Raw genomic sequence first — 111851 nt, 5'->3', positions numbered from 1 at the left:
CTCTCACCTCCTCCTTGCTCTTTCATCTCTTACCACCTGACTCTTTCCACCTCCTTGCTCTCCCCCACCTCTCTCTTGCTGTCATTCTTCTTATCCCTCTTTGTCTCACCTCCCTCTCATTCCCACCCCACGTTCTGACGCCTGTCCTTTCAGATGTCTCTTCACCTATTTCTCCTTCTCCTGCCCTGCTCTCGGCCCTTGTTCTTCCCTCTGTCTCTGCCTGTTTCTTCCGTCACAGCCTTGGGAGCTGGAAGGAACATTTCTGAACTGTTACTGCCTCTCCTGCCTTCTGCGGCCGATTGTCTCATTCTGCTCACCGAAACCAGTCAGCTAGGGGGAGGGGTAGAGGAGGCAGGAAAGCCTCAACTCAGAAACGTTTCCTCTGGATTTCAGCAGCTGCTGCCCTTAGTTGCCTGCCCGGAGAAAGAGATAGGCAGCCATGCCGGAGGGTAAGTCAGAAGGGGCTACACACCTGGATTTTCCTGCCCGCAGGCCCAAGTGGGAGCCAGTACCACCGCTGCTCCCCACCCTATCCCTCCTGCACCACTACGCAGCCCCTGCAGGCACAAGGCCCAGAGAGGTTGCAAGGTTTGCATCAGCCTTAATGGCGGTCTTGCAGTGTTCGTTCAATGAAATTATTTGATTAGTTGGCAACCCCCTGCATCTTTTTTTTTTTTTTGTAATTACTGCGCTCCTATGTAAAGAAAAGGCAATAAACTGTTTCACTGTGAGAAAGCACAGGAGTTTGTTTTCCCCAAGTAGTTTACAATCAGTAAAAAGATTGTAAAGCATCAAAGAAATGTAACTTACAGTTTCATGTTCTGTTCAAAAGCAAAATAAAATATTTGATCTAAGCTTGCTTGTTTTACCTCATTATTTCTTCTCTTTGTTGTGTGAACGTCTACTTGGTCAGCTGCACCTGGATCTGATCTGAAAGCTGCACATTTTTATGTGCACAAACAAAGGTTAGCAAATAAAACAAAAAATATAAGGCGGTACCTTTTATTTGAATTAATAATATAGAGTTAGCCGGATAAACTTATCCGGCTAACTTTGGAGATATATTCAGTAATGCAGCCACACTACTGAATATAGTTGACTATTTTAATTAGTTAGCTGGCTAACTGTCGCCACCTAACTTTAAAACAGCTCTTTGACTCAACCAGACTTAGCCAGCTAAGTTATCCAGCTAACTCTGTAAATTGGATTTAGCCAGTTAACTTAGCCGGCTAACTCAACTCCTCTCAGCTACGCCCCTGTTGTGACCGTCACTGCCCGACGTCTCCACTCCACCCTCCTTACCTCTTTGGCGACTCCCTCCTGGGTTGATGGACGTTTGGCTGCCATGGCGTCATTTTGCTGACCTCCTCCGGCGTTCCCGGACCGGCTAGACGCTGCCTTCCGCCATGTTCTCCTGAGGCCTAAGGGCCTGGCCCCGACTCAAGTACCAGCAGTGGCGCAAACCTCAGGGGCGTCCCCCCCTGAGATAACGTCATCATCTTCGGATATTTAAAGGTCTTTCATTTCGCTAACTAATCGAGTTAGCAAAGGGTTTCCTACCTAGCTGCCTCCAGGTATCACTGCGGATGGGATTCGCTCTCCGTTTACCTTGCTATTCTGCCTCCTCAGTCTTTACCAGGGGTACCCGCTCCTCGGGGGCCTCGCTTTCTCTTTTTCTTTTCAGGTCGCAGTCTGGAACCGGTACTCGCTCCTCGAGGGTCCACGTTCCCGGACCTGCTACTGAATATAACTTCTGCCAGGAAGTCACCGCTGCCTACAACACCAGTGAGTTACCATCTCTCTCTCAGAGCTTTCCCTGGAACCAGGTACTCGCTCCTCGAGGGCCTACTTCATTCCAGCTCCTGGGCTGTTCCAAGAGTCTACAGTGTGAGTGTTACCATCAAGGTTCTGTTCCTGAACTCTGCATACTCTGCCTACTCACTATCTCAGTTTCTTTACAGCTCAGCCTTCCTGGGATCGCTGTTACAGTGCCTGAGGGACTACAGCCCAGCCGGGCTCTTCCAGCTCACTACTGCCACCTCTGGTGGTTCTCTAAAACAGTTTAATAAAAAAACTTGTGTGTGTCTGTCTCCCAACTCTGAGCCTGACCGGTGGTCCCTCTCGGGATCTTCCCCCGGGGGCATGGTCATCTGCCACCGGCCCAAGGATCCACCCACAACTATCACAAATAATAACAGCCCCTGGACCGCCCCTGCTTATCCGGCTAAATTCTAGCCATTTAACTTATTAGCCAGCTAGAATTTAGCTGGATAAAGGCTGAATACAGCCAGGTAAGTTATTTAGATGAATAATTATTACGTTATCTAAATGTCTTTTGAATATGGACCTCATATTGTATATGCTGATGATTAATCAGATAATTTCGATACCTGAATGGTAAAACAATATCAGCAGACAGTGTTCCTTTAAAGTTAGTCCTCTGAATTTGTTATGTATGGCAGCTGCATGACCCTACTGTATGTACTTATAGAAAGAGCGTGGTCCTCCTGGTACTTATCTCCCTACCCATGTTGCAGTATAAAGGTTTGCCTTGTGTTGTGATAAGCACAACAAGAAACAGGGTAAATGAAGTTGATACAAAGACTAAAAGGCTGATCATTGCACATATTCAATAGCTATGAAAAGCATTTAAAAAGAGCAGACCCTACCTACAAAGGTCTTTACCCCACTAAACTCAGTTTATCACATGGTACATCTCATCACTTTTAAAGATTGGACACTGCTCTCCTATATATTCATCTGCTCAGGTATTAAAAAGGTGCATATTTTTCTGAGCAGTATTGTGAGAATTATTTTCTTTTCTCTGCATTATGAAAGCTTTTGCTATCAGACGTCTTTTATGCTAACATACAGAGAAACATCTCTTTTCTCCATGTGTGCTGGATTGGAATTAGGCACTCATTTTGACTTCTTTGAATTTAAAAATTGTGCACCTTACAAACATATACATGTGTAGCCTGGTAGCTCCCAGGAGCACTGACATGGATTCTAAAGGTATTTACTGGGAAAAATGAAGGTCCAAAATCCTAATGGTAAACACATTGATATGTTAAACCTCTAAATCACATGCAACTTACTTTAATTTAATTTAATTACACATTTCTATTCTACTTTCCAAAGTTCTAAGACTCTATTGAAGCAGATTACATCAATAAAACCCCAAACATATATGTACAATAAGCACAATAATATTTAATATTCTATCAAAACAATCTAAACATCTATCTAAACCAAACAATAATCACAATAAATCAAAATCCCTTAATATAAGATCTGTGGACTCTTGCTACTGTGGTGAGATTGGCTTAGCCTATGGGATAGGCCCCATAGGCCCTCACTGACAGCTGGCAGATCCACGCAGGAGAGAGACCGAACCTGAGCGTCACCTATACCTATCCCTTTCTACTTGGGTTGAGCCCTCAAGGGCTGGCAGGCCTTAGGTGAGAGTCTTTGTGTCAATGATGTAGGCATAGGTCCAGGGCCCAGATAGGGTCAGAGACAGGCAGAAAACTAGAATGGTCAATGTTCAGGCAAGGGTCAGAGGTAGGCGGTAAACAAGAATGGTCAATGTTCAGGCAAGGGTCAGAGGCAGGCAGAAAACAAGAATGGTCAATGTTCAGGCAAGGTTCAGAGGTAGGCGGTAAACAAGAATGGTCAATGTTCAGGCAAGGGTCAGAGGCAGGCAGGAAACAAGAATGGTCAATGTCCAGGAATGGATCAGGGGCAGGAGTTAAACAAGAATGATCAAGGTCCAGGCAAGGGTTAGATCCAAAGACCGGCTGGGCAGGAGAGATGAAGCAAGGCTCGGCTGGAGAGATGAGGCAAGGAAGCAGGAACACAGGAACGAGGGGCAGCAATGCACACTACATACATCTGATGCAGGATACCCATTGCTGAGGTGATGCTATGGTGCACAGTTGAGCCTCAAGTACCCAGTCGCGTGACGACATCAGGAAGCGCCAGCAACTCGAGTTCCCCCTGCAGGCCCTTTAAGAGGTGACGTGGAATGCACGCATCTAGAGGCAGCAAGCAGGGGAGAGAGGGCGGTGAAATGCTGGTGGCATCTTGCTGTAAAGAAATTCTCCATTGACCCTCCATGTTGCATCAGTAGTGTGAGTGCTCCTGGTCATGGGTAGCTCCTATGACCAGCAAACATAACACGTAAACATGATACCAAGGGGAAAATGTTCAGTTCTTTGTCTGCAATTTATCCAGCTAAATTCTAGCTGAATTACTCTTTATCTGGCTAGAATTTAGCCATATATGTTAGGGGCTTTCCTGGGGTGAGCAGTAGCATTCTGGGGAGGAGCTGAGTTATCCTGTTAAGTTGATATTCGGAGTTAGCCAGTAAACCTAACTGGCTAATTCTGGTCCTGCTGCAGAGCGGTCTAAAATTTGCCAGGTATACCTATCCAGCTAACTTTTAAGATAGCTGGGTGTTTTCAGCAGTGCTACCACACCGCTGAATATCCCAGTTAAGTTACTTGGATAGGTATATCCAGCTTAGTTATCTAGCTGCTCAGCAGCTAAATATGGGCCTCCAAGTCTACAAATTCCCAAGGAATTGCTTTACTCTTTATCTAACTCAATAACAATGATGTTGCAGTAAATGCAGAGGTAGAATCTTCCGTGTTCTGGTTTTTAAAATGAGAAGATTCCTCTAAGCAAATATCTTGTACAGTTGCATTCTTTGGCAACAAAGTCATAAGACCATAAGAAGTTGTGATACTGGTCAAACCAAGGGTCCATCAAGCCTAGAATCCTGTTTTCAACAGTTTCAAATCCAAGATACAAATACCTGGCAAGTAATCAAACATTAAACAGATCCCTTGCTACAAATGCTGGCAGACCAGAATTGCACACAATACTCAAGATGCGGTCTCACCATGGAGCAATACAGAGCCATTATGATACACTCTTTTAGTCACCATTCCTTTACTAATAATTCTTAACATTCTATTTGCTTTCTTGGCTGCCACTACACATTAGGCAGAGGATTTCAACATTTTATCCACGATGATGCCTAGATCCTTTTCCTGACTGGTGAATTCGAATGTGAACTTTGCATTGTGTAACTACAATCTAGACTGTTCTTCCCAAAGTGCATCACTTTGCCTTTGTCCATATTAAATGTCATCTGCCATTTGCATAGCCAGTCTTCCAGTCTTGCAATGTCCTCTTACAATTTCTCAGAATCATCTTGTGATTTAACAACTATAGATAATTTTGTATAATCTGCAAATTTGATCATCTCATTCATTGTTATCATTTTCAGGACATTTATAAATATGTTAGAAAGCAATAGTCTCAGAACAGATCTCTAGGGTAAACCACTATTCACCTTTCTTCATTGAGAAAATTGACTATTTAACCCTATTCTTTGTTTTCTATCTTTTAACCAGTTCTCAATCCACAACAGGAAATTGCCTCCTATCCCATGGCTTTTTAATTTCCTCTGAAGTCTCTCATGAGAGCCTTTGTCAAATGGTTTCTGGAAATCCAAATAGTTTTACTACATCAATTAGCTCACCTTTATTAATATTTATTTATTTATTTATTTATTTATAATTTTTTTATATACCGAATTTTTCATGCAAACATATCAAACCGGTTTACAGTAGGTAACAAATATTCATTTAATAATATTTGCATTTCCAAAAAGAAAAAGGAAGTAAATACACTAAACTAAGTTGCATAGTAAACTAATTGTTAAAAAAGTTTAAATTATTAGAGAGGCAGGATAGTGAGTGCAGAGATAATAAATTTAAAAGTATACATTACTTTGATATATATCCAGTATTCTTAAAACATTAATGGGTACATTTTAAAAAAGAGCGAGCGCGTGTACTTTTGTTCGCGCACCAGGCGCAAACAAAAGTACGCAGGATTTTATAAGATACGCGTGTAGCTGCGCGTATCTTATAAAATCCAGGGTTGGCGTGTGCAAGGGGGTGCACATTTGTGCAACTTGTGCGTGCTGAGCCCGGCGCACGCTGCCTGTTCCCTCCAAGGCCGCTCCAAAATCGGAGCGGCCTCAGAAGGAACTTTCTTTCCACCCCCCGCACCTTCCCCTCCCTTCCCCTACCTAACCCACCCCCCCGGCCCTATCTAACCCCCCCTACCTTTGTTGGCAGATTTACGCCTGCCGAAAGCAGGTATAAATCTGCGCGCGCCAGCGGGCTGCTGGCGCGCCATCACCCGACCTGGGGGCTGGTCAGGAGCTGGTCCATGCCCCCAGGCTGGCGCCACACCCCCGGTCCCGCCCAGAACTGCCCCCTGACCTCGGGCACGCCCCAGACACGCCCCCTCCCCGCCCCTTTTACAAAGCCCCGGGACTTACGCGCGTCCTGGGGCTGTGCGCCGGCGGCCTATGCAAAATAGGCGCACCGGCACGCAGGGCTTTTAAAATCCGGCCCTTAATTTAGTCTCTTCACTATGGCCTTGTCTTTCCTAACTGTCCCTTTTACCTCTTCATCATCTAATGGTTCAACTGACTCCCTCACAGAATTTTTGCTTCAAATGTACCTGAAAAAGTTTTTATTAGGAGTTACTTAAGAACATAAGATTTGCCAAACTGGATTAGACCAAAAATCCATCAAGCCAAGTATCCTGTTTCTAACAGTGGCCAATCTAGTTTACAAGTACCTGGCAGGATCCCAAAATGTAAATAGATTCCATGCTGCTTATCTAGGGATAAGCAATGGATTTCCCCAGGTCCACCTTAATAATGGTTTATGGATTTTTCTTCCCAGAAGTTGTCTAAACCTTTTTTAAACCCAACTACACTAACAGCTTTCACCACATCCTCTGACAATGAATTCCAGAGTTTAATTATGCGCTGAATACAAAAATATGTTCTGCTATGTGTCTTTAATGTATCACATAGTAACTTTATTGAATGTACCCTAGTCTTTGCACTTTTTGAAAGAGTAAACAATCAATTAATTTTTACAGGTTCCACTCCACTCATTATTTTATAGATCTCTATTATATCTCCCCTCAGCCATCTCTTCTCCAAACTGAAAAGCCCTAACCTCGTCAGTCTTTCCTCATAGGGGAATCATTCAGTCACCATTTTCATATTAGTCATCCTTCTCTGTTGCTTTTCTAATTCTGCTATATCTTTTTTGAGGTGTGGTGACCTGAACTGCACACAGGGCCAGATTTTAAAAGGCCCAGCAATGCGCATAAAGCCCCAGGATGCATCTAAGTCCCGGGGCTTTACAAAAGGGGCAGTCCAGGGACAGGGCAGGGCGGAGCAGTCTGGGGACGGAGTGGGGGACGGGGCCAGAAGCCTCCGGCACAGCGACCATTTGCCGCTGTTTCAGAGGATCGTGTGCCGGCAGGCTGCTGGTGCGTGAAACTTGTGCTTGCCCGGAGCAGGGTGATAGTGTCTAATGACCTGAAGTCGGCGAAACAATGTGACAAGGTGATAGCTAAAGCCAGAAGAATGCTGGGCTGCATACAGAGAGGAATATTGAGTAAGAAAAGGCATGTGATTATCCCCTTGTACAGGTCCTTGGTAAAGCCTCACCTGGAGTACTGTGTTCAGTTCTGGAGACCGTATCTCCGAAGGGACAGAGACAGGATGGAGGCGGTACAGAGAAGGGCAACCAAAAAGCCGGAGGGTCTTCATCAAATGACTTATGAGGAGAGATTGAAGAATCTAATAGGGATGTGCAGACCAAAAGTTTAAGTTCATAAGTCCATAAGTCGAAAGGGGGTCCCATTTGCGGTCAATATGGACATATGGAGAATTCCATAAGTTGAGTCTATGTCCATATGTGCAAATAAAAATTTAAACCCCTCACCCGCCTTAATCCCCCCCCCCCCCCCCAAGACTTACCAAAACTCCCTGGTGGTCCAGCGGGGTCAGGACGCCATTCCTGAACTCCTTTGCAAGGAGCACGTGACGTCGGCGTCACGTCGGAGTGACGCGGCGTCACGTGATTCCCCTCGGGTTCGCTCCGGGACCCCTCGTTGGGCCCAAAAGGAACTTTTGGCCAGCTTGGGGGGGCCTCCTGACCCCCCCAAGCTGGCCAAAAGTGCCTTTTGGGTCCAACGAGGGGTCCGGGAGCGGAACCGCGATGGACCACGTGACGTCGGCGTCACGTCGGAGTGACGCCGACGTCACGTGATTCCCCACGTGTCCGCTCCCGGACCCTCACGGAACTTTTGGCCAGCTTGGGGAGTTTTGGTAAGTCTTGGGGGGGGGGATTAAGGAGGGTGAGGGGTTTAAATTTTTATTTAGATCAACAATCGCGATTTCCAACGTATTCAACATAGCTATGTTGAATAAGTTGGAAATCCGATCGTTTACGCCTCATCATTTTTTTAAGTTAAAAAAAAAAAAAAAAAGTTGCGTTTTCCATTTAAGTTCAAAACAAATGCACACCCCTAGAATCTAAATATGTACACCCTGGAAGAAAGGAGGAGCAGAGGTGATATGATACAGACTTTCAGATACTTGAAAGGTTTTAATGATCTAAAGACAATGACAAACCTTTTCTGTTGCAAAAAAATCAGTAGAATCAGGGGTCACGATTTAAAACTCCAGGGAGGAAGACTCAGAACCAATGTCAGGAAGTATTTCTTCTCGGATGCCTGGAACGCCCTTCTGGAGGAAGTGTGAAGGAGTTCAAAGAGGAGTGGGATAAACACTGTGGATCCATAAAATCTAGAGGATGTGAATGAAGCGAAGAGGCATGGGGGTGGCTTGCGGGAATGTCGGCTACTACCTGGAGATTAATATCCTAATTCAATAAACATACACATGGTTAATGCGACTCCAACATTGCTCTATGCTTCAACGGCAAAAGGAAATGTGAAAAAAAGGATTTGCATCCACAAAAAAGCAGAGGAGTTATTACCCCAAACCAAATAAGCCTGATACTTCACTTTCAATGATATCCAGCATAGCTCTCTGCTTCAATGGCAGGAGGAATGATGAAAAGATCTCTGCTTCAACGGCAGGGGGAATGATGAAAAGATGACTTATATTCAGACAACAACCAACAAGGACTGAGTTGCACAGGCTGGATAAACATGTGTGGGAGTAGCTTGCTATGACAGCAGTTACTACCCCTAAACAATTAGCTAGATACTTCACTTAGATGCACCTCCAGCACTGATACCCCTAACCAATTAGCTAGATACTTCACTTAGATGCAGTTCCAGCACTGCTAACTACATCGATGGCAGGGATGGAAGGGAAAGAGATTGATGGCGGGGGTGGAAGGGAAATAGAACAAAAAAGTCTCTTACAAGGGACAAGAGTAACAGATAAGTATGAGGGAAATAAAAAGTGAAAGCTTGCTGGGCAGACTGGATGAACCGTTTGGTCTTCTTCTGCCGTCATTTCTATGTTTCTATATGTAAAAGGTAAGTTAAAAATTGGGGGGGGTTAGGATAGGGCTAGGGGGCGGGAGGGTTATGGGAAGGGGTGGGAAGGTTAGTTTAGGGGGAATGGGGGAAGGCCACAGGCGTCAGCATGCGCAAGGTACGCATGTTATAAAATCATGCATACATGTGCGTGCGCCGGGTAGCGCACGCACTTGTACGCCCACGCATATGTATGAAAATCTACCCCACAATACTCAAAGGTGCGGACACACAATGAAGCAATACAGAGACATTATGATATTCTCTGCTTTATTCTCCATTCCTTTCCTAATAATCGCTAACATTCTGTTTGTTTTATAGGCCACCATCATACACTGAGCAGAGGATTTCAAGATATTATCCATGACAATGCTTAGATCCTTTTCCTGGATGGTGACTCTCAAAGTGGAGCATTGCATTGTGTAACTCTTTCGGATAGTAGAAAGACTAGGGGGCACTCCATGAAGTTAGCATGGGGCACATTTAAAACTAATCGGAGAAAGTTCTTTTTTACTCAACGCACAATTAAACTCTGGAATTTGTTGCCAGAGGATGTGGTTAGTGCAGTTAGTATAGCTGTGTTTAAAAAAGGATTGGATAAGTTCTTGGAGGAGAAGTCCATTACCTGCTATTAAGTTCACTTAGAGAATAGCCACTGCCATTAGCAATGGTAGCATGGAATAGACTTAGTTTTTGGGTACTTGCCAGGTTCTTATGGCCTGGATTGGCCACTGTTGGAAACAGGATGCTGGGCTTGATGGACCCTTGGTCTGACCCAGTATGGCATTTTCTTATGTTCTTATGTTCTTAACTATAATTTGGGTTGCTCTTCCTTACTTGCATCACTTTGCACTTGTCTACATTAAATGTCATCTGTCATTTGGATGCTTAGTCGCCAAGTCTTGCAAGATCCCCTGCAATTTCTCACAATCCTCTTGTGATTTAACAACTTTGCATAATTTTGTATCATCTGCAAATCTGATCACCTCATTCATTGTTCCCATATCTAGGTCATTTAGGAATAAGTTAAAAAGCAATGGTCCTAGTAGAGATCCTTGGGGCACTCCATTATTCACCTTTCTAAATTGAGAAAATTAACCATTTAGCCCTACTTTCTGCTTTCTATCCTTTAACTAGTTCTCAGTCCACAAGAGAACATTGCCTCCTATCCCATGACTTTAAAATTTCCGGAAGAGTCTCTCATGCAGCTTTTTGTCAAATGCTTTTTGAAAATTCAGACTCTCTATATTAACTGGTTCACCTTTATCCACATGTTTACTCAAGCCTTCAAAAAATGTAGAAACTGATGAGGCAAGACTTCCCTTGGCTACATCCATGTTGACTGTCCTATTAAACTATGTTTATCTACAGTATATGTTCAGTAATTTGTTCTTTAGAATACTTTCAACCATGTTTCCTGGCATTGACATCAGGCCCCCTGGTCTGTAGTTTCCCAGATTACTAATTGATCCATTTTGGAAAACAGGCAGTTTACTGGCTACTCTACAATCTTCAGGTACCTTAACTGATTTTAATAATAGTTTACAGATTACCAACAGTAAGTCTGCAATTTTATTTTTCAGTTCTTTCAGCATTCTGCGATATATACAATCTGGACCAGGTGATTTGCTACTCTTTAGTTTGTCAATTTGCACTAATTCATCTTCCAGGTTGAATGAGATTTGTTTCAGTTCCTCAGAATCATCACCTTGAAATATCACTTCAGGCATAGGTATCTTTTTATCAATCAAAACACCTCTCCGCAAAAGGAGGAATTATATTTTACCCTTACTACCTCCAAACAAAATTTTTTTGGGAAATTGTATCAGAATAAATGTGCCTTCACAGTCGCCTGGCTCTTGCCCACACAGGGCTGCAACCAGTATCGTGTATATAGCACACACAATCACCTCATTTACTCTTTCCCAACTGGCTTTTTTTGTATTTTAAAACCCCATCACGTGACCCACTACTTTCTAAAAACCTATCTCTCACTCACTATTCCACTGAGAACTTTACCCACACCTAAGTGCTCCACACAAATTCTCACAACATATTTTTCAAATTTTTGATCACTTTTGATCTTAGACACATTTAAATGCTTATCTCTTTCTTTTATTCTTTCACTCCCACTGTTCATTCAGCTCGTAGTTTCATAGTGCCGCTGTTATATACACACTCCCGTGCCTCCCGACATTGACGATGTTTCGGCGGGAACACCCGCCTTCTTCAGGGGATCTCTCCTGAATATGAAAACACATTCATTCCCACTAATCAAAATAGTTCTCAAACATTTTTGAACTGCTGCAGAAGGAGCAAAAATGGATATTTAAGTTAGGTACGGTTCATCCGGAGGGACTTAACAAAGAAGTGGATTGGTCAGTTTTTTTTGGAAAACTGATTGGAGGGGAGTGTAGGAACCTGTTTGGTTTAAAAGCAGAGGCTTCTGGGAGTTTGAGTGACAAGCGCCATTTTTTGAAACAGATCTGGGGAAAGGAGCCGGTCACGGCCAGTACTGAAAGTAAGTCGCATAGCTAGAGCCATAAAATGTTCAAAAATGTTTGAGAACTATTTTGATTAGTGAGAATGAATGTGTTTTCATATTCAGGAGAGATCCTCTGAAGAAGGTGGGTGTTCCCGCCGAAACATCGTCGATGTCGGGAGGCACGGGAGTGTGTAGATAATCGTACATGTGGCACTCAGTGTAAAAAAGTGGATAGCCCTCCTCTCACTGTTTTGTGCTCTAAATGTATACTTAAAACAGAAAGATCTTTATTGGAATATTGCAGGACAGTGCAATTACCAGCAAGACAATTCTGAAACAGAGAATGTCATTGATAAGTGGGCTAAATATGTTACCAGCTTTGATTTACACACCAATGAGTTCATTTGTTTGTTTGCATAACATTTCCTAATTGGTTGGCATTATAATTTTATCTCATATATATTAATGAGATTGAATTCTTGTAAGCCATATGATTTCTTTTAAATTGAGCCAGAGGACAAAAATGAAACTTAACATGCTTTTTGACCTATTACATACATTCTAGCATTTCAGCAGTATTGGATAGTTTTAAATATCTGATCAGTGCAATTTCATAGTGCTATAATGCTAACTTCAAAGGAAACCTAACACCTCCACATTGCTGCTGGATTATTATCTGCATCTTAATTTTGTTGAGTTGTTAGTGATTTAAAATTTCTAAGAGAATAGGGAAATTAGAACTACTCTAAAGTAGCTTTAGTCTTTTGGTTTATTTTATATTTGTCTGTAAGTGACTCTCAAAACACTATATTTAATCTACTTACAAATATCTGGTTACATACCTTAGTGGCTCTTGTTTTAAAATAATTCCCTTTTAGTGTATCATACCTGTTGTAAATTTATAGTAAGGAATTCTGGTCTTCTCTTGCTGGAAGAGTGCAAGTTCTATGGAAGCTGGGACTGTGGGAGCTGATGCCTAAATGGATCACGGTGTCCTTTGGAGTCCTCTGCTGGGGCTGCTGGGAGATTATGATTTGATCAATCTTAACAGTGTTCTTTTATTGAGAAAGCCTAAACAGATTAGGGCTCTTTAGCTTGGAAAAGAGATGACTGAGAAGGGATATGACTGAGATTTATAAAATCATGAATTTGGTGGTATGGGTAAATAAAAAAGGGTTATTTTCCCTTTAAAACAATACTTGGCCTAGAGGACATGCCATGAAAATAGCAACAGGTAAATTTAAAATAAATTATAGGAAGTATTTTTTCATTCAGCGCACAATCAAGCTATGGAATCTTTTACCAGATTACATGCTCAAGGAAACTAACATAATGAAGTTCAAAAGAGAGTTGGACAAGTTCCTGAAGGAAACATTCATAACAGTTATTAGCCAGGTAGACTTGGGAAAGACAACGCTTATCTTTGGGAGTGAGGTATAAGAAATGGATCAACTATTGGGAATCTGATGGATAGTTGTAACCCAGACTAACTACTGTCAGAGAAAAGATGCTGGCTCAATGCAACTTGGAGTGACCCATCATGACACTTCTTACATTTTTAAAATTGGTTATTAAAACAAATGCATTTTAGGTTCATGACAAACGAAAGTTTGATAATTTTAAGTTTAAGTTAGTAGGAATATTTTTGTATCCCAATAATATTTAGTGTGTAAAGCTTTGGTATGTGTTTCAGTTGAGACCGTGTCTAACATAACCTATTGCAGCAACAGGAAGATGAAGGTCAAATCTGATAACCTAGAGATGAATCATTGTTAGTTGTTTTTAAGGATTAGATTCTCAGGAGAGATCCAAGTCCTCTCTTTAATCTTCTTTTGGCACCTGTTCTACCTATTACAACATACAGTGTTCCTCAGCTGGTTTCCTAAAATTGTTTGCAACATATCATGCAAAGTATTATGGTCACCATGTCAGTCCACTTGAATATGTAGAAATAAGAGCCAATAAGTGATACCACAATGCAAACAGTACCAGCGCAGGATCTACAGCTACCCACCATAAAAGGTTTATGTTTATGCTCCAATATGAATGTAGTATATAGAAGTATTAGCCCAGAAGTATTGAGGATGCTATTATGTATTTTGATTCTATGTGTTTTTGTAATTCTATATACTATGTTTTGAATTATGTTGTACATCGCTTAGGAAGATACTCTCTGTTAGGCGATAAATAAAAGATTCTAAATAAATAAATAAATAAATAAATAAATAGTATACATGGTTCAATGTAAAAAAAATGAGAAGGATGCTAAACTGGTGAAAGGAGCCAAACACTAAGGACAAGAATAAATCATCACAGACATAAAATAACCCATTATAAAAAAAAATAAAATAAAGTGACACCTCAGTAGATGAACATTTGTCAAAGGAGGTTCGCTCCCTTAACAATCTCACAGTCAGCATTTTTTAAAGGGAATTTCAGGAGTACGCAGGAATGCAAAACATTTGAAATGAAGACGATCAAGCACTTTGAAACAAACACAGAAGGAAATAACATTGGCTTTCTTACCTGCTATCGGTTATAGGTCTGTTGAACAGTAACATTTTACACAGTCACCTCTGTTGAACTTTCCTTTGTTTCTCTCTACTGAGCTATAATAACATATATAGACAGTCTATGACCCAGCTGACTCTGTCTGTACTATTTAAACCCAGTGTAACTATGCCATTTATTCAGTTACATAATGTAGGGATCTTGGCTCCCATAAGCTAGTCACAAACGGATTAAATTAATCCAATAAAAAGGTATCACTTAGAGCTTGTTTGCTGTCCCTTGTTGCAACATACAGTTGAAGAGATAACTAAGACACACTGAGATTTGCAAAACATAGCTTCTGTTAAGGAATATTCTCAATTTACATTGTTAATAATAATGATGATAATAAAATACCCTAATACTTTCCAAATGGATACACTGATCTACCTTTTACCACACTGTAATCCACAAAATACCCGTGCTTTCATTAGTGGATTTCAACGCATCTGAAAAATATATGACTCATTTTCAGGCACAGATAGTCACCTCTATAAAATCAGTGAGCTGGGAAGAGCTATTGAATTCAGTTCCGCTCACAAGCATGCAGCTCTCCTGGCTAGCCTTCTTTGTTTTGTCACATTCTGGATTTTATGCGTGTTTTCCAGTGCAAAAAGAATTCCAAAGCATAACTCAGCAAGATGTCTCCTTTGCAGAGGTAGGTTTTATAATTTCCTCATTGTCTCATGTACCTTTTTATTTTAATGAATACTAGGAAGACTACTTATAGGGGGCTGTTTTCAAAGCCATTTCCTTGGGTAAATTGGTCTGTCTGAAATTTGTCCTCCACGGCCTTGGCTAAAGTATGCATGGGTTTCCACAGTGCGCATACTTTTAACTTGGTTAAAAGGAAGTGTTTCCGGGGATGGAGCCAGGGCCAAGACAGGAAACAATATGTGAATATTGGAATTTCAAACTGAAGTGCATTGCATTCTTACAAAATTTTCACAAAGAAAAATAAGTCCATGGTCATTTTGTACCAATAGGTAAATTTTCAAAAATTGGCTGCAAGGTCTGCACAAAGTACTCCTGGACCTTGCAGATATGCAGGCTCTCTGAAAATTGCCCCATTGATGGTTAATTATAAATCTTAATTGCTGCATTCCTTTCAGTGGAGCACATTTTAGAGCATATGAAGCAGGATATTATCCCCGTTGGGAGAAAGAGTTTTGGACAAGTAAATTGCATTAAGAAGTGGACTGGTGTCATAGTGTTCTCGTACATGCCAGACTTGAATATGTATGAGATTCAGTGAGCATAAGTCCCTTAACCATCTAAAATATAGACTTGTAGAGGAAAGGAGATTTCTACAGTATGGAAATAATTTTCAAAGGAATTACCTGCGTAAATGTAACAAAATATTGTTGCTATTTTTAAAAGTCATTTACTCAAGTAAAGTGCACACTATGCAGTTAAATCCTACAGACAATTCAATAGCATATATTGTAGCAATTTCCAAAAGCCCACTTACAAGGGTAAAGTGCATTTACATTTGTAAAACCTAATTTTAAGCATGTAAATGCTTTTTAAAATTAGGTCCTAAATATTTTCTTTATGACACACCAGAGAAACCATACGCTTCCTTCTAAGCTTCTGCAAGAATTACAGATAATATTGTGGTTTTGTAAAACTTCATTCAAACCATTGCTTAATCTATTTTTATAGGCAAGTTTAATCCTCTTAGTTTTAGGGGTGGGTAGGCCCAAAATGTCATTTTGTGTCATTTGGAGATGGAAAGAAAGGAGTTCAGGTCTGTTTTTCAATTTGCAAATAACACACAATAAAATGAAAACAAAAGGAAACAAAATTAAAACAACATATTATTAGCATTTCTTTTTGTTTTGTTTTCAGATGACATGAAATGAAACAATTTGTTTTGGTGGTGGCTTCATGCTCTTTGAAAACAAAACATCCCCAGTTGGTCTGGCCAGAGTCCAAAGAGTTTTGTGCTCGAGGTTAATAGCCTCTCTTTGAAAATTCACTCAAGATACTTGTGTACTTGTATTCTTTGTCACTGGACAGTTTAGTGAATTTTGTCTCCAAATAAGAAGTGATTTTCAAGCCCTGTGGGAAGTGTACAAGCAAGCTCATTTTCAAAGGGAAACCCTCCATGGCATTTGGGGCCAGCAGGGCCCATGGATACTTTAACTTTTGTACTGTAAATAGGTTTAGGGGTCCAGGGATCTGTCTGCTACAAGACACTACCAGCTACTAGGGATGTGAATCGTTTTAGGACGATTAAAATTATCGTCCGATAATTTTAATATCGTCTTAAACCGTTATGGAACACAATACAATACAGATTCTAACGATTTATCGTTATAAATCATTAGAATCGTGAGCCGGCACACTAAAACCCCCTAAAACCCACCCCCGACCCTTTAAATTAAATCCCCCACCCCAATAACTTAAATAACCTGCGGGTCCAGCGGCGGTCCGGAACGGCAGCGGTCCGGAATGGGCTCCTGCTCCTGAATCTTGTCGTCTTCAGCCGGCGCCATTTTCCAAAATGGCGCCGAAAAATGGCGGCGGCCATAGACGAAAAAGATTGGACGGCAGGAGGTCCTTCCGGACCCCCGCTGGACTTTTGGCAAGTCTCGTGGGGGTCAGGAGGCCCCCCACAAGCTGGCCAAAAGTTCCTGGAGGTCCAGCGGGGGTCAGGGAGCGATTTCCCGCCGCGAATCGTTTTTGTATGGAAAATGGCGCCGGCAGGAGATCGACTGCAGGAGGTCGTTCAGCGAGGGCGCCTCGCTGAACGACCTCCTGCAGTCGATCTCCTGCCAGCGCCATTTTCCGTACGAAAACGATTCGCGGCGGGAAATCGCTCCCTGACCCCCGCTGGACCTCCAGGAACTTTTGGCCAGCTTGTGGGGGGCCTCCTGACCCCCACGAGACTTGCCAAAAGTCCAGCGGGGGTCCGGAAGGACCTCCTGCCGTCCAATCTTTTTCGTCTATGGCCGCCGCCATTTTTCGGCGCCATTTTGGAAAATGGCGCCGGCTGAAGACGACAAGATTCAGGAGCAGGAGCAGGTTCCGGACCGCTGCCGATCCGGACCGCCGCTGGACCCGCAGGTTATTTAAGTTATTTGGGGGGGGGTTTGGGAGGGTGGGGGATTTAATTTAAAGGGTCGGGGGTGGGTTTTAGTGGGTTTTAATGTGCCGGTTTTTCAATTTTTCGATTTTTCGATTTCTAACGATTTTTAACGATTTTTCACGATATTTTACCCCCCCAAACGGCAACAATACGATTCCCTCCCCCTCCCAGCCGAAATCGATCGTTAAGACGATCGAGGACACGATTCACATCCCTACCAGCTACTCTCCCAACTTACTGGCTAACCTAAGTCAGGGAAAAGACAATGTGCATTCTCCTCAGAAATAGACTTTTATTTATCAGATTTGGCAGGACACAGCATTTGGAAAATAACAACAATTCCTATCTCTAACATCCTGGCCACTAAAGAAAGTTCTGTATCATGGGTGGTAACAAAACAGGCCATAAACCTTAGCCTGCTTAATATGTTAATACTTAGGGCTAACTTACCCTGGGTGTTATCACTGCCGGCCGCGGTGGTCTGCGACCGGGGCCGGGTGTCATGTCTGCCAGCCGCGGCGATTCTGAACCTAGGAGCTTACCCTAGGCGTTGGGCGATTTCGGAGGCTCCTGCTGAGGCAGGCAGCTTTCCTTTTGGTTTTCTTCACGGCCGCAGCCGCATGGTTCCTCTCGGCCGGGCTGACTCCTCCCCCTCCGGCTCCATCTAGAGCCGCGCACGCGGCTGATGAGATTATTTAAAGGAGCCATGACAGGAAATAGTCATGGCTCCTTCTGGGACTCCTCCCTTGAGTTCCTGTATTTAAGGCAAGGTCTGAGGATTAAGGCACCTTGCTGTGTGTATTCCTGAGCTCTGTGATTGTGGTTCTGTTTTGCTCTTTGTCCTGCTCTGCTCCTCCTCCCTGTTGGATTGATTCTTGGCTTTTTGACCTTCAGACCGGCTTTCATGCTTCCTGTGCTTTGACCCTGGTATGGCTTCGGATCCTTCTCCTGATTTGCTCCTGGACTGGCTTATGACCCTCTTCTGGTATTGTACCCTTGGACCAGCTCTCGACTACTCTTTGACTCCCACTTCAGGACTGACTATGACCTGCTGGAGGCACCAGCCTTCTGGAACCCCCGACCTGCAAGAAGCACCTGCATCCAGACCTATCTACAGTCTTCAGGGAGTCTCCTAAGTCCCAGCGGCTGTGTTCCTATGGATTCCTGCTGGGGGAATCGCGAGCTTCCAGGGTGAAGTCTTCAATCAACGTCTACATCATCAGGCCTTGCCCTCCGACGGTAGGGACCTAAGAGGGTTGTCTCCTTTTTGGGTAGCGCTGACTCTACCTCGGAACAGGGGTCAGCTTTTGGATTCACAACAGAATACCAAGGCCATGGACCCGGCAGAGGCTTCAGCTCTGCAGGCCATTCCTGGACTGGCTCAGAAAATTATAAAGCAACAAAGAATGCTAGAATCCATGGCGTCCTCCATGGAATGACTCAATGCCCATCTGGATTCGGTCATCGCAGCTCATGTAGTTCCTCCACCCTTACCTTCACCATCCATGATGTAGGGGAATACTCGTCCAGTAATTCCATTACCACTCCTCCACGCTATTCAGGCGAACCCGCCTGTGCCAGGGATTCTTTGATCAATGCAACATGCATTTACGTCTCCAAGCCTCCCTCTTTCCAGATGATCTTACAAAGACTACAAGTACATACATCCTATCCCTATTAGAAGGTAAGGCCCTGGCTTGGGCTTCGCCATATTGGAGACAGTCAGATCCAGTTCTGCAAAACCTTTCTAACTTCTTGGAACTGTTTCGTACAGTATATGAGGATTCATGAAAACAAGTTGTTGTGGGGGTCCAGTCTTCTGCAACTTCGCCAGGGAGGACGTGCGCTGGCAGAATACACTATTGAATTCAGAACTCTAGCCGCAGAACTCCATTGGGAGGAGAGCTGTCTCTGAACTATATATTTGGAGGGATTGTCAGCTAGAATTAAGGATGAAATAGCAGCCCAGGAACTACCATGCTCATTAGATTCCCTTATTGAGCTTGTAAGCAGAATAGACAGGCATATACAGGAAAGGGCTCATGAAGGCTCATGCATGAGGAGACGCATGGCGAGCTCTACTTCCTCACGTCCTCTTTCTCCTAATTCTCGAAATCCTTGCACCACAGAGGGGACTACCGAAGAACCTATGCAGTTAGGACGAGGCCCGCTCTCTCCAGAAGAACGGCAAAGGTGCCGTAAGGCAGGCCTCTGCCTATATTGTGGAGGATCGGGTCATCTCATTGCACGTTGTCCGAAGCGTCCAGGAAACTCCCAAGCCTAGGTTCAACTGGGGGAGTAACCCTAGGCATCACTTCTCCGGCTCCCCCACTCACTCTACAGGTCTCCCTGCTTCTTGGAGGTCACCAGTTTTCTACACTAGCTTTAGTAGATTCTGGGGCCGGAGGAAGCTTCATCCTCCAAGATATAGTGGAACAACTATGCATCCCTCTTCGTCCTTGCCTGAAGCCATTGATTCTATCCTCCATCCATGGAGAACCCCTGCCAGGGAGAATAACTCATCAAACTGTTCCTCTGGTTTGTCACATTGCACCAAATCATTCTGAACGGATTACATTCTATGAAATCCAGAGAGCCATTAATCCCATGGTTTTGGGCATCCCCTGGTTACAACGTCACAATCTTCAGTTCGACTGGACATCTTTAAAGCTTATTCACTGGGGTCCAGCATGCCAAGAAACCTGCCTTAAAGGAACTACTCCCGCTGGCAGTTATATCTGTACCACTCTTCTTGAGGGTTTGCCATCTCAGTATGGTCAGTTTGCTGATGTCTTCTCCAAAACAGCCGCTGATACCTTGCCTCCACATTGGGAATTTGATTGTGCCATTAATCTGGTTCTGGGAGCTACTCCACCTCGGGGTAGGGTCTACCCATTATCTGCCTTGGAGACCCAAGCCATGACCAAATACATTCAAGACAATCTGCAGAAGGGGTTCATTCGACGATCCACATTTCCGGCCGGTGCCAGCTTCTTCTTTATGGGAAAAAAAGATGGGACTCTGTGTCCATGTATCGATTTCCATGGGCTTAATGCCATCACCATAAAAGACCACTACCCATTACCTCTAATTGCTGAATTTGATCGTTTACAAGGAGCCCGGGTATTTTCCAAATGAGATCTCCGAGAAGCATATAACCTAATCAGGATTCGTGAAGGTGATGAATGGAAAATGGCTTTTAATACTAGAGATAGCCATTATGAATACCTGGTTGTTATGCCATTCGGATTGACCAATGCTCCTGCAGTATTTCAACACCTCATTAATGAAATATTTTGAGATCTACTTTATGTCTGCGTAGTGGTCTATTTAGACGATATTTTAATATTTTCTCCCAATCTACAGTCACACCGGCAACATGTTATTCAGGTTTTGCAACACCTAAGAGAGAACCGGCTGTATGCCAAAATTGAAAAATGCATTTTTGAATGAGAATCACTGCCCTTCCTGGGGTATATTATCTCTAAACAGGGCTTTCAGATGGACCCCTCCAAGTTGAAATGCATCTAAGAATGGCCCCAGCCTAATGGATTACGTGCATTTCAACGCTTTCTTGGATTCGCTAACTACTATCGTAGTTTTATTCAGATATTTTCTAAACTGGCTGCACCTCTCACTGCTCTGACTCGTAAGAGGGCAAACATCAAGGCCTGGCCCATAGAGGATGAAGAAGCTTTCCAGGTGCTCAAGAACTCCTTCCTACAACAACCGTGTCGTCGACATCCTGATTCCAGACTTCCATTTATTGTAGAAGTGGATGCATCAGCGGAAGGAGTTGCAGCGGTCTTAAGTCAGACCAACACATCAGGAACTCCTCATCCTTGCTCGTATTTCTCCAAGAAATTTTCTCCGGCGGAACGCAATTATTCCATCAGTGACAAGGAATTTCTCGCCATTAAGCTGGCATTTGAGAAATGGCGGCAGTGGTTGGAGGGAGAGCAACATCGCATAACAGTCTTCACGGACCATAAAAACTTGATATATCTTCAGCAAGCTCAACGTTTGAACCCACGTCAGGCTCGTTGGGCACTCTTTTTCACATGTTTTAATTTTGAACTATGCTACCAACCAGCTGACAAGAACATTAAGGCTGATGCCTTATCCCGATCCTTTTCCACTGACAATACTGAAGAGCCTGTACAACATATCATTGACCCGGCTCACATTATTCTCACTGCGACATTCACTGTTCCACCGGGCAAAACAGTGGTGCCTAAAAGACTTCGTAATAAAGTATTGGCTTGGGGGTCATGATTCCCAGTTAGCCAGACATCCCGGACGAGCTCAACCTCAAACACTTCTCCAACAATACTATTGGTGGCCTGAGATGCGTAAGGATATACGAGCTTATGTGGACTCATGCCCAACTTGCGCGCAACATAAAATTCCTACAGGAAAAACTTGGGGCCTTTTACAACCGCTGCCAACTCCCATGAAACCGTGGACACATATCTCCACAGACTTCATTTTGGAACTTCCACCATCAGAAGGCAACACTGTGATATGGGTAGTAGTGGATCGCTTTTCTAAAATGGCCCATTTTATCCAGCTGCCCTCCCTCCCATCTGCTCCTCGGCTGGCTCAATTATTCATGCTTCAGATTTTCCGTCTCCATGGACTACCACAGCATATCACCTCAGACCGTGGTTCTCAGTTCACAGCTCGATACTGGCTCAACCTCTGTAAGAAGTTTTGCATTTCTCTGGACTTTACCACAGCGTTCCATCCTCAGGCCAATGGTCAGGCGGAACGTATGAATCGGACATTAAAACAATTTCTACAGCTATATGTCAACTCTTGACAGGATGATTGGGCGTCACTTCTTTCCTGGGCCGAATTCTCCCACAATTCGCATGCCGGTACCTCGACGGGGGCATCCCCTTTTCAGATTGTATTTGATTGTCAGCCCAGGCCACCCTTGCCAGTACCACTGCCTGTTCCATCGCCAGTGGCTCAGCTAACTGCTGCACAGCTGAAACAGCTTTGGGTTCATACTCAACAGATGCTACGCAAAGCAGCTCACTCCGCAAAGAAATCTGCCGACAAACATCGACGACAGGCTCCCCAGTTTCGTCCAGGCGAAAAGGTGTGGCTTAGCACCAGGCTGTTATGATCTACTCCTCAAGAAGGAAGGAGTTAGCAATCTGTTAGGTTTTGGTTCCTGTGGAAGAAGGAGTTAGCAATCTGTATGAGCGAGCTCCCCTGTGGGGAGGAGCTAGCAAGCTGTTAGAGGTTTGCTCCTCCAGAGGGGAGGTGTTGGCACTCTGTTAATCTCCGTGCTGAGTTGCAATCTGTTATGTCTGATGGGCAGAGACATCAGATGAGCTAGCACTCTGTTATGCTCAGCTCCTGAAGTGGGAGGAGTGAGCACACTGTAGTAAATAGGTGAATCCTTGGGCTGATGGCAGATGACAGCACCCCCGGGAGGATATCCCGAGAGGGACCACCAGCTAGGCTTGAATATGGAGACAGACACAGATAGTTCTTTTATTAGACAAGTTAGTAGAACCACCAGAGGTGGCAGTAGTGAGCTGGTATGCCCAGCAGGGCTGAAGTCCCTCAGATACTGGAACTGCGATCCCAGGGTTGCTGAGCTGTAGGGAGACTATAGATAGTGAGTAGACAGGGTATGCTGTATACATAGCCAGTATACATTTGCTGTATACATACATGTATACAGGGTATGCTGTATACATAGCCAGTAGTAGATGACAATCTCACATAGAATCTTCAAGAGGCTCAGTAGCTGGAAAGAGGCCCTCGAGGAGCAAGTACCTGGTTCCAGGGACAGCTCTGAGAGAACGGTGGCAACTCAGGATTATCTGTATCTGTAATAGCTTCTAGGCAGTAGAGAATCTTCAGAGTCTTCAGGAACATGGGCCCTCGAGGAGTGAGTACCGGTTCCTATCTGCAATCTGAAATAGAGAAAAGAGAGCGAGGCCCCCTAGGAGTGGGTACCCCTGGTAAGTCCGAGGAGGCAGAGTAGCTTGGACAAATCCATAGCGAGTACGTATGCTTGTCCTTGTCCGTGATTCTTGTCCTTGCTAACTTAAATAGTCAGCGTAAGTGAAGACCTTTTATGTTGGAAGTGGAAGACGTCAATACAGGGGGACGCCCCTGAGGTTCGCGCCCTTGCTGGTACATACTCCGGAGTGCGCACGCGCCCTATGTCATCAGGAACATGGAGAATCCGCAGCATCGAGCCGGCCCAGGGATGCAGGGGAGAAGCGGCATGGAGACACCACGGCAGCAAGCCGTCCATCCGGCCCGGAGGGAGTCGCCAAAGAGGTAGAGAGGGTGGAGCGAGGGTGAAGAGCAGGCCCGAACACAATACAAGCACATCCGTTTGAGAGTTCCTTCTATGCGATTAGCCCCACGTTACATTGGACCTTTTCCGGTGCTGCAGACAATTAGCTCCTGTAACCTACCAGCTTCTTCTGCACGCCACGTTGAGAATCCACAACTCCTTTCATGTGTCCCTTCTGAAGCTGTTGGTCCTCACTTGGCCTACCCGGAAAACTCCAGAAGTTCCACAACATAAAACAGAGGACGAAACCATATACTAAGTGCGTGAAGTTCTGGATGTCCGGAGACGGGGCAACACCTGGGAATACCTCCTAGCGTGGGAGAGATTCGGACCTGAGGAGAATTCTTGGGAGCCTGCTAAGAATATACTGGATAAGTCTCTTCTCATGAACTTTCACGCTGAACACCCGGGAAAACCCAAACCTTCTAGGGAGAGACCTAAAGGAGGGGGTACTGTTATTACTGCCAGGTGTCATGGCTGCTGGCCGCGGCGGTCTGTGACCAGGGCCGGGCCGTCAGCTGCGGTGATTCTGAAGCTAGGAGCTTACCCAAGGCGTCAGGCGGTGTCGGAGGCTCCTGCTAAGGCAGGCAGCTTTCCTTTTGGTTTTCTTCGCAGCCGCTGCCAAGCCTGGCCGCATGGTTCCTCTCGGCCGGGCTGACTCCTCCCTCTCCGGCTCCACCTAGAGCCGCGTGCGCGGCTGATGAGATTATTTAAAGGAGCCATGACAGGAAATAGTCATGGCTCCTCCTGGGACTCCTCCCTTGAGTTCCTGTATTTAAGGCAAGGTCCGATCCTCAGACCTTGCCTTGGTATTAAGGCACCTTGCTGTATTTATTCCTGAGCTTCGTGATCGTGGTTCTGTTTTGCTCTTCGTCCTGCTCTGCTTCTCCTCCCTGTTGGATTCATTCTTGTTTTTTGACCTTCGGACCGGCTTTTGTGCTTCCTGTGCTTTGACCCTGGTATGGCTTCGGATCCTTCTCCTGATTTGCTCCTGGACTGGCTTACGACTCTCTTCTAGTATTGGACCCTTGGACCGGCTCTCGACTACTCTTTGACTCCCATTTCAGAACTGACTACAACCTGCTGGAGGCACCACCCATCTGGAACCCCTGACCTGCAGGAGGTGCCTGCATCCAGACCTATCTACAGTCTTCAGAGAGTCTCCTAAGTCCCAGCGGTCGAGTTCCTACGGGCTCCTCCTGGGGGAATCGCGAGCTTCCAGGGTGAAGTCTTCAATCAATGTCTACATCATCAGGCCTTGCCCTCCGATGGTAGGGACCTAAGAGGGTTGTCTCCCTTTTGGATAGCGCTGACTCTACCTCGGAACAGGGGTCCGCTTTCGGATTCACAACACTGGGTCCAGACTTCAGGCAATATTTCTGTTCATCTCTGAAGCAGGCTTCATCTAGAGAGCTGGAGAATATGGGATGGGGAGAGACTTGCTTCCTGGGCTTGGTACTGGCAGAGCAGACAGACTGTCCAGGAAGGAGACTAGCTTCTGACTCTGATGCTTGTTGGCTGTCTGGGCTTGTTCTCACCCTTCACCGACTATGACCCCTGTGTCGCTCTCTGCACCTGAGTTAGGATCTCCTCTCTCCAATCACCTGGCAGCACCTAGTCTTCTCCCTTCTCAACAGCAGGGAGTGCTGGTCTGCTTATGTCCCCCCTTTTGCTTTCAGGGATGCTTTGGCACAGGTTTCAGGATCTCTCTCATGATCCACTCTCCAGGTTTTCTCTCAGGATTTGTGTTTAGGGTTTGTACCTTCCCTCTTTTAGGGTTTTCTTTTCTGGGTTTTCTTTTTCGGATTTGTGCCTCTGCTCCCTCTTTCTCAGGGGGTCCTTCACTTGTCTTTCTCCTTCTTTTGGTTTCAGGGTGCTCTCCCAGGGGTTCTGTTGCTTCAGCCTCCATTATTTTCTCTTCGGTGCCCCTCTGTCTTATACTTTCCAGCTGATAAATATGCATAAGCTCATGTATAACCACGTGGTATGTGGTATGGGTATTTTGCCACATTGCAAGTCTTTTACCCTCCCCATTACTTTGAGGGGTCCTGCCACATTTCGGGTCTTCTTCCCCCTCCCATTCCTTTAGGGGGAGAACTGCCACATCTGTATGCCAAGCTGTGTGTCAGAGTGTTTTTCTCAGTCTCAGGCTGCCCCCTTCCTTCCAAGGGTGAGGGTCTTTATAACCTCTGCACTCTGCTTAGGCTGAAACATGACTCCTGATTAGGCTATAGTCATATTGTCCTTCTGTCTGGTTTCTTTATTTAAACAGGCCCCTATAAACAGGCACACCTAATAAGGTACCCTTCAGTGATCAGGACAAGGCCTCTTCATTTTCCACAGAGACAAGGTTTTAAAGTTCACTTGGGCAAAATTCCTTCTTCTTTCTTGCTGTGACAGTGCCTTTTGGGGCCTGTCAGAATTTGGCCTGTACATGGTCATTATTTATTTAAATACTTTAAATACTTTTGATATACCGATACTCAAGACTAGTGTCTTATCGTACCGGTTTACATTGAAACAGGGGGTAACCAATTAACTATGAAGATAAAGTTACAATGAACAGGGGGTTTACAGAATGGGAATTAGAGAGCAAAAGCATACGATTAATATAATAAGTTATAAATAACTAAGTTTAACATAACGAAGTTTAACATCGGAACGAATGTAGCAAGCTTAGACAATGCCAATTCATATTTGGTGTTTCATTGGTAAACATGAGATATCTCCCTACAGCACCATTGGAATTTGCACCTGCTTTACAGAAGGTGGTAAAGTACATATGATTTACTAATTTAAAAAAATATATACCTCATTATTCTGTATTCAAAGTGATTTACAGTAAAGTATGTGCAAGGATTTCAAAGTAAAATCTCCTTGCATCATTTATCTCCCTGCCCTAACCCTGCCCCCAGCTCCACCTCTTTTTGCTATAACCTAAAGCAATGGTTCTCAACCTAGCCCTTGGGCACAACTGGTCAGTTAGATTTTCAGGATGTCTATAATAAATATACAAGAAAGATATTTGCATGCACTGCCTTCATTATATGCAAATCTATCTCATGCATATTAATTGTGAAAACCTGAATGAATGATTGTATCCCCAGAACTGGGTTGAAAGCCTCTTGCCTAAAGCATGTGCACAATGGAACAGCAAATATACTTTTGGCCTCTGGGGGAGGCCATTGTAAACCCAGGAAATTTACCCAGGTAACTTAGTTACTGGTGCAAATTACTTTAAAACGTTTCCTCCCTGGGTGCATATGTAATTCATGGAGATCATATATTTTATTAAACTCTTCGAAATTCTTTACATACGGTATAAAAAGAAGTATTGGTATATATCTTAGAATAGTTTTTCAATACTTGATATTCTTAGCTTAAAATTAATTATTAAAATAGCCGGTTGTCATATATATCATTGATAGAGAAGTTCACCTATGCTTTGTGGGGGAAAGCTGATAAATATGAAACTTGGGGCAAAATATTGGGATTATGTACAGCAGAATGTTTACTGTCTTTCTTTGCTGTATTTCTATTACAATGCTGAAACTGATTTGCATCTTTCAGAAAACTGGCAACAGGTGGAGGATGATTATGACATTCAATTATATTTTTCTTTTTGGCATCTCTGACCTTTTATATGTTTTCTATGATGACTGTGATGATTGTTGGTTTAAATAAATAGTTTAAAATACAAATATCCAATTGATTATTTTTTTTTTGTATTTATTTTGACTTATTAGTCACCTTTTAGAATAAGAAATTCACCCAAGGCAAAGGTACAGCATATTAAAACGCAGAATACAATCAGAGATCAGTAGCAGCTAAACAATTTTAATGTTAAAAAGATGGACAGTAAGAACTAAAGATAAATCAACATCAGTGACTAAACATGAAATAAATAAACAACATCTCAGACAAGATTAACAGACAAACATATAACATTGATTTATTGTAACTGTTTTCATTTAGAAATACCTACAGCAATTTTACAGCATGGATGGGATCTTGCCTCACCGAAGAAAAAGAAATACTGGGGCTTTCCAGAGTAGGATTAGGAAACTACAGGATTTTTTTGGCCTAAATGTAACCGGATCGCTCAATCCTGAAACACTGGCTCTGATGAAGGAACCACGGTGTGGAGTCCCAGATGTGAAAAATTATGAGTTTTATGCCAATAAGTCCAAATGGATGTGGAATACCATAACATATCGGTAGAGTATGTGTTCTAATGCCACTCCTCCATGCCATTCCGAGACAATATGTTTGATCAAAGTGCACTCTCTGCATTGCCATACGTTTCTGAGTAACTCAAACAACGAACAAAGATCACGCTGCTTTATGATGGTGTTAAGGTTACTAGTATAACGCAAGCGGTAGGTTTTCAAACACACGCGAGCGCGTCCATGTGTGCGAGCATGTTATAAAATCGGGTGTCCGCGCATACATGTACGCCAGATTTTATAATCCACACGTGCATGCGTGGGCGGCACGCACAAGGGAGGGTGAAGTTTTGCAATTTCCGTGCAGCGACGCAATAGGGCCTTCTCCGGTTCCCTCCCAGTCTGCTCCAATTAAGGCGTGGACTGGGAAGGAACTTCCCTAACCTCCTGCCTAAGCTTCCTTCCCCTTCCCTTCTCCTCCCCACCCCCTAAAGCTAACCTACCTTGCATGAATTTTTTTATTTTATTTCTTGCTGCTCCTTGGGAGCAGAAGTAATTTACGCATGCTGGCCAGCTGCCAGCACACCCTTCCCCAGGACAGCGGCTAATGGCCGCTGTCCCAGCTGGCCTCTGTCCTTCCCTGCTCCTCCTCACCCCCCCCCCCCCCCCCCCCCCCTGAACACCCCCCCCCCCCCCCGGCCCGCCCTTTCTTAGGGCCTGGCCCTTGTGCGCGTATCGCCACTTACGCGTGTGGCCGGGCTCTTTTGAAAACGTACGTGGTGCACACAGGGCCCGGCCACGTGTGTAAGTGGCAATTTTTACACACGTGGCCAATTTAAAATTCGGCTGATACTTTCTTCTCCCCAATTCTAACCCCACTCACATTCCACAATATGTTTACTTTTACTCACATATGGGGGAAGGGGTGTAATTTTCAAACAGCATTTCCCTGCATCAATCTTCTGAATATTGTTCCCTTAATGATGTATGCTTTTAAGCCCTGATTTAATAAAGTATTATCTGATTTTGATCATCCTGTATAATTTCCTATAACATGCAATTAGTTCCACATTGAGAAGGGAACTTGTAAGGCATTTGTAACAATTAGGTCAATATGCAGTAAGCTGGCCAACAGCAAAGTTATCCTATAAAGTTGCCAGATAACCTTAGCCAAACATGCAGCAGGATAAGTCTCCCTCTGAATAGACTGGACAAAGTTGTCTAGGTAACTTTAGCCGATCACTGGCATGTTCAGTGTTCCCACTCCCCCACAACCACCTGTCTAAAGTTAGCCGGTTAGCATTGAAAATGTGTGCTAAAAAGCAAAGAAACAAACAATCCAGCACAATGGCCATCACTTGTGACCTCCCCCCCACCGCATCCAATCCCCTTTAGCAAACTAAAAGTGCTGCTACCATCTGGGAGGCCCCCTTCTTGGCACATGGTGGGGGTTGCCTGCTCTCCAGTTAACTTTAGGACTGGCTTTTTTTCTATCCCGAGTTAGCCAGAGGACATTACTGATATTCAGTGCCAGCCAGGTAACTGTAAGCCACGCCTCGGAATGCCCCCTCACTGGCCCTTTTTTTTATCTGGCTATATTTCAGCTGAGAAATGACTCACATGGCTAGAACATCGCTGTTCAGCGGGGATGAAAATTTAAGCACGGGGTTGGGCAAGTTAAGTCCTGAAGTTATCTAGATAAATCCTCTTGAATATTGCTCCCAAAGTCTCTAATGTTCTTGTTTTATTTATAGGTTGCTCAACTACACCAGTAAACTAACACCTAGACAGGTGGATGACGCCATTCAAATGTCAGTAAAAGTCTGGAGTGATGTTACACCACTAAATTTTGTCAAAACAGACAGCGCGGATGCTGACATTGTGATTACGTTTGCTACTAAGGGTATTCATTTTTATTTTACTGTTTAATATAGTTGTTCATGACATATATTTAAAAGAACTACACTACGGGGCTGATTTTTAAAAGTCGGTGCACGCAAATTCCAGGAGATAAGCACGTGGCCGGGCCATGCACGCATGAAACTCATTTTCAGAGTGGCCCGGCCATGCACGTATCTCCCGGTATGCGGGGAAGTGCCGGGTTTTTTAAAACAGGTGAGCCCAGGGGTGGGGTCTGGGTGGGGCGGGGGCGGGGCTGGCCAGGACAGTGCCATCAGGGGCTGTCTGCTGAAGCATGCGCCGGCCAGCTGCCCGCGTGCAGAACGTGCTTCTGCTCAGGAGAGCAGGTAAGATCGAAAACAAAAAAAAAATAGGGTAGGTAGGTTGGGTTTAGGAGTCGGAGAGAAGAGGTGAAAAGAGAGTAAGGATAAGTAGGGCATTAGGAAAGTTCCCTCCCAGTCCAGTCCGTTATTGGAGCAGACTGGGAGGGAACTGGGAATGGCCCAATTGCGTCACCACGCACTGTTAAAGAAAATACTCCCCGTTGCACGCTCAAGTGGGCACCCTCACGCACATGCCAATGTAAAATTGGGCGCGCATGTGCGTGCGGATATAGGATTGGCTGGCATGTTATAAAATCAGTGCATCCTTTTTAAAATTAACCTTCTCATGTATTCCCTCTGGCCCCGCCCCCGCCCCACCCCCGGACCGCCCCTTTAGTAAAGCCCCTGGACTTAGTCACGTCCCGGGGCTTTATGTGCATCGCCGGGCCTTTATAAAATAGGCCTGGTGCGCGTAAGGTAATTTTCGCACATAGAGCTTTTAAAATCATAAGAACATAAAAACATAAGAAATTGCCATGCTGGGTCAGACCAAGGGTCCATCAAGCCCAGCATCCTGTCTCCAACAGAGGCTAAACCAGGCCACAAGAATCTGGCAATTACCAAACACTAAGAAGATCCCATGCTACTGATGCAATTAATAGCAGTGGCTATTCCCTAAATAAACGTAATAGCCGTTAATGGACTTCTCCAAGAACTTATCCAAACCTTTTTTGAACCAAGCTACACTAACTGAACTAACCACATCCTCTGGCAACAAATTCCAGAGCTTTATTGTGTGTTGAGTGAAAAAGGATTTTCTCCGATTAGTCTTAAATGTGCTACTTGCTAACTTCATGGAATGCCCCCTAGTCCTTCTATTATTTGAAAGTGTAAATAACCGATTCACATCTACTCGTTCATGACCTCTCATGATCTTAAAGATCTCTATCATATCCCCCCTCAGCTGTCTCTTCTCCAAGCTGAACAGCCCTAACCTCTTCAGCCTTTCCTCATAGGGGAGCTGTTCCATCCTCTTTATCATTTTGGTTGCCCTTCTCTGTACCTTCTCCATCGCAACTATATCTTTTTTGAGATGCGGCGACCAGAATTGTACACAGTATTCAAGGAGCGGTCTCACCATGGAGCGATATAGAGGCATTATTACATTTTCCGTTTTATTAACCATTCCCTTCCTAATAATTCCTGATGGCTTTTTTGACTGCTGCAGCACACTGAGCCGATGATTTTAAAGTATTATCCGCTATGATGCCTAGATCTTTTTCCTGAGTGGTAACTCCTAATATGGAACCTAACATCGTGTAACTACAGCAAGGGTTATTTTTCCCTATATGCAACACCTTGCACTTGTCCACATTAAATTTCATCTGCCATTTGGATGCCCAATCTTCCAGTCTTGCAAGGCCCTCTTGTAATGTATCACAGTCCGCTTGTGATTTAACTACTCTGAATAATTTTGTATCATCCGCAAATTTAATAACCTCACTCGTCGTATTACTTTCCAAAGCATTTATATATATATATATTGAAAAGCACCGGTCCAAGTACAGATCCCTGAGGCACTCCACTGTTTACCCTTTTCCACTGAGAAAATTGACCATTTAATCCTACTCTCTGTTTCCTGTCTTTTAACCAGTTTGTAATCCATGAAAGGACATCGCCACCTATCTAATGACTTTTAGTTTTTGTAGAAGCCTCTCATCAGGGACTTTGTCAAACTCCTTCTGAAAATCTAAATATTCTACAACTACCGGTTCACCTTTATCCACATGTTTATTAACCCCTTCAAAAAAATGAAGCAGATTTGTTAGGCAAGACTTCCCTTGGGTAAATCCATGTTGACTGTGTTCCATTAAACCATGTCTTTCTATATGCTCTATGATTTTGATCTTGAGAATAGTTTTCTCTATTTTTCCCAGCACTGAAGTCAGGCTCACTGTATATAGTTACCCGGATCACCCCTGGAGCCTTTTTTAAATATTGGGGTTACATTGACACCCTCCAGTCTTCAGGTACAATGGATGATTTTAATGAAAGGTTATAAATTGTAACTAATAGATCAGAAATTTCATTTTTGAGTTCCTTCAGTACCCTAGGATGCATACTATCTAGTCCAGGTGATTTGTTACTCTTTTGTTTGTCAATCTAGCCTACTACATCTTCCAGGTTCACAGTGATTTCGTTCAGTTCGTCTGACTCATCACCCCTGAAAACCATCTCCGGAACTGGTATCTCCCCAACATCCTCATTAGTAAACACGGAAGCAAAGAATTCATTTAGTCTCTCTGCAATGGCCTTATCTTCCCTAAGAGCCCCTTTAACCCCTTGGTCATCTAATGGTCCAACCGACTCCCTCACAGGTTTCTTGCTTCGGATATATTTTAAAAAGTTTTTATTATGAGTTTTTGCCTTTATGTTTAGATTCATTTACATGAGAAACATCTCTGATCATGGTTCCCAACCTGTGGTCCACAGACCCTTAGAGTCCACCAGACCATAACAAGCTATCCATGGACCACTCTGCTAAGAGGCAAGAGCAGACACCAGCCCCAGGGAAAGAAAAGGCCCTCAGCTGTTCTGGTGATAGAAACACCTGAAAGACTGTCATGGATCCCGTCCTGTAGTAGCCAAAGCACAGGCCTGGAATGCTGCTGCTGACCCCATCCTGTAGTGGCCAAAGAAGAGGCCTGAAATGCCAAAATGGACCCTATCACAAGGCAGCTGAAGAATATGTCAGAAGAGAGGGGAGGCCCAGAGTAATAGGTTGTGTGAGTATGTGTGTATGTGTGTCTGTGAATGAGAGGCAGCATACGGAAGTGTGTCTGTGTTGGGGAGCCTGTGAGAGTGAGAACATGTGTATGTGTGTGTGAGCCTGTGAGTGTGAGAGCCTGGGTGTTTGAGGGAAAATGTGTGTGTGTGTGTGTGTGTGTGTGTGTGTGTGTGTGTGTGTGTGTAAGGTAATCTATGGCAGAAAATGTATGTGGGATAGTAGAAGCTTGTATGTGTGTGAAGGAGCCTGTGAGACAGGGAGCCTGTATATGTGTATGTGTGTGCATGTGTAAGAGAGGAAGCCTGTGGGGTTGAGAGCATATGCGTGTGTGTGAGGGAGATTGTGGGAGTATATGTATATGTGAGGAGGCCTCTGTGTATGTATGTGCATGTGTGTGTGTGAGAGAGAGAGAGAGAGAGAGAGGGAACCTGTGGAAGTGAGAGCCTGTGTGTGTATGAGAGAGAGAGAGAGAGGGAGCATATGTGTGTGAGGGAGCCTGTGGGAGTAAGTATAAGGGAACTGGGTGTAGTGCTTGCTTCTTGCCAGCAGGGACCCTCATTGGGACAAGTTCCCTGTTGCTTAGTACTCCAAGCTCTATGGTTGGAGGTCTTGCTGGCAGCCATGTTCCTTGCATTGCCACAGCTTTTAAAGCCTGCCTCACTCACTATGCCTTACCTCAGCTTGGAGTCTCCTGCCCTCTGCATTGTGGCTATCTGAGTCCTAAATCTTGTCTTTGTTCATTCTTGTCCTATTTCTTGCCTTGTCTTTGCTTTGTATTTGACCCTATTATAATAGCCTTCTTGTCTATCTGGTTTGCTTTTTCTTGTTGCTTTTGGTCTGTTTGCCCTGTGTGTTGGCCCTAATCAGGGGCAGATTGGCCTAACAGGGGATCAGGTTTCCCCCAGTGGGCTGGTCGCTTTCATCATATGGTTTTCTTTTCAGTTTCAATTTCCTGGCCAAAGAAAAAAAAAGGGCTGCTGTGGCCCTGTAGAGAGCTCTGTGGGGCCACAGCAGAATCCATCCTGTTGTGGCCTGAAGAAAGGCTTACAAGGCTGTGCAGCCTTCCCACCCCCACCTTGCAGGAGCAGCACAGTAGCTCTGTACTGGTAGTGAGGAGCAGTTCTGCCATCTAACAGCAGCCAAAGACAAGACCCAGAAGAAAGGGGGAGGCCTGAAAGTTGTATGTGTATATATCTGTGTGTGTGAGAAATAGACTGAATGTGTATGTGTGAGAGCTTGTGTGTGTACGAGACTGAAAAAGCCTGCATATGTCTGAGAGACTGCATATGTATGAGAGCAAGACAGCCTGTGTATGTATGAGGGAGCAAGAGAGCTTGCATGAGTCTGTGAGAGCCTGTGTGAATGAGAATGAGTGGAAGAAAAGTTCCCTCTGAAGCTGCTCTGATTTTGGAGCGGCCTCGGAGGGATTGGGGAAAGCCATCGGGGCTCCCCAAGGGCTCGGCGCGCGCAAGGTGCACAAGTGTGCACCCCCTTGCGTGCGCTGACCTCGGATTTTATAACATGCACGCGCATGTTATAAAATTGGGCGTACATTTGTGTGCGCCGGGTAGTGCGCACAAATGTACCCCGCGCGCGCTTCTTTAAAAATCTACCCTAACTGTTACGATTCTGCCTCCTGGGCAGCTTCTCCACCTTTTTCCCCCTGCCTTCTTCAGCAGCCTGGAGGCTACCGACATTTTTCAGCACGACTGGTGCCATGCCGAGACTGCGCACACGGCAGGAGCCACGCTATCCTCTTCTAGCGACCCGGAGGCCACCTGTGTTCTACATGCGGCCGGAGCCGCGTCACTTCCTCCTGGCGGCAGGAGCCTCGCTACTATTTTTAGCACGGCTTGGAGGCCATCTTCATCCGCGGTCTCTCCTGCAGCCTGGGGCTGCCCACAGCTGTTCCTCAGTGACAGGAAGTCGCTTGTATCATCGGGGCCTACCTGCGGCCTAATTTTCCTTCACCAGCGTCTTCAGCGGCAGGGACGCCGCTCTCCATGGTCCTGCACTCCCCTGTTTCCTCCTAGGGGGCGAGGCTGCATCTTCCTTCCCTTCTTAAAGGGACAGTGGAAGAGGAGGTCCACCAATGATGTCATCAGGGAGTTGCTTTCTCTTCAGTATAAAAAGGTCTTGTCTTCATTCCTTCCTTGCCTTCGCAAGGAACCAGTCCTCCTTAGGACTTCTTGTCATCTGCTTCTCAAGGCACTTTGTTATATGTAGGATCCTGTGTCTTCGTGATGTCCTCATGCTACGTCTTTGTCTTCATCATCTCAAGGTCTCCAGATGTCTTGTCTTGATGTCTTCTTTATCCAGTACATCTTCGTCCTGGCAGCGCAAGTCTCCAAGAGGTTCCAGCTTTTTTTTAACCTTCTTCGTAGAGGCATCCCCTCAAACTCTAAACCTTGCCTGGATCCTTGGCATCTGCACCCTGCCTCCATTTCACGAATGAACTCTGTTTATCCGATCCGTTCCAGCGTGGCCCTGCCTGGCCTTTATCAGCTGTGCAGGGTGATTTGGAACAGGCTACATCAGAGTCTTCACTTCATCTCCTATCTTCTCTGTGTGGGAAACCACCAGCATGGTCCACGACCAGCCTACCCCGGCTGTGTAGGGCACGCTGCCTGCGTTGTCCGAGACCAGTTTGGCTAGGTTGTGTAAGGCGCGTGACGTCCAGTACCGTCCAAATCTTCTTCAAGCAACTTATGGCCTTTCCAGAGTTGCTTCATATACATGACCAGAGTTCCTTTCACTCCACGTATCCAGATTGCATTCTTCATGTGTTCAAGTCTTCGTCTTTGATGTCCTCATCTTCTGACCACTGTCCACCCTGTCGCAGTTGCTGCTCCATGCGGCAGGTCAGAAAGGGCTTGGAGTAGTCAGAGAACTACTCATGAGACCAACATTGCGTTGTTTGGGTCTCCTTCTGCTGCATACAGGTGTGGCTGTGGTTGAGGTCATTGCTCCCAATCTTCATCCCATGCTTGCCGAAGCTCCTCTGCGGCTGTATCGGGGACCAGGGGCACACGAAAACATCAGAGATGGAACCACTCCGCTCCCCGTGTTTCCATAACACCAGTGTGTGGGTGACTGAAAATCAAAAGATCTCAGATATGGGGAGCTGTAGATTTTTTATCATATTATTTTACATTTTGGGGAGTTATTATAGTGTCTTTTGTTTGTAATATTTGCTGTTTTGGAAATATTAGAAGAAATTTATGAGTCATTTTAATTACTGGATTTTCATTGGCTGTTGCCTGCTTGACATATTTATTCTTTTTATTAATATGGTTTTAATAATATGAATGATGAATACGATGTTAATCCCCATTCTAACCTCTTAACATCTTACCCATGGAAATTTGTAAACCGTTGTGATGGCGAAACCGAATGACGGTATATAAAACTTGATAAATAGATAAATAAATTATATTTTATTGTATATCTGTTGACTTTATTGCTTAACGACCTTAGAAAATCTGGCGGTAATGGGGGGCGAAGTGGGGCATGGGCCTGCGAAAGCCGGCAGCCATCGCACCACTGCGGTGCGCTGGCTGCCGGCTTTTGCACCGAATAACTACACCATAAAAGGTATAGTTATTCGGCGTGAAACTGGCGGTGATAAAGGTCCTTACCTTTCGCCGCCAGCGATGTCTGTGCAGTGTCGGCCCCAGTACTGCCCCGATTCCACCCTGACTCCACCCCCATTTAGTGATTGCACGCAAAAAGTCCCTTTTTGCGTTCGATCGCTTTTGAAAATGACCCCCTTAGTCTCCAATGAAGATGAAAGCATTAAGCAAAGGGGTAAGAACAATGACATCTGCTACCTGAAACCAAGAGAGATCAGGACTGGTGATACAAAGAAATTTAGTGCTAGGTGAAATGTCTGAGCCAGAGCTCTGCAAATCTCCTCCAGACCTGGCTCTCTCATTGACCCTGAACATTGCAGGAGCTGAGGTCATCACAGTGGCACCAACCTTCTCCATGACTCCCTTGCTGCTTTCAGCAGCAGTTGCACTAGCGCCAGCTCCTAAACTTGCAGATCATCCCATTTGGGAAAAAGAAAAGACAAAATTGTCAATTGGCCCAACAATTACGCATCCTCTGAGAGAAAGTTCGGGGTCATCGCATGTCCTTAGGCATTTTACCAGTAAGCTATCTTTTCCAAAAGAGTAAGAAACAGCACAGGAACTTCACTAACTCCCCCACAGAGTACAATCTGCTGCTTTCTTCAGAGCACCATCTTGCCTGAAGCTGAAAATATTGTAATAAGGACATTAAAATGTGTCAGAATTGAAAAAAAATTATTTATGTATTTTATTTAAACAAATTTTCTGTCTGCCTATATTGTACCTGTCATGCTAAGCAGAGTAAATATATTCATATTTAATCCTTTATTAATTTCCCATTTGCAGTCTGATAGCCATTGTGTTTCTTGGATCATATATAGCTATCAGTCAAACAATTTGGAGAGGCTTCACAGTGCTTGCACATAAGGAGTTCAAGGAAGCAAATAAAAGAGTAAAAAACAGAAAGTCCATTCTGTTTCCAGAAACTCCACCTTTTCATGGGATGACTTCAGTTCCCTGGCTTCTCTGCAATCTGTGATGAACATGAACAAATGCAGACTTATTTTTACTCATTCCAAGGCTTAACTTTAGTTCCATGTAAACCTCTTTACTGATCCTCCACACCCAAATGGTCAGATTCAGCAGTAATCCAGCAGAAAGCTTTAAAAAGGAAACAAAAACAACAGAAAACTATGTCTGCCTTTGTTTTGCTCTGCAGCAGGGAGCAGAGTTTTTGCAAATAAGACTAAAGGATTTAGCAAACCTGATTTTCCTAGCATGTAGAGAGATGGACTCAAGACCAGTGGGTTATGCTCCCCTGCCAGGAGAAGGAGACGTCACAGTATATATACACCTCCAGTGACCCCCAGCCTGCCAGTATTCTCCATCTCCAGCAGATGCTGGACATGCATCTCCCCATGGGGATTGCTGTGAATTTTGAAAGGAGAATTTTATACTCAGAAATGAAAGCCCCACTCACCTGCAGTGATATCTAAAGGTCTCTCCCCCAGTTGAGAATTCCTGTGGTGATTTACATGGTCCCTCAGAGGTGTGCTTTGATCTGGTAGCCGGTTCTCAGAATGGACTTAGCTGCTTGTACAGCAGAAAGGCAACGGGTGCAGAAGACCGAGCTCAGCGGTGATGGCAGATGCCCTTTCCCCCCTGCAGCCAGATGACCTCTTTGTACTCGGCCGGTAAGTGCTGAGCTCTGGTAAGTTTAAAAAAAAATAGAAGAATGTTTAGGCCTTCCTTCAGTCTCCTTGCTTGGCGCACAGTCCCAATATCATTCCTGCTCCCGTTGGGGTTAGGGGAACTGGGCAGCCTGACAGGCTAAGCAGCCCAGGTGGCTAGGCCCTGCGGTAGGCTTTTCTCTGTGTGCCGTATGGTAGGCAGAAGTGGCATTTTCTCGTGCTCATGTGTGCTTTACTGCCTTCTATAGGATGTCAGCGTATGTAGTGTGTCGGCTCTGTGCATGATTGGGCATACTATGATAGGCAATACTTTTGTGTGCATAACTTTTTTGAATGTGATGATAGCTTCAGTGGGGCACACTAGTACTGCATGCGCCTTGCCACGCTTATTGCTGGGGTGTTTATAATTTGTGCACACAAGTTTTTTAAGCATGAGCCGTTTCAACACACAGTTACCACCATTCATGGCTTCAGTAAACAAGAAGCCTTTATGCTTCCTGCCATATTAGGGCTTCTCAGCCTGACCTGTCTTCCAACATGTGTCAGCACTGTTCGGATGCTCAGGGAGAATTGTCTTCCTTGGATTTAGCTAAGCATGGATCCTCCCATTCTGATGATAGTCTAGTTACAGTTTTGGATAGGAATGCGCCAGTTCTTGGTACTCCCTTTACTGGCTCCTTCGCAGGAGATGGCAGTTCAGTTGGGCCCACTCCAGTACCTTCTGGGCTTGGTCTGGATCTGGTTGCTTTTTCTTGGGTGGAGTTTTTTTCAAGGTTTATAAGTCTTTGTTCAGGCTCAGTCCTCCACTTTGCCCACTCTGGTCAAGTTGAACTCTTAGCCAGTGACCTCTCCCTCTTCCAATCCCATGGTTAAGCGCCGTGGCATGCCTCAGTTCACCACGGGTATCCCCGGTGGGGACCCGGATGGCACGGATGATGAGGCGGATTCTGATTCCTTGAAAGATGGTGAAATTCTTCCTGGTTTCGAGCCATATTGAACCATGTTATGGTTCTTTCTACTGGCCCTGATTTCTCAGACATTGAATATGCTGGGAGTGCCAGGGATGGATTCTATGTTGGAGCCGAAGAAGAATCCCATTTTGTTCTTCTTGCATAAATCCTCTTGCTGTTTTCCTGTTATAGATGCCATTCAAGAATTGCTTGATCTTGAATGGGACGCCCTTGAGGCAAATTTCAAAGGGGGTCGGGCATAGGAAGGCTATACCCTCTGGATCCAGCTGTGAGAGAGCATTTGCATTTTCCCAAAGTAGATACACTTATCTGTGCCGTAACTAAACAGATGACTATCCCTGTGGAGGGAAAAGTGGCCTTGAAGGATGTGCATGATAGATGTATTGAATCTGTCTTTAAGCAGGCCTTTGACACAGTGGCAGTGACTTGCAGATTGCTTCCTGTTGTGCTCTTATGGCGCATTCTTGTCTGCTTCTCTCTCAGGAGGTGGATGATTCATGGATGAATTCCAGAGCAGTTATGGAACCTGCTGCCACCTTTTTGGCAGACACGGGCTGTGATTTGGTCAATTCCTCGGCCAGAGGAGTGGCTTCGGAAGTGGCAGCTAGACATCAGCTATGTTTGCGGAATTGGTCAGCTGATGCAGTCTCAAAGGCTAATCTTACAAAAATGCCCTTTAAAGGCTCACTCTTGTTTGGGAGTGAGTTGGAAAAGCTGGCCAGTAAGTGGGGTGAATCTCCAATTCCCTGGTTGCCGGAGGATAATAAGCAATTGCAGTGCCCCTTTTCTATGAGCAGGGGGTTCCAAGCATTTTTGTCCCTACAGAAACCTGACCTTTCAGAGGACTTGACATTTTGGTAGGTCTCAGTCCTTTCATCCCCCAACAGTCCAAGAGAGGAGCAGGCTCAGGACCATCCCGAGCTTCCCAATGAAAGTTTGCCCACCCACCTTTGGGAGGAGAAGATAGGGGGATGTCTATCTCGCTTTTATCAGAGGTGGGTCAAGATCACATCGGATCAATGGGTCTTGGAAGTGATACGGGAAGGTTATGTGCTGGAAATTCGCAGCATTCCTCAGGGACGTGATCATGGTGTCTCCTTGCCACTCCCCGCAGAAGAAGCAGGCAGTGGAGTCTACGCTTCTGAGGCTCCTCTGGATGAGGGTTATGGTTCCCGTGCTTACATCTCAGAAAAATACAGGGCACTATTCCATTTATTTTGTTGTGTCCAAGAAGAAAAGTTCCTTTTGTCCCATCCTGGACCTCAAGAGTGTCAACCATTATCTGCGGGTGACTCATTATCACATGGCAACCTTGCAATCTGAGATAATGGCTGTACAATCGGGGGAGTTTCTGACCTCCCTGGATCTGTCCAAGGCTTACCTTCATATTCCCATCCATTTGGAGCACCATCATTTTCTATGCTTTGCAGTACTGGGTCGTCATTATCAGTTTTGGGCACTGCCATTTTGCCTGGCCACCGACCCCAGAACATTTTCCAAAGTTATGGTGGTCGTTGTGGCAGCACTGAGAAAAGATGGGATCCTGGTATACCCATGCTTGGATGACTGGCTGATGTGGGACAAGCCTTGGCAGAGAGTAGTGTGGTGACCAACTGGGAAATTTCCTTGCTGCAGGAGTTCAGTTGGGTAGCGAACCTGGCCAAGTGCAGTCTCAGGCTTTCTCAGTCGTTGGAGAGGCTGGGCAAGGTTTTTCTACTGGATGTACGGATTCAAAAGTTGATGTCTCAGGTGCGTCAGTTGGTGAACACTATCTGTCCGATGGTGTGAAGCTATCTACAGGTGCTTGGTTTGATGACAGCAACCCTGGAAGTGGTGCCATGGGCAAGGGTGTATATGTGTCCTCTTCAGCGTTCACTGCTATCTCATTGGAACCCGCAGGCTCAGGACTATTTGGTTCAGCTCCACTTGCCTATAGAAATCTGCAGGCCCTCAAGGAGCGCGTACCCGGTATCCCAAGATAGGTACCTGAAATAAAGCAGAAAAGCCCCAGAGGAGTGGGTACCCAGGTTAGTGAAGAAATACCCCGAAGGACAGAGAGAGCTTCCTGCGGCAGCTGGGAAGTGGCAGAGCAGCTTAGACTGGAGGCAATCCAATCCTTGCTAACTCGGTTTGTTAGCAAATGAAGGGCAGGCTAAATACCAGGATGTGATGAAGTCACTCGGAGGGGACACCCCCAAGGTTTCCGCCATGATGTGGATAAAGATGTGGTTTGCGTGCACGCGTGCACCCTAGGAAGCCTTCAGGAAAATCATGGCAAACACCGTCGCCTTTGCCGATCCGGGGACACCAGAGGGAGCGGCATGAAGACACAGCAGCAGCCATCTTCCCAAGGCTTGAGAAGAGAGAAGGAAGAAAGGTGAGGCACAGAGGTCAAAGCCATCTGAGACCGACGGACGCAACATTTGGAATGGGAGGAAGGACATCTTCAGATGATCTCGGCCTCTCACTTTGCAGGAAAAGATGATATATAAGCAGACTTTCTCAGCAGGGAGAGTCTGGACCCCAGAGAATGGGTGTTGTCCACTGGGGTGTTTCAGCTGATAGTGAATAGCTGGGGCCTTCTGTCCCTAAACCTGCTGGTGACTTCTTGCAATGCAAAGGATCCTCGATTCTTCAGTTGCAAGAGAGATCTGTAGTCCCTGGGCATCGATGGTCTCGTTCAGGTCTGGGGCAGAAGACAAGTTGTTTTATGCCTTTCTTCCATGGCCCTTGCTAGGCAGGGTCATTTGCAGAATCAAAATCCAAGGGGGACTAGTACTCCTGGTGGCTCCAGATTGGCCCAGGCATCCATGGTATGCAGATTTGTGGAGACTCCTGGTGAAGGATCCCCTTCATCATCCGCTGCACATGGATCTGTTGAAGCAGGGGTCGGTTCTTCGTGAGGATCCAGCACGATTCTGTCTTATGGTTTGGCTCTTTAGAGGGCTCACCTGTTGAAGTGTGGATATTCTTCTGCAGCGATTGCTCCTTACTCTATGCTCAGAAGTTCTCCACTTTTATAGCATATGCATGGATTTGGCGAGTGTTTGAGGCCTGGTGCAAGGAGTGCGGTGTTCTTCCTCGTTCAATTAAGATCCCACCTATTCTGGATTTTTTGCAGGATGGGTTGTATAAAGGATTTGCTCTTAATTCCTTGAAGGTTCATGTTGTGGCTCTTACATGTTTCAGAGGCACGGTAAGTAGTGTCTCCTTATCATCCCATCCTAATGTGGCCCATTTTCTTGAAGAGAGTGAAGCATCTTCGGCCTGTCTTGTGGTTGCCAGTTCCTTTGTGGAGTCTTAACCTGGTGCTGGATTTTGTAGTTGAGCTCTATATTTTGACTGCTGCATAGCCTTTCCTTGCACTTATTGACCCTGAAGACAGTGTAACTGTTGGATATATGTTCTGCACGTCATATTTCCGAATTGCAGGCCTTGTCTTGCTGGGAGCTGTTCCTTCGGGTGACTCTAGGGGCATTGCAGTTGCATACTGTTCCATACTTCTTGCCTAAGGTAGTCTCAGAGTTTCATTTAAATCAGTCCATTTCTTTGCTGTCCCTGGATAAGGGCTTTAAGGCTGGGTATATGTGGGATGGTCTTGTTTGCTGCTTTGTAAGTGGCTCTGCAAAAATGATTGGATGCCTGCTCTATGTGGATATTGCAAGGTGGTTTCATGGGCAATGGCTAATACCTGCATTAACACATAGGTCTCATTGGTACATAGATCCATATATGTTCGTGCTGGGTTTAATCTACCATATATCAACTTGCCTTTTTTTTTTGTGCTATTGTATTATCTTTTGATCTTTTTTCTAAATCACCTATGTCTTATGCTATTTCTTATATTTTCATATATTTCTGTAACAAAAATTATTTGTCTTTCATTCTGAGATGACCCCTGCTTTTAAAATTGTCTTTCTCTAAATCCAGTCTTCAGTTGTTCATGCTATAGCCACACATTTCTGTCATTCCTAAAAGAGATGCTGATACAAGTCAGGACAGCAGCACTCTGCTTTCTTTAGATGTACAATGGTGGGAGTCATTAATTAGGAAGAGCTTTAAAAAGTAGAAAACTATAAAAATGTTTAGGTTTAGCTAGATGATTAGTGGAAATTCATGATTTAATAAACTATTAATACAAAAAGGGGTCGAATTAGCACAATCTTGAAACATATGAGTGGAGGCACCAGTCATCAAGGTGTCCAGCCTAGTTACTGCCCATTTGTGCATCTTTCATGTATATTCATAATTCAATAATTTCAAAAATATACAAAACAAAATTCCATCTAAAGTGAGAGTAGATCTTGTATTCACTCATTTATTGATGAAATCTATCTCTGTATTTTTTCTACCAGATCATGGAGACTTCTTCCCATTTGATGGGCCTCGTGGGATACTGGGCCATGCCTATGAACCAGGAGAAGGTATAGGCGGTGATGTTCACTTGGATGAAGAAGAATTTTGGACCATGGGATATGTCAAAAAAGGCAAGCTCTTTAGAAATGAATTTACTTTACTATTACTGTATGGAAAAACAAGGAGTCATTTAGTTGGCACTCTGCTTCCAGATATTATATCACCATGCAGGAAACAGACATTGGAAGCACAAAAATGTATGTATGTATGTATGCCTGATCAAGTAACATAATTCCTATCAAGGGAATGTATCATGCAAAACTACTTATTTTCACATTCAGCTAAAACACATTAGGGTCCATTTTCAGCTGTTGTGTGGCTCAGCAAATTATCAGGATACACTTACCCAGCTAACTTAGTCGGGATATTCAGTGGCATGGCAGCACCACTGAATATACCCAGCTATCTTAAAGTTAGCCCGATTTGTTTATGCTGCTAACTTTACTACAGCCCTACAGCTCAACCAGAGTTAACAGGATAACTTATTCGGGTAACTCAACTTCTCCTCGATCCACTCATTCCTAGCCTGAGTTTAGCTAGATTAGTCACTTATCTGGATAAGTGGCGCCTGATGACTGTAGCCAGATATTCTGCAGCACCACTTAACCAGATAAGTTAAACTTATTCAGCTAAGTTTTGGGGTTGTTTGTTTTTTTTTTGCATAACGGGCTAAGTGAAAGTGATGTTTGAAACTCTCATGTTCTTGGTTTATCATTCCTTGGGATACCAGATATCATAAAAATAGCATTGCATCCACACACATACTTAAGAAATAGTGATTTCATTCACTCATTTTTGGAAACTCATCAGCCAAAAGTATTTTTATCAATTTACAAAATATACAATAATCATGAGTATAATCCTAATTGACCAGTCCAAACAACACCATAGCTTTGAGGTCACAAAAGAAAAGACCCTATTCCTTATAGAGACCAGTTTTGTGATAGTAGCTGAGGGAATACATCAGGAAATTTCATCTAAAGATTGAAATTGCCTAAGGGGATGATATCAGTGGTAACAGTCCATCAAATATTGAGGTATTTGGTTATGTAATATTTTAAAATCCAATGAGATAAGTTTAAATTAACTTCTGAATTCTATATGAAGCCCGTGCAATGTGTATAACATAGCAGAAATACAGTCCCATGGGCGGTCTGACAATAGTTGAGCATCAGCATTTTGTATTACTTGCAACTTTGCTAAAGATTTTTTTGATGGATCGATCAACAAAGAATTGCAATAGTCCAATAATTTGTAATATAAGCATTAATAAGAGTAGACATATCTGATTTTTATAAAAACTTTCTTAGCTGATGAAGTTGAGAAAAAACATGATATAACAATTGATGCTATATATGGGGCCATAGTTAATTCATGATACACTAGAATATCCAATATACAAACTTTATCTCTTCTCTGCAGTATTGTAGCCTGTCACAGGCTCTGCATGACCCACTGACAATTTTTAAAGCACACTGCTCAGAACCACCCACTTGCAGTAAAACAACTTTATTCCAAACATTGGTACACAAAATTTTTTATTTATTTATTGTATTTATATTCCACCTTTCGACTACTTCAAAGTAGATAATATTTAGGTACTATAATTCTTGGCCAACGATCTCCAAACTACATTTCCCAGCAGCCCTGTGCTTCCTGTTCTTTCTGGCTTTTACACTCCTCTAGCAATTTTACCTCCCCTTTCATAGTAATTTTGTGAATATTCTCCATTAAATCTCTATCCATTTTTTCTGTCTGTGATGGAGGTCTGTATATTACACCAAGATAAATAGATGTCTCATTTCTTTTCTTCATATTAACCCACACTACCTCCTCCTAAACTTGTAAATTTTGGAATTCTTTTGCTTTAATATTTTTTGTATATAGTGCCATGCTTCCTCTCTTCCTTCCTACCCGGTCCTTCCTAAATATATTGTAACCTGTTCTATCTATATCCCAGTCATGATTTTCTATGTTCTGTGTCTTTGTGACAGCTACTACATTCAAATCAGCTTCTTCCATGACTGTCTCTAGATCGTGGACTTTATTTCCCATGTTTTGAGGATTAGTATACATAGCTTTCCAGATGTCCTTTTTTTCATTTTTATATAAGTATATAGGGGCAGATTTTCAAAGGGTTACGCGCGTAAGATACGCGCGTAACCCCCGAAAAGCTGCCCCTTCCACCCCCTGCACGGCTTGGCAGCGCGCGCAAGCCACGGGACGCGCGTAAGTCCCGGGGCCTTCCTGGGGGGGGGGGTGTCACGGCCGGCGCATCATCAAGGGGTGTTCAGGGGCGGGGCCGCGGGCCTGGTTCCGGCCCACAGGTGTTCTGGGGGAGTGGCCGTGGCCTACGGACTATCCCCCGGACTGGAACATGGTGCGCAGGCAGCCAGCCAGCGTGCGCAAGTTATGCCTGCCTCAGGCACCGGGGCGCCCCTCGCCGGTTCCGGTGAGGGGCGCCCCGGTGCCGTTGTGCCGTGGAGTCCTCGGCTGAAGAGTCTCCTGAGGAGGATGAATCCTCGGCAAAGGTCACCTTCTTGGATGGTTTTTGATTCATCCATTTATAAACATAGCCAGTCTGATAGTCTGTAGCGTCCCGCTGAAATTTGCTAAATTTCACCACTTTCAAATCAGAGCGGAATTTAGATAAATTGTCCTGGAACTCACCCAATTGCTGGTCAAAAGAGTCAATAGTAGTGGAATGTTTGATGGTCTCCAATTTTTGTGAAACCTCCACTTTCAACTGTTCCACAAGATCTTTATTAGTTTCAATGATCAGGACCATCAAATCCAGTGAACACTTGTTCAATATTTTATTCCAGCAGGTGAGAAAGGTGGTGTTGTCGGTATGGAGCCTTGGTTCCTTTTGAATTCGAAGTCCCCTAGGGATCCGACGAATGCGGCAATATTCTATCAGAGTAGAAGAGTGCAATTCGGCCCTGGTCAGGAGAGATCAGAGATGGTATGGCCACATTCAGACCAATGAGACACCAGGGGCTCGTCTTCTCTATGCAGGCGGATATTGGAGCAGTGTTCTATCATGCGGGTCTTTAACATGCGCGTCGTCTTGCCCACATAGAGTAGTGGACAAGGGCATTTGACAATGTACACAACACCTTTCGTCAAACAGTCAGACTCTGAACATAGTTTAAAAGACCGGCCAGTTATAGGATGTACAAACACCGAGATAGTTTCCGTGTGGTCTCGAGTTACTGTAAGCATGGTAGCCTTGCGGGAAGGGATTTGCAAGAAGAATTGGTTTTTAGACCTGAGATTTCATGAGGGGATGTAGAAATGTAAAATAGCAGTGATCCAAAGACTATTGTTATTAAGAATGAGATTATGGAGAATAGATAACATTTTGTATTCGATCCTCCATTGTATGGACAACCAGTGCAATTTAAACAAAGAAATGTGCTATTTGTAGTCTGGTATTAGTTAAAAGGTGAGCTGCAGCATTTTAAACTAACTGGAGGGGCCTGATAGAAGATGGAGGTAAATCATGATTAAGAGAGTTACAGTATTCAAGACCGGTAAGTAGTAAAGATTGTAGGATAGTTCAAAAAGCTATTGAGTCAAATAAAGATTTAATATGTTTGAGTAGATGTAATTTATAGAAGGTGCTTTTTACCACTGTTTTGATGTGGGCTTGCATATCAAGCTTGGAATCTAAGGTAATTCCAAGATTACGTACTTTTTGAAATATTGATGGTTATGTTATCTATAGTAATAGATGAAGGCATGTTATTACCAAGAATCATAATTTCAGTTTTGGAAAGATTTAGACAAAGTTTATTGTGAAATAACTAGGTCTTGATAGAAGTCATACAGAGAGAAATAAACTGAAACATAAATTGCCAAGTTTGCCAAGTAGGAAAGAAGAACTGTATGTCATCAGCAAAAATATGGTAGGAAATTCCTAAGGTAGAGAATAGATGGCAAATGGGGGTGAGATAGATATTGAAAAGAGCAGCAGAAAGAGCTGATCCTTGGGGAACCCCTGTGGTAAGGGGAAACCATGAAGAAGTGACAGAATTAATATGAATTTGTTGAATACGATTAGATAAGTAGGATTTAAACCAAGCTAAAACAGTACCAGAAAGAACAATATCATGGAGGCGGGAAAGTAGGATATCATGATTGATGGTATGAAAAGTGGCTGATAGGTTAAGAAAGATAGAGACGTAAGAGGTACCTGAATCAAATCCACGATGTATGATGACAGTACAGATAGAAGCAGGGTTTCAGTACTATGATGGGGACGAAACCCAAATTGACACAGATCAAGTATTGCATGTTCATCTAAGTAGCTACTACAGATTTAATGATCTTTGAAAGAAATGGAAGTGATGAAATAGGCTGAAAGTTGTTAGTCAGTGTGTGAAGTAGTAAGATTTTTTTGTATGGGAGTAACAGCAGCAGTTTTAGAGATTCTGGTAAACTACCAGACGACAGAGAGGAATCTATGATACAAGCAATATAAGGATCAATGTTATCTTTGATAACTTTGAAGACAATAGTTGGACAGGGTGTGAGGGGGCAGGATGAGGGGTTCATTTTAGATATAATTTGGAGTATCTTGGTGCTAGCCACAGTTTCAAAAGTGTCCTAGAGATGATCAGGGGTAATGGAAGGGATAATAATAATGTTTGTAGGGAATAAGGAAATTATTTTCTGATTTTTGGACTGAAAGTGGTTGTCAAACAAATTACATAGTTCATGTGTTGTATTAGAGTCAGGATATTTGGATCTGTATAGATGTTGATTTGTAATGGATTTTACTGTATTAAATATCATCTTTGGATTATTATTCACATCTTGAATGCACTTAGTGTAAAATACTTTTTTTGCTGAATTGACAGCGGTTCTGTAGGAAGTGAGTTCTATATTGAATGATTCAAGAGTGGATGGGGTTCTATGCTTTTTCCAAATACATTCAAGTTTTCGAAGCTTTCTTTTATTTAAGCATAAGTAGTTCTGGTATGGGAAATTTCTGTAGTGGAGCAATTTTATTCACGGTAGTAGTGAGAGCTTGAGTCCAAGTGTTTACCATGTCATCAGTGTTTAATTCAGACATATCCGATAACAGCAGGATGAATTCTTCTTGGAAAGTATCATGATCAACATGTTTGTTTTTTTTTAAATATGATTATTAGGTGAGTGATGAGTTAGAGAAGAAGTGTTAAGTTTAATAGTAGCATTAATTAAATGATGATCAGACCAGTTAGTTAGGTTGATTAGTTCAAGGGGTTATGAGGGGTTAATGAAAAATAAGTCCAGAGTGTGGCCTGCACTGTGGATTGAAGCATGAATATAGTGATGACAATCACACGCAGACATCGCATTAAGAAAATGGTCAGCAGCATGGGATAGAGGAGTCTGATCGACATGTAAATTAAAATCTCCGGCTATAACGGTTCGTTCAGGGTGGAGAAGAAAGATTGAGAAATATTCAATCAAAGGGGAACAGTTGTGAGATAAATGGTTGGGGAGACAGTAAACTAAACATAGGTCATAGGAATGAGAAGTTAATAACATGGTTTCAAATGGAGGTGATAAATCAGAGGGATGTAAAGAAAAGGTATGAGATAGTTTATGAAAAATAATGAGCCCACCTCCACGACAATGAGTGTAAGGTAAGTGATGAAAAGTATAATCTTGCAGGCAACATAAATTTAACAGTGAAGTGTCTCCCTCTGAAGTCCAGAATTCTGTGATACAGAAAAAGTCTGGTTTGATATCAGATTTGCGCAAATCACGAAATATCTTCGCGGTGTGCGATAAAACCAACCAAAGAATCATCGCACTGCACGAAAGTGTCTGGACAGCCTAGTTCCACAAGCAACATATTGTATGAAACTCAACAATTGTCTCACACCTCCTTTTAGATCCTGGACAGGCATTTGCAACTACAAATGAGAGAGAGAGAGAGAGAGAGAGAGAGAGAGAGAGAGAGAGAGAGAGAGAGAGAGAGAGAGAGAGAGAGAGAGAGACTGGCCATAATAGCATGTCCCATACATAGGTATTTGTATCCCTAGGATAGGCCCACCTAGTAACTCGAGGTGGGGATTAGGTATGAGCGTAGTTTAAAGAGTTTAAACCTTAACTGAAACCCTGGCTCTTCAAAACTGCATATATGTCTTGTCTTTTTAAAATTTAAAGTAATAGGTTTTTAATTTTGATCATAATTTGGAATTTCTTTAGACTTTTAGCACTTTTGAAAATGCCATGTAACATTATACAGCAAATAAATCAATTGTCATGCACCAAAGAGTTATTGGAAACAGTGGGGCAATTTTCAAATATCCCATATGGTGGCAGAGTATGTTAGGGATTTTTACTGCATATCCTTTACATTACGTCACTTTCAAATCTCATCTACACAAGCAGTTACTTCCTTCTCCTAAATGCCATCCAGAAACACCTTTTCTTAACCTAGTCAAAGGTATCGGTGTTGTGGAAGCCCACGGGTACTTTTAACTGGATTGAGGAGGTCAATTTTCAAACATGCCAGTTTACCTAAGTAAATCACTACTTATACAAAAAATTGGCTTAGAAAATTGCTTTCCTTAATAATAGGTGGTGTTTGGGGAATTCTGTGGCGCGGTTGCACAGTAATTCTTAAATTTTATTTGTTATTCATTGTATTTGCTTAACAAAGAAGAAAGCCTGAGTAAATCATGCCAGGATTTGAGACATTTTATAGTCTAGTTCACAACAGAGGTACCCCTCCAACTAACGAAGAATGTTAAAAAGAAAATAAAACTATGAGTGCATTTCCGAATTTCCTTTTCTGGCTATCAGGCAGAATATTAACAGTAGATAAAATGTCATCCATAAGACAAGCAGTAAATGTCAAGCTCCCTTTTCTTGAGCATTCTGAAGACAGTCAATGCTTTCAAGTTGGATGCTAACTTGTTGGACTTTTTTGGCAGGGTATGATTTGTTCAACGTTGCTGCACATGAACTTGGTCATGCTCTTGGACTAGGACATTCCAGAGACCCAAATGCACTGATGTATCCCAAGTATAAATTTTACCAGCCTGAAGGATATCAGCTGTCACCTGATGATTTAAAAGGAATTCAGTCATTGTATGGTGTGTATTCAAGCTTTTTTTTTTTTACTATCATTTTTAAAAAATTCTCAATTACAGAACTTAATTTCATGTTATTTTTTTCAAATGAAGGGAAATACCTCCTATCTTGTAGTTTTATACCTATTTCTGCACGTGCTCATTTTTCACAGAAACCATTAAAATTATATTTATTATTAATACAAAAGGCTAATTTTGCATGCTGCTTCTCTAAATTCTTAATTTAATATCAACATATTCATTTTTATCTTACCCTAAATAACAATTTAGGGTAAGATAATCATAGGTACATTAGAATCTAGCACCAGAAAGAAGCCCAGAAAAGTTTTATTCTCCATGATACGTGAGGGGCAGTATTTTTTTCTCACTTCATAAGTGAGTAGTCAGAACAAAGGGCCAGATTTTCAAAGGGGTACGCATGTAAGATACGCGTGTACCCCCCGAAAACCTGGCCCAAACTCCCCCTGCGCGCTGAGCCTATGTTGAGTAGGCTTGGTGGTGCGTGCAAGCCCTGGGACGCGCGTAAGTCCCGGGGCTTTCCTGGGGGGGGGGCATTCCGGGGGCGTGTCGCGGCCGATGTGTCATCGGGGGCGTTCCAGGGGGCGTGTCAGGGGGGCGTGCCGTGGCCGGCGTGTCATCGGGGGCGTTCCGGGGGCGTGGCCACGGCCTCTGGACCAGCCCCCGGACCTGACCCTGACGCGCCGGCGGCCGGCCCAACACGCGCAAGTTACGCCTGCTTCGAGCAGGCATAAATTATACAACAAAGGTGGGGGGGGGTTTAGATAGGGCCGGGGGGGGTGGGTTAGGTAGGGGAAGGGAGGGAAAGGTGGGGGGAGGCGGAAGGAAAGATCCCTCCGAGGCCACTCCGATTTCGGAGCGGCCTTGGAGGGAACCGAGACAGGCTGCGTGGCTCGGTGCGCGCAGGCTGCCGATTTTGGGCAGCCTTGCGCACGCCGACCCCGGATTTTAATGGATACGCGCGGCTGTGCGCATATCTATTGAAATCCCGCATACTCTTGTTCGTGCCTGGTGCGCAAACAAAAGTACTCGTGTGCACAAATTTATAAAATCTACCCCAAAATGTTTATCAAATGGGAAATGAGCTCTGATTGGTTCATTCAGGGTCTGTGATTTATGACATCAAAGTCAATACAGACCAATCAGATCCAGTGAGTTTAAGGTTATTTGTGATTCTCCTGTTAAATATCACTACTTAAAAAATACAGGGGATCTATAGAGGAGATGATTAAAGCATTAAAAAATAATGAGCTAACTAGCATTTTTAATTGACTCAGGGTCGGATTTTAAAAGGGTTACGCGCATAAGTTATGCGTGTAACCTTTTTAAAACTCCCCTGCACCGCCGAGCCTATTTTGCATAGGCTCGGCGGCGCACACAAGCCCCAGGACGTGCATAAGTCCCGGGGCTTCGCTAGGGGTGTGTGTCAGGGGGGGGCGTCGTGCTGGCCCGGGGGTGTTTCAGGGGCATGGCAGAGGTTTCCGAAACGGTCCCGGGCTCGGGAATCACGCGCCAGCAGCCTTCTGGCAGGCGTAACGTTTAAACACAGGTAGGTGGAGGGTTTAGATAGGGCCAGGGGGTGGGTTAGGTAGGAGAAGGGAGGGCAAGGTGGGGGGGGTGGAAGGAAAGTTTCCTCCGAGGCCGCTCCGAAATCGGAGCGGCCTTGGAGGGAACAGGCAGCGCGCGCAGGGCTCATGAAGCTTTTCAGAATTTGAATACTTCCTCTCTCCTCACATAATCTGATTCATTTTGACATTGAATCAATGAAAAGAAGCAAATCTGTTTCATTTTTCTAAGGTCCTCGAACCAGGCACATGGCCACTGTAACCATTCCTCAGAAGTGCGACCCCTCATTATCTTTTGATGCAACAACAACCATAGGAAGTGGTGTTCTTTTCATCAAGGATGGGTAAGATCTCCGCATTTCATACACTGTAAACATCCCCTGAATGTCATAATTTCAGATTTTATGTGAGAGGGAAAAAGATCCTAGGTAAGATATTCAGATCATAGGTGACAGAGAGGAGCCAATTGATTTGGGCTGTCACCCCCAGAGAACAAATGAACATTGTGGAGGAAAACTCAAAAGGCTGCTCTTGAACAATGGGGGAGCAGGTATGAGGCTTTATGGAGTGTACACAAGGCAAGGAGAAATAGATGGAAAACTGTAAGCACCAATTTTCATAGTCTGGGCAATAAAATTCCAGATCTGCAAACCCTACAGCAATATCTAGGTCTGCCTCCACCTACTGGTGGAGGCAGACCTAGATATTGCTGCTTTCCAGCGTCCCATGAGTCCCATGAATGTGTAACAGCCATACCAGGCTATATTCGTTCAAGAAGGACAGAGAGGGCAGAAAAGAGGGAAGGGTAGGTCTTTATGTTAAAAATAATATCAAAGAAACTGAAATGCAGGATATATGGGGAATGAGGAGTCACTATGGGCTGTCTTAGAAAGGAGAGATGGAATATCTGTCTACATCGGTGTGATTTGCAGACTTCTAATGCAGGCAGAAAAATTAGACCGAAATCTGATTAAAGGCATTCAAAAAGTGGGAATAAAGGGAGAAGAGCTGGTGGGAGATTTTAACTCATCAGAAAGGCTGTGCCTATGGAAGGACATAGAGTGGAGGCAGTCCAGAGAAGGCCTACCAGAATAGTGTGGGGTCTGCACCAAAAGCTCTATGAGATGAAACATAAGGCCCAAAATATGTATACTCTAGAGAAGAGAAACAGAAGAGAGAGACCAGGTACATTCAAATACCTGAAAGGTATTAATAATCAATGAAAAAGAAGTTCCAGAACAAGGGTCATGATATAAGAATCTAAGGGGGTAGAGTCAGGAGCAATGTCAGGAAATATTTTTCACAGAAATAGTGATGGATTCATGGAACACCCTCACAGAGCAGGTGGTGAAGTCAAAAACAGTAATATACTTTAAGAGGGTAGGCAATAAGAACTGAGGTTCATTAGTAGGAAAAAGTGAAGAAATAGCAGAAGTACAACCTAGCAGTATGTGTTTAAGCATTTGAAGAGCCATACTTTAATTTGTAGGTATAACCTTGCCATCTCACTTCACACATTTGGCTATTCATAGATCCACCAATAGGGCCTTTAGAAAATGTAAGTGTTTCATAAAAACTAGAGATGTGAATCGGAACTGGAATCGGTTCAGATTCCGGTTCCGATTCACATGTGGGGTTTTTTTCATCGGGCCCAATCGCGGTTTTGTTTATCGGCTGCGCCCGAGCCGATAAACAAAAAACCCACCCCGACCCTTTAAAACTAATCCCTTTGCTTCCCCCACCCTCCCGACCCCCCAAAAAACATTTTACAGGTACCTGGTGGTCCAGTGGGGGTCCCGAGAGCGATCTCCCGCTCTCGGGCCATTGGCTGCCACAAATAAAAATGGCGCCGATAGCCTTTGCCCTTACCATGTGACAGGGTATCCGTGCCATTGGCCGGCCCCTGTCACATGGAGGGAGCACTGGATGGCTGGCGCCATCTTTAAAAATGGCGCGGGCCATCCAGTGCTCCTACCATGTGACAGGGGCCGGCCAATGGCACGGATACCCTGTCACGTGGTAAGGGCAAAGAGCCATCGGCGCCATTTTGATTAGTGGCAGCCGACGGCCCGGGAGTGTGAGATCACTCCCAGGACCCCCACTGGACCACCAGGTAGCTGAAAAATGTTTTTTTGGGGGGGTCGGGAGGGTGGGGGAAGCAAAGGGATTAATTTTAAAGGGTCGGGGTGGGTTTAGGGTTATTTTTGTGTGCCGTTTTTCCTGCCCTCCCCAAAACGATAAGAGAACCCCCACGAACAATATCGTGCGGTTTTCCTATCGTTTCGGGAGAGCCCCCAATTTCAGATGATTTTGAAAATATCGACGATATTTTCAATCGTCCGAAGCCCGATTCACATCCCTAATAAAAACATACAATAGAAATTTTCTTGCTTAGCTCCTTTATGACATTACATTATGATCTGTAATGGGACCCGTGCTTTTCAATATATTTATAAATGATCTGGAAAGGAATACGACGAGTGAGGTAATCAAATTTGCAGATGATACAAAATTATTCAGAGTAGTTTAATCACAAGCAGATTTTGATAAATTGCAGGAGGACCTTGGCGACTGGAAAATTGGGCATCCAAATGGCAGATGAATTTAATGTGGATAAGTGCAAGGTGATGCATAGGGAAAAATAACCTATGCTATTGTTACACGATGTTAGGTTCCATATTAGGAGCTACCACCCAGGAAAAAGTTCTAGGCATCAAAGTGGACAATACATTGAAATCGTCAGCACAGTGTGCTGCGGAAGTCAAAAAAGCAAACAGAATGTTAGGTATTATTAGGAAGGGAATGGTGTATAAAATGGAAAATGTCATAATGCCTCTGTATCGCTCCATGGTAAGACCATACCTTGAATACTGTGTACAATTCTGGTTGCCGCATCTCAAAAAAGATGTAGTTGCGATGGAGAAGGTACAGAGAAGGGCAACCAAAATGATAAAGGGGATGGAACAGCTCCCCTATGAGGAAAGACTAAAGAGGTTAAGACTGTTCAGCTTAGAGAAGAGACGGCTGAGGGGGGGGATAAGATAGAGATGTTTAAAATCATGAGAGGTCTAGAACAGGTAATTGTGAATCGGTTATTTACTCTTTCGGATAATAGAAGGACTAGGAGGCACTCTATGAAGTTAGCATGTAGCACATTTAAAACTAATCGGAGAAAATTCTTTTTCACTCAACGCACAATTAAACTCTGGAATTTGTTGCCAGGCAATGTGGTTAGTGCAGTTAGTGTAGCTGGGTTTAAAAAAGGTTTGAATAAGTTCTTGGAGGAGAAGTCCATTACCTGCTATTACTCAAGTTGACTTAGAAAATTGCCACTGCTATTATTAGCATCAGTAGCAACGGATAGACTTAGGGGTGGATTTTCAAAGGGTTACGTGCATAACCCTTTAAAACCCCTCTTGCGCGTGCCGAACCTATTTTGCATAGGCTCAGCGACACACACAAGTCCCGGGTCGCGCATATGTCCCGGGACTTGAAAAATGGGCAGGGCGTGGGCATGACCAGAGGCCTCGCCACTGCCACTGGGCCCGGGGATCGCATGCCGGCCCTTGGCCGGCGCAGGCAGGCGTAAATAATAAAACAAAGGTGGAGGGGGTGGAAGGAAATTTCCTTCTGAGGCCACTCCAATTTCAGAGTGGCCTCGGAGGGAATGGGGAAAGCCATCGGGGCTCCCCTAGGCGCTAATTTCTCTGGGCACCGGGAAAGTGCATAGAAAAGCAGTAAAGACTGCTTTTCTGTGCACCCTCCGACTTAATATCATGGCGATATTAAGTCGGAGATCCCGAAAGTTACAAAAAGATTAAAAAAAAAATAAATTTGAAGTCGGCCCGCGGCTCGCAGGTTGAAAACCGGACGTTCAATTTTGCCGGCATCCAGTTTCCGAACCTGTGACTGTCAGCGGGTTTGAGAACCGACGGCGGCAAAATTGAGCGTCGGCTGTCAAACCCACTGACTGCCGCCACTCCGGTCCAAAAAGAGGCGCTAGGGATGCGCTAGTGTCCCTAGCGCCTCTTTTTACGGCCGGGCCCGTCAGTGAGGGAGGGGAAGGGAGCCAGAGGACATTTCTGCAAAGATTTGTGGAGCCACTGGGAACTGAGGGCTATGCTGTGCCCCGCCTCCTCTCCCCATCCCATTCAATCACAACACAGGAAAGGAGGCAAGAGGGTGGGGACACAGCACAGCTCTGGTTCTGTCTTTCCCTATAACCAGGAAACTGTGGAAAAGAGAAGGAACCTCTTGCAAAAACCGGATTTTCAGTGTCCGGTCAGTACTTCTGGGTCCCTCTTGCTCTAAGACCACGCCCAGAGGAAAGTGTCTTACCATTAACACACTCCTCTCTAACCTCATTAACAAATATCTGTGGAAACACTCAGGTAATCAGTAAGGGACAGGAGACTTTTAGAACCATCTTACATATAAAAGGCTTAGTAACACTGCAGAGAAACAAGACTCATTCTGCCTCCTAAACTCTAAATTTTCCTGTAACATCAGCTTAGAGTTTTAGAAACTAAATGATAGACATTAAGCCAGATCTTCTATTCTTGAGGTCCCACATCCATCCTCTTCTGGCATTATTCATCCAAACTTCACAAGATTCTCCACCTCTTACACAAATTTAATGGGCATGAAATTATGGTTCTGTATTTTATAGCAACATCTGGTAAACCTAGGGAGTGTAGTTAAAGATTGTTTATTTTCAAAAACCATTACAGTCAGGACAATCACAACTTGCTCAGTAGAAAATCAAGATACAGAGACCATTTTCCCCATTAAATAATGCATTACAAGTTAATTGGTGTAATTCAGAAAAAGGGAAAACAACGTTTATGTACAGTGACAGCTATCTTGATTGTGTCTCACAGAATTATTGAAGTAAATAATTTATAGCAGAGTATAAAACTGTAAATACTTTGTACTTGTTTTAGTGTTTTAGGAGACTTGTAGCAACTTGTGATAAAAGAGCTGCCAAATTACCCAATTCCAGGAGGGAGACTTTTTGGTCACTGCTGGTTTTGATCTTAAATAAGAACATAAGATTTGCCATACTGGGTCAGACCAAAGATTCCATCAAATTCAGTATCCTGTTTCCAACAGTGGCCAATACAGGTCACAAGTACCTAGCAGCATCCCAAAAAGTTGATAGATTCCATGCTGCTTATCTGAGGGATAAGCACTGGATTTCCTCAAGTCTACCTTAATAATGGTGTATGGACTTTTCTTCCTGGAGCTTGTCCATACCTTTTTTTTAAATCCAGCTACACAAACAGCTTTCACCATGCCCTCTGGCAATGAATTCCAGAGCCTAATTATGCGTTGAGTAAAAAAAATTTTTCTCCTATTTATGTGTTCACCCCATTCCATTCCACTCATTATTTTATGGACCTCTAGCGTATCTCCTCTCAGCCATCTCTTCTCCAAGCTGAAGAACCCTAACCTCTTTAGCCTTTCCTAATAAGGGAATCATTCCATCCCTTTTATCATTTTAGTCACCCTTCTCTGTACCTTTTCTAATTCTGCTATATCTTTTTCAAGATACAGTGACCAGAATTGCACACAATATTCAAGATGTGGTCGCATCATGGAGCGATACAGAGGCAATATGATATTCTTTGTTTTATTCCAAAGCAGTGTGGTATTTTGTTCTCAGATTTTACTCTTGAAATCAGTGCTGCAGGTTCCATAATGCATCAGAATGGGGCGGTCAGAACTCCAGGACTAGCTTAAAATCTCCCTCCTGGAACTTGGCAGTTCTGTCATAATCAATGACATAATTACCTCATTTTTACTTTACAAATTTGAATGAAAATACTGATTGATTTCTATAACCACAGATAACTAATATTCAGTATTACAAAGAAACTATAATTTAGTCCTGACTAAACTTGTATTGCTATTGAGTTTATGAAGAAAACATTTAATATAGTAAGTATGGTATCTAAGAAGGATAAAAACTACATACTTTAGGGTACTTATTTTCTGTTTGTTTGTCATTAGGTATATGTGGTTAAGAAAGTTCTTTGCAGCAGAGAACATGGAAGGATTCCTCCAAAGCTATTTTCCAAAACTTCCAACAAATATTAATGCTGCTTATGAAATTCCAGAAAGAAGAATGATGTATCTTTTCACTGGTAAATATTTTGCCTTCTCCTACTCTCAGATAGCGGATCATTGAGTATTAACTGAACAGTATCTGGATTTTCAGAAGTCTAAGCTTGCAGTTTATTCTTCAGCTTACTCTAAATACTAATGAAACAACTTAGCTTGATGAATTATCATTGTTTATATTAAGAAATTAGAATGGGAATACTGTTAGCCTTCCAGAACTGAATATGCAAACAAAAATGCAGGTTTTCAGAACTACTAAGATCTCTTTCTCATAGTTTTGACAGCAAGTTTGATCCCACCACTTACTTACCTTTTGCTCCCTTGCCTGGGTGCCTGATGCTGATGCTCCTGAAGTAAGGGAGATCCTGAAAAGTCCTAAACGTCATGTAGGATTGATAGAAATCCTGTTCACTTGATTGAAGGAAGGTAAGAATTAATAGAGTTGCCACCTGGTAATGCCTGAATATACCTCTTAAATAGCCTGACAGCTTCTAGGAAACAATGATATTACCCAAATGGGATTCATAGAAAAAGGACAAGCAATAAATAGTGGTCTACAACACACATTGATAAAACCAAACTTTATTTACAAGTAATAAGGTAGTATACAATTGGCTAGGCACCAGTGACTACCAGTGAATAATGGGTGGCAGTAAAACACTCATAAAGAGCAGACAGATTAGTGAAGAACAACAATTGGCAGTAAAATATTCCTAAAAATTCCACAAATGTAAATAAAGGTGGTGTCACTCTGTACAGATTTGTTGTTTGCTTTCCTAAATGGCTGATTCCATGTCTTAGGCTTCAGAGTAGGAAACTGATGAGGTTTGCAGAGGCGATACACTTGAACCTAGGGAGGAAGAAAAGATGGCTGCTAATACAGCAGTGACCCCTGCTGCCCAAAATAGCAGCACTAAGAATATCTGATTCTCTCTCTCCCCTCCCCCCCCCCCCCCCCCCCCCGGAAAAGAGAGGAGAGAGGAGCACTGAAGGGGAGAGTTGGGAAAGTGAAGTGTTAGGAGAAGGATAACTAGAGAGTGAGAGATGAAGGATGAAAGAAGAGTGAGGAAGAAGGATGGATAAGATCCAGGTATGAGAGGACAGAGAATGATTTGACAATGATGTAAGGGAGAGATTTACAGGTAGAGAAGAGACAAATGAAGGAAAATTAGATGAAATGGAAAGATAGATGTTAGTGGAGGAGAGGAAGTGATGAAGACAGGAGATAGAAAAAAAGTTAAATAGAAAAAATATCCTGGCAGAGAAGTTAGGAGAAGACCAACAAGAGGAAATCATGAAAAAGATACCAAGACCCACTCAGATAACAATGAAGAATAAGACAAGTTTGCTTACTATAAAATGGTGTTTTCCATAGATAATCCACAAACAAAGATGGAGAACAAACTCTGCACACAGCAATCAAATAGTAAACAAAGAAAGTGCAGAGAAAAATAAAGGTCCACACAAATGTCTTATTCTTAATTAATTATAATTTATACTTGGTACGGCAACTCCACTGTCTTGTAATGCACATGGGCCCCGTGTTTTGCTGCAAGGCTACGTCAGGAGGGACAATCATTAGAGTATCACATCTGAAAATAAACACACAAATGAATAACATTATGGGACCATATATCGATGGGATAAAGCTAGTATATTAAAGAGACAATACCCTACCCATGTCAGTTTCAACATAAGGTTACAGGGAGCGCAGGGATTAAAGAGATAGAACGGACCTTTAAACTCTGTAAATTGGTGCGAAAAAACCCAGCCAATCAGAAAGGGTCAAACTGAGAGCCAATCAGGATTCTTTTGGGGGAATTTTTCAGAGATGCTCATTCGAAAAGAACAGAAATGGATCTACACTTTTGATAGCCTTTCCCCGCATGGTCTGAATAATGAGATTGAATGGAGCTACTTCACCTAACTCCGTTATGTTTACAGTTTCCTCGTCAGTTCCTGATTGGCTCTCAGGAAACCTTTTTGAAAATGTATGTGCATTACAAGACAGTGGAGTTGCCGTACCAAATATAAATTATAATTAATTACGAATAAGACATGTGTGTGGACCTTTATTTCTCTCTGCACTTTCTTTGTTTACTATTTGTTTTCCATAGATAGCAGGATGAATTAGCCATGACACATGGGTGACATCATCCATCAGCTCAAAATGGACTCATCTCTTCTAGCTAGTAAAGCTTTTAGCTCTACTGAGTATGTACTGAGTATGTACAGGTGTTCCTGTGCAGATGCTGCTTTGTGAGCTTCCTTGGTCAATATAAGAGCTAATCTTAGCTTGGTAATCCACTCCCTCCAAGGAGACTGGAGGATATTTAGCATGGCTAATTCATTCTGCTATCTATAGAAATCACCATTTACAGGAGGCAAACTTACTTTTTCCATCAATAAGCAGGCTGAATTAGCCATGATATGTGGGGAGTTCCCAGCTGAGGGTTGCAACGGAGCATTTACTGAGTAAACAACCTAGTCTTCACCATGGAGAATAGGTTACTGTGAGAACTGGTAACGCAAAACTGCTTGTCTGAATTTACTGTCAGTTATTAAGAGATAATCCAGACAGTAGTGGGATGTAAAAGTGTGTACTGCTGACCATGTTGAAGCTTTGCAGATGTCTTCGAGAGGAACTGCTCGCAAATAAGCAATGGAAGAGGCCATAGCTATAACCTGAAGAGCTTTGACAGAGTCTATAATTTGCAGACCTGTGGCTGTGTAGCAGTGTTGGATGCAGTTTGCTATCTATTTAAACAATGTATTTTTGGTGACTGCTATGCTAAGTCTGTTAGGATCATATGATTCAAAGAGCTGTGAAGCCTGGTGATGTGGCTGAATTCTTCTCTTGTAGTAGGCCAAAGCTTTTTTGCAATCCAAAATATGAAGAGCTTTCATGTGCATGTGGCCCCTAAAAGAAGGTAAGCAACACAATGGACTGATTAATATAGAAAGCTAATACAACTTCAGGTGGGAACAAAGCACCACCCTACTGTGGGAGAACTGCATGATGGCGGACAGTGAACCAGTGCTTGGAGTTCTCTGACTCTTCTGGCTGATATTACTACTATAAGAAACACTACTTTCCATATCAGGAATTTAAGAGAAGCCAATTCTAATGGTTCAAAAGTTGTCTTTATCAATTGAGAGAGGACATTTAGATCCCATGGTATTAGAGGTTTTTGTACCAGAGGTTTGACATGGTATAAACCTTTTAGAAATCTTGGCACCAAAGAATGAGTTGAGATTAATTTATTGTCAGCCATAATATGATAAGCTATAATGACACTGAGATGTACCGTTACAAATGATTTAGTGAGGCCTGATTTGGAAAAGAAGAACAAATAGGTCAGCAATTGATTGGGTTCACAAGAAAATCGGTCCAACGCATTTTGTTGACACCAAATGGAAAATCCTTTTCATTTAAAACCATAGGCTTTACTAATTTATGGTTTTCTGGCTTAAACTATTATGTCTTCAATCTCTCTGGGTAAATATCAGCGATTACTGAGTGTTCAACATCCAAGCCATCAGGTGGAGGAATGGAAGATTTGGATGGAATACAGTTCCTTCATCTTGAGTTAATAAGGCAGAGTCTGCCCCCAGATGGATGGGAGGACTGCTGGATATGCAAACCACATTTGTCTAGGTCACACTGGAGCTATGAGGATAAGTCAAACTCAATTCTGCCAGATCATTTGCGCTTCCTGGCAAAGAGTCTGTGACCTTGTGCCTCACTGTTTGTTAACATAAAACATAGTAACTTTGTTGTCGACTTAGTTCAAAATGCTCTTTTCTTGGAGAAGATACATGAAAGTCATTAAAGCATTTCTGATTGCTCTCATTTCTAGCAGATTTATCTGAAAGTGACTTTCCTTTAGAGACCAAGTGCCCTGGTTATGAAAAGGTCCCGTTGGGTGCCCCATCCTATGGTTACTTGATGGGGAAGAGTGTGAAGCAGCACTCCCTCAAAGTATGTGAGGGTTCATCCACCAGCACAAGTCCCATTTCATGTCCCTTTAAAATTGTACTGTGGTTGTCAAGGGTTGAGTTAGTTGGTCCCATTTACAGAACAGACCTCACTTATGGAGGCTGGTTAGAAGATCTACATGAAAGGGTGCCACCATATGGCCTTAAACAAGGATACCACTGGCTAGTGAGAGCTGCAAAGTCAGTAACTTGTGAATGAGCGATCTCATAGTGCTTGCTCATTCTGATGGTAGAAAAGTTCTCTACTGCAGTGAATCTATTCATGCCCCATTAAACTTTATTTTCTAGGTTGGCACTTGGTTCAAATTCTCAATTTACTAGAAATTCCAAGTTCTGCAAAAGTTGAATTGTCTTTTGCAGTAAGAGTAATACTTTTCCTCTCAGGAGTGGGCTGTGACTAGCCAATCATCCCAGTACAGGAAGACTGGACTCTCTGAAGCCTACTGCAAGGCATTTGATGAAGACTGTTACGGAGATGGACTGTTGGTCCGAGGGAGAGTTGGCGAAACCTGCAAGGAGGAGCCCTCCAGGTCCCCACTATCAGCAGACAGAGCTGGCTGAGGCAGAGGCCCAACAGGATCGTCACCAATACCAGCCCTCATTCCCTTTATGTTGAGCCCTCAGGTGCCAGGGCCAGCTGGACTTAGACCCGGGCCTTTGTGTGTTGCATCCATCAGTCTCAGACGGCTTCAACCTCTGTGCCTCACCTTTCTTCCTTCTCTCTCCTCAAGCCTTAGGAAGATGGCTGCTGCCACATCTTCATGCCTTTCTCTCAGGCGTCCCCGGAACAGCAACGGCAACGGAGTTCGCCATGTTTCTCCTGAGGGCCTCCTAGAGTGCGCGCGCGCACGCCACCCACGTCTTTCTCCACGTCATGGCAGGAACCTCGGGGGCATCCCCTCCGAGTGGCATCATGACATCTGGGTATTTAGCCTGCCCTTCGTTTGCTAACAAACTGAGTTTGTAAGGATTGTGAATGGATTGGAACGCCTCTGGTCTAAGCTGCTCTGCTGCTTCCTTGCTGCCGCTGGAAGCTCTCTCTGCCTTCCGGGGCCATTCATCTCTAACCTGGGTACCCGCTCCTCGGGGGCCCTATGCTTTCTTTCAGGTACTTATCTGGAATACCAGGTACTCGCTCCTCGAGGGCCTGCTCTTCCTGCCTTGGTGCCTATAATTCAACTACTTCTACCTGCCAGGATCTCCATCAATAGAGCTATCTACTTCACTGAGTAATCTAACCTTGTCAGTCTGTCTCACCTACAGCTCAGCGCTGGGAGCCTGCATCTGGGACTTCCTCTACTACCTTGCGCTGCCTACCATCTACGCAAGTGTGGGACTGGTCACCTCACTTCTGCCACCCCCTGGGCAGTATCACCAAGATGTATAATAAATATAAATCTTCTGTGTCTGCATGTATAGAGTCTAGTATAGTACTGCGGTTCCTCACGGGGCTCCTCCCCGAGGGAGTGGCCATCACCTCAGAACCAAGAATCCACTCCAACACCTCAAAACCATAACACTGTGGAGATGAAGATCCATTGCGTAGAAGATGATGCGTGCCAGCCCAGTAAGAGAAAGCAGGTCATGCAGCAGTCTGGGTAGGTGGCAGACAATCAGAGTCGGGTTCAGGCTATGGTCAGAAGTGTGCAGAGTACACTCAGGGACAAGGTCCAGGCAGAGGGTCAAGCCAGGCAGAATTCAGTCAAAAGCGATATGCAGGTGGAAGTCTGAGGTCCAAGCCAGGGTCAAAAGCCAGAAGTCCAAACCAAGGAGACAAGGAACAATGGAGGGCAAGGAGCCACAGAAACAAGGAGGAACACTGGAAAGTGGACAAGGAGGACTGACCAGGATAATGAGGACTTGAGATGAAGACATAGAAGAACAGGAACACAGCAGGAACCAGGAACAGACGTTGGGTGAAGAATGCTGATGCAAAGCTCTAGTCCAAAGAGGCGACCTATTGCCAAGACAAGGGAGAGGTGGCCTTAAATAGTCCCAATCCATGATGTCATAAAGGGGTGCCGTGAGAGAGTTCCTACTGCGGGCCCTTTAAATACTGACAAGTTGGGCACGTGCGCACCTAGGAGAGCTCCTGCAGCGTTGCTGGCATCAGTGGTGTGGGCTTAGTTGCCGGGAGAATGGCTGCGATGTGGAAGATCAGCGTGCTGGGAAGCGGGCTGGAAGTAAGATTGGGGAGATGGAGGATGGACCCGCAACCCGCCAAACTCAAAGACTCTGAGCTGCCACCAGGCTGAAGGAAAGTACTCTCTATGGATAATAGGAAGAATCTACCTTGAAGCGAAGGTTGGATAGATGGATACGTGAGCATATGCATCGTTTAGATCAAGCGCGCACATCCATTTCCCTATTTGGAAGTAGGGAAGAATTGTGCTGAAGGAATTCATTCTGAATTTCTCATGGAGTAGATGTTTGTTCGGTTTTCTCAAATTCAAAATGGGTATCAATCTCCCTGATTTTGGGGGATGAGAAAATACCAGGAACAGAATCCTTGTCCATGTTGGGGTGGAGGAACTGACTATATTGCCCATTGCTGAAAAAGAGATTCTACTTTCAGATGGAGTTGTGTTAAGTGAGACAGATCTGGACTGATGGTGAAGTAATGAGGAAGAGATGGTAGCTGGGAGAAATGCAAACGGTATCCAGATTCCACAATCTTGATGATCCAGAGGTCCTTATTTATCTGGCACCACTGCTCCAGGATGGTCTGGATTCTGCCTCCAACTGAAGAGTGTGACCATTGAAGGATCAAAAACTAGGCCCTAGTTTTGGCTGGACCTGCTGCAGTGCTTTATGCTAACATTCATGCTGATGAGTTCTAGCTGAAAGCTACTACTGCTGCTGCTGAGCCAGAAGAGACAGGAGCTGGAACTGATCAAAAAGGGCACCTCTGAAAGCACAGCCTCTTATAAGAGTACAAGAAGCATTTTGAACGGGCCCCATTTAGAAGTATTGGATTGCCACATTCTGTTTTATTTTAGCATTTGTTTCTCTGAGCTTTTCTCTAAAGAGGTATTCCCCCAGACGGGATACATTTGCCAGCTTCTCATGAACACTGTTGAGGATGCTGCTAGCTCCTAACTAGGCCACATATTGAGCTCTGATCAAGGCAGACAATGTTGAGTTCCAATCAATGCAGACATGACACACACATTATGGTGATACACCAGCAAATGATTCATAAATTGAAGAAGATGATGTATGCTCTCTTCTGTGTCTAAGAGTGTTGAGGGTATTAATTTCTGCCTTTGGTAAGTTGAAGGAACAGTTTTAGTTTTTGTAAGCAGTCATGCAAATATTGCACCATATAAAATTGGTGAACAGAAGTACAAGCAGTTAGCATTGAGCTCTGAAAAAACCTCTTATCAAAATTATAAAATAGCCTGGGATCTTTCCCTGGAGGCAAATTTGCTTTTTCCAGTGTGGATTCTACAACAACTGGCTGATAAGATAATTGGACCAGTCCAAAACAAGGTGATTTTTTTAAGATCCAACTTCCTTGCTGTAAGGACACAAGAGACAAAGTTTTCTCACATTCTCATCTGTAGTTTATTCAGAATATTGTGAACTGGGAAAGCCAATGGTTTAGATGGGGTACCTAAAATTTGAAGGAAATCAAAGACCTTCATCTGGGGATCTTTATCCTTGTGTATATTTACTCCAAGTATATTTCTCAATTTTTCTATAAATTTTGAATAACGGAGAATTTCCAGAGGATCCAGAAACAAATCAGAAGGTATTCCTGTTGAACCTTCTTTGAAACCCAAGGGCATGGGACCACTAACCCAGACCCCAGTTATGAATGCAGTGAATCAATGGGTTTTTCCAGTTATTTATGAGGAGAATAATCCTGGTTTACCACCTCTAAATGAGATGCAATTGAATGAGATGATGAAGAATTTCTCAGCAGGGATTCAGATGATGTATTTACCCTAATAAAGAGATAAATTAATTCTTCAGCAAATCCTCTATTTGGTTGAGTAACTGCTGTATGCTCTGACCTGGTATGGGTGGTGGAACATCTTCCTTGGAGTCAAGAATGGGCTCCTGTTCTTGAATAGGAGGCCTATTAGAGGTGAGTGGCACCAGAGGATATAATGGATCCGCATTCGGGAGAGGAGCATCGTGTGATGAAGTTTACATTGTGGAACCATTATGCAAAAAAAAAATAAAAATCTCCAGACTCCAAGGTGGTGTCCAAAAATAAAGTTTACTTGCGGATAAGTAGTGGTAAATGGGCTTAGTCTATTCAGTCTCAGCCCCACAATTAATCTGTGCTCTTTACAGCCCTTTCTCTCAATCCGTGCAGAAGTATCTTTCACAAGGTACCCAGGGTGTCCCCTCTTCCAAGGAGTAAAAGGAGTGGAAGCCTTGGGTGGAAAAGGTACCTGCTTTTGGTGGTATGGCAGGGATTCCCCTCCAACCCTGGATAAAAATATGCAAAACAGTCTTGGTACAGAGAGTTGCAAAATTCTCTCTCTCTCTCCCCAGGGCGAAGACTCCTATGTGGTGTCCTCAGTGTTCTCAATTTATTTGTTATTCACAGTTTGATGTCCTCTTGATACTTGGATCTTTTATGTGAGGAATTCAGATGGAACAGAAGCTTCTGATGTTGCCTTCAGGTAGGAAGGGACAGTCAAATTCCTCCTGAGTCCCAAAAGCAAACTTTCTTCCCTTGTAAACTAATTTAACACTGGAGGGTCCTGGCACCAGTCACCATCTCCTCCGTTCTTGCTGAAAGTTAGAGGGGCAGGTCTTCCCCAACCTGGGCAGCCCCAAAAACAGGGTTCCCCAATCCTTAACTCCAGGTGGTGCACAGGGATTTTACCAGGTCTCCTACCAAGAAAATGCAAAAAGCCCAAACTATACCTAGAAGAATATCCCAACCAGCTAGTTAGTAGACTATATGGAAATCCTCCTGAGCCTTGTCAGGTTCCACAGCCTGGGTTAACCTGCTTTTTCTGACTGGGCCTGAAAAACACCAAACGCTAAGCTTCTGAACTACCTCCTAACTTTACAAAACCCATAAAGGACTGCTCACAGACTCCTCCTAGGGAACTGTTTAAAAAAACTCTCAGGTACACAGCCATTCCATACCCCTCAAAGGAAGGGGATGCATTTGAATGGTAACCTCCCCCTTATAGACCTACACTGCACTAGCTGGAAAATAGGACTCATCCAGGGCTTACTGGTGACAAATTGGCTATTTGTCACACAAATAACACAATCCCTTGTCAGGAGTTCGGGAAGTTGGGTCAAAGATGTGATTCTTAGGGGAAAAAAAAGATAGGATGTGTCAAACTGTAATGTATGGCCTGGTACTGTAATGCATATGTTCTGGAATTGTACAGTAATATCTGGGTTTAAATTATTTATACAGTAGGAGAATAAATGTACAGAAAGTTTGCAAAGAAGTAGGAGGGAGAGGATTATAATGGTCTGGATGGGGTTTCTTAACTAATGCCCCGTTAAACAACAGTTGTATTTATTTATTTAGCCATTTTATGTACCGTCATTCCAAATAAAGATTACAACAGTTTACAACATAACATACATATATTATACATCAACAAGTACAAAGACTTAATGAGGTCAAACAAGAAACAAAAAAAAAATCATCACACCAGTTTACAACGTATTTGGGATAAAGTATTTAGTTCAGAAGATAGGTTCTTAATGATTTTATCCTTGAGGGTGCATACTCTGTGTTCAAGTGATTTTAAGTAAGATTACAGGCATTTTGAAATAACCATGTTTTTAGGTCACGTTTGAATTTGTTTGTTTCTGGAGTCAGTCTTAGATACTCGGGTACAGAGTTCCATAGTAGGGGTGTGCATTCGTTTTGAACTTATATGTAAAACACTACTTTTTTTTTTTTTTAACTTAAAAAAGTGATGAGGTGAAAACGATCGGATTTCCAACTTATTCAACATAGCTATGTTGAATACATTGGAAATCTCGATCGTTGATCCTAAATAAAAATTTAAACCCCTCACCCTCCTTAATCCCCCCCAAGACTTACCAAAACTCCCTGGTGGTCCAGCGGGGAGTCAGGAAGCCATTCCTCTATTCCTTTGCGAGGAGCACGTGACGTCCGCGTCACGTCGGAGTGACGCAGCCGTCACGTGGTCCACCGCGGTTCCGCTCCCGGACCCCTCGTTGGACACAAACGGAACTTTTGGACAGCTTGGGGAGGTCAGGAGGCCCCCCCAAGCTGGTCCAAAGTTCCGTTTGTGTCCAACGAGGGGTCCGGGAGCGGAACCGCGGTGGACCACGTGACGGCCGCGTCACTCCGACGTGACGCGGCCGTCACGTGCTCCTCGCAAAGGAATAGAGGAATGGCTTCCTGACTCCCCGCTGGACCACCAGGGAATTTTGGTAAGTCTTGGGGGGGATTAAGGAGGGTGAGGGGTTTAAATTTTTATTTAGGTAACCGGTGCACGTATGGACATAGACTCAACTTATGGAATTCTCCATATGTCCATATTGACCGAAATTGACCCCCCTTTTCGACTTATGGACTTATGAACATAAACTTTTTGTCTGCACATCCCTATTCCATAGCATTGGGCCTGCTATTGAGAACATGTGGTCTCTTATTTTTGTTAGGTGAGCATTCTGTAATAATGGCACAGCTAGTAATCCTTTGTTTTGATATCTTAAATATCTCTGTGGCCTATAATATTGTAGAGCTACATCTACCAAACCAGAGTAATTCAATGGATGGTGGAGTGTATTAATGTTAGGACTTTGTAGTTGATGTGGGATTGTACAGGTAGCCAATGAAGAGCTATCAGTGAATGTGATATGTAATCAAATTTCCTTGAACCCATTAAGAGTCTAGCTGCAGCACACATGAAGTTGAAGTTTTTTTTTAGAAGACAGTTGGGAACTACAAGTAGAAGTGAATTACAGTAGTCTAAGTTTGAGAAGATGAGAGGCTGCAGGATCATGTGGAAATCTGCTTGAGTCAGCAATGGTTTCAGTCTATGTAGTAAGAGCAGTTTGGAAAATCCTGATTTGAGTAATTTATTTACATGCTTTCCCATTGATAGGTGTAGAGATTGACGAAAACCTAAGTTCTGTACTTGGACTGAGGGTGTGATGTTGAAGTTAACCATGTCAAGTGTTTGGGGAGTCGCTATAAGTAGATTTCTTCTCAGTAGAATTTTTTCAGTTTTATTAGTGTTTAGAGTTAGTTTGGATAGTTTATGTTGTATAGCCTTCATGTGTGTTGCTAGCATTAGTCTTGCATTTTCAATAGATTTGGTGCACGGTATATAGAATTGAATGTCATCAGTGTATAGGAAGAAGGCAATTCCTAGATCAGACAGTAGTCTACCTAGATGTTGAATAAAGTTGCCAAGAGAACTGAGCCCTGGGGGACACCTGCATAAATCAGCAAGGTATTAGACATGTGATTGCCCAGTTTGACTTGGAATGACATTTTTGCTGGGAATGAGGAGAACCACTTCATTACAGTGCTGTCAATTCTGACTTTCCTCAACTGCTGGCATAGTAGGGTATGGTCAATGGTATTAAAGGCTGCTGATAGGTCAAGTAGTACCAGGAAATAGGATTCATCATTGTTAAATCCCCATAGTATGGGGTCCATTAAGGATACAAGTATGGATGAGCGATTTTTCCTGAACCTGAATTGGTTTGGATGTAGAATGTGCTGGTCATCTAGATTGTCTTCTAGTTGTGAATGTACTGTTTTTTCGAGAATTTTTGTGAGAAAGGGCAGGTTGGATATTGGTCTATAATTTTCCAAACTGTCAGAACAGCTAGTATTTTTTAGTATAGGTTTTATCACTGCTTGTTTCACCATATCGAGAACAAAAGCTTCTGAGAGTGATTGATTACGGATGTGATTGTTGGGGGTAATGGTGCTATTTATTAGTTTTAGAGAGCTAGCTGGAATGGGGTCATGTGGGTGATTTGCAGGTTTGATTTTAGTAATTATTTGAGTGATTTGTAGTTTAGATACTCTGTCGAAAGCTGTCCATTTGGCTGGTTCATATTTTTCTTCATCTTCTATGGTTGGTGAGCAGGTAGAGAATTGAGTTTTTAGTCTAATTATTTTTTCTACCAAATGAGTGGCATATTCGTTGATGAGTGTATGGACCCTTAGACTGAGGTGGAGTTGGTGCAACCTGCAGGGAGGAGTTCTACATGTCACCACAGTCAGATGGTGGAGTTGGCTGTGGCAGAGGCCCAACTGAAGCTTTACCTATACCAGCCCACATTCCCCTTAAGTTGAGCCCTCGAGTACCAGGGCCAGCAGGACTTAGGCACAATAAGGGTCCCTCCCCACAAACTGCCAAATGCAACAGCAATATGCATTCATTTTGTGTTTTGTCAACCCACCCATCCCATCAGTGGTATTGCATAGCATACTTGTGAACATTACATCCAACTTTCATCTCCAAAATTTTTCTCTCTAGCTTCTTGGGATAGTTTTGTCCTTGATTATGCACTTATCAGCATGCTCAAAGATCCATTCTTCCCAATGCTTTTCCACATAGTTAATGAAGTATACGGTCATGTACAGATAGTATAAGCCCCAAAAAAGGGGGGATCTGAGCCCCATTGGTCAGACAATGCAGGGAATCTCCATGCAGCATGATTTGCCCTTCCTCTGGAAAGACGGAAACACATCTCCCATTCGGGATGCTGGAATGTCCATCATAGTTCTCCAATACTGCACTATCAAAGATTTGGTCACAGTTCACCGTCAACATCCCCACACCATGGCTCTTCACCCTCTCTTGAAATGGTGTGATATCCTCTTCTCCTCATTGGCTTGTGGGTAATGACATGTCCTAAGTGGCTTGGATGCTGCACAGAGCCTTCTTCTTCTTGTGGTTTTGGCACAAATCTGCCATCTTGCCTTTCATCAATTGGGAAAGCAGCTATCTTTCAAAAATAGAAAGTTCTTTGAAAAATCCAATGAATCCACACAAAAATCCAAAATTGACAAGGATTTCTTCACAGTAGTCCTCCACTCTGAAACCAGCAGATCCCTTTTCAGGTGTCATCTGTAGCAGGACCTCAGTTTACTTGTAGGTTGAATCTGGAGTGTTACATTTTTCCCAGGGCCCATCTCTCTCTTTCAAAGGAAAAACATACAGGTGCTGGGTTGCCGGGGTTTCTCCAGCAGGGAAGAGGTTTACACTAGGGGTGTGCATTCGGATTGACCGCATTAGTAAAACGCAACTCATATTTTTTTTTTACTTAAAAAATTGATTCGACATAAACGATCGGATTTCCCACATATCGAACATAGATATGTTCGATATGTGGGAAACGCGAACGAGCCGGGATATGTGGGAAACGCGAACGAGCCGGGAATCACGTGACGCCGACGTCACGTGATTCCCGGCAAGTTCGCGCTGGACGGCTCGTTCGGCCCAAAAAGAACTTTTGGCCAGCTTGGGGGGACCCCCAAGCTGGCCAAAAGTTCTTTTTGGGCCGAACGAGCCGTCCGGTGCGAATGAGCCGGGAATCACGTGACGCAGCGTCACTCGACGTGCCACCGACGTCACATGCTTCTCGCCAAGGATTGCAGAAATGACGTCCTCACTCCTCGCTCGATCACCAGGGAGTTGTGGTAAGTCTGGGGGGGGGATTAAGGAGGGTGAGGGGGTTTACATTTTTTTTTTGCACATATGTACATATACCCAACTCATTGGATTTTTTTTATGTCCATATTGGCCGCAAGTGGGACCCCCTTTCGGACATAAAAAATATGAACATAAAATTTTGCTCTGCACATCCCTAGTTTACACCTCTGGGGCTCCTGGTGCAGAAATGGGACAACATCCTCAGTCCATTGTTCAAATGTACTGGTCAGTGAATACTTCAGTGGCTGATCTGCTCTGAAATGCGATGCATTCTTGCAATAAAAGGATGGAGACCAAAGCTTGTGTTCAACTTCAAAAACTTTATTTCAAGTTAAACAAGATAATCTAAGATAGAATTGCAAAAATCATAAAGAGCAAAATGAAAATCACCACAGAAAAGCAGTGGTTTCCTTATCCATGGAGCATTTTCTAACCACTCTCCTTCTTCCAACTGACTCAGTCTCCACTATCCCTGCCCCACAGAGGGTGGGATAATTGTCCTCAATCGCAATCATAAACTGGGGTAGCACTCCAAAAACCCGTAATTGGGACAAAAATAGCTATTTCCAAAAATTCTCTTTGCAATTTTCAGGTCTTCTTTTTTTGCTGTTAACTGGACACAAAGAGGAGGAATGGAATGGAAGAGTAGCTTAACGATTATAGCAATGGGCTACAAATGAGAGAAACAAGCGTTCAAATCCCACTGCCAATCCTTGTGACCTTGGGCAAATCACTTTATCCTCCATTTCCTCGGTATAAATAGATTGTAAGCCCCCTGGGGATAGGGAAATACCTATAGTACCTGAATGTAATCTATTTTATAGCACTGAAAAGCAGAATAATAATAAATAAGAACCCTAAAAACTCAATCTTTCCAGAGATGGGGGTTTGCCCTTCTTTCAGGAATTCGTCCACACTAGATAGCAATACGAAAGTAGGTACTTCTTAAAAATCCTACAAAATTCCTCTCTTCTTACTACTCCCACACTTTTTACTACTCTTCACTTCTCCAAAGCTCCTGGGCCAAAGTCGACCAGGGGAGCAGACATACCCTGATCAGTCCTCTAGTACAGACACAAGAGGAAAGACCCTTTGCACATGTTCAGAGGAAACTTTATATTTCTGAGATTCACCCCACAAAAAGGTGGGGTAAAGGCAAGGGGAGGACCCCAAAAATGCAAAAAAAGCTAAACTGCTGGAAAACAGGGCAAAAATAGTATCAGAGGCTACATAAAAATGTAGTTGCAGTCCTTTGGAGTCAATATACTATATACTGGCTTAACAAAACAAAGAGAGGTTGGCGATTACAGGCTGGTTAGTCTCACCTCAGTGGCGGGTAAATTAATGGAGACTATGCTAAAGGAAAAGATAGTGAATTATCTTAAATCCAGTGGGTGCAGGATCTAAGGCAGCAGGGATTTTACAAACGGGAGTTCAGTTTAGAGAAATCTGATCAATTTCTTTGATTGATCAGATAATTAGATTTGAGGCATTTAATGGATGTAGCATTCTTTGATTTCAGCAAAGCTTTAGATACTGGCTTGCTTTGGAGGTTTACATATAAACTGAGCAGCTTAGGGTTGGACCTCAGAATGGTGGACTGGATTGGAAACTGGCTAATGACAGACAAAAGAGGGTAGTGGAATTTATTCAGATGAAAGAAGGATGATTAGTTGAGTACCTCAGGAATCTTTCCTGGGGTCTTTTCTGGTCAATATCTTTGTGAGTGATATTGCAGAAGGATTAGAAGTTTGCCTTCTAGCAGATTACACTATGATCTACAACAGAGTAGATACCCATGAGGGTATCGACAGAATGAGACATGATCTAAAAAAGCTTGAATAGTAGGGATGTGAATCGGGCTACAGACGATTGAAAATATCAGATGATATTTTCAAAATCGTCAGAAATCAGGGGCTCCCGATAAGAGAACCCCACGATTTTGTTCCTGGGGTTCTCTTATCGTTTTGGGGGAGGGTGGGAAAAACGGCACACCAAAACAATTCCTAAACCCACCCCGACCCTTTAAAACTGTTCCCTTAGCTTCTCCCACCCTCCCGAACCCCCCAAAACTTTTTACAAGTACCTGGTGGTCCAGTGGGGGTCCCGGGAGCCATCTCCCGCTCTCGGGCCTTCGGCTGCCACTAATAAAAATGGCGTCGATGGCCATTTGCCCTTACCATGTGACAGGGTATCTGTGCCATTGGCCGACCCCTGTCACATGGTAGGAGCACTGGATGGCCCGCGCCATTTTTAAAGATGGCGCCGGCCGTCCATTACTCCTACCATGTGACAGGGCCTGGCCAATGGCACGGATACCCTGTCACATGGTAAGGGCAAAGGGCCATCGGCACCATTTTTATTAGTGGCAGCCGACGGCCCTGAGAGCGGGAGATCGCTCCCCGGACTTCCACTGGACCACCAGGTACTTGTAAAAAGTTTTGGGGGGGTTCGGGAGGGTGGGGAAAGCTAAGGGAACAGTTTTAAAGGGTCGGGTGGGTTTTTTTGTTTATCGGCTCAGGCGCAGCCGATAAACAAAACTGCGATCGGGCCGCACAAAAAAAAATTAACGATGTGAATCGGAACCGGAATCGGAACCGATTCCGGTTCCGATTTACATCTCTATTGAATAGTGGCAGTTAAAATGAAACACAAAAAGAACAGAATTATGCATGTGAGGTACAGAAACCAAAGGGAGTGCACACTGATGTGCTGCAACCAGTGTAGAGACCTGGCTATGCATATGTCTAATGATCTCGAGATAGCGAATTAGTGTGATAAGGGGATGGACAGAGACAGAGGGATGCTAGGAGAGGCATAACCATTAGAAAAAATGGCACGGTAATGTCTTTGAACAAGTCTTTGATGAGCGCACATCTAAAATATTGAATAACCTCAGTCTCATTTTTGTCTTGGGCACAGAGGCAGATGGGGATGGGGGGTGGGAGGGGGGGTCATGGGCCACACAAAGCCCCATGACCTCTCAAGGGTCCTGCGCAGAGGTGAAAAGTTCACTCTTTTCAAGACCTTTAGGGTTTTTTCCTCTCTGAGGCCCTTCCCGCTCATCAGTTCAAGCGTTCTCAAAAAAGACGTGTTCCACACCAAAACCAAAACGTCTTTACTGAACTGAAGGCTGCATAAATGAAGTCCAAAACAGTACACAATTCCACAGTGCACCATAAAAGTCCCAAGCCACAAAAATCAAATCCAGTCTCTCTTCACCTCGTCACCAAAATCAGATCAGATCTTTGGGACAAGGCCATCCCAGTACTTGTTTGGTAGCTGTAATTTTTCCCTCTCTTCCATTCTCTCTGGAATCTCAGGCTGATTGTAGCTGAATCAGTCTCTGACTCTGAACTTCCCAAGTAGGATGCTTCTTCTTTGGTGCCTCTCAGTACACTTGTCCCCCCAGTTTTCAGCAAAATCCCTCTCTCTTCAGGGCTCCAAACCCCACTCTGGTAGACTTTCCCAGGTAGAATGCCTTGCCTCAGGCTCTACATGTCTCCAGCGACCAGGACTCTCTTCTCCTTTTCAACTTCTACCATTCCAGAAACTCCTTCCACCTTGGTGACAACTCCTCAATGCTCCTTTGAGCCTTCTCTGTGGAGAGACAGGTCCTACGGTGCCATTTGGTGAAGAGAGAGCTCCAACTCCACCAGGACTCCAGATTTTAGAATCCTCTCTCAGCTTCTCTCCCTCTCACTAGTGTGTGTAGAGTCTTTTATACTTCTCTACAACCACTACCAGTGGGGAGTGGTATTCCTCCTTGACACACTGATATCACACAAAAGGCATAAGAACATGTCATACTGGGCCAGACCAAGGGTCCATCAAGCCCAGCATCCCATCTCCTACAGTGGCCAATCCAGGCCATAAGAACCTGGCAAGTTCCCAAAAACTAAGTCTATCCCATGTTACTGTTGCTAGTAATAGCAGTGGCTATTTTCTAAGTCAGCTTAATTAATAGCAGGTAATGGACTTCTTCTCCAAGAACTTATCCAATCCTTTTTTAAACCCAGCTACACTAACTGCACTAACAACATCCCCTGGCAACAAATTCCAGAGTTTAATTGTGCATTGAATGAAAAAGAACTTTCTCTGATTAGTTTTAAATGTGCCACATGCTAACTTCATGGCGTGCCCCCTAGTTCTTCTATTATCCAAACGAGTAAATAACCGATTCACATTTACCCGTTCTAGATCTCTCATGATTTTAAACACCTCTATCATATCCCCCCTCAGCCATCTCTTCTCCAAGCTGAAAAGTCCTAACCTCTTTAGTCTTTCCTCATAGGGGAGCTATTCCATCCCCTTTATCATTTTGGTCGACCTTCTCTGTACTTTCTCCATCGCAACTATATCTTTTTTGAGATGCAGCGACCAGAATTGTACACAGTATTCAAGATGTCTCACCATGGAGCGATATAGAGGCATTATGACATTTTCCGTTTTATTCACCATTCCCTTTTTAATAATTCCCAACATTCTGTTTACTTTTTGACTGCCACAGCACACTGAACCGATGTTTTCAATGTGTTATCCACTATGACGCCTAGATCTCTTTCTTGGGTGGTAGCTCCTAATGGAACCTAACATTGTGTAACTATAGCATGAGTTATTTTTCCCTATATGCATCATGTTGTACTTATCCACATTAAATTTCATCTGCCATTTTGATGTCCAATTTTCCAGTCTCTCAAGTTCTTCCTGCAATTTATCACAATCTGCTTGTGATTTAACTACTCTGAATAATTTTATATCATCTGCAAATTTGTTTACCTCACTCTTCATATTTCCTTCCAGATCATTTATAAATATATTGAAAAGTATGGGTCCCAAAATAGATCCCTGAGGCACTCCTCCGCTCACACTGAGAAAACTATCCATTTAATCCTTCTCTCTGTTTCCTGTCTTTTAGCCAGTTTGTAATTCACAAAAGGACATCGCCACCTATCCCATGACATTTACTTTTCCTAGAAGTTTCTCATGAGGAACTTTGTCAAACGCCTTCTGAAAATCCAAATACACATCTATCGGTTCACCTTTATCTACATGTTTATTAATTCCTTCAAAAAAGTGAAGCAGATTTGTGAGGCAAGACTTGCCTTGGGTAAAGTCATGCTGACTTTGTTCCATTAAACAATGTCTTTCTATATGTTCTGTGATTTTGATATTTAGAACACTTTCCACTATTTTTCCTGGTACTGAAGTCAGGCTAACTGGTCTTAGTTTCCCGGATCGCCCCTGGAGCCCTTTTTAAATATTGGGGCTACATTAGCCACCCCCCAGTCTTCAGGTACAATGGATGATTTTAATGATAGGTTATACATTTTTACTAATAGGTCTGAAATTTCATTTTTTTAGTTTCTTCAGAACCCTGTGGTGTATACCATCTGATCCAGGTGATTTACTACTCTTCAGTTTATCAAACAGGCCTACCATATCTTCTCGGTTCACTGTGGTTTGGTTCAGTCCATCTGAATCATTACCCATGAAAACCTTCTCCTGTACAGATATTTCCCCAATATCCTCTTCAGAAAACACCAAAGCAAAGAAAACATTTAATCTTTCCACGATGGCCTTATCTTCTCTAAGTGCCCCTTTAACCCCTCGATCATCTAAAAGTCCAACTGACTCCCTCACAGGCTTTCTGATTTGGATATATTTTAAAAAGTTTTTATTGTGAGTGTTTGCCTCTAGGGCCAAATTCTTTTCAAATTCTCTCTTAGCCTGTCTTATTAATGTCTTACATTTAACTTGCCAATGCTTATGCATTATCCTATTTTCTTCTGTTGGATCCTTCTTCCAATTTTTGAATAAAGATCTTTTGGCTAAAATAGCTTCTTTCACCTCACCTTTTAACCATGCCAGTAATCGTTTTGCCTTCCTTCCACCTTTCTTAATGTGTAGAATACATCTGGACTGTGCTTCTAGGATGGTATGTTTTTTTTAACAATGACCACGCCTCTTGCACACCTTTTATCTTTATAGCTGCTCCTTTCAGTTTTTTCCTAACTATTTTTCTCATTTTATCAAAGTTTCCCTTTTGAAAGTTTAGCATGAGAGCCGTGGATTTGCTTACTGTCCCCCTTCCCAGTCATTAATTCAAATTTGATCATATTATGATCACTATTGCCAAGCGGCCCTACCACCATTACCTCTTTCACCAAATCCTGTGCTCCACTGAGAATTAGATCTAAAATTGCTCCCTCTCTCGTCTGTTCCTGAACCAATTGCTCCATAAAACTGTCATTTATTCCATCCAGGAACTTTAATTTCTCTAGCATGTCCCGATGATACATTTACCCAATCAATATTGGGGTAATTGAAATCTCCCATTATTACTATATTATTATTATTATTATTATTATTATTATATTATGTGAATATTATTATATTCACGCATATCCAGCATAGCTCTCTGCTTCAACGACAGGGGAGAAGAAAAACTGATACTTCACGCATATCCAGCATAGCTCTCTGCTTCAACGGCAGGGGAGAAGAAAAACTGATACTTCACGCATAGCTCTCTGCTTCAACGGCAGGGGAGAAGAAAAACTGATACTTCACGCATATCCAGCATAGCTCTCTGCTTCAACGGCAGGGGAGAAGAAAAACTGATACTTCACGCATATCCAGCATAGCTCTCTGCTTCAACAGCAGGGGAGAAGAAAAAAGGATTTGCACTCACAAAGCAGGGAGTAGCTGGCTTGTTACGGCGGTTACTACCCCAAACCAAATAAGCCTGATACTTCACTTTCAATGCATATCCTGCTTCAACCGCAGGGGAGAAGAAAAACTGATACTTCACGCATATCCAGCATAGCTCTCTGCTTCAACGGCAGGATAACTAATCAAGCTTGATATTTCACTTGGTTGCAGCTCCATCACTGCTCTCTACATTAATGGTGGGGGTGGAAGGGAAATAGAACCAAAGAGCTAAGAGAAACAGATAAGTATGAGAAAAAAATGTGAAGCTTGCTGGGCAGACTGGATGGGCCGTTTGGTCTTCTTCTTCCGTCATTTCTATGTTTCTATGTTTCTATTACCTCACTACCAATTTGGTTAGCTTCCCTAATTTCTCTTAGCATTTCACTGTCCGTCTCACCATCTTGGCCAGGTGGATGGTAGCATACTCCTATGACTATAGTATTCCCCAACACACAAGGGATTTCTACCCATAAAGATTCAATTGTGCATTTAGGTCTAGTGAGACCTCTGTCACACTGAGGGCACTCAAACCAGTTGAAGCCTCAAAATGCTTCTTTGTAAAGGGAAGGGACAGCTTTCTTGAGGCGGAAAATGGGCATCCCCTACAACTGGTTTCTGTTTTGGAGGCCATACCTTTGAAAAGATATAAATACGGCAATTAAAGTCTAGAGAAAGTTTAACAAAATGGTGCAGGGACTACACTAAAAATCCCAATGGGATGAGACTTAATGACTTAAATGTGCATACCCCAGAGGAAAGAAGAGAAAGGGATGATATGAAAGAGACATTCCAATACTTCGACATATAAATGCACAAGAAAGAAACCTTTTACAGAGGAAAGAATGCTCTAGAACAAGAAGACAAAATAAGGCTCCAAGGGAGTAGGCTCAGAAGCAGCATCAGAAAATATGCCTCTATGCTTGGAATTGCCTCTCAGTAGAAGTGGTGGAAACAAACAATAATTCAAGCCTGGAATAAACACAAATAATTCCTAGTCGCAAAGAAGTGAAGTCAAAGCTAGAGATCAACTGGTGTCTATGGCAATGCACCAGGAATTAAACTGGGCAGAATACATGGGCCTTATGGTTCTTATCTGCTGTCATATTCTCTGTTTCTATGTAACTTGGGCACAGTTTAGAAGCCCCAAAATAGGAAGGGCTTATGCTTGCTTCTTTCACTATCCTATTAAAAGGATCATTTCATTTAACCCAACTAATTCATTTGTTTTTGGTTTTTTTTAATAAATCATCTCTAAATGTATTGTTTAAGAGCATAAGAATATAAGAACTCTATATTTCTTTAACTGGAATAGGATTCTGCAGACATTTAATAATTTCATATTATAAATATGCACATAAACAGTAATAATCAATGTTCATAAGTTGCTACAGAATTAAAACTAAGGGGAGGCCATCTTTTACAGTATCATAATCCCAGGCTTTCTTTATAACAAGGATGGCAATTCTGGTCCTCGAGGGTGACCTACCAGTTAAATTTTCAAGATGTGCATGAGACATATATGCATGTAGTCTCAGTTAAACGCAAATATGTCTCATGCATATTCATTAGGGATATCCTGAAACCCCCAACCAATTAGTGACCATTGAGGATTAGAATGACCCATCCCTGGTTTATAAGGATTTCTTTAAAGCCAACATTTCTTTCTCACTTGCTGTTTCTTTCTTCCATTTTGACTTCCATTTTGACTTCTTTGACTTCACTTACGTTATACTGATCTACCCCTGTTCGATGTAAACCGACCTGATATGGTATTCAACCTTGAAGGTCGGTATAGAAAAATGTTAAATAAATAAATAAATAAAATTTTTAGTCTGCAGACAACTGTATTAGTGGTGTGCAGTTCTTTACCAAGACATGCATACACACACACACACACACATATATATACACATTTCAGTGGATTATACTAATGGATTTAATTCACAACTGCTTGCTAATTTTAATGTCATCCTCTGATTCTTAGTCACTAAAGTTCTCTTACTGTATTATTACTCATAGGTTAATGGCTAGTATCTATTATCATTCATGGCTATATTTGCTTTCATGGAGGGTACATTTAATAGAGCTAAAGCCTGCATATAACTTATGCATGCAAATTTTATCCCAATTAATTGGCCCAGTATGCACACAAATTACCTTGCACAAAGTTACACCTGCTTTTCATAGGGCAGAACTTGTGCTTCGTAACGCACACATACTTTTTAAAATCAAAATCTCACCTCTGCCCCATCCCCACTCCCTGGAGTGCCTCTTCTCAGTGGTTGTATAAGCATGCAAGAAACTTTTACATACACTGAGCCTTGGCAAATTTTATAACAGCCATTTATGCACATAAAATTGAGTCCCAACAAGTCCAATCTCCCAGAGCTTTCTCTGTGAAGAATGCAAAAGATATATTTAGGTATTTCATCAAACAAATTATTTGTGCTACCATTTTTTTCAGGTACTGCATACTGGAGCATAAATACTTTGACCATGGAAATGTCATCAAGCTCTATCTATGATTTTGGGTTTCCTAGCACTGTAATCCACATTGATGCAGCGGTATACTTCAAAAGGAAGAAAGCAACTCTGTTCTTTGTGGGAGAAGAATACTGGAGGTATGAGAAGGGAAAGGGGCGGGGAAGAAGGTCTATTTTAGATCGGTTTTGATCTAGTGCCACCTGGTGGTGGCATCAAATCAATATACAGGACTTGGTTCTCCATAAGGGGACCCAGGAGAATAAAAAACTATCTAAACTAACATTCAGTGAAAACCAGTGTGACCTGGGCAGAAGAATAGGGTCGTCAGTGCACAGCATTACACCTGCACCTCCAACCTGAAAAACATATGTCCACTAAACTGAGCATATCAGATCCTGACTGCCACATAAATTCAAAGAACCTCCAGTACTTCAAAACACTGTATATCCACCATATTTAAAAATAAACAGCTGCACCAGGTTCTGCTTTCCCGTCATGGTTTTGTTTATTTTTATGTTTTAGGATTATGGATTCTTTTAAAAGTCATTTAAAAGGCTTTATGCGTACACTGCTGACAGGGATCCTGAGCAGGGAACTTTTCTCAGAATCCATTCCAACTTCTCAGGGGGACGGAGATTGAGGTTAAGTTCCACCTGGAAAGGAAGAGCATAGAAAAAGTGTAGCTGCTAAATCTAGAACTGATTTCTTTCTCTTCCTTCTGCAAGCCACAGTCACCAGACAAGGAAGCATCTCAGAAACTATAGGACTTAAGTTGAATAACTCTGCACTTCTTGGCATTGAATCCCAGCTGCCAAATCTTTGACCACTCTTTAAGCTTCCTTAAATCACGTCTCATTCTCTCTACTCCTTCTGGCGTGTCCACTCTGTTGCAGATGTTAGTATCATCCGCAAATAGACATAGTTTACTTTCTATCTCTTTCACAATGTCGCTCACAAAGATATTGAACAGAACAAGTCCCAACACCCATCTCCCTGTAGCACTCCATTTAATACAGCTCTCTTTTCAGAGTAGATTCCATTTTCCATTACATGCTGTCTCCTAACAGTCAACCAGTTTGTAATCCACACCAGCCCCTTGGTGCTCACTCCCAAGCTTCTCAATTTATTCACAAGCCTCCTATGCGGGACCATATCAAAAGCTTTGTTGAAATCCACGTAGATCACATCAAGTGCTCTTCCTCAATCCAATTCTCTAGTCCCCCAATCAAATAAATCAAATCAGATTTGTCTGACAGGACCTTCCCCTGGTGAATCCATGCTGCCTCGTGTCCAGCAACCCACCAGATTGTAGATAGTTCACTATCCTTTCCTTCATCAGCATCTCCATTAATTTTTCTACTACTGATATGAGGCTAACCGGCCTATAGTTTCCAGCCTCCTCTCTGTTACCACTCTTATGAAGTGGGACCATCACCACTCTTCTCCAATCCCACACACTACTACCGTTTCCAGGGATCGATTGAAAAGTTCCTTCAGCAGACCCGCCAGCACATCTCTGAGCTCTCTCAGTATCCTGGGATGTACCTCATCTGGCCCCATGGTCTTGTCTACTTTCAGTTTTCCTAGCTCTTCCCATACATTCTGTTCCATAAACTGAGTTTTGTCTACTCCATCCCCATCTACGATTTTGTCTACCAGCAATGGTCCTTGTCCAGGGTCTTCTTTAGTGAACACCGATCTGAAGTATTTGTTTAATATTTCTGCCATTTCTTCATCTCTCTCCACACATTGTTCCTTGTCACCTTTCAGTTTCACAATATCACTTTGGACTTTCCTTGTTTCTCTGATATATCTGAAAAATATTTTGTCACCTCGCTTAACCTCTTTGGCAATCCTTTCTTCCACTTGACCTTTTACTTTCCTGATTTCTTTCTTTGTCTCCCTCAGTTTCATCAGATATTCTTCCCTGTGTTTTTCTTTTTGGGATCATTTATACTTCTTGAACACTGTTCTTTTTGCTTTTATTTTTTCAGCCACTTCCTTTGAGAACCAGATAGGTTTGTTTTTCCTCTTATTTTTGTTTACTTTTCTAACATATAGATTAGTTGCCTTTGTAAAAGCTCCTTTCAATTTGGCCCACTGTTGTTCCACCTCACCCATTTTCTCCCAGTCTTCCCATTCTCCCTCTTGGAACTGTCCCATTTTGACAAAGTCTGTATTTGTGAAAATCAAAACTCGAGTCTTTGTATGTCTTCTCTATATCCTGTTTGCAATATCAAACCATACCATCTGATGATCACTGGTGCTCAAGTGGGCACCTACTCAGACATTTGAGACATTATCCCCATTTGCGAGCACTAGGTCAAGTATCACACCCTCCCTTGTGGATTCCATTACCATTTGTTTGAACAGAGACCCTTGAAAAGTATCCACTATCTCTCTATGTCTTGTAGATTCCACAGAAGGGATACTCCAATCCATATCTGGCAGATAAAAATCTCCAACTAGAAACACTTCTCCCTTCTTTCCTACCTTTTAGATGTCTTCAACCAGATCTCTGTCCAGTTCTTCTATTTGAGTCAGAGGCCTATAGACTACACTGATGTAAATGGAAGCACCATCTTCTTTTTTAGGACAGCCCATAATGCTTCTTCTCTACCCCATGTCCCTTGCATTTCAGTTGCTTGGATATTGTTTCTGACATAAAGAGCTACTTCTCCACCTTTTCTGTATTCCAATCATGATACTCAGTGACCCATGTCTCTGTAACAGTAATGATGTCCAAATCTGCTTCCATCATTTGTGCCTGCAGTCTGGGATTTTATTGCCCAGACTATGTGCATTTATGCTCATAAGCTTTCCAGCTTCTCTGTTTGGGCATCTTTTTTGCCCTATTCAGCTGATTTTTGTTAATTTTTTCACCCACTTCTTGGAGTTGGGGGTGACATTTCATTTTCATTTTCCCACCCCCCATCCTCTAGTTTAAATGCTTTATGGTGTTGTGAGTGAGCTGTTTATTGGACCCTTGGGCCAACCTGTGAGAGACTGGGGAGAGGTGTACTATAGTCTCTAGTGATTGACAGGTCGGAAGGCGGATACCAGGCAGGAGCTGGACATGAGCTTCACCCTGGAAGCCGGTACTCCCCCGGGAGGAACCCGTAGGAGCCCAGCCGCTGGGACTTAGGTGATTCACCCTGGAAGCCGGTACTCCCCCAGGAGGAGCCCGTAGGAGCCCGGCCGCTGGGACTTAGGAGATCACGGAAGCTGGAGCTGGAGCGGGCAGGCAGGGATCAGGAGTTTGGCAGGAACTGAAGCAGGCTAGGACTGAAGCAAGCAGGAACTGAAGCAGGCCTGGCTATTGGAACCAGCCAGGAGCTGAAGCAGGACTGGCTACTGGAACCAAACTGGAGCTGAAGCAGGACAAACTGGAGCTGAGTAAGTGCAGACACCGGGGTTAAATCCCCCCCGCCTAGAGAAAGGGCATTCCCACGGCGGCCTCCGCGGGGACGCCGTCAGTGTTTGCGCCACCGGGACCAGAAGAGAAGAGAAGGTAAGGCCCCGGTCGCGACCGGGACCGCAACAGTACCTCCCCTCTTACACCTCCTCCTGGGAAGCCCGGGTTTACCTGGGCGAACCTGGGAAGATTGTCGTGATAGTTCTTTCTTCATGGTGACAGAAGCAGAGACCAGACTGGGATCATGGCAGGGCTCTGAAGCGGGAACCAGATTGGAAATGGAACAAGGCACGGAAGCGGGATCCTTGGGCGTCTTCAAGCAATTGGAGTGACAAGATGGACTTTATTGGGTATCCCATTGGATCATGGGTGAATGCTTTTGGAGCCACGGCAACCCTAGCACCACGGGATGGACAACCTTCTCCAAGACCAAAAAGGCAATCTCCTCTGAGTGGATCGCCCCGGTGCGGACAGTAATGGGTGTCGTGGACGTCTTGATGTGTCCCGGAAGGAGCGTACCTTGAACAGAAGTAATTCACAGCGGGGTCTCATGCTCCTGCATGAGAATCTGCAACTGAGAGACGAGTTCCTGTCGAATAAAGTTACCCCCTGCTCCGGAGTCCAGAAAGGCGAGGGTTTCCAGAGACCCTCCCGGGAACTCCAGCGTAATGGGTATGGTGCATTGAGGGCCTGAGGCACAACCTAGGAGAAGCTCCTCACGACCTCCCAGGCTCTGGTGTCTCTCCAAACGCTCCCAACAGTTGGCCACAATATGCTGGCCACAATAGAGGCACAAGCCCTGTGTGTGGTGACGTTGTCTCTCCTCCGTGGAGAGTGGGGAATGTCCCAACCGCTTAGGTTCTGCAGAGGCAACCTCCAGACACTCAACCGTAGGGGAGGATGATGACTCGGAGTATGCGGAAAGCAATGGAGGATTACTTCGGGCAGGTCGTTGCTCTCTAGCCCTCTGCTGGAGACGACGGTCGATGCAGCCAGCCATGTCTATCAGCGCATTGAGATCCTCCGGTAGCAATAGTCAAATGAGCCGGCTCGTCGAACGTCTGCCGGAAGCTCGAGATGAACTGCTGGAAATCCTCGAGCGAAGGATCGTGACGTTCCCAAAGCGGGGAGGCCCACAATAGGGCCTTTCCATCGAGCAGGGAAAGAATGTAGGCCACTTTCACCGAGTCAGTGGGAAACTTCCAGGGCAACAGAGTGAACCGTAGGAAACACTTGTTCAAGAACCCACGGCAGGTCTTCGCATCTCCAGTGTAACGGGAAGGTGCAGGTAACTGTGTTGTCGAGATAGCTTGTTCCTCAGGAGCCAACCCATCGGTGGACAGAGGATTCGTGGATATCTTATCCAGGCGGACTGCTAGTTGTTCCACCATAGCTGCCAACCCATCAAAGCATTGCTGTAATTGCTGCAGGCGTTGGGCCATTCCTGGGGTGGCCTGAAGGCCCGACACATCCGCCAAGTCCATGGCCTTGCAATCTGTTGTGAGTGTGCTGTTTAGTGGACCCTTGGGCCGACCTGTGAGAGACTGGGGAGAGGTGTACTATAGTCTCTAGTGATTGACAGGTCGGAAGGCAGATACCAGGCAGGAGCTGGATGTGAGCTTCACCCTGGAAGCCGGTACTCCCCCGGGAGGAGCCCGTAGGAGCCCAGCCGCTGGGACTTAGGTGATTCACCCTGGAAGCCAGTACTACCCCGGGAGGAGCCCGTAGGAGCCCGGCCGCTGGGACTTAGGAGATCACGGAAGCTGGAGCTGGAGCGGGCAGGCAGGGATCAGGAGTCTGGCAGGAACTGAAGCAGGCTGGGACTGAAGCAAGCAGGAACTGAAGCAGGCCTGGCTATTGGAACCAGACAGGAGCTGAAGCAGGACTGGCTACTGGAACCAGACAGAAGCTGAAGCAGGACTGGCTACTGGAACCAAACTGGAGCTGAAGCAGGACTGGTTACTGGAACCAGACAGGAGCTGAAGCAGGACTGGCTACTGGAACCAAGCTGGAACTGGAGTAGAACAGGTTACTGCAAGCAAGCAGACAGAAGCAAGACTTGGGCACGGAGTGAAACAAGTCTCAGGCAGGAACGGAGTTGCTAACGCAATAGCACACTCCGGGGCACGGCGCAGACTCTGTAGCAGGCACACCTCGGGGCCAGGAGCAACTAGGGACCTAGGAGGGACCCGGTTGCAAGGCCCTGAGTAAGTGCAGTCACCTGGGTTAAATCCCCCCCCAGCGTCTGACGTCAGCAGAAGGGGCAGAGCGTCGCGCGGCAGGAAGCGTGCTATTTGAGCGCCCCTCCCACGCGCGCCTAGAGAAAGGGCATTCCCGCGGCGGCCTCCGCAGGGACGCCATCGGTGTTTGCACCACTGGGACCGGGGGAGAAGAGAAGGTAAGACCGCAACATATGGTATATGATTGGAAGCCAAGATGTCCACATTTTTGGATTCTTTATTGTAGAACTGAATATCTCTAAAAAGCCCAACTCAGGCCGAGTTTCGCCCTCATACAACAGGGCTGCATCAGGGGCTCTACTTCACATGAGAGTTCTTGTTTATTCAGTTATAGTGTGAGAAAAAAGAAACATCTGATGGTATTTGAATGATAGTGCCTGTGAGTATTGTGCTGTAGTCACTATTATTGTGATTAGTTAACGGACAAAGCGGTCATTTCAAACAGCAACCTCATTTAATGCATCTTGTAGTGTTAGTGCTGCAAACAGCTCAATCTCAAATGTGTGCGTCTCTCTGCTGGATTTAAAGGGCCAAACACAGGAAGTGTGCTGGCCCCACCTAGGGAGTGGACTTCCTGCTCCAGCCCTATAAAGGGCTGCTCCGTCACTTCAGTCTTCGCCTTGTATCGGAGTTACTTCACTCTGGAGGCTCCTGCCTACCAGAGTTCCGTCAGGTCTTCTACGTGGAGCTCCTCTTTGTTTCGCCTCGTCATGTCAAGTCATGTTCGTGCCTGAGGTCCCCGTCTAGGTGTCCTGGTGTCTCGTCTTGATCTTCTGTTTCCTGATGTCCCAAGTTCCTTGGTGTCCTGCCCTTCTTGGTGTTTGCTTCAGCACTCCTGAGCCTTCTGGTACCTGTCAGGCCATGCTCTCTCTGATGACGTCTTTCCTGAGCGTGGAGTAGCCTACAGGTGGACTGGTGTCCTGTGCTCCTGAGCCGTCATGTCCTGCCAGCCTTTGCGGAGCTCCGGATGACTTATGGCTCCGTCGTCCACATTCTGCCTCGGCTGGATTCTTCCCTGTGCTCGTCCCGTTCTCAGCCTGGTCTGTGATCAGCCTCCTCGGGCTGTGTAGGGCGCACAGTGGGACAGGGTGGTCTTCAACCAGTCCCGCGGGTGGACTGTGTGGGGCGCCCTGAGAGACAGTGCCAATGTCCTTCCGCCCAGCTTCTCGTTTCGTCTGGACTTCGTCAAGTTCCTCGTCTCGTCCCGGATGCGGTTGCATCGGTCTTGGTATCATGTCAACGTCTTGCTCCTGATGCCGACGTATCGACCCTGGTCTGGGATGCTGTCGCATTGACCATTGGTCCGTGATGTCTTCGCATCAGCCTTGGTGTCATGTCTTCAGCTACCTTGGTGTCATGTCTTGTGCCAGCCCTCGTCTCTGATGCTGTCCGCATCAGCCCTGATGTCATGTCTTTGTCTGCGATGCCGATGCATCGACCTTGGTGTTATGTCTTCGTGTCAAGGCCTGTCTGCCCTCGACCTCAGGCCAGGCCTGCTGCTCCATGCCGATCCAAGCGGCAGGTCCGAAAGGGCTCAGAATGGTCGGAGGACTATTCAACTTCCAACATCATCCTGTTTTTGGCCTTGGGAGCTTGCAGGCCTGGCAGAGGGTAAGCCCGTCAGCCATGCTGGAACACGCCGTCAACCCTCGATTCGGTCCTGGATCCGTCTGGGGTCAGGCTGAGGCCCAAGGGCACACTAAACACCCCTTCGTAACAATACTTTATTAATTTTACATCAAATATATTTGATACAAAACAAAGAAATATAAGAAACTAACAGATATTTCCTCAATAAGACATACCCCATAGCACTGTAATAACAGGTAAAACTTATCAACTCCACATTACAAGGAAAAAAAGATAAAGAAAAATAGTCCCCCGCCATAAAATGGATCACTGGTATTTATCAGCAATAAATGTTTGCAAATGTAAAGAGTCCAAAAAGATAAACTTATTCCCATGAAATGTTACCAAGCATTTACAGGGGAATTTTAGGAAAAATATTGCTCTCGAGGAGAGCATTTGCTGTTTTAATTGCAAAAAGAACTTCCTCTTTGCTTGTGTCTCCCTGGAAATGTCAGGAAAAATCCAGACTTTTTGGCCACAAAATAATTAATCCTTATGTTCAAAATATTGCTGAAATACCAGGTTTCTATCAATTTCAGAGGAAAATGATACAACCAAAGTGGCTGTAGATTAATAGCATCCTCCTGAAGAAAGTGAGAGAAATCAGAGTTACATAAGGGGGCAAACACATCCGAAGCTCCCTCACTAGGTCCCTGAGACCCTCACCAAATTAGGTATAAAATAACAATTAACCAAAAGAAATACTTTTACCAGGAAAAAGCAATCTAGACTTAGGAAAATTCAGAATTCTTAAATCCTGAAATCTAAATCGATTTTCCAGTAATTCAAAATGATAACATATTCAAATTGTCATTAATCATAGCTAATAATGCACATTGTGAGGACATAATCAGTGTCTGACATGCCATTATAGTGCCCTCAACTAAGGATAATTGAGACTCTGTAGATCCCATTCTAGAATCCAAATCCATCAATTTAGCAGCTGTTCCCTCAGAAAAGAGCACAAGTCATTAACCATTTTCACTAAAGAATTATCAATTCTATTTACTACCCTCCAAATGTTTATTTACTGCCCTCTTCTGGTTTAAGAACATAAGAACATAAGATATGCCATACTGGGACAGACAAAGAGCCCATGAAGCCCAGCATCCTGTTTCCAACAGTGGCCAAAGCAAGTCATAAATACCTGGCAAGTACCTAAACATTAAATAGATCCCAAGCTACTATTGCTTATTAATTAATAGCAGCTGATGGATTTTTCCTCTAGGAACTTATCCAAACCTTTCTTAAACTCAGTTACATTAACTTCTGTAACCACATCTGCTGGCAATGAAATCTACAGTTTAACTATGCGCTAAGGGATAGATTTTATAAATTTACGTGCGCGCGTACTTTTGTTCACGCACCAGGCACGAACAAAAGTACACTGGATTTTATAAGATATGCGCATAGCCTTGCATATCTTATAAAATCCGGGATCGGCGCGCACAAGGGGGTGCACATTTGTGCAACTTGCGCACGCCGAGCCCTGTGCGCGCTGCCCGTTCCCTCCGAGGCCGCTCCGAAATCAGAGCGGCCTCGGAGGGAACTTTCTTTCTACCCCCCCCCCCCCCCCGCACCTTCCCTTCCCTTCCCCTACCTAATCCCCCCCCCCCTCCACCTTTATCGGAAAAGTTACTAATGCCTCCGGGCAGTAGTAACTTACGCGCACCGGCGCGGCAGGCCCCAACACAGGCCGCTGTGTTGGGGCACTCGGCCACGCCCCTGGACCGCCCACACGCCCCCAGCCATGCCCCCGATCCCTAACCGCGCCCCCTGGCCACGCCCCCGACCGCCCCTTTTTGCAAGCCTCGGGACTTACGTGCGTCCCGGGGCTTGCGTGCGCCACCGAAACTATGCAAAATAGGCTCGGCGCGCGCAGGGGGGGTTTGGGGTAGGTTTTCGGGGGGTACGTACGTATCTCATGCGTGTACCCCTTTGAAAATCTACCCCTAAGTGAAAATAAATTGTCTTTGATTTATTTTAAATGAGCTATTTGCTGACTTCATGAAGTGTCCCCTAGTTCTTCTATTATCTGAATGAGTAAATTACTGATTTACATTAATCTGTTCAAGTCCTTTCATGATTTTGTAGACCTCCTTTCCTGATAGGGGAGCCATTCCATGCCTCTTATCATTTTGGTCGCTTTTCTCTCCACTATATCTTTTTTCTGATATGGGACAAGCATTCCACACAGTATTCAAGGTGCAGTCTCACCATGGAGCAATACAGAGGCATTATGATGTCCACCATTTTATTTGCTATTCCCCTCCTAATAATTCCTAACATTCTTTTTGTTTTTTTGACTGCCATAGCACATTGAGCCAACAATTTCAATGTATTCTCCACTATGATGCCTAGATCTTTTTCCTGGGTGATAACTCCAAAGATATAACCTAACATTGTGTAACTACAGCAAGGATTATTTTTCCCTAAATGCATCATATTGCACTTGTCCACATTAAATTTCATCTACCATTTGGAAGCCCAATCTTCCAGTCTCACAAGGACTTCCTGCAATTTATTTCAATCCGCTTGAGATTTAACTACTCTGCATAATTTTGTGTCATCCACAAATTTGATCACCTCACTCGTCATACCCCTTTCCAGATCATTTTTAAATATATTAAAAAGCACCAATCCAAGTACAGCTCCCTGAGGCACTCCACCGTACCTTTTTCCACTATGAAAAACAGACTATTTAATCCTACTCTCTATTTCCAGTCTTTTAACCAGTTTGCAAGTCACAAAAGGACTCGCTTCCTGCCCCATGACTTTTTAGTTGTTTTCTTAGAAACTTCTCATGACGGTCTTTGTTGAACGCCTTCTGACAATCCAAATACACCACATCTACCGGTTCACTTTTGTCCACATGTTTATTCACCCCTTCAAAAAAATTGAGATTTGGGAGGCAAGACTTCCCTTGGGTAAATCCATGCAGCTGTGTCCCATTAAACCATGTATATCTAAATGTTTTGTGATTTTATTCTTTAGAACAGTTTCCATAATTTTTCGCATAATTTTTCACCATCCAGTGAAACCCCAGATACTGAAATGGAGCAGGGAACCACAGGAGTAGTAATGATTACCGCTGAGCCTTGCAAATCACTTGCAGGTAGAATCCTGATAAAGATCTGAAGTAAAGCCACATCTAGCTTTGGTGTACTCATGTTTTCTAAAGGAATATCAATCCCAAACGATCCAAGGCCAGTAGATACTGCAGACAGATCTGGGCTTTCCACCACCAGTGAGTCCTCAAGTTGTTGAGTGAACAATGGCATCGGCGGAGGAGTTTGAGGAACTGGACTTAAAGAAGTTTCTTCATTCCTTGTACTCAGATTTAACTGTATTTATGGGTGAGCTCAGTATACATGGCTACCCATGGGTCATTTTAATGGTGTTGAAATTAGGAAGGCTGATGTAATAAACGTATCCTTACTTTTTCTTCCCATAACAATAGCAAGTGGAGAGAAAAAAGTGAATCGGGTGTGCCCCTTTTGCGTGCCGGTAGCAGCTGCGCACCACTGCAGGCTGACTCTTATTCCTTCGAGGGCCTTGAAAGGTGCCTCTGAAGTTGGGCCGTTCATCTCTCTGCCCACAACACTTCCTTCTCTTGGGTCCTTGAGGCAAGGCAAACTTGCCGGTAAGCTACCCAACCAGCATTCTACCATGCTGGGTCTGATTCCTCTGGGGACCATGAAACGGTGCCTCTGGAGTCGGGCCATCCACCTCACTGCCTGCAGCACTTCCTTCTCTTGGGTTCTTGAGTCAGGAAAAACTCACTAGTAAGCTCCCCAACCAGTATTCCACCATGCTTGGTCTTATTCCTCTGGGGGCCTTGAAATGGTGCCTCCAGAGCCGGGTTGTCCACCTCACTGCCTGCAGCACTTCCTCCTCTCAGATCCTTGAGGCAGGGAAAACACGCCAGTAAGCTCCCCTCTAAAGATATTTTTCAAAACATATTTTGTGTTTTTTCATCTTTAAAATATAGGTCTAGCTCTTTTTCAGTTATGCTTATTTGTATGATTTTGAACCTATTGACTAATATTTTAGTTACTGCAATTTAAAAAGTATACATGCTTTCAATCAAAAGAGACTTAAAAAAACACTTTTTTTTTTTGCAGTTACAATGAAATTTTCAGTGTGATGGAAACTGGGTACCCTAAGAAAATAGAAGATGACTTTCCAGGAATTAATAATAAAGTCAATGCAACTCTTGAATTAGAAGGTAGGTGGCCAGTATAACATGACAGGAACCCTCCAAAAATTACATTCTGTTTGTTTTCCATTATTATTTTGTAGCTAAAGACATTATTTTTGACCGTGACTTTAAAGGAGAACTACTGCAGACTTTAAACAATACAGTAAATGAACACTGTTATCACATATTGTAGGAGACTATGATTTTGCAAACAATATAATATCAATGTGGGAGATCTGTGCATCTCTAGCTCCACAGTCACCTGTACTATTCCCTCAGAACATATCATCAGAATCAAGTGAACTTGAATCCACAATGAGCAAAGGACTTGCAATTCTGGAACCTAACAAACCTGACAACCTTCCATCTGCAAATGCAGAAGGCTGCATAACTTGTGTAGAAGTGTACAACTCTGAAGTCACATCATGCACGCCAGACAATTCTATATCTGTGCAATAAGTCCAATAACTCTAAATTGGGATAAGTGTCTGAGCATCTGATCAGAAGAACTAACTGCCACTGGTTGTCTGAGTCCTCCACAGAAACAGACATGAGACTGATGCTGGAGCACCACAGAAAGGTCTGCCAGACAAACATCCGCTGGGAATGCAGGAGTCAGCAAGTTAATCAGCAAAGCAAGGAGATTTTTGCCTTGTGAGCAATGCTCTCTGCTGCTATAATAAGTCTAGCCAACATAAATTGTTCAAAGCTGAGAACATTGCCATTCACTGGCTCAGCATGAGGCAGGAAAACCAGCTCCATAGCTGCAGAGGACAAACCTGGGAACAATGTAGGGCCGACAATCACTTCATCACCATTGTTAGCTCAAGAATTGCTTAGCTCAGCAGATGAAACAAATTCTGGGTCAGTGCTTCCAATAGATATGTTTATTCACAGTACAACACAAACAGTTTCTGGCAAGGCCTGCAGTGCTTTGCCTACCTCTCCCAGCTCTCTTGCACATGCAGAGTAGCTGTACTGTAACCTCTGACAGGAGGAACTACTAACCACAGGCTGGATAACTCTACACTATGGCAAATGACAAAGAAGTCCATAAGCAACCTGCAAGTGGATAAGTTATGCAAATATTCGGCGGGAATTTTCCAAATTAAGTCTGTTGCTGAATATATCCAGACACAGTTACCTGGATAACTTTTAGGATAGACTGTCTCCCTGATCAGATTCACCTGTTTAGCCAGACAACATTAAAGTTTTACCATGTCCTGTGACAGCCTCCAGCCTGGCCTCTTTTTATGCTGCTAAATTTTGTGTGGCAACAATTTGCTCTGACAAAATGTACTTGCTCAACAGTAATTTAAACCTCAGAAATGTGTCTGGCTACTTCAATATGCCCATTTACAAGAGCCTTTTAAAAAGACTGCGATAGGCCCTCCTTTAAGTGACTACTTATGGGAATAGACAACGTATAGTGAACCCAACAGAAGCGACTAAAGCACATAATGTGAATGATAAAACTGTTAATTATGTAGAGGGTCATATTCAGCAGGCCAGTTTGTAGATAAGTTAAACAGCTAAAGCTAGCCACATAACTTGTCCCCATGTATTCAGCGGGATAACATTTATACTAAATATACTTGCTTAAAGATATCCATCGCAGTAGCCTAGGAGCGGCAGAAGCGTCCTCAGAAGCACCGGTCCCGGATTGCGGTAGACGTCCTACCGCGATCCCGGAGTGCAACTTGAAATAAAGGTGCAGGGCAGAGAAGGGAAAGGGTTGGGTGGGTAGTGAAGGGGTCTCTAAAGGCCGCCAGACTGAATTTTTTTAGCATAAGGGGAAGTAGGTGCAGGGGGTGGGGGAGGGGGACTTCCGGCCCCGATAATTTTTTTTTTTAAGATTAAATGTGATGTTTGGGGGGGGGGGGGGGGGTTTGCAAATTTGGACCTGTAGGGCCTTGGCAACCTGGATGGGAGAGAGGTGGGGGACAGGCTGCAATTTGTTTTTTTTTTTAATTTTAATGGAACCTAACTTATCTGGATATATTTTTTTCTGAATACATCTAAAGTTATATGGCTAACCATAGCCGAATAACTTATTTATTTTATTTATTTAACATTTTTTATATACCGGCATTCGTAGGACACATCATGTCGGTTCACAAGTAACTGAGAAAGGAAATTACAATGAACGGGGATGGAGGGCTAACTGGGAAAAAATTGGATAATATACGAAACTGGATATCATATGAAAGTAAAGGAGGGAGAGTCTTTATACATAACCGGTAATATTCAAAAGAATTTCCAGTTAGGTTTACAGTTATCCGGCTATGGTCAGTCGGATAACTTTAATTAAGTATATTCTGTGGTGCGTTTATCCTGCTGAATATACAGGATAACCTGTCCACTAAACGGCCTACTGAATATTGGCCTCAGTGTTTATGCATGAGATATATCAGAATCCCAGTGATGGGTGAGGCCGTGAGGTTTGTAATGGGAACCGCAGAGTTGAGAGTTGGTGTGAGTCATTTTCTTTACTGGGGAAGTAAGCTGATCTGTATAGTTTCAGTGAGAGCACAGTGGAACAAAACACAATGGTTTCTTGCTCTCCAAACAACATGAGGTAAATGTTTAACTACTTTATCAACATTTAACAAATCCAAAACCAACTCACTGCAGCATCATGTACGTAATCTGAAATTCCATGTAAATCCATAACAGAATCGATGCAAATTGCCAGTGGATGCTGACACTGGTTTCATTATTAATAGAAGTATTCTACTACAAGACCATAAATGTAAGTCAGTACAAAACATAGGGAGGCAATATTCAAACTGCCCCCACTGACAAAGGTCTGCAGGTACTTTTTACTCATAGAATTTGGCCAGAATTTTAAAAACTGATTTATTCACATAGATCCACTTTGAAAATTTGCAGGTGTGTGTGGAGCCCCAAGTGCCATACATGTGTGTGTGGATGTATACTCATTCTTTTGAAAATTGAAAATATATACATAAATCCCAATTTTTCCCCAACTCTGACCCATCCCTCCCCAGAACACCTATTTAGTAAATGCCTAAAGGTACATGCATACTTGTATTGCATGCATGCCTTCCGGGGTTATTTTCAAACATTTATATAACATAACATAACATATCCTCAAGCCTTATGATAAGCCATAAAAAATTACCACTAGCAACATTTCTACTGGGTGATGAACGTTCATGAAAATTCAGACAGTGCTGCTTGATGTGCTTTGCTTATGGACTTGGCCATTGAAGCAGTTCTGTGCTTCTTCCCTTATGACTGTATATCAGTACCCCAGACCATAAAATTCAGGACCCGTGATGGCTGTCTTCTGATCCAGCTCCCCGCCTCCCCTCAATGCCCCCGCCATCGAAGCGGAGAGCAATGTTGCAGGTGCATTAAAAGCATCAAGGCTTATTGGTTAAGGGTTGTAATCCCCATGCCTTTTTCTAAGGGTTGTAACCGCAGCAGCAGCAACTTACCCGCATGCACATTTATGTGCATTAAGGCATGTTTTATGTGTGCAGGTGCCTTTGAAAATTACCCCCAATAAGTGGCAGATTCAAACCTTTTACACAACTGTAGTAAAAATGTACTCAGAATTCAAATTTAGGTGGAGCTTAACCAAACAACATTGTCAGTAACTGTTTGGAGAAATTTGCTTTAATTGAATTTTTGTCCAAAAATAGTATTTCACCACTTCCAATTTATACATGTCAAAGTACCACACATAAACATTTATATTAATGCACATAATGACTTCACTGTAAAGTAATGTTGTTAAATCAGTTCACTTACATATGCAGAAGAAATGTGGTTACGTTAGAAGAGACCTTTGTGACTTCAAAATCTCATTTAATGAAATGTGCTTTCAACTTAAATGAAACGCAATAAGAAAAGTTATTACTTGTTGACTCACAGAATTGCATAATCCAGGGAGCTCACTATAATCAATGAGGGAACTTACATGGAAGGAATGTACTGATTGATGATTTTAATGTTGGGAACAGTGGCCTAATAGCTGGAGCAGTGTGCTGAGAAGCAGAGAAACCAAGGTTCAAACTGTATTTATTTATTTAAAATTTCTTACTTACCTCTTTCCCAACTCTAAAAAGCCATCCAAAGAGATGTCCAATCAACACATGCATAAATTACACAGAACAAATCACAAAAAGACCATCCATAGATACCAGGTAACAATATTAAACATACAACAAAACAATTGACAATTATCCCAGCCCAAACCAATTTAAGAGATTAAAACTAAAGTCCTACTTCCCCGACTGACATTCCTTGTGATCTTGGGAAAGTCACTTTATCTCCTGTTGCCTCAGGTACCCACTAAGATACTAATGGGTAGATTTTAAAAGCCCTGTGTGCCGGCACGCCTATTTTGCATAGGCTGCCGGTGCGCGCAAAGCTCTGGGACGCGCGTAAGTCCCGAGGCTTCATAAAAGGGGCGGGGGGCGTGTCCGGGGGGCATGTCGGCAGTCCGTGGGTGTGTACGGGGCATGTCCGGGGGTCAGGGGGCGGTCTGAGGTGGGTCCAGGGTGTGGCGACGGTTCGGGGGCGGTCCCGAGTCCCCCGGCACTGCAGCCTGTGCTGGGGGATGGCGAGGCGGCGCGCGCAAGTTACTCCTGCCTCAAGCAGGCGTAACTTGTACAACAAAGGTAGGGGGGGATTTAGGTAGGGCTGGGGGGTGGGTTAGATAAGGGAAGGTAGGGGAAGGTGGGGGGATGCGGAATGAAAGTTCCCTCCGAGGCCGCTCCAATTTCGGAGCGCCTCAGAGGGAACGGAGGCAGGCTGCGCGGCTCTGAACACCCAGAGTGCGTACCGGATTGCACAAAGCTCCAGGAAGTTCATCTACACTGAGCTTCCTGGGTGGACCATAAGCCCTGGGCGCGGAATCCCTCCACATGGGCACCCTACCCCAGGTTGGACACATTTGTAGTAAGCAAAATCTGGTCAAAGAATATGGATCTTTCCAGATCTTGTAAAAACTACTCAATTGCGTAGAAAGCAATTTTTGAGTATGAGGAAACAAGTGTTAGATAAAGGAGGATATTTTTTGCTTAAGTATCCATGTAGATGCAGTGTTAAAATTAAATGGTAAGATGGTGTCCATCAGTTCCCCTCACCCCTTCAGCATCAATACTCCCAATGCTGGTGTTGAGGGTTCAGACTTCCTGGATCTGAATAGCTTCTCCATCTTGTCCAAGCAGGCGCGCCGGCCCTTGGGGGTCATCTGGTCACAAAAACGATAGCCCTGAATATCGTGCGATGCTCCCGGCAAAGGATACACATCTTGTGTGGATCCATGAGGGACACAGTCCGAGGGCACTGGGGGCATCAACGAAAACCTGAATGCACCATGACGAAAAAATGGCTGGCGAATAGTTGCTGACTGGTGGACACCAAGGGATGGTGCTACCGGGAATCAACCACACAGAAGGCAAAAACTTATCACACTGCCAGCAGGAAGAAAATGTTTTCCGAAAAAACAAGATCATGAGCTCCACAACCACGAGACGACAGCTCCGTGGAAAAGAGACTGAAGAGGGATCCCATGTGGACTCATGGATAGTGGCATGCTGGGTATGCTCAGAAACTTTGACATAAGTTTTCCGTGCCAGCTCCATCAGATGAGGACTAATGACTTGTCCGGTTATCTAGCAGTCGCTGAGTATAACCAAATATTCAGCAGCCACTAGATAGTCAGATAAGTAGTACTTATTTGGCTATCTTCCATTTCAATATCCACTTCATTTAAATGGTTGTCAGAGCTTATACATCAGAGGAATGCACCATTTCACTTCTCCCACATTAGGGTGCTATACATTCATACTGCTAGATTGTTTCTATTATGTTTCCTTCCCAAAAAGACTTGGTTTAACCCTGTACTAGTAGAGATTAAAGGGGTTTCTACATATGTGACAAGAAAAAGTAACTATTTTGAATTGCTAGTCTGAGAAGAAGTGCATTATTTTATTTTTTGTTGAACTGTGGACACTTTTGTGGAATTTTCTTAATCTTCATCTTGGATTTTTATTTTTGCAATAAATTCTCTCTTGTTTGGAACACCAGTTTTGTGTGAACTGATAGGTGAATTTTAAAAGCCCAATGCAAGCCAAAACCGGGAAATATATGAGCATGTTCGGCTGACGCGCTCCGAGCGGATTTTAAAAGCCACCAATGTTCACGGTTACCTCCTGGTATGCTCACAAGTTAGAAAGCTCAAAATGGGGATAGGGAATGGGTGTGGTATGGGCAGGACATGGGCATTCCAGGACTTTAACATGAAATGTGCGCAGAAGTATTTACGTGCACAAGTGCGCGTGGGGGTCCCCTGCCATGTACCTTTACTACTACTATGGATGGTGTGTAAGTAATAAAACAAAAAATAATCTAGGCTAGTCTGTGGGGTTTTAAGGGTTGGGGCTAACAGGGGGAAAAGGTGGCTAATAACCTAGGGGGGGTTGGAATTCCTATCCTTTAACTGGGCAAACAGGGAATGATCTGGGAAAACTAGAAATGGTGTTGGCGCAAGTGCATTATAAAATCCCCCACTTATGTGGTAGTGGCGACATTTGCACACATCCATATAAAGTTGTGCACGCATGTACACATGTTCAGCCTATTTTATAACATGTGTTCATTCACGTGCATACGTTATAAAATGTCCGTGTCCTTTTGTGCAAGCTGGCACATGTGTGCCTGTATCAAAGTTACCATCCCCATTTTGGTGATCCTTTGTTCCCCACAGGTAATCCTGCTCTCTGAGGCACAAATCCTTGCCTGGTTGTCTAGGGGTTGCACCAAGTCTGTCAGTGCTCAGCAGCCTCTTACCGGGTTACATATACATCACTACAATATTATACTACAGTTTTGTGCAAAATAATCTTTTAAAATCTTCTGAATGTACTTTGTAAGAAAGTAGAGAATCCTAAGAACATTATGACTGAGATTGTGTTTGTTCTTTTTCTTTCTAGGTTTTATATGCATATTTGCTGGCTCTCAGGCATATGTATACAACTATGAAGAGAAAATCATCATGTCATCTATGACAGCTAACGCATGGCTTGGATGTCATAATTAAAAGGCACTGTAGGATGAATGTATAACGTGTGTGAGGGGTGTGGTGAACTAGTTTCATTATCCATTCATCCTGCGGTGCCTACGAATCTCATCATGGCTGGGAGAAGAGCAGAACGTTAGGGGCATAAAGAGTCATTTTAAAATGATAAAGTGGATTTTTTTTTTTCTTTTGTCATTTCGGGCAGTTTGTGTATGTAAAGTTGTGAGAGTTATAGAACCCGTGGGTTTTGTACACTGAGCGAGTTTGGAAAATTGCCCTCCTAGATAAAGAATGTCTGTTTGTACATTGCATGTTGGTTTTATACTTATCGGTGATGATTATGATGCCAATTTTAAAAGCCACTTATCCAGGTAACTAGGCATTTATCCTAGTAAATTGGCTGGTCTAGCAGTTGCCCTCTTTTATTCTGCTAAAAGTACTCGAGGCCTTTCACAGCATGTGCACTTTTAACTGTGCCAAGAGGAGGCATTCCTGGGTGCAAAACAGCACATGTAGAATAGATGTTAACGTCTATACATGCTATTATGCATGAGTTGTGTATCCAGACAGTTTGGAGCTGCAGAGTTCATAGGGCCTGTTTACCCACAGTCCTTGTAGGCAATTTCCAAAGGGAAACTTTGTAGTTTTCTTTTGAAAATTTGCTACAAGTTCCAGAGGTTAAAAGTACCCAGGGGTTTATTAATCAATGGGCTGCTTAAAACTGCCCCCATAATGTTCACCTTTAGCTTGAATGGCCCAGAGATTTGCTTTATTCTTTATGTATCCCTGTGTAAACCCCCTCTGGATATATTCTTTGTTGAGAACGAGGGGGCAAAACAGAAACAACAACATTAAGAATCTTTGCTTCCACCATACTGCAAAGATTTTGGATACAGGTTATTCTTGTTTGAAGGTGGAACACAGTTTCTTGCAAGATCTCCTGCTCCATGGATTGCTGAGTGCCCCAAAATCTTCCGTTCACAGACTACACCAATCCAGATTTTGCTAGGGAGCAGCAACACCTGCAAAGCAACCCCTAGGCCCCAGCAGTCTAGCAGAGAAAAATAACCACACAATAAACAAACACATTTTTCTTAATTCAAGTTATGATAAATGTCAACATATTTACATAGCACACTAAACAATAAATGATATGCAAAAAATGAACAAGCTAAAATGAAGAGAAATTATGTTTTCAAGGTTTATGGCAAGCCCTTTCCAAACAAAAAAGAAAAAATGCACAGGTTTCAGATGTGGAGAAAGGGTAACTGATGAGCAACTTAGAGGCTTGTAACATAAAAATGCAGTATTTCTTTCAACTGTAGTGGAACAAAAGATAAAGAGCCAGAAGTCCATGTTCAAAAGGAGTTTGCCCAGCTAAGTTCAGACTTAGCCAGACAAACCTCGGGTTTTAAATATCCCCCACTCCGCTGCCCAGATAGGTTTAAGCCAGGCAAGCCATTACCCAGCTAAAACTTATTCGGATAAAAACGAGGTAACACAGGAGTGTTCCAAGAGTGGGGTTTAAACTTAGTCAGGTAGCACTGATGTTCAAAGTTTATCCTGATAAATCTGGTCACTGGGCCTTCTCTCCTCCCTCTCTGCCTCTGACTTCTGCAAAACTGGACTGTACAAGGCTTCGGCCTTTCAGCTGCACTGCACCGAAAATCTGGAACAAGATTCCTCTTTCCTTCATCTTGAGCCGTCCTACCTCACTTTCCAGAAAAAGGCAAAGGCACGGTCGTTCAACCAGGTTCCCTAAGGTTGCTCCCTTATGAGGAAGAAATAGCAGCTGTGTCTGAAACATCTATGATGGCGACTCCCTACCCTTGGACATAGGGCGCGCTATCACGGGTGTTCTTGTTGTCTATACTAATGGTTGGTACCTGTTGGATAATCCTTTGATTATAATCCACTCTGAGGCCTTTTTGGAAAAAACCGCAGAATATCAAGTGTTTGGAAATAAATAAATAAGTATTGCAAAGAAAATTGGCCAGAGACACACACACACACATTAGGAAAATGTGCCAGGTAAGAAAGTCAAGAGAGAAAGAAAGTAATGCAGGAAAAAGGCAGTCAGAGCAAGAGAAATGAACACAAAAAAGATGACAAAACAGAAATGGGGAGAGAAACAAAAAGGGGTAGAGAGAGGGTGGCATTGCATGGAGAAAAGGAGATCACAGAGAAGCCAGGGCACAAAGTGTGGAGAGCAACAAAAGCAGGCATACTCGAGAAAGTGGCCAGGAAAATGAACACAGAAATGCAGAATCAATGAGACAAGAACATTAAGGAAAGATAGTCTTTTAGTCTGCAGTTCCTTAGTATTCAAGCTTTAAAAATGTGACTTACTATAACCAATGCACTGTATAACTGCTCAATGTGATGTGAGACATTAAATGATGAACTCACTAAAAAGGCGAAAAGTTTCTCTCAACATTGCACCATATTGGACATTGTACTCAAAATCTGCAGAATATTCACACTGCTCCATATAATTAAATATACAAAAGCATATAAGAAGTGGCATGGTGGGTCAGATCAAGGGACCATCAAGCCCAGCAGCCTGTCTCTGACAATGACCAATCCAGATCACTTGAAGTACCAGGCAGATCTCAATGGCAAGATCCATTCCATATTGTACAAGCCCACAAGTAAGTGGCGAGGATCCTCACATCTTTCTGGCTAATAATTGTTAATAGGGCTGTCCTCCAGGAACTTGTCCAAGAAAACGCACATGTTATTCATCTCAAGTGCATTTTCACTCCCTATTTAAGATGTGTGAGATTTGGTAATCAAAGATCATAAGAAAATGCCATACTGGGTCAGACCAAGGGTCCATCAAGCCCAGCATCCTGTTTCCAAAGGTGGCCAATCCAGGCCATAAGAACCTGGCAGGTACCCAAAAACTAAGTCTATTCCATGTTACTGTTGCTAGTAATAGCAGTGGCTATTTTCTAAGTCAACTTAATTAATAGCAGGTAATGGACTTCTCCTCCAAGAACTTATCCAATCCTTTTTTAAACACAGCTATACTAACTGCACTAACCACATCCTCTGGCAACAAATTCCAGAGTTTAATTGTGCGTTGAGTAAAAAAGAATTTTCTCCGATTAGTTTTAAATGTGCCACATGCTAACTTCATGGAGTGCCCCCTAGTCTTTCTATTATCCGAAAGAGTAAATAACCTATTCACATCTACCCGTTCTAGACCTCTCATGATTTTAAACACCTCTATCATATCCCCCCTCAGCCGTCTCTTCTCCAAGCTGAAAAGTCCTAACCTCTTTAGTCTTTCCTCATAGGGGAGCTGTTCCATTCACCTTATCATTTTGGTAGCCCTTCTCTGTACCTTCTCCATCGCAATTATATCTTTTTTGAGATGCTACAGGAGGATTCATAACATTATTCCACATCTGTGGTCAAATGATAGAAAATGTTCACTCATGAATATCCTTTAAATGTGCTTGTTTTACGGAAGGAATATCTAATAATAAATTCTCTCCCAACCACAAGCAATGAGTGGATATATGAACAGAGAGAAGATCAGCATAATAATGGGGTGCTATATGATGTAGAGGTTTATATATCAGAGTTATTTTAAACCTTACATGTTGCTTTATAGGCAGCCAATGCAGGTGCTTCAACATAGAGGTTACTTGCTCATAAAGCCACCCACCCACAACCAACCTTGCCATGGAATTTTGTAAGACCTGCAAAGCCCGCACATGACAAGTTGGCAAACTGATCAATAAACCATTACAATAATCTATTGAAGTTAAAACAAATGCCAGCATCAGAATTCTAAAATCTTCCTAATTTATATAATATTTCATATGACGTAAAGGGCTTAGTTTATAAAATTCAGATTTCAATAGTAAATGAATATGAGCCTTATAATTCAAAAAAGCATCAAGCTGAAAACAAAAGTCTCGCATGACCTCAATAAAATAAATATTTACTTGGTTAAGTTTTAGGCCAAGAGCAATTTCAGATATAGGTTTTCAAAGCCTCAGTCTTAGAAAATCTGTTTTTCCCTAAGGCAATTTTGAATGTCTAATAAACAGCTTTCAACCCAAACAAGGAAAGCCTTTGGATCAGTGTGTACAGGAAAGAACAGCTGTATATTATCTGCAGATATCTTATAAAAAAAAAATACGAAGTCAGTCCAAAGTTGGCAGAGCCCTTGCTAATAAAGATTGACTAAGATGGCACTCAGGGCAGAGCCCTGAGGAACACCAGCCTTTATAGCATACCAGTTAGAAGATTCCTGACCTGTGGTTCTCTCTAACAAATAAGATAGAAACCAGTGGTATACAGCTCCTCCAATTCCTAATTGTGTGAGTTTAAATAAAAAGAACATTTGGATTAACCAAACTGAATACTGAGAACAAATCCCAAAAGACTCTAATCAAACTATAACCTTGATCCAATTCACGCAACAAAAAATCTTGGACTGAAATTAAACTGGCTCTGTCTCAGAACCCATTTTGATAGGGACTCAACATTGCATGATTGTCTAAAAGCTCTGTCAACTGGAGCAGAGCAATGTTTTCCAATAGTTTCAAAAGCATAGATAGATTTGAAATTGGTCTGTAGCTTGAACAAATATCAGTGTTTCCCTTTCTAATTACTGGATATGCAATAGCTCTTTTTTAAACAGTAGGGTAGACTCCCTCACATTATGATTGATTAAGCTCCTTTAACAGCGTTTGCCATAAAATATCTTTAGCAGCTCAAAACATTCCCACAGGGCACGGATTCAAAGAGCATGGAGATATTTTTAGTTTACACAATACAGATTCAATTTTCTTTAAGGAGCCATGATTAAAAGTATCCCATTTTACAGGCTCAGCGTCTACCGTCACACCAGAACAATCATTCACAACACAAGACATTCCATTCAATAGCACTTCAACTTTATCAAGAAGCAAATGCCTGACAGTTAACAACACAAGAGGCTGCAGAAGACTTTTTTTTTTCTGTCTGTGAGAGAAGCAACCAGTCTAAAGAATTCCAAAGGACAGTCTACTGAGAGTTGAAGTCTCACTGAATAATACTTTTTTCGAGTTTCAGTAAACAGAGAGCTATATTTAGCACAAGCTCCACGAAAGACATTTTTAGCACAGAGTGATGCAGACTTACACCAACTCCGCTCTGCTTTTCTCATTACTCTGTTAGCAGTGACTAAGCTTTTGTTGAACCATGGCACAAAGCCTTTCCTCCTGTTTTCTCAGGGTTAAGAGGAGCAAGACTGTCTGAAATCTCAGATAAAATTGATGAGATCAATTCAAATGATGAATTAACAGAAGCAAGATCAAGTTTATTTTCCCTTAACCTCCATTCATTACAAAAAGGATCCAACTTAATCCAATTTCTACAACCAGTTTTTCCTGGCAACATTCTCTTTTGTTTACTGGCAGTAAAAGCTGAAAAATCAATTTAAAATAATCAGACCATAACACTGGGGTAACTGGTAAGTCATAAACCAATCCACCAGTAGCATATTTATCAGGAATAATTGATAGATCCAAAATGTGTCCTGTCTTATATGTTGGACAATCAATCATACAGGCCAGCTGTAAAGCAGACAATAAAACAAGCAATTCATCTAGAATTTGCATGAATATTCAAATCACCTATAATTACTAAATTATTTGTTTTCATGCTAACTTCTGTCTAATGACCTGCAACTCCCTGGTAATCTATATACGTTTCTCCTGAAATACAACACCTCCCTACATTTAGAATTCAAGATTGACTCTCCTTGCTACTATTGTTTGAAAATTCCTAGTTATTTATACTTACTTACTATTTAACTGCCCAAGTTAGACTTGTTTAATTTTGTATTAGGCTCATTTATTTGTATTATATGTTTTTTCTTTCATACATGGAATTTTTTTTTGGATACATGTTTTGTTCTATGTTCTTTAGAATGTAAAGCTTGTTGCTATTTATTGTTTATTGTAAACCGAGGTGATGTTATTAACGTGCCGCGGTATATAAAAATTTCTAAATAAATAAATAGAGTTAAATCATTATAATTATTATTGCTAGGAGGAGGATACATTAGGCAAATAATCCAATCATATAGCCTAAAGGTAAGATTATAATTACCACACCCTATCCCCAAATAAAGCTTTACAAGCAGCAAAGAATTCCTATATACCAATAATACTCCCAAAAATATTTTATTAAATCTTGCCTGATGACAATAAGCATATCCAGGTAGACACAAAGTATTTAACAAAATAATGTTTGACTCCAAATGCCATGCCTCAGTCAATAATAAAGAATCCAAACTGGAATCCAAAATTAATGCAAACAATCTATCACTTTTTTCCTCTTGGACCCCACGTTTAATTAAGCAATAGCCATTGAAAAATCACTGACCAACATGTCATATCTTTATTATTATTAGGTTGAAGAGGAGGTACAGCAAGCACAGACGGGCGATTATTTCCCAAATTAACTATTTTACTGGGACAAAACAAAGTAACATCCAAAGCCCTGCACTACTACAATGGCATGTTCACTACAGACATTGCAATCGGGCCAACAGATGAGAGAGAAATAGGGAAAAAAAAATAGTATCCAATAAAAGGACAGGAAAGCTTACCAGCCCAGTCAAACCAAGAGTACAATGAAGGCAAGAGCAAAGAGACAAATCAAGAGACGAGCAAAGGGGCATGGCCTGGTGCCCAGGACTATGCTACAGAGGTTATTCCTTCTACATATGTGTTCCTATAAAATATAAGTTAAGGTTGAAGTTCTTCATTTAAAAAGAATAGCTTTGCCATCCTCCACCCCATCTGTTATACGTCTGCAAAATATAATCAACCCAGACCCCAATGTTGGGAGGTGTGCATTCGTTTGTTTATTTCCTTCTCTTTTGCCTTTGCTTCGTTATTCATACCAAAAGTGGTTCTAGGGAAATACAGCTGCTTTTGCATGTTTTAAATTTGCTTACCATTGCAGATTGTTGGTTCTTGTGCCAACTGTTTTCAGTACTATTTCTTTTGCTCTTAATAATGTCTACTGTTGCTTGCCATTTTTTAAGTGTGTTATAATAAACCTGTGTGTTATTCGATAATTATCCCCACTGATCTTTTACCTATTCACTGTTTACCCATTACTAAGTTACTAGTAAAATGTATTAAGATTTTCCTTACTGGTGAGGGTGTTGGTTATACCTGATGTCCCCTGATCCCAGGAACAGGGTGTGAAGCAAGGGATAGTGGGCACAGGACTCATCTTCTAGATGCCATATAGTAACTTGTAGGGATGTGCAGAGCAAAATTTTATGTTCATATTTTTTATGTCCGAAAGGGGGTCCCACTTGCGGCCAATATGGACATAAAAAAAATCCAATGAGTTGGGTATATGTACATATGTGCAAAAAAAAAATTTAAACCCCCTCACCCTCCTTAATCCCCCCCCCCCAGACTTACCACAACTCCCTGGTGATCGAGCGAGGAGTGAGGACGTCATTTCTGCAATCCTTGGCGAGAAGCATGTGAAGTCGGTGGCACGTCGAGTGACGCGGCGTCACGTGATTCCCGGCTCGTTCGGCCCAAAAAGAACTTTTGGCCAGCTTGGGGGGGCCTCCTGACCCCCCCAAGCTGGCCAAAAGTTCTTTTTGGGCCGAACGAGCCGTCCGGCGCGAACGAGCCGGGAATCACGTGGCGCCGTGTCACTCAGACGCGACGTCACGTGATTCCCGGCTCGTTCGCGCCGGACGGCTCGTTCGGCCCAAAAAGAACTTCTGGCCAGCTTGGGGGGGCCTCCTGACCCCCCCAAGCTGGCCAAAAGTTCTTTTTGGGCCGAACGAGCCGTCCGGCGCGAACGAGCCGGGAATCACGTGACGCCGGCGTCACTCGACGTGCCGCCGACGTCACATGCTTCTCGCCAAGGATTGCAGAAATGGCGTCCTCACTCCTCGCTCCATCACCAGGGAGTTGTGGTAAGTTGGGGGGGGGGGGGATTAAGGAGGGTGAGGGGGTTTATATTTTTATTTTGGCTCAACAATCGCGATTTCCCACATATCGAACATATCTATGTTCGATATGTGGGAAATCCGATCGTTTATGTCGAATCCATTTTTTAAGTAAAAAAAAAATATGAGTTGCGTTTTACTAATGCGGTCAATCCGAATGCACACCCCTAGTAACTTGCAACCCCACCCTGTCCTCTTCTACCCATAGGGATAAGTGGACTTCTTCTTGTGCAGTCCATTCTCCCCTGGCAGTGAGGCACTTGTGTGAGGGGCCACTACACAGAAATTGTGGCCCACACAGGGTAGATAGCGGGTAGTCCTATGCTCCAAAAAGGTGAGTATTCTGCCCCACTAACTAGAGAAAGTGAATTCCCCAGTGTGAATAAGAAGGTGCAGTCCTTTATGAATTGGTTCAGGAGTGAGGGAGAGGATCCTGCCCAGGTATTCCTCATGCAACATGTTCCACTGGAGATGAGCGCACAGGAGATCCAGTCCGTGCTGGAAAAACATACAGAGATAAGGCATATGAAGGTACTGGGGTAAGTACATGAAATCTACACAGGAAACTCTAACAGATCTATATGTGTCTGTTGGCATGCTGAGAAATTCGACACACTACCAGAGGAGATAAAATCCTTCAGAGAGCTTCCCCCATGGAGGATTGTGGTTCTGGTCAAAAATTTGAGGAGCCACAGGACCCATCCCTACAGCTAGTACAGTACCCAGAGAGCCAGGGAAAACCCTGCAAGATCAAAGGATCACGCTTTTCCCTGCTGAGACCACTTCCGTGGATGCTGCTTCCATTATATTAACCATGGGAAAAGTGATGGAGCTGGTCCAGAGAGAAATCCTCACAACACATGAAGCAGGATTCCAGTGCCCAGCGGAGAAGATGACTATGAAAACTGGATGGAGCAGGCCACACAAATGATGCAAAAAGTGGGACTGCTCCAATGAGCAAAAAGAGGAGCTACATCTGAGACCGTTTGAGAGGCCCTGCATTAGAGATATTTGGGGCTGTAAAGAAAGAGAATCCTCAAGCCACAGCAGTGCCTGGACATCCTGGAAAGTACTTTTGGCACCACCAAAAGTGGGTCTGATCTATTTTTCCAGTTCCGGAAGACTAGTCAGAGGGAGGGAGAGAAACTCTAAGATTTCCTGAAGCAACTGGATAATCTTATCAGTAAAGTTGTCCAAAAAGAAGGAATTCTCCCCTCCCAGAAGAACTCACTTCTGCTGAGGCAGCTGGTGCACGGAGCCCAGCAGTCCAATAGGCTGATCATGCATCTGCGGTTAAGGGATAGGAATGTTGCCCCTCTAGGGTTCTTAAGACTCTTACATGAAATCCTGAATGAGGAAGAGCAGGAGGCCACAAGCAAGGCCCTGGTCAGGGCTGGGAAGAAATAGGATCCTCCAGCTCTTGTGTCGGCCCAGGTCACTGAAGTTGCCGGTTGGACAGAGCCACTTAACAAGTTGCAAGACGAGACAGCGTCTCTGAAGGCTCATTGTAACATCCCACTTCCACAAGCCAAGAATCTGACTACATGGGTTACCGCAGTGACTCCAAGTTCAGATGGAGGTCTACAAGCAGCAGACAAGCAGCTGTACCAAGAGGTGATATCTCTGAAGCAAACTTTCTTGTGTCAGGAGGGGCCAGCACCCCCTAGGCAGGTGTTCGCCAGTCCCTCCGAATGTGAAGTGTCCAGCAAGTTATGGAGACGGACCACCTCCCCTCCAGAGATGACCAGGCCTATGTTTTCCTATCATTGTGGGGGTAAAGAACAGCGGTCGAGATCCTGCCCCACACCAAGGAGGTGCCAAAGAGGGACTCTCAAGTGTACCAAGCCTATCCAGCTGCAGGGAAATTACTGAGGGATCCCACGAAGGAGAGCCTGGGACCCCATAAAGTACAAAGCTCCAGAGCCTGACTTGTGTTGCCCAATGTGCCAGTCCCTAATGCCATTCCAGTTCTCCCCAAGGAACTGATCGGGCTTACGCCAGTGGTATCTGTGAAGGTGGAGGGGGCAACCCGTAAATGTGCTGCTGGAAAGCACATCTCAGATCACCATTATTTTTGAATACTGGAAAGAAGCCCATTTAAGACATTTGCCAATACATCCAATAGAAAACTTGGCCATTTGGGACCTGAGGTAGTCCAGCTATCCACACTGAGAATATGTGGTGATGGAGGTGGAGTTCCCTGAGAAGGTGACGGGGATTCAAGAAATGGTTCCCATGATGGCCCTGGTATGCATTGAGACCAAAGGAAGAGACAATACCATGTCATCATTGGGACCAATGCCAGTTTGTTTGGGAGGCTGGGCCAAAAACACAAAGAGATGGTAGGTCCTGAATATTTATTTAAAATTACTTTTATCCTGCACCCTTCAAAGTTCAGGGTGAGTTACAAAAGCACATTCACACAGGCCTGGATTTGTCAGTAGGCACCCTAGGCCTGTGCCTACTGACATTCAGCAGAGAACAGCACTGTTTCCTAATCCCACTCAGGGTGCAGGGAACAGGAGAGCAGAGGGAGTGAGCCTGCAACAGCAGAGCAAAAGGGGATCATTCTGGGAGACTAGGAAACTCTGAGCAGAGGTCTTTGAAGGATGGGAAGAGAGGCTGGAAGATGAGAAAGGGATCGGCTGGGGAGCGCAAATCTGTGTGTGATGTGGGGGACAAGAGTAGGGGGCAGTGTTTGAGTGTATGTGAGAGAGAAGGGATTGATGTCAAGTGTATAAAGTGTATTTCATCTTGTATGGGATGTTAGAGAGGGGATGCAAGGAGGAGCAGGACCAGAATATGGTAGGGACGCCTCCCTCCTCTCCTCCCCACCCACTGCAATTCAGATCCTCCCTCCCTTGATCTTGGATTCTGTCCCCCAGATCCTGAAACGCCTCTTCCTTCCTTCCTACCTCTTCCTTCTCTCCAGATCCTAGAATCCACTCCCCAACCCTTCCTCCTCTTCCACATCCTAGATTCCTAATCTTTCCCATCTCTCATCCTCCCCGTCCCTAATCCTCCCTCTTTTTCTCCTCACCCCATGTCTGATCCTCCTCCTTTCCTCTTCCCATCCCGAGGTCTCCTCCCTGTACTGATACTTGAGATCACTTTTTTTCACCCAATAAAATAAATTATACTAATTATTCTAATAAATATACTGTAAAGCTAATTTATTTTGATAATGAAATATAAAAGATAGAAATGATTGCCAGTTTGCTTCAGAACTTTTACATTTTTGCCACAGAATCTACTCCTGAGTTGCCACAGAAAACTAGGGGACTATGCCTTAGACCTCCAACCTCGGGGGTAACAGGGGGTCGACAGGGCCTAGGGGCACCAAAATCTTAAATCCGTCTCTGCGTTCACAATGCGTCACATCACAAACAAATATGCCAGTGTGCTAACCATGCACCCACTGGAAGAATAAGACTGCTCTGCCACATACAGATGGGCAGGGCAGTCTCGATCGTCAAAATGTGATGGCGACTTGAGGCCTCTGTGATATGCCTCCTCACAGCCTGGGGCCACCCTTCCTGTTACCTGCCACATGGAGCTTACTTCTGAAATGAAGAAGAAACTAGTAATATTAGTGGCATTGTCTAGTAAACAACTGCCTTCAGTACCGTTTCCTTTGCCCTTAGTATGTCTATTGTTGCTTGCCACTTAGAACTAGAACTTTCTGAAACACCCTTTCTGAGAGACAAAACCTACAAAATCAGGAGAATGTCTTTGCAAGAAAAAAAAGCATCGTGGGAGTCTGTAGTGACTGTAAGCAGTTTAGAGTTTGAGTCTATTGCATTACGTGACACTAGTCTGAATGTTTGTCTTATGATCGGCATTAATGGGAAGTGGTGGAAAGAAGGCCATGCTTGCTGTTGGAAACCTGTTACACAACAAAGTGTGAAAGTTTAATGCAGAATTTACCAAATATGGGCAAGCTATTGATTTAGTTTCTCAAAAGAAGTACTAGGAGTGTTACAGAAATAT

The 111851-nt window shown here is 43.6% G+C and overlaps 1 protein-coding gene across 1 annotated transcript; it reads left to right on the top strand.

Moving 5' to 3' along the window:
• Positions 1-14978: 14978 nt before the first annotated feature.
• On the top strand, positions 14979-100048 carry LOC115091994 (matrix metalloproteinase-20-like). The gene is made up of 10 exons (XM_029602420.1): positions 14979-15095; positions 27835-28076; positions 29780-29928; positions 43625-43756; positions 50624-50785; positions 52598-52709; positions 58378-58511; positions 81307-81463; positions 92735-92838; positions 99783-100048. The coding sequence occupies exons 1-10, from the start codon at positions 14982-14984 to the stop codon at positions 99887-99889; spliced, it is 1413 nt and encodes a 470-aa protein (XP_029458280.1). The 5' UTR covers positions 14979-14981; the 3' UTR covers positions 99890-100048.
• Positions 100049-111851: the final 11803 nt, after the last annotated feature.

Source organism: Rhinatrema bivittatum, chromosome 5, assembly GCF_901001135.1.
Source record: "Rhinatrema bivittatum chromosome 5, aRhiBiv1.1, whole genome shotgun sequence".
Lineage (NCBI taxonomy): Eukaryota > Metazoa > Chordata > Amphibia > Gymnophiona > Rhinatrematidae > Rhinatrema > Rhinatrema bivittatum.
The sequence above is the reverse complement of the archived record's forward strand: the minus strand, read 5'-3'. Positions and strand labels throughout refer to the sequence as shown.

Excerpts from the sequence above, each read along its gene's own strand:
- LOC115091994 (XM_029602420.1), top strand. The coding sequence starts at position 14,982 with ATGCAGCTCTCCTGGCTAGCCTTCTTTGTTTTGTCACATTCTGGATTT. Across the intron at positions 43,757-50,623 it reads CATGGGATATGTCAAAAAAG|GGTATGATTTGTTCAACGTT; the intron begins GCAAGCTCTTTA and ends CTTTTTTGGCAG. Across the intron at positions 52,710-58,377 it reads GTTCTTTTCATCAAGGATGG|GTATATGTGGTTAAGAAAGT; the intron begins GTAAGATCTCCG and ends GTTTGTCATTAG.